Source organism: Somniosus microcephalus, chromosome 6 (genome assembly GCF_052327205.1).
Source record: "Somniosus microcephalus isolate GS21.2 chromosome 6, FLI_Smic_1.0, whole genome shotgun sequence".
NCBI lineage: Eukaryota > Metazoa > Chordata > Chondrichthyes > Squaliformes > Somniosidae > Somniosus > Somniosus microcephalus.
The window spans coordinates 190,628,194-190,767,394 of record NC_140992.1 but is presented as its reverse complement, the minus strand read 5'-3'; the positions used below and the strand labels follow the sequence as shown (position 1 = coordinate 190,767,394).

The window sequence follows — 139,201 nt, the reverse complement described above, 5'->3', positions numbered from 1 at the left end:
AGTGAATAGAAAATCACAGGCAGTACATCAGCAATTTCCTGACATGTCCGGCTAGTGGCGAGTCTCCTCGCCGACAGCACATATTCAGAAAATCAGCCCACTGTCTCAGTTGGTGAGTTCTGTCAATTCCAGGTCTACCTGGTACTCACTCACTAGTTCTAGGTTGTTTTGCTAGATTTTGCTTTCCACAGGGGCAGGTTAGCTTGATGTAGGACTCACTTTTGCATGGATCTTGTCCTCGTAATATTTAAAGAGAGTGTCCGTTACAATTGTGCTTCCCTTCTTGCCTTGTGTGAAGGCCCCAATATCTCGTTCAAACTCAAGGACTGCTTTCTTTATTTCAGTCAGTGAAAATTCAGCTTCCTCAATGGTAGCCTAGAGGAAAACAAACACACTTAGTTAGAGATCTTTCTACTTTATGAGCTGTCACAAAGGCAGTAGCTGGGAATTTCCTTGGAGCTGTTCCCGTTTTGCTGCTGTACTTTCACCGAAAGTGCGGCAGAAACTCAGTTATGGCGGCAGAGCAAAAGCAGCTCAGAGGAAATTTCCGACAACTGAATTTCTAATAGGGTGAGAAAGACCTTCTTCCTTCTGCAATCAATCAGTGGGATCAAATGAGGATAACTCTGCAATCATAGTGCCACCTCTTTAAAGAGTGCCTCGCTATCAGGAACCCCCATTTTTTTTTTTTAAATGACAGAGCCTCCCCATCTGGGTTCCACAGAACAAAACATGTGGTAAACATATGTTGATCAAACTTTGCCATAGTGATGATGGTGAGGTGCACCTTCATTGCCAGAGCCAGAGAAAAGGACTGATGTATCAGGCCAAAGAAGGTGGTCTGGTACAGCATGAAAAGAATCAATGGGCGTAATTTTGACTTTGGGCGATAGTGTAAAACGGGCGATAGCAAATTGGTAGCCAGTTTTTTATATCTCCCGATTTTTATTTTGATTGACCACAGTCTTTCTTAATGCATTTTATGATGATGATTGACATAGTGATCAGAATCGGCCTCCTCCTGAGGTCCCCACCATTACAGAAGCCAGTCTTCAGCCAATTCGATTCACACGTGATATCAAGAAACGGCTCAGCGCACTGGATACAGCAAAGGCTATGGGCCCTGACAACATCCCGGCTATCGTGCTGAAGACTTGTGCTCCAGAACTAGCCGCGCCTCTAGCCAAGCTGTTCCAGTACAGCTACAACACTGGCATCTACCCGACAATGTGGAAAACTGCCCAGGTATGGCCTGTCCACAAAAAGCAGGACAAATCCAATCCGGCCAATTACCTCCCCATCAGTCTAATCTCAATCAGCAAGGTGATGGAAGGTGTCATCGACAGTGCCATCAAGCGGAACTTACTCACCAATAACCTGCTCACTGATGCCCAGTTTGGGTTCCGCCAAGACCACTCTGCTCCCGACCTCATTACAGACTTGGTCCAAACATTGACAAAGGAGCTGAATTCCAGAGGTGAGGCGAGTGACACTGCCCTCGACATCAAGGCAGCATTTGACCGAGTGTGGCATGAAATCACATCCAGTCCTAGTAAAATTGAAGTCAATGGGAATCAGGGGGGAAACTCTCCAGTGGCTGGAGTCATACCTAGCACAAAGGAAGATGGCTCTGGTGATTGAACGTCAATCATCACAGCCCCAGGACATCGCTGCAGGAGTTCCCCAGGGCAGTGTCCTAGGCCCAACCATCTTCAGCTGCTTCATCAATGACCTTCCCTCCAACATAAGGTCAGAAATGGGGATGTTCGCTGATGACTGAACAGTGTCAGTGCCATTCACAACTCCTCAGATAATGAAGCAGTCCATGCCCGCATGCAACAAGACCTGGACAACGTTCAGGCTTGGGCTGATAAGTGGCAGGTAACATTTGCGCCAAAGAAGTGCCAGGCAATGATTATCTCCAACAAGCGAGAGTCTAACCACCGCCCCTTGACATTCAATGGCATTACCATCACCGAATCCCCCACCATCAACATCCTAGGGGGTCACCATTGACCAGAAACTTAACTGGACCAGCCACATAAATACTGTGGTAACAAGGGCAGGTCAGAGGCTAGGTACTCTGCAGCGAGTGTTTCACCTCCCGACTCCCCAAAGCCTTTCTACTATCTACAAGGCACAAGTAAGGAGTGTGATGGAATACTCTCCACTTGCCTGGATGAGTGCAGCTCCAACAACACTCAAGCAGCTCGACACCATACAGGACAAAGCAGCCCGCTTGATTGGCACCCTATTTACCACCTTAAACATTCACTCCCTCCACCACCAGCGTACTGTGGCTGCAGTGTGTACCATCTACAAGATGCACTGCAGCAACTCGCCAAAGCTTCTTCAGCAGCACCTCCCAAACCCGTGACCTCTTCCACCTAGGAGGAGAAGGGCAGCAGGCGCATGGGAACACCACCACCTCCAATTTCCCCTCCAAGTCACACACCATCCTGACTTAGAAGTATATCGCCGATCCTTCATCGTCGCTGGGTCAAAATCCTGGAACTCCCTACCTAACAGCACTGTGGGAGTACCATCACCACATGGACTGCAGCAGTTCAAGAAGGTGGCTCACCACCACCTTCTCAAGGGCAATTAGGGATGGGCAATAAATGCTGGCCTTGCCAGCGACACTCACATCCCATAAACAAATTTTTTTAATTCTCCTGCTTCAGACCCACTGGTTTATGCTCACTCCCATTTCTATTACGTGCAATTCTAGAATTTTTACTGGTATTTTGGGATTACATTCCATGATTCCATCCATTTTTCTGTGAAAATTACAAAGCACCAGCTTTACATATAATACTTCAGCAATGACAGGCCTCCAATTGGGTTCTAGATGCCATTTTAAAGTATGAACATTTGAAATTCAGTACTAGCTGCCAATGGAGTATCTGGTTGGAGTCAAGTCACTGATATCTGCAGACTGAATGGTGTGGCTTGTTGTTGTCTCTTACCTGTAAATTCCAAATTGTGTGGCCTGAATCATGCTTCAGCTTTGCTAATACATCTTTTGTTTCCTCTAGTTCTCTATAAGCAATGTTGCACTTCTGCTCTGCTGTTAAGCTCAAAAGGCGTTCAACTGCCAAATTGCGACTCCTGGATCGATGCCTTGACCGGCCCTACAGGATTTACCAAATATCAACAAATATTTTAAGTTCTGAACTTTACATTTTATAATAAAACTTGTGTAATCATTGTTTTTTCTGTACTCTTTTCTCTCTTCTACATATCTCTGGCTGAGAAGGCTACAAGGCAACTTCTCCCAGGCTTCTTTAGCCAGTGGGCTAAGACAGTACATAAAAGTAGCTTGGTGTAGCTCATCCTTGATGTATCCTGCCGCCCACCGGGGAAGTCCTTGCTTAGTCTCGGCTCAGTATTTCCTACTGCTCCCACTGGTACAGCCAAGATTGCAAACTCAGCATAACTGGAATTGCAGGCATGAACCACTCCATAGCCCCAGAAAAATGTGGCACAAATACACCATGGACTGTTGGCAGCTCAAACGTCAATTCTCAAATTAATTCCCAATCAGTCACAGTCACCAGTTTTACACGCTACCTATAAAGGCCATTACCACAAGTCTCACATCGTGGAAAGCATACGGCAAGGAGGGAAAGAGTAATTTTCCAAGTACCTACTGGTTACGAATAGCTGATGGACCAGCATACCCATTTTCCCGATAATTGCTGGCAGTGATCGAGGTTCCTCTCTGCTATCACGTTACTCCCTCCCCATCTGCTCTAGTATAATTGAAGAGCTTAAACCTTTTATCCTGGCAAAAATTAAGAGTATTAATAACATTTTAAAAAACTGTTGCAAAATATAACTGATCCTAGTTGAGGCCCAACTTCAGAATATCCCCCTCACCCCTTCATTATACCATTGACTGTGGGCCTATGTCCCACCCATTGACTGTACCCCATGACAGCTGAATCACTTTGTAGCCCCAGAGCCACCTCTTTTTCTCAGCCACCCGAAAGCACCAGGCTTTATCATCAAAATACAGGCAACAGTCAGGTACCACTATGACCCTACATAGCATTTTTATATATCAAAATTTTGTTGCAGATATTTCAGGTTCCTTTCTTTCAGACTCTAAGGCTGCGATTTTGCCGACTGAGGCAAGTCCGGGGCGGCCGGGGTCGGTGTCGCGGTCCCAGCCCGCTGCCTACTATAGCCCGCGCTCTCCAAGCTATTTTTCGTTGATTGGGCTTGTTAAGCCCGCCCTGCGAGGTTCCCAGCCAATTAATAGGGACTGTGTCTGATGACGTCATTTGATGACCTTTCAATAATCTAAACAGATCATGAAACGTTACTGCCAAGCCACACTCAACCTCATCCTGCTGTGCCACTCATCACATCCCCATCTCTCTGCCTTCCCTACCCTACTCCTGCACATCTTTACTCACACCAACTTACCTTACACCCCCACCCATCCCCCTCTATCTACATTATCACTTCCCCATCTCACTAGCCACCCCTCACACTCACCCTCAACCTACTGCAAGCATACCAACTAACAACACACAAGGGTAGGCACCTGGGTGGTTTAGCCAATGTTCATTGAAGTTTCTGTTAATGTATTGTCAAACATTGAAATCTATATTTTCAACACTTTACCTCATTGGACAGATCTGTGCTCATCTTTGGAAGTGTGGTAGTGAGTTCCAGTGAATGTTGAGACATAACGTTCCCCCCCGCCCCACAATTGTGATGAGTGTGAAAGGAATGGCTTGGACATTGTAGGGATGTTTTATGGTGCTGGTGTCAACCTGGCGCATCATGTGGCAGCCAGGGTGTATAGTGTCAAGTGAAGTAAATCTGGCCATGGTGATGCCACCGCTGGCCTCCTGGGCAGCAATGTTGTCCGGTGCTGATGCCCTGTGTCCCGTGCAGCATCAGGTGATTGTGGAGAAGGTTGGTGTTGTTGTTGGTGTGCCTGGTGATGTTGGTGCTGGGGCTGATCGTGGAGGGATTCAGAGGACCAAGATGAGATTTTTTCCAAGGGCACCGATGTTGCTGGAATAGATGGCAGCTGAAGTTGAGATGACAGAAGCGATCTGTCAATGGTGAGAGAGCTTGCTCCAAGGAGGTGACAATGGATAGAGAGTTTACTCCAAACACTTCCAAACTGCATACAGCTCAAAAATGTCTTCCAAGTCCTGAAGGCTCAAGCTTCTGACGTTGGAAAGTGAACAGCTGTGAAATGGTAGCTTTCATACCACCTTTGCAGCTGTCACCTATTCACAGCAATGGGGAGACATAGAGAACCCGACCTGGTTACCTGACATGATCTCTGAACCCCGTTAAAAAAGTGTGAAAATAGAAATAGGCTGGCAAAATAGTAGTTAACAAGCATTTAACTATCTTAAATGCCTCCCCCGCCGCTTGGTGTCGGGTCTGTTCTGAAATCGCAGACCCAACACTTGGAGGCGGATTCGAAGCGGGCTCCCAAACCGCTGTCATTCATTTCGACTTTGACAGCGGACCCGCCTCCGAACTTGCATTCTGGAGCGCCAGCAAAATCGCAGCCTAAACATCAGAAACTATTGAGAAAGGATTAATGCTGCTCTTTGGGTACTACCTGTGCCATCTGTGAAAGCTCCTGTGCCGCAAATTGGGCTTGTTGGGCCATATCCTTGGGCACCAAGCGTTCATAGTACTTATCAAACATAGCGGACTCTATCTTCATGGCTGCATTGGAAGCACTATGTTGGAGAGAGAAAAAAATCATTAATATGCACAGATCGACAGGGGTTTAGAAGATAGAGCATGGTTTACACAAGAGATTCTGAGCTGCTCAAAGTATATAAAATGGAACACGGTCACTAATTCACAGTGACTAAGTAAGTTGAATTCCATTTCTTAAAAATGTATTCTGGGATTTTTACTGGTGCTTTGGTGTGGAGTTTGACTACCCTGTCCATTATTCTATGAAAACCGTTAACAAGTGGCCTTTACATTTTATATATATTCCTTTACCTATGTATTTAATTTTTACCCCTTACTATTTTGAAAGCTGATAATGCAGAGCAGGGTGGTACGCAAGGCACAGTAGGCCTGCTCAGCATCAGTTGTGATGAGGGGGGAGGGGTATCTCATGTCGAGCAGCACTGGTTTGTGACTTTCTAAGGCCTCTCTGTAAACACTGAATTTGGTGTTTTGTGTTTGGTTCTTGGACATGTATCTCTGTCTCTCTCTCGCACAGCTATAAGAAAAAGTAAACATTCTAATTACTATCAACAAAACACAGGTGATAATTACAGCGTTCAAAATTCAACTCTTTGAAAGAACAAATTAAATGAGGAAAGAACATTCTCTCTTTCTGTCTCTTGTGTCGGACAGCTGTTACCAACTACAATGTTTACATTTCCTAACTGTCGATGTAAGAGATGATAATCATAGAGTATAATTAGAGATTGTTTGCTTCAGAATTCAACTTTTTTTAAAAAATGAACTAAATTACAAAGAGGAATACACTCTGGTCCTGGAGAAAATGCAGTGGCTGGCATAATAAATATAGAGGCAGAAAACCAACTGATGGAAAGATGCAACACACTAGCCCCATTGTAATGATGTGAAGTTGAGGTGGTACAAAGCAAGGTGGTTCTGCTTTCCACTCCAGGCTACCCTCCCCTAAGGAATATTAGGAACAGGAGTAGGCCATTCAGCTCCTTGAGCCCACTCTGCCATTCAATTCAGTCATGGCTGATCTGTATCTCAACTCCATTTACCTGCCTTTGCTCCATATCCCATGATACCCTTACCTAACTCAGTATTAAAATCTCTAATTGTCCCAGCATCCACAGTCTTTTGGGAAAAACAGTGTTCCAGATTTTCACTACCTTTTGTGTGAAAAAGAGGAGCCAGAGTTCTCACTCATCTGTTCGTCTGTTTTTTCTGTGTCCTGGCCACAATGTCTCCATCCACCAAAAACTAACTGGCCCTCCATTAAATTGCTGCTTATGGGATCTTGAAAAATGACGACCACATTTGCCCACATAACTACAGTCACGACACTTTGAAGTAGTGCACTGTATTGGAGGTTTATCTGACAGGCTGATAAGGAAGGCACTATATAGATGCAACAATTTCCTTCTTTTCTCTCCTACCTTCGTCCTTGGCAGGGCCCTGCACTATAAGCCTTACTCCTTCACCTAGGGTTTTCAAATAATTACCCCCCCGCAAAAAAGAAAACCATTCCCAAAAGTGCATTGCAATGGCGAAAGGACGCCACGAGGGCGGCGCCACTCTAGCTCAGCATGAATAACCGCTTAATTCTTTAACTCTTATCAGGCTGTATTTAGATGTTTTCGGCCGCCCGAAACGGTGCGCTGGTACCTGATAGCCGCCAGTAAATTCTGGAGCTGCTCATTAGTCAGGTCCTGGATACGTTCCTCCAAGTGGGTATCGACGCTGATAGCACTGTCCGTATCCAGTGTTTCCGCCATGTTTGCCTCCGTTTCCGTAGAGACCAGGAGCGTGCGCCGTGCGCAGGCGCGAACGGCTTAAATCCCGCGGATAAACACGCAGGCGTCAAGCACATGGTCCGTTTCCAATGAAAAAGCCGCGCTGCCGCCATCTTGGTAACGGAGAGCAGTTCACCGAGGAACTCGTGTGAAACAAATCTTTTATGAGCATATAATCAAACAAATCTTCTCTCAGTAATTTTGAGAATCGGTATTGCTCATCAATATAGATTCACCAAATTAGCAAGAGAAATCATCAAGAGATTAAGTCTGGAAATGTCTCATATTGCTCACTTTTTTAATTTTGCAAATTTCACACTATTCTTGATTGTAGGTCAAGGCAGTGATTGTAAGTTATGATTTTATATATAGATATATAGAGACTCGATTCATTGCAGATTAAATGCCTTTGATCTGGCACAGATTTGCTAAAACCTGTGAGATCAGGGACAATATCATCATGAATCAACCGAATAGAGCAGATTTGGTTCAAATGTTGTTCATTGTATCCAAGTAAACAATGGCTTCTACATGGCAAAGACAGGTCAAAACAACAAACTTACATTTATCCAATAGCAAAATACTGCAGATGCTGGAAATCTGAAATAACAACAGAAAATGCTGGAAATACTCAGCAGGCCAGGCAGCATCCGTGGAGAGAGAAACGTTAACTCTGTTTCTCTCTCCACAGATGCTGCCTGGCTTGCTGAGTATTTCCAGCATTTTCTGTTATTTCAGATTTCCAGCATCCGCAGTATTTTGCTATTGTATTAGTGTTCGGTTCACTGCCACCTCTCTTCTAGGAATGCCCACCTTGAAGAAGTTCTGCTCTTCTCTCCGACAGGATTTCCATTACGTTAACTCTGTTTCTCTCTCCACGGATGCTGCCTGGCCTGCTGAGTATTTCCAGCATTTTCTGTTGTTATTTCAAACAATATTGTGTATTTAATGCTGAAAGACATATCAAATCCCTTTGCAGATGAGTAAAAATGGAGAGTAGGACTGAGATAGCTAAAAGCTCTGCCACTGATGGTAGAACAGAGGGAGGGGAAGATGCACAGGAGGCCAGAGTTAGAGGATGGGCTCAGGATGGGGTGTAAGGGTAGAGGGTGTCACAGAGTAAGGGTGGGACATGGATGATGAGGTCAAGGATTTATGTTGAGGGTAGGGAGACAATGTAGGTCAGTGAAGATTGGTGGGATGAGCAAGTGGAACTTAGTGCAAATCAGGCTTTGGGCAGTGGTATTTTGGATGAGTTGGAGTCTATGGAGGGTGGAAATTGAGAGGTCGGTCTGGAAGGAGCTAGAGAAATCAAGTGACAAAAGTATGCATAGTGGTGCCAGCCTTAGCTCAATGGTACTTTCATCTCTGAGTCAGAAGTTTGTGGGTTCAAGCCCTGCTCCAGAGACTTGAACACATAATCGAGGGTAACATCTCAGTGCAGTACTGAGGGAGTGCTTCTCTGTTGGAGGTGCTGTCTTTCAGGTGAGATGTTAAACCGAGGCCCCATCTGTCCTCTCAGGTGGATGTAAAAGATTCCATGGCACTATTGGATGAAGAGGAGGGAAGTTCTCCTAATATTCTGGGCCACATTTATCCATCAACCATTATCATTAATACATATTATCTGGTCATTTGTCTCATTTATGTTTGTTGGACGTTGCTGTGTGCATATTGGTTGCTGTGTTCCTACACATTAGAACAGTGATGACGATTCAAAAGTAATTACTGGCTGTGAAGTTTTTTGGAATGCCCTGAGGTTGCTAAAGGTGCAATATAATTCTTTACTGGTTTTGGCTATAGTAAGAGTGAGGTGAGGCGGAGGTGGACAATATGGAGCAAAGGCAAGAAAATGGCATTGAGGTGCAGGTCAGCCATGATCTAATTGAATGGCAGAGCAGGCCCAAGGGGCTGAATGGCCTACTCCTATACCTATGTTCCTATGTTGCTGAGATGCAAGTAAATAAGCAATCTTAGTGGTGGTCAGTATTTGGGGCTTGAAACTCACTCACTTCTGGGCTTGAGTAGGCTACTGAAGTTGCAAACTGTCTGGTACAGCCTAGCGAGTAGTTGGAGGTGAAGTCAATGTTAAAGAAAAGAAGAAAGACTTGCATTTATACATCACCTTTCATGACCACCGTATGTCCCAAGGTGCTTTACAATCAATTAAGTACTTTTTGAAATAGTCACTGTTGTAATGTAGGAAACACAGCAGTCAATTTGCACACAGCAATGTGATAATGACCAGATAATCTGTTTTAGTGATGTTGGATGATAAATATTGGCTAGACACCAGGGATAACTCCCCAGCTCTTCTTCGAAATAGTGCCATGGGATCTTTTAGGTCCACCTGAGAGAGCAGACAGGGCCTCAGTTTAACATTTTATTGGAACAAATGCACCGCAGACAGTGCAGCACTCCCTCAGTACTGCACTGGAGTGTCAGCCTAGATTTTTGTGCTACAAGTGTCTGGAGGGAAACTTGAACCCACAACCTTCTGACTCAGAGGCAAGAGTGCTACCCACTGAGGCACAGCGGACATGGCTAAGGGTATGGAATTTTTGTTTTGGAGCTGAAAAAGATAGCGTTTGTCTTTACAATGTTCAACTGGGGGAAATTCTGCCTGATCTGTGACTTTGTGTCAGACTGGCAGTCTGACAACCTTGCAGTAGTTGTGGAGTTGAGAAAATGATGGAGATTCGTATGACTCCGCTACATATTGGATAAACTCACTGAACCTGGATGGGAGCCCTGTATTTTCTGTTTTTATTTCTATCCTAGAGGATCCTCTCTGGTGTTGCCATGGTAAATTGGAGGATGCATGATTTTATAAGGACAGATGCATCATATCATATAGCATACAGTGTATTATTCTGCTGCTAAGATGGAGCTGAGTACAGATGGGCCTACCCTTTTAAGGTGGAAACATTAATTGGTGTAAACAGGCACATCATGAAGTCAATTAGAGGCTAAGGTCATTGGAGGGTAATTGTTTCTCTGCACATTGGCAGCTCCTTGTAAATCCCCAGTTGGTGCCAAAGGTCAGAAAAACTAGCACTAAATTATTGTTTTTCTTTCTTTTATTCAATACATTTGACACTTTGAAGTGGAACAGCTGAAGAGTGATGGATGCATGCTAAATGCAAGACTTTTATATATACTGGATGATCAGCTTTGGCGTCGCTCAGGGTGAGTCAGAGAATACGTTATACGATCTTATATCGCATACAATAGAATATGAGGGCCAATTATCTATGGTAGCTAAATAAGTCAAATTGTGTTTTATTATTAAGTATTTTGTGGGAATGTTCGGGACACTTTTATGGCTTGAATTCCATGATTATGTGCATATTTATACATAATACAGGAAACTCTTTTTTATCCGGCACCAACGGGACCAGCGTGGTGCCAGTTGATCAAAAAGTCCGGATTACAGAGAGGTATACTTACCAAGGTACGAGAGCCCCGTACACGGCCACAGGTGCAGGAGCCCCGGTTACACGGCACTTGTGCAGGAGTCCCAGTTACACGGCCACAGATCCAGGAGTCCCTGTTGCACGGCCACAGATCCAGGAGTCCCTGTTGCACAGCCACAGATCCAGGAGTCCCTGTTGCACGGCCACAGATCCAGGAGTCCCTGTTGCACGGCCACAGGTCCAGGAGTCCCTGTTGCACGGCCACAGGTGCAGGAACTCCGGTTACACAGCCACAGATCCAGGAACCCCGGTTACACGGCCACTAATATATAGTAAAACTTACCTGAACCTACTCCTGCATTTTGCCGGTTAAGAGACATTTCCTGATATTTAGGTGCCGGTTAAAAGAGAGTTTCCTGTATGTTGCTTGATAAGAAGATTATATGGTGTAAAGGAGAAAGTTTTACTGTAGCAGTATATTTTAGATGTGGGAATAGCAAAAAGGTTAGCTAAAAATAAAGACATTAATGTAACAAAAAAATGGTGAAATTGAAATGAAAAAGTAAGATAAAATTGTATATTCAAAGTTTAAAAACATTTAATCTTAGAGGTTTGGGAATAAAAGGAATGGAAGTTAAAATAAATTAAGAAAGAACTTGTATTTATATGGTGCCTTTCATGACCTCGGGAAATCCCTAAGCACATTACAGCCAATAAAGTACTTTTGTGTGGTCACTGTCGTAATGTAGGAAATGCGGCAGCCAATTTGCACACAGCAAGCTCTCACAAACTGCAATGAAATAAATGACCAGATCATATGTTTTAGGTGTTGGGGTTGAGGGTTAAATGTTGCCAGGACTGGGAGAATTTCCCTGTTCTTTGAACAGTGCCATGGGATCTTTTACATCCACCTGAGAGGGCAGTCGGGGCCTCAATTTAGCATCTTATATGAAAGGCGGCACCTCCGCCAGTGCAGCACTCCCTCAGTACTGCAATGAAGTGTCAGCCTAGATTATGTGCTCAAGTCTCTCGAGTGGGGTTTGAACCTATAACCTGACTCAGACAAGAGTGCTACCACTAACCCAAGGCTGACATCTTAAATGAATGTGAAATAATATATTGTTACATATATGGTTTATCTTATAAATGTGTTACTAGCTACTCATATCTGGTGTCAGATGGGAAATGGGGGTGGGTGGTGTGATGAGACTGGGAGTGGGGTCTGGCAGCTGTGGGTTGAGCAGAAAGATGGATATATGAGACTGGTGGAGTCAAGGACTAGCCCTGGAAGTATTTGGGGGGAATAGGTGTAGAGGACAATGGAGTCCTTCAGCCTTCATCCTGTCTGAACCCCATCTCTTTCACTCCTGTCTCCGTGCCTTCAATTCAACCCGACCCCCCTCCTGAAGGGATAATTACAAGTCCTAGCCCTTTTCGGGCTACCCCAGATCAGGCGTATTTCCCCAGACGTTCACCTTCAACTAAAGTTAGAGATAGCCAAATTCTATAAGACGCTTAAATGGGCCTAAAGGTTCAGGCTATCTCTCCCTAAAGGAAAGGAATGACTGAAGATGTTACCGTCTTCCGGACAGCACTTTTAATAAGTTTAACTAGACTGTACCCTTCCGGATATTATGAGGGTCCGGAATACCTCCCAGAATTATGCAACTCCTTACAAAAGAGTGTACAGAAATTGGGTTTGCGAGTTTATACAGAAATACTCTGTGAGACAATTCTAAAAATATAGATTTATTTAAAAGCCGACATACAATTAACAGCTGTTGAGTCAGTCGCAACATTAACAGTTCAAAATACAAATAGCTTACATTTCTTATCAGAGATCCTTATTCTCAAATCTTTACTTCGTTACATTTCTACATTTCTTACTTATTTCGAAATCCAGAACATCCACCAAAATCAAATACCTTGATTACCCGAGACTCAAAGTTAAAAACTTACAGAGCATGCCTGTGAAGTTGAGAAATGCTTGCCCATTCAGCGACTTCTGACTTTCTGTTTGAAAAGCTCTTATTTTTATACCTTTTTTGAATGGTATATTCTTTGAAGTTTCCTGCTGATGTAAGCTAATTGTCTTATTCATTCTCTCTATTGAATGCTTTCTATTCTTACTGTCATTTCAGCTGCCCACTCTCAGACTTCGGCCTCTACCTTTAGGTGTTCAAGAGTTATCATAAAAACAATATGGCAGCAATGGTTTCTGTTTGATGCCATTTTTACAAAATTCTTTCATTCAATTCTTAATATTGGCTTAACTGGTTTTTAGCAGACGTTGTGACTCCGTGGTGTTCCAAGTTCAATACAAAAACAATATAATTGCTTGGTGCATCTATTGAAGTTATATCTTCAAAGTGTTCTGCTGGTATCATATTTACTATATGTAAATTAAAACCATTTTAACCAGAGTGTTTGCTTGTTTTCTAGCTATCTCAATTGGTTGTGTATTTAATTGTGTTTTCTGTCTTATTGATGTTACTTTTAAAAAGGCACATGGTTTCTTAATATTCTGTTCCTGTTTCATGTGTTAGTTTCTAACACTTGACTTGGGTCATTCATTGTGTTGGTTCCAAACCGCAGACCTTTCAGAAGTGCCAAACTGCTATTTCAATAGGGCCTTTGTATTAGCATTAACAATCAATTCCCATTTCAAAGCTTGTGGTGTTTACAACTTTGTTATCAACTGATCTTTATCTCAGAAGCCTGTATTTCTGTTTACAGCTTGTGTCTCTGAGGTTTTTTTAGATTTTTAAACCCAGTTTCATGTATTAATAATGTCAGAAATCATAGGATGGTGTATTTTTCTGAAATATGGCTTATTCCTTCACACTCCCCCTTTGTTTGGTCCATCTCCTTGTCTCCCTCTTCCACCTCAGCAAATATACTGTTAGTGTAGTGTTTTTAATTATAAAAAGATGATTTACTGGCATGAAACCAGTGAGACAAGCCAGGTGGGTGGGGTGGGGGGGGTGGGGGGAAGGTTTACGCGAGAGCGCTACCACTGAGCTAAGGTTGACACCTTGACAATAAGAGCACAAAAAAACTACAACAGGTCTGTGATCAGAACACGGTCATTTTTTTCTCATTCTCTCTCACACACACACAACCACTCTTTAAAGAAACACACACCCAGTATAAACTTTACCTCAGTGAAGCTTATGACATTTGTCCTCTTGTTCTTCAAAATTATTTTTTAAAAAGCTACTAAGCCAAAAGTGCTATGAGGTACAACAATACACAATACTCATTGTAGTTTAGAAGAATGAGAGGGGATCTTATTGAAAGATATAAGATTCTGAAGGGGCTTGACAGGGTAGATGCAGAGAGGATGTTTCCCCTCATGGGGGAATCTAGAACCAGGGGGCATAATTTCAGAATAAGGGGAAACCTTTTTAAATCGGAAATAAGGAGGAATTTCTTCTCTCAGAGGGTCGTGAATCTTTGGCATTCTCTTTCCCAGAGAGCTGTCGAGGCTGGGTCATTGAATATATTTAAAGTGGAGATAGACAGATTTTTGAACGGTAAGGGAGTCAAGGGTTATGGGGAGCGGGCAGGGAAGTGGAGTTGAGGCCAAGATCAGATCAGCCATGATCTTATTGAATGGCAGAGCAGGCTCGAGGGAACAAATGACTTACTTCTGCTCCTACATCTTATGTTCTTATGTATACCCCATTGGTACAGCTAACTGAATATGTGTCCTGGGAAACTGAGTACATTGCATATGTTTAGACTGCACAATCCAAATTCAGCTCACAGTTGCACTGCTTTAGGCAAAACTATCAGGTCCAAGCCCAGGCTTTGGGGAGAGGCTGAGGCCGACAAGTAAAAACTTTAATGAAGGTATGAAAATACACAAAAGGCATTTTACTCATGTTATCATGAGATATGTCATTTTTTAAAAATAGGATACTAGAAACTTCAGTTACTGAGAAAAAATGGCAGCTGAAAAATATTCAGGAAGCATTTTGAGTGCATTTTAGGAACCCATTGGCTAGATTGCACAATCTCTGGGTAATATATTCCAACTATAAAATAGCAGCTATTCTGTGACACACAGCATACCTTTAACATTGAGAATATCTATTGCAGCACCACAGTAGTGTCAGGTACTTATATTGAGTTTTCAATAAAACGAACACCCCACATACCAATTTTAATATACAAGAGTTACTTGTTGATTTCCTGTGGTATTGCACATGGGAAATCAGCATCATAGAATTGCATAGAATATACAGCAGAGAAACAGGCCATTCGGCCGCACCAGTCCATGACGGTGTTTATCCTCCACCCGAGCCTCCTCCCATCTTTCCTCATCTAACTCTATCAACATAACCCTCTATTCCCTTCTCCCTCATATGCTTATCTTGCTTCCCCTTAAATGCATCTATACTATTCGCCTTAACTGCTCCCTGTGGTAGCGAGTTCCACATTCTCTGGGCAAAGAAGTTCCCTTTTTGATTTCTTGGTGACTATCTTATATTGCTGGCCTCTAGTTATGCTCTTCCCCACAAGTGGAAACATTCTCTCTGTATCCACTCTATCAAAGCATTTCATAATTTTAAAGACCTCTATTAGGTCACCCCTCAGCCTTTCCTTTTCAAGAGAAAAGAAACCCAGCCTGTTCATCCTTTCCTGATAGGTATAACCTCGCAGTTTTGCACCCTCTCCAGTGCCTCTATATCCTTTATCTAATTTGGATAACAGCACACAGTACTCCAAGTGTGGTCTAAACAAGGTTTGACACAAGTTTAGCATAACTCCTCTACTTTTCAATTCTATCCTTCTAGTATTTGGGTTCCTTTTGTTATGGCCTTATTATGTCACTGCATCGCCATTTTTAGTGATTTGTGTATTTGTACTCCGAGATCCCTTTGCTCTTCTATCCCATTAAGATTTTTATTTTCTAAATAATATGTGACCTCCTTATTTTTCTTACCAAAATGTAATACCTCACACTTATCTATGTTGAAAATCATTCACATCAAGTCTATTCTTGAAGTGAATCTGGACTGGAAGCTGAGCATGTAGGTATAACTCAGTCCTCATTTTAAAGTCATACTTTCTATCATTATTTTTATATTGCCATTATAAATTCTTATGTCCACATTTATAATGGAATTTTTTTTATTCATTTATGGGACCTAGGCGTCGATGGCAAGGCCAGCATTTATTGCCCATCCCTAGTTAACCTTGAGAAGGTGGTGGTGAGCCATCTTCTTGAACTGCTACAGTCCGTGTGGTGATGGTACTCCCACAGTGCTGTTAGGTAGGGAGTTCCAGGATTTTGACCCAGTGACGATGAAGGATCGGTGATATACTTCTAAGTCAGGATGGTGTGTGACTTGGAGGGGAACTTGGAGGTGGTGGTGTTCCCATGTACCTGCTGCCCTTGTCCTTCTAGGTGGAAGAGGTCGCGGGTTTGGGAAGTGCTGCCGGAGAAGCATTGGTGAGTTGCCGCAGTGCATCTTGTAGATGGTACACATTGCAGCCACAGTACGCTGGTGGTGGAGGGAGTGAATGTTTAATGTGGTGGATGGGGTGCCAATCAAGTGGGCTGCTTTGTCCTGGATGGTGTCAAGCTCCTTGAGTGTTGTTGGAGCTGCACTCATCCAGGCAAGTGGAGAGTATTCCATCACACTCCTTACTTGTGCCTTGTAGATGGTGGAAAGGCTTTGGGGAGTCAGGAGGTGAGACACTCGCCGCAGAATACCTAACCTCTGACCTGCTCTTGTTGCCACAATATTTATGTGGCTGGTCCAGTTAAGTTTCTGGTCAATGGTGACCCCCAGGATGTTGATGGTGGGGGATTCGGCGATGGTAATGCCATTGAATGTCAAGAGGCGGTGGTTAGACCCTCGCTTGTTGGAGATAGTCATTGCCTGGCACTTCTGTGGCGCGAACGATACCTGCCACTTATCAGTCCAAGCCTGAACGTTATCCAGGTCTTGTTGGATGCGGGCATGGACTACTTCATTATCTGAGGAGTTGTGAATGGCGCTGAACACTGTTCAGTCATCAGCGAACATCCCCATTTCTGACCTTATGTTGGAGGGAAGGTCATTGATGAAGCAGCTGAAAATGGTTGGGCCTAGGACACTGCCCTGAGGAACTCCTGCAGCGATGTCCTGGGGCTGTGATGATTGACCTTCAACCACCACAACCATCTTCCTTTGTGCTAGGTATGACTTCAGCCAGTGGAGTGTTTTCCCCCTGATTCCCATTGACTTCAGTTTTACTAGGGCTCCTTGACGCCAGACTCAGTCAAATGCTGCCTTGATGTCAAGGGCAGTCACTCTCCCCTCACCTCTGAATTCATCTCCTTTGTCCATGTTTGGACCAAGGCTGTAATGAGGTCAGGAGCCGAGTGGTCTTGGTGGAACTCAAACTGGGCATCAGTGAGCAGGTTATTGCTGAGTAAGTGCCGCTTGATAGCACTTTCGATGACACCTTCCATCACTTTGCTGATGATTGAGAGTAGACTGATGAGGCGGTAATTGGCCGGATTGGAATTGTCCTGCTTTTTGTGGACAGGACATACCTGGACAGTTTTCCACATTGTTGGATAGATGCAAGTGTTGTAGCTGTACTGGAACAGCTTGGCTAGAGGCATGGCTAGTTCTGGAGCACAAGTCTTCAGCACGATAGCCGGGATGTTGTCGGGGCCCACAGCCTTTGCTGTATCCAGTGCGCTGAGCCGTTCCTTGATATCACGTGGAGTGATTCGAATTGGCTGGAGACTGGCTTCTGTGATGGTGGGGACCTCAGTAGTAGGCCGATATGAATCATCCACTCGGCACTTCTGGTTGCAAACGCTTCAGCCTTGTCTTTTGCACTCACGTGCTGGGCTCCACCATAATTGAGGATGGGCATATTCTTCAAGCCTCCTCCTCCCGTTAGTTGTTTAATGGTCCACCACCATTCACGACTGGATGTGGCAGGATGGCAGAGCTTTGATGTGATCCGTTGATTGTGGGATCGCTTAGCTCTGTCTATAGCATGCTGCTTCTGCTTTTTAGCATGCATGTAGTCCTGTGTTGCAGCTTCCCCAGTTTGGCACCTCATTTTTAGGTACGCGTGGTGCTGCTCCTGGCATGCTCTTCTACACTCCTTGTTGAACCAGGGTTGGTCCCCTGGCTTGGTGGTAATGGTAGAGCGAGGCATATGCCGGGCCATGAGGTTACAGATTTTGGTGGAATACAATTCTGCTGCTGCCTAAATAAACTTATCAGCTGTAATTAACCTCCCACCAGTGGTGATGCTGCAGTATCTCCATGGGGATTGGTTTAATTACAGTTTGACAAGTTTATATAGGCCGATTCCATTGTAAAATGGACATAGGAATTTATAATTCGTTAGTAGAAAGTCCCATGGCGTTTCACAGGAGCATTATAAATTTGACATTGAGCCACATGAGGAGATATTAGGACAGGTGGCCAAAAGCTTGGTCAAAGAGGCGGGTTTTAATGAGCACCTTAAAGGAGAGAGAGGCGGAGAGATTTAGGGAAGGAATTCCAGAACTTAGGGACTAGGCAGCTGAAGGTAGGGTGATGAAAATCGAGGTGAGCAAGAGTCCAGAATTGGAGGAGCACAGAGATCTCGGAGGGTTGTAGGACTGGAGGAGGTTACAGAGGTAGGCAGGGGCGAGGCCTGGGGGGATTTGAACACAAGGATGAGAATTTAAATTTGAGGCGTTGCTGAACCAGTAGCCAATGTAGCTCAGCGAGCACAGGGGTGATGGGTGAAATGGACTTGGTGCGAGTCAGGATACTGACAGCAGAGTTTTGGATGAGCTCAAAAATGGAAATGGTGCCTGTTCTGTGTCATTAAGGGGGACTTTTGTTGGAATCTGTCCCAAGTGCTGTTAAATCGAGGAAAAGAGGCATTGTATCCTTCAGGCTGAGCGCCAGCGGTCACTGCCGCCCGCACTCTGTTCAGATGCCGCTAGGGACCGCTGCCTCTGGAGTCTCTAGCTGGCGTGTGTCTCAGGCGCCGCTAGGGGCCGCTGCCGCTGGAGTCTGTAGCCGGCTTGACTCTTAGGCGCCGCTAAAGGCCGCTGCCGCAGGAGTCTGTAGCCGGCGTGTCCACCAGGCGCCGCTAGGGGCCGTTGCCACTGGAGTCGGCGTGTGTCTCAGTCGCCGCTAGGGGCCGCTGCCACTGGAGTCTGTAGTCGGCGTGTCTCTCAGGCGCCGCTAGGGGCCGCTGCCACTGGAGTCTGTAGTCGGCGTATGTCTCAGTCGCCGCTGCCACTGGAGTCTGTAACCGGCGTGTCTCGCAGGCGCCGCTAGGGGCCGCTGATGCCGGCGTCCGTCAGCCGCTGCACTCGGTCTCTTCTCGCTGACAGACCAGGCTTGAGACCGGTTTCTTGGGGCTGGTTCCGCACCCGGCGGGGCAGTTTCTTCCGCCGCGGGCCACGCTCTGGGGACCCAGGCTCGGCATCGTTGACTTCGGCCCCGGCCCGCTCCGTTGTGTGACCCTCCCCCTGCTCTCGTTGCCCCGGCCTTGCCCACCTTCCCCGCCCGGGGCCCGCTCTCGTTGCCTGGGCCTTTCCCACCCTCCCCGCCCCGGGGAAACCCTCACTGGCTCCCCGGTCCCCCTTGCTGAAGTTATCCCGGGCGGTGCTGCGTGGGTTGCGGCCGGGCCTGGCTCCTGATAGTCGGTGTGTCAGGTGGCGGTGCGGCCTCTCTCTCACCCCCGCGGTCTCCCGCTGGGGATTTCGCCCCTTTATCCCAGAGCTGAGCCCTGGCTCTGCCATGCCGGGTCCGGCTACCGGGAGCAGGGCCCGAGTGTACGCCGAAGTAAACAGCCTGAAACCCCGCGAGTACTGGGACTACGAGTCGCACGTTCCTGAGTGGGGGTAAGAGAGACGCACACATTATAGTAATGAAGTTAATGTATGATTTGAATTCACATATATATCTAAAAGGGTGGATTAATTAATGGAAATATACATAGCATAATAGGAATGTGGATGTGTAGAATATATATAGTGTATATATATAGATAGGTGCCGGGTGGCTGCATATAAATATATATAAAATATATATATAGATATTTAGAAATATACACTAAAATAATCTTTGTAGAAATATATTCCCTATAGAAATTGCCTCTAACTGGCTGATTATATGCAGTAAATGTCTAATTGTTAGAGCCTCTTGAGTAATGAACTGCAGATAATTTCTTAATAAACCTGATGTATCATATGATTTTCAGTCCTTTGTTGTGAACTGTCCCACATCAGAAGTCCGCATCAGTCCGCTGGTGCCACCACTTGTTTTTGCAATCGTTAATGGAATGAAAGTGAATCGAACCACTACCGTCTTCTAAACTTTATCATGTTCTAAAAAGAGACCACTATTTGGGTTACAAACTATTGCTCAAGCTATTTGGGATGCCATTTGATTTCTTACATTGGCAGCATTTAGGCGAATAGCCAATATAAGATTAGAACCGAGTGGATCCTCTTGGCAGTTTCACTAATATGAAACCTGAGCTAGTACTTCAGAGCACTGTTGATGATTGACCTGCTAGCTTGGCTCACTGATGAGACCTGGGAGATTAGACCTGTCACTAGGACTGGGATTCTTCCCATGTGCCTCTATATAATCCAACAAGTCAATGATGCAACAAATAGGGTATTTCTAACTGGACAAACAGCAGAAAGCCCTTTGTGATCGAGGTCTTTATGCTTAGGCTCTTGCCAATCTCTGCCTAAATACTTGGTCCTAGGTAAGCATGACATGTCCCTACTGGGAAAGGTTATGGACTCCACGTTGGGTAAACCAAAACTACTTACGTAGATATCTGAAAAACTTGGTTTGGAAATTGTTAAGCATGGTGACTGGTTTCCATGCATGCTAGACACCATGCTGACCAAAACATTTTTTTTGCTAACAACCTGATAGTTATTTTTCATTAACACACACTCTTGTGTGAGGTCACACTTGTATATTTTTTATGTTTTTGTGGAGAGCATTTGCTTTAGTGTCAGAATTTTTATAAGAACAAGCTGTTCTTGTCAGGTGATTTAAAAAATGTGTGGCATGACTTGCTGCCGTAACATTGACAGTAAAGAGAAAAAAATTATAGCGGGGCTAGGGTAAGACAGGAATTCAAACAAGGTTGACTGCCGAGTCTAACTGCATAATCCAAAAGTATCCAAGGTGTTGCAGGGTTGCATCAGGTGAGGATTTAAGTATTTATGACAACAACAACATATATAGCGCCTTTAAAGTAATTTGTTTCCCTCATGTTCTAAATTTTAAGATCGAGGCACCCATTTCCACTGAAGTGAAACAAAAACATGGTCCTCACATGGTCAAAATGTGTGCCCAGTTGCTATGAAACATAGCTAGGTTCTCAGTAGCCTCAGGCGCCATTCATGTTGCCTTTGCACACACAGGCACCTTGGACACAGAACTGTGCGTGCACAGAATGCATATCCCTTATCCAGATTGTCTGGCATCAGGGTACGTTGATCTATACAAACATTAGCCTGACAGTGACTTGAGATTTGAATATATTGGTGCACATACCTAACTAAAGGGTTCTTGTGTCTGTTTGCAAATATCTATTTGGAAAGAGCGAGAGGATCCATAAATCTTTCGGTAAAACCTTCTTGTAGAATGTAGGCAAATGTTGGATAGGTGTGAATGTCTGAAATTTGAATACTTGACTGTCCATATCTGTTTAAAATGCCTACCGAGAGAAGGGAGTCAAGGCTTTTGGGGCAGGAGGGGAGAGAAAGAAAATTGAGAAAAAAATAAAAATCTAAGGACAGGATACTGTTTGGGGGAGAGGAAACATGGACAGGTTCTGCATGCTAATGACACCTAGCTCTACCTTTTCTTCAATCTCTCAGCCTTCCTTTTCACCATAATTGGTAATCATGCTTTCAGCCCTTTAGGTCCCATTCTCTGGAATTTCCTTTCTAAACCCCTCTACCTCTCCACCGCCCTCTCCTCCTTTGACCATCCTTAAAACCTACCTCTTATCCTCCTTTTGTTCTGTCTGCTTTTCCTTGCACCTCCTGTGAAGCACCTTGGACCAGTTTTCTATAAAGTTGCTTTGGGATGGAGGATTTGTGCTTCAATAGCATAGTGCGTTTGATTTACTTCACTTCTCAGCCCCACTGTCAAGGTGAGGCAGTGAGCCGAAGTCAGTTACTTCTCCACTTGTGACCTCCTGGTAGCCAGTTAGCAACTGGTGCAGATGTGGGTGCATTTTGCCCATTTTGTAGCAGGAGTGCAATGTATTGCATACTGAGGAAAAAATAAAATAGGAGATATACTTATTGAATAAATGCTGATGAACTGGCTAAGCGAGAAACTTAGAGACCTGGGAGTAATAGTAGACTCAACACACCATGTCCAGTCATGCAGAGTAGCAAGCAACAAAGCAAGCAGAATCCTGGGCTGTATTACCAGATCAGTACAGTATAAACCTGATGAAATGGCAAAGTGATTGGGTCAGTCTGTACATGGTGTGTGGCATTCAGTTCTGTCCATCAAGTCGCAAGGACCTGAATCCAAGGCCTGAAATCAGTGTAGTGAAAGGAGCATGAGGCTGATCCCTAGTGTCAGTGGACTGTCGCTAGGAAAATTTAGAAAAAACTTGTAATCTTAAGGCTTCAAAGGAGGTGATTGAGCAGGTTCTGTTAAAGGGTGTCCAAGATACTAAGTGGAATAGAAAAGGTTAATCTGGAGCGCAAGTTAAACCGCAACTCTAGGATGAGGCGAAAAGATACAAACTAGTAAAAGACAAATTCTGGACTATTGTCAGGAAGCGCTTTCACACAAAGTGGAGGCAAAAACTCTGAAATCATTTAAGAGGCAGTTGGGTGCTCTATTGGTGGCACTGTGACTGTCGAAGGATGAGCTAGATGGGCCAAATGACCTCCCTTTTTTGTAATTATCTTTGTGATCATATGATCGTCAGGTTGTTTAGGAACAGCAGACACCATTTCATTTAAAACAAGCAAATGGAAAGCCAATGACATTTCACTGGTGTGTAGAGGGGAGTAGTTATGAGGAAAGATTGGAGAACCTCAAGTTCTGTCGTCTAGAGAGAAAGTTCGGGGAGAGGTACCTGATCAAGGAATATGAAATATTAAATGCTATAGGTTGCTGAGGTACATTTCATCATAATATCCCAGGAAAGTAAAACCAGGAAACAAAAATTTAAATTGATAATGTAATTTTATAAGAGAGATATATTAGAAGGAATTTTACTCAGTGATAAATGTTTGTAATAATTTGCCAAGTTAACCTGCTCATTGATGTCCAGTTTGGGGTTCTGCCAGGGCCACTCGGCTCCAGACTTCATTACAGTCATTACAGTCTTGGTTCAAACATGGACAAAACAGCTGAATTCCAGTGGTGAGGTGAGAGTGACTGTCCTTGACATCAAGGCAGCATTTGATGGAGTGTGGTGTCAAGGAGCCCTAGTAAAACTGAAGTCAATGGGAATTGGTGGCGGAGGAACTCTCCACTGGGTGGAGTCATACCTAGCACAAAGGAAGATGGTTGTGGCTGTTGGAGGTCAATCATTTCAGCCCCAGGACATCGCTGCAGGAGTTCCTCAGGGCAGTGTCCTAGGCCCAACCATCAGCTGCTTCATCAATGACCTTCCCTCCATCATAGGGTCAGAAGTGGAGCTGTTCGCTGATGACTACACCGTGTTCAGTGCCATTTGTAACTCCTCATAATGAAGCAGTCAGTCCATGCCTGCATGCAGCAAGACCTGCGTGACATTCAGGCTTGGGCAGGTAACATTCGCGCCACACAAGTGCCAGGCAATGACTATCTCTGAACCAGCAAGCGTCTAACATAGAAACATAGAAGATAGCAGGAGTAGGCCATTTGGTCCCTTGAGCCTGCTCCGCCATTCAATGCGATCATGGCTGATCATCCAAATTCAGTACCCTGTCCCTGCTGTCTCCCCATATCCCTTGATCCCTTTAGCCTTTAGAAATATATCCAACTCCTTCTTGAATATATTTAATGAATTGGCCTCTACTGCCTTCTGTGGTAGAGAATTCCACAGGTTCACCACTCTGGGTGAAGAAATTCCTCCTCATCTCTGTCCTAAATGGCTTACCCCTTATCCTTAGACTGTGACCCCTGGTTCTGGACTCCCCGACCATCGGGAACATCCTTCCAGCATCTAGTCTGTCTAGTCCTGTTAGAATTTTATAAGTTTCAATGAGATCCCCTCTCATTCTTCTAAACTCCAGCGAGTACAAGCCCAATCGACCCAATCTCTCCTCATACGTCATTCCTGCCATCCCAGGTATCAGCCTGGTGAATCTTCGCTGAACTCCTTCCATGGCAAGAACATCCTTCCTCGGATAAGGCGACCAAAACTGCACACAATACTCAAGATGTGGTCTCACCAAGGCCCTGTACAACTGCAGCAAGACATCCTTGTTCCTGTACTCAAACCCTCTCGCTACAAAGCCAACATACCATTTGCCTTCTTAACCGCCTGCTGCACCTGCATGCTTACCTTCAGCGACTGGTGCACAAGGACGCCCAGGTCTCGTTGCACTTTCCCTTCTCCCAATCTATTGCCATTCAGATAATAATCTGCTGCCTTGTTTTTGACACCAAAGTGGATAACCTCGCATTTATCCACATTATATTGCATCTGCCATGCTTCTGCCCAATCACCCAACCTGTCCGAATCATACTGGAGTTTCTCGGCATCCTCCTCACAGCCCACACGGCCACCCAGCTTTGTGTCGTCTGCAAACTTGGAGATATTGCATCTAGTTCCCTCGTCCAGATCATTAATATATATTGTGAATAGCTGGGGTCCAAGGACCGATCCCTGCGGTACCCCACTAGTCACTGACTGCCACTCGGAAAAAGAGCCGTTTATCCCAACTCTTTGCTTTCTGTCTGCCAACCAGTTCTCTATCCAAGTCGATACCTTGCCCCCAATCCCATGTGCCTTAACTTTACACGCTAATCTCTTATGCGGGACCTTATCGAAAGCCTTTTGAAAGTCCAAATACACCACATCCACTGGTTCTCCCTTATCTAATTTACCAGTTACATCCTCAAAAAATTCCAGTAGATTAGTCAAGCACGATTTACCTTTTGTAAATCCATGTTGACTTTGGGCAGCACAGTGGCATAGTGGTTAGCACTGTTGCCTCACAGCGCCAGGGACCCGGGTTCAAATCCGGCCTCGGGTGACTGTCTGTGTGGAGTTTGCACATTCTCCCCGTGTTTGCGTGGGTTTCCTCCGGGTGCTCCGGTTTCTTCCCACAGTCCAAAGATGTGCGGGTTAGGTTGATTGGCCATGATAAAAATTGGCCCTTAGTGTTAGGGGGGATTAAATACGTGGGGTTACGGGGATAGGATAGGGCTTGGGTGGGATGGCTGTCAGTATAGGGACCGGGTGCTAGGGTTTGGATGATCAGCCATGATCTCGTTGAATGGCGGAGCAGGCTCGAAGGGCCGAATGGCCTACTCCTGCTCCTATCTTCTATGTCTATGTTTGTCCGATCCAGTCACCGTTTTCCAAGTGCTCTGCTATTACATCTTTTATATATAATGGACTCTAGCATTTTCCCCACTACCGATGTCGGGCTTACCGGTCTGTAATTCCCCGTATTCTCTCTACCACCTTTTTTGAACAGTGGGGTAACATTAGCTACCCGCCAATCCATGGGTGCTGTTCCAGAGATTATCGAATTTTGGAAGATGACCAGCAATGCACCTACTATTTCTAGGGCCACTTCCTTAAGTACCCTAGGATGTAGATTATCAGGCCCTGGGGATTTATCGGCCTTCAATCCCGTCAATTTCTCTAACACCATTTCCCTACAAATACTGATTTCTATCTGTTCCTCCCTTTCATTAGACCCTATGTTCCCCGACATCTCTGGGAGGTTATTTGTGTCCTCCTTTGTGAAGACAGAACCAAAGTATGTATTTAATTGGTCTGCCATTTCTTTGTTCCCCATTATAAATTCCCCTGATTCTGACTGCAAGGGACCTACGCTTGACTTCACCAATCTTTTTCTTCACATATCTATAAAAGCTTTTACAGTCAGTTTTTATGTTCCCTGCAAGCTTACTCTCATACTCTATTTTCCCCCTCTTAATTAATCCCTTTGTCCTCCTTTGTTGAATCCTAAACTGCTCCCAATCCTCAGGTTTACTGCTTTTTCTGGCCAATTTATATGTCCTCTCCTTGGATCTTATGCTATCTCTAATTTCCCTTGTTAGCCACGGTTGAGTCACCTTTTTTGTTTTATTTTTATGCCAAACTGGGATGAACAAATTCTGTAGTTCATCCATGCGATCTTTGAATGTTTGCCATTGCCTATCCACCGTCAACCCTTTGAGTGACATTCCCCAATCAATCCTACCCAACTCGCGCCTCATACCATCGTTGTTTCCTTTATTTAAACCACCTTATCTAACCACTGCCCCATGACATTCAACGGCATTACTATCGCCAAATCCCCCACCATCACTATCTTGGGGGATCACCATTGACCAGCAACTTAACTGGACCAGCCACATAAATACTGTGGCAACAAGAGCAGGTCAGAGGCTGGGTATTCTGTGGCGAGTGTCTCACCTCCTGACTCCCCAAAGCCTTTCCACCATCTACAAGGTACAAGTAAGGAGTGTGATGGAATACTCTTCACTTGCCAAGATGAATGCAGCTCCAACAACATTCAAGAAGTTCGACACCATCCAAAATAAAGCAGTCTGCTTGATTGGGACCCCATCCACCACTTTAAACATTCACTCTCTCCACCACCAGCGCACCGTGTCTGCAGTGTGTACCATCTACAAGATGCACTGCAGCAACTCGCCAAGGCTTTTTTGGCAACACCTCCCAAACCCCCGACCTCTACCACCTAGAAGGACAAGGGCAGCAGGCGCATGTGAACACCATCACCTCCCAGTTCCTCTCCAAGTCACGCACCAGCCTGACTTGGAAGTATTATCGTCGATCCTTCATCGTCGCTAGGTCAAAATTCTGGAACTCCCTCCTTAACAGCACTGTGGGAGTACCTTCACCACGTGGGCTGCAGCGGTTCAAGAAGGCAGCTCATCACCACCTTCTTAAGGGCAATTAGGGATGGGCAATAAATGTTGGCCTTGCCAGCGACAGCTGCATCCCATGAACGAATAAAAAAAATTACAAACTTGCATTTATACAGCAGTTTTCGTGTTGAAATATCTCAAAAGTACTTTACACAATGCATTACTTTTTGACAAGAAGTGAATGTTATAAAGGTAAACGCCATTCTGTGTCAGCAATGTGCTGTCAAGAGCCAAAAGATCAATGGCCAATCTCAGGATTGCTACCAGTGCCACGTGCTAGTCAGAGTAGAAATAGAAGGATACTTCAGATGAATACGTGGCTAGAGGAATGGTGCCAAGGGGAGGGATTCAAGTTCCTGGGACATTGGAACCGGTTCTGGGGGAGGTGGGACCAGTTCAAACCGGACGGTCTGCACCTGGGCAGGGCTGGAACCGATGTCCTAGGGGGAGTGTTTGCTAGTGCTGTGGGGGAGGGCTTAAACTAAAATGGAAGGGGGTTGGGAACCTGAGCAGGGAGACAGAGGAAAGGAAAACAAGGATAAAAGCAAAAGATAGGAAGGAGAAAAACAAAAGTGGCAGTCAGAGAAATCAACGGTTTAAATCAAATGTGGCCACAGTAAATAATAATTCTAATAGGTCTAAGAGCGTTAAAAAAACAAGCCTGAAGGCTTTGTGTCTTAATGCGAGGAGCATTTGTAATAAGGTGGATGAATTGGCTGCGCAAATAGAGGTAAACGAATATGATTTGGTTGGGATTACGGAAACATGGCTCAAGGACGGCCAAGACTTGGAACTCAACATCCAGGGGTATTCGATATTCAGGAAAGATAGGCAAAAAGGAAAGGGAGGAGGGGTAGCATTACTGGTTAAAGAAGGGATTAACACAATTGTAATGAAGGATATTAGCTCTGATGAGGTGGAATCTGTATGGGTAGAATTGAGAAATACTAAGGGGAAAAAAACATTAGTGGGAGTGAAATATAGACCTCCAAACAGTAAGGCGGAGGTTGGGGATGGCATTAAAAGGGAAATTAAAGAAGCGTGCAATAAGGGCACAGCCGTCATCATGGGTGACTTCAGTCTACATATAGATTGGGTTAACCAAATTAGTAACAATACTGTGGAGGAGGAATTCCTGGAGTGTTTACGGGATGGTTTCCTGGACCAATATGTCGAGGAACCAACCAGAGATCAGGCCATCTTAGACTGGGTATTATGTAACGAGAAAGGATTAATTAGCAATCTTGTTGTACGAGGCCCCTTGGGTCGGAGCGATCATAATATGATCGAATTCTTCATTAAGATGGAGAATGAAGTAGTTGACTCAGAAACTAGGGTCCTCAATTTAAATAAAGGAAAGTATGATGGTCTGAGGAGCGAGTTGGGTAGGATTGATTGGGGAATGGCACTCAAAGGGTTGACGGTGGATAGGCAATGGCAAACATTCAAAGACCGAATGGATGAACTACAGAAGTTGTTCATCCCAGTTTGGCATAAAAATAAAACAAAAAAGTGACTCAACCGTGGCTAACAAGGGAAATTAGGGATAGCATAAGATCCAAGGAGAGGACATACAAATTGGCCAGAAAAAGCAGTAAACCTGAGGATTGGGAGCAGTTTAGGATTCAACAAAGGAGGACAAAGGGATTAATTAAGAGGGGGAAAATAGAGTATGAGAGTAAGCTTGCAGGGAACATAAAAACTGACAAAAGCTTTTATTATAGATATGTGAAGAGAAAAAGATTGGTGAAGTCAAGCGTAGGTCCCTTGCAGTCAGAATCAGGGGAATTTATAATGGGGAACAAAGAAATGTCAGACCAATTAAATACATACTTTGGTTCTGTCTTCACAAAGGAGGACACAAATAACCTCCCAAAGATGTCGGGGAACATAGGGTCTAATGAAAGGGAGGAACTGATAGAAATCAGTATTTGTAGGGAAATGGATGGGATTGAGGGCCGATAAATCCCCAGGGCCTGATAATCTACATCCTAGGGTACTTAAGGAAGTTGCCCTAGAAATAGTAGATGCATTACTGGTCAGCTTCCAAAATTCTATAGACTCTGGAACAGTACCCATGGATTGGCAGGTAGCTAATGTTACCCCACTGTTCAAAAAGGGTGGTAGAGAGAAAGCGGGGAATTACAGATCGGTAGTGGGGAAAATGCTAGAGTCCATTATTATAAAGGATGTAATAGCAGAGCACTTGGAAGAAAGTGACCGGATCGGACAAAGTCAACATGGATTTACAAAAGGTAAATCGTGCTTGACTAATCTACTGGAATTTTTTGAGGATGTAACTGGTAAAGTAGATAAGGGAGAACCGGTGGATGTGGTGTATTTGGATTTTCAAAAGGCTTTCGATATGGTGCCGCATAAGAGATTAGCGTGTAAAATTAAGGCACATGGGATTGTGGTCAAGGTATTGACTTGGATAGAGAACTGGTTGGCAGACAGAAAGCAAAGAGTTGGAATAAACGGCTCTTTTTCCGAGTGGCAGTCAGTGACTAGTGGGGTACCGCAGGGATCGGTCCTTGGACCCCAGCTGTTCACAATATATATTAATGATCTGGACGAGGGAACTAGATGTAATATCTCCAAGTTTGCAGACGACACAAAGCTGGGTGGGCGTGTGTGTTGTGAGGAGGATGCCGAGAAACTCCAGTATGATTTGGACAGGTTGGGTGATTGGGCAGAAGCATGGCAGATGCAATATAACGTGGATAAATGCGAGGTTATCCACTTTGGTGTCAAAAACAGGAAGGCAGATTATTAGCTTAATAATGGCAATAGATTGGGAGAAGGGGAAGTGCAACGAGACCTGAGTGTCCTTGTGCACCAGTCGCTGAAAGTAAGCATGCAGGTGCAGCAGGCGGTTAAGAAGGCAAATGGTATGTTGGCCTTTGTAGTGAGTGAGTACAGGAACAAGGATGTCTTGCTGCAGTTGTACAGGGCCTTGGTGAGACCACACCTTGAGTATTGTGTGCAGTTTTGGTCGCCTGATCTGAGGAAGGATGTTCTTGCCATGGAAGAAGTGCAGCGAAGATTCACCCGGCTGATACCTGGGATGGCAGGAATGATGTATGAGGAGAGATTGGGTCGATTGGGCTTGTACTCGCTGGAGTTTAAAAGAATGAGAGGGGATCTCATCGAAACTTTTAAAATTCTAACAGGACTGGACAGACTAGATGCTGGAAGGATGTTCCCGATGGTTGGGGAGTCCAGGGCCAGGGGTCACAGTCTAAGGATAAGGGGTAAGCCATTTAGGACAGAGATGAGGAGGAATTTCTTCACCCAGAGAGTGGTGAACCTGTGGAATTCTCTACCACAGAAGGCAGTAGAGGCCAATTCATTAAATATATTCAAGAAGGAGTTGGATATATTTCTTAAGGCTAAAGGGATCAAGGGATATGGAGAGAAGCCAGGAACAGGGTACTGAATTTGGATGATCAGCCATGATCTCATTGAATGGCGGAGCAGGCTCGAGGGGCCGAATGGCCTACTCCTGCTCCTATCTTCTATGTTTCTACAACAAGTTGTCCATACTGCACTGGAATGCCAGTCTAGATTATGTAGTTAAGCCTCTTGAATGGGGCTAAAACCCTCAGTTTGAGTGAGCCATGTTGGGTAATGGGGACAGACATCAGGGACATGCAACCTTAATGCTAAGATGAGTGAGTTGAGTACTAGAGCAATGAGGCACAATTAAATTTTCTTAGGTACTTTTTTAAAGTTGAGTGAATTCTCTGTTTCATGTTGCAGTTAAAAACTCCCTTTACACACCAAGAACTGCTTAAAGGCAGTAAAAACAGAAAATGATGCAATCGCTCAGCAAGTCAGACAGCATCTATGGAGAGAAACAGAGTTAATGTTTCAGGTCGATGACAATCAGCTTAAACGTGGCTCACTTTGCAATTCTTGGCATACGAGGGAGTCTTGACTGATGCTTCACAGTTCTGTAGTTTGCAAGGGAGTCTCAAGACTGCACTCTGATCAACAGAGAACTCCCTTGAGAGAGTTTATAAAATGAGTGCAGAATAATCCCCAGAGTTCCTAGCTCTGAAAGTACAACTGCAGAAGACTCTGCTGAGCAGCTGTACCGAGGGTGGGTGTGATGCAATCTCCTGCTCCAATGACACTTGTTGTCAGATGCCTTGCAATAAGTACCAACAAAAAGGGTAGGTTCTTGGAGACAATGTCTGCAGATAAGGGTTTACTGTTCTGATTAAAATGAAGAGTCTTTGGATGGGCGCAATAGGTAGTAAGTGACAGCAATAGTAGTTCTCAAACATTTCAGTATGGGGGATTGTTGCAACTATTGGCACAGTCCTGCCCAAGCTTCTGAAAGACAATGTTAGTTACCCAAAGGAAAACAGTGTTATTAGTGCAAAAAGTTATTTTTTAATATAAGCATACAGAAATAACACATTAATAAGCTAACAAGTACAGAAAAATATATGGAAAGCAGAATTTGCAAGACATTGTGCTCATACATTTGGTATGTCCTACCACAGACGGACAGAAATTTGCTGACCTCACAGATATCCTAGGCTACTAGGTGTGTTTGCTATACTTGTTCACTGGATTTCTCTATCTCAGCTGGGCTGCCGGGGAAAGGCAAAAGGACTGGGCCGGCACCCTAGTTCATACTTTTGGGAGATAGGAGAAAAGCAGGGAAAATTGGGATTAAATAAAATTGATGTGCAATCTCATTGGGAAGCAATGGAATGTTTGGTAGGGTAAAAGGAAACAAGGGGCATTTTTGGGGGCAATCCAGAGGGGGCCTTTATCCTGCAACTAACCTGCACCCGTTAGTAATTGGCAGAGGACAGGGAGCATGTGGCTTACTCTGTGCCATGGAGTGATGGGATGCAGCTTTGTTGACACTTGCTGAGTTCTTTTAATTAAGAGGTACAGGATATTTGCGTTTTGCAAGTTGACTCTGAGCCAATTGCAGTCCCCAGACCAGGCTAAGAAGTTTATTAAAAAGCATATCTTCTTGTGCTTACCAGACAAAGGATGTTGGTGCTGATTAACGAAACACTAGCAACACATTAGTGTCTGCAGGATAAAGCCCCCTCTGCATTGCCCCTTTGTGAACGTTTACATTTTCCCTACCAATCATTTCACAGCTTCTCAATTAGATTGAAAATTCATTTTTTTTCTTCCAGTTTTCCCATCGTTTCTCTCCTCTGGTGACGGTGCACACTTGTGCCCCTTTTCCACTGGCATCATGAGTCCTCTGGTTCCTCTGCCAAATCTGTCAAGTATGAGTCTAGGCTGAGTGTTAGGCTATTCTAACTGGCCTCCCATCTTCCACCCTCCATAAACTTGAACTCATCCACAACATCCTACCCTGTACCAAGTCCCCCCCCCCCCCCCCTCGCATCGTCCTGTGCTCGCTAACCTACATTGGCTTCCGATCTACCAATGTCTTGATTTTTAAAATTCTCATCCTCATGTTCAAATCCTTCCATGGCCTCACCCCTCCCTATCTATGTAACCTGCTCCAGCTCTACAACCCTCAGAACTGTGCATTCCTCCAACTTTGGCCTCGTGTATCTCCTTTGTCCCACCATTGGCGGCCGTGCCTTCAACCATCTAGGCCCTAAGCTCTGGAATTTCCTCCCTAAACCCCTCCACCTCTCCTCCTTTAAGACCCTCCTTAAAACCTACCTCCCTTGTCCAAGCTTTTAGTCACCTGCCCTAATATCTTCTCCTTTGGCTTGGTGTCAATTTTTGTCTGATTATGGCCTTGTGAAGCGCCCTGAGATGTTTTACTACGTTGAGGATGCTATATAAATGAAAGTTGTTTATCTTCCACATGCTAAGTGGTAAAATAGAAGAGATAGGTAACCCTAGGATTTCATTTTATGGCCATATTAGACCACAGGAGTGCTATTGTCTTGAGCTCAGCGATTAAGACAAAAATATGTTTTACTACGTTAATGGTGCTGTACGGTGCATTTCACTACTAAACTAATGTGGGAGCTTTGAGACTGCAGATCTATTCCAAATTGTGGGTAGTCTTGTCATGAGGGCCTCTGCAAGTACCTTAGTTGAGACTGACCCAAATTCACTTTGTGTTGGTCTGATGCTTGCTGGTCCCATTGGACAGTGCACCAACTCGCAGCACCATCCAGCCTCTTAAAGACCTTTGACAGGGTTAGTACCGTATAGTACAAGGAGTCCGCATACTTACTTTGACATTATTGCTGCCTATTGCATGCTTCAAGGACTTGGAAATGAGCACCCATGGTTTAGTGGGGCAGAACTAGTTTCCAGTATCGAGACTGGAATATTCATGGTCTGGTGCATGTTTTTTCTCCCCATCCCCCCCATTTCCTAAGGAGTATTTGTTAAATTATTCTGTAAACAGAATGGAGACATTCCAAACATACTGTTCCCAATGGAAGCAAAAGAATAGCTAATATTGTAACAGCACAACCAACAATCTGTACACAGCCCACAGGTTTTTTGTTCCCCTCAATTTTCTGCCATCCTCATGAAGGCCCTGCCTGATACTGGGTTGTGGTTATTGGGTGCCAGCAGTTCTAGAATCCAGCCTCCAAAGGGCCATTCATGTGTGAGCCTGGACAGTGAACGTTGATGGGCACTTCAACAGTCGAAGGCATAATCTGAGTCCGATCCATTTGTGGATCTTTGAGTAGGGGGTCACTGAATAGCAATCAGAAGTGCATATCTGATATTTTTCCTCTACTTACTAGTCCAAGGGCTTAGTGGTCATTGTGGTGCTCTAACTGTTGCCTGAGCTCACATCTGATATGTGTGCCTTAGTGCTAAACAAGGCAGTGCTTTCCAGCATTGAGACTAAGTGTGTAATGTTTATGGTCTACTGTTAAGATTCTCCAAGAATGCATGGAGGAGCCCCTCTGGTTTCTGTTTAAAGATGAACTTCATTGTCAAAGTAAGTATAGTGAGGGATGTGCACTCACCTCAAACATCAGGGCTTTAAAAGGTAAAGTTGCAATGTGCAGTAAGCTGGTGTATTTGGCTAGCAAGCTCTAGCTACTTCATTTTACACTTATGAAGTGCACAGCCACGGCCTTGCTTGCAGGTCTGAGGATGGCTGGGCTGTACTGTCACCCTGTGCTATACCCCAAGCTCCCTGTTGTTCAGGCCTGTCGATCTGTCCATCCTCAGTCTCCTATTATCCCTGCTGTGGTTGCTTTCTCTTTTGTTCTCTAATACAATTCCCAGCTCACATTCTACCTAAGTCACCTTGGAGGGTAGTGATGTCACAGTAAGATTAGTACTGATGCAGGAACAGCAATTGTTTGCCTGGAAACACTTAGCAGACTGACCTCATAAGAACATAAGAAAGAAGTAGTAGGAGCAGGAGTAGGCCATATAGCCCCTTGGGCCTGCTCCGCCATTCAATAGGATCATGGCTGATCTGAATCTAGACTCGCGTCCACTTCCCTGCCCTCTCCCCATAACCCCTAATTCCCTTATCAGCTAGGAAACTGTCTATCTCCGTTTAAAATTTATTTAATGTTGCAGCTTCCGCAGCTCTCTGGGGTAGCAAATTCCATAGATTTACTACCCTCTGAGTGAAGAAGTTTCTCCTCATCTCAGTTTTGAAAGGGCAGCCCCTTATTCTAAGATTATGCCCCCTAGTTCTAGTCTCACCCATCAGTGGAAACATCCTCACCGCATCCACCCGATCAAGCCCCCTCACAATCTTATATGTTTCGATAAGATCGCCCCTCATTCTTCTGAACTCCAATGAGTAGAGGCCCAACCTACTCAACCTTTCCTCATACGTCAACCCCCTCATCTCCGGAATCAACCGAGTGAACCTTCTCTGAACCGCCTCGAGAGCAAGTATATCTTTTCTTAAATATGGAAACCAAAACTGCACGCAGTATTCCAGGTGTGGCCTCACCAATACCCTGTATAACTGCTGCAAGACTTCCCTGTTTTTATACTCCATCCCCCTTGCAATAAAAGCCAAGATTCCATTGGCCTTCCTGATCACCTGCTGCACCTGCATACTAACTTTTTGTGTTTCATGCACCAGGACCCCCAGATCCCTTTGTACTGTAGCACTTTGCAGTTTCTCTCCATTTAGATAATAACTTGCTCTTTGATTTTTTCTGCCAAAGTGCATAACCTCACACTTTCCAATATTATATTCCATCTGCCAAATCTCTGCCCACTCACTTAGCCTGTCTATGTCCTTTTGCAGGTTTTTTATGTCCTCCTCACTCACTGCTTTCCCTCCCATCTTTGTATCGTCGGCAAACTTGGATATGTTGCACTCGGTCCCTTCCTCCAAATCGTTAATATAGATTGTAAAGAGTTGGGGTCCCAGCACTGACCCCTGCGGAACACCACTAGTTACCGATTGCCAGCCCGAGAACGAACCATTTATCCCAACTCTTTGTTTTCTGTTAGATAGCCAATCTTCCACCCATGCCAGTATATTACCCCCAATCCTGTGATTTTTTTTTATCTTGATCAGTAATCTTTTGTGGGGAACCTTGTCAAATGCCTTTTGGAAGTCCAAATACACTACATCCACTGGTTCCCCTTTATCCACCCTATATGTTACGTCCTCAAAGAATTCGAGCAAAATTGTCAAACATGACTTCCCTTTCATAAAACCATGCTGATTCTGTCCTATTAAATAATGTTTATCCAAATGCTCTGTTACCGTTTCCTTAATAATGGACTCCAACATTTTACCAACCACAGATGTTAGGCTAACTGGCCTATAGTTTCCAGCTTTTTGTCTACTTCCCTTCTTAAATATAAGGGTGTTACATTAGCAGTTTTCCAATCTGCCGGGACCTTTCCTGAGTCCAGGGAGTTTTGGAAAATAATCACCAATGCATCCACAATCCCTACCGCCACTTCTCTCAAGACCCTAGGATGTAGGCCACCAGGTTCGGTGGATTTACCCGCCTTAAGACCCATTATTTTACCGAGTACCATTCCCTTAGTGATTTTAATCGTGTTTGGCTCCTCCCCCCCCCCATTGCCCCCTGTTTGTCCAGTGTTGGGATATTTTTAGTGTCCTCTACTGTAAAGACTGATACAAAATATTTGTTCAGCATCTTTGCCATCTCCATGTTCCCCACCACTAGTTTCCCGGTTTCATCCTCTAAGGGACCAACGTTTACTTTAGCCACCCTTTTTCTTTTTATATAGCTGTAGAAACTCTTGCTATCTGTTTTTATATTTTTTGCTAGTTTACTTTCATAATCTATCTTCCCTTAATTAATCTTTTAGTTATTGTTTGCTGGCTTTTAAATGCTTACCAATCTTCTATCCTCCCACTAGATTTGGCTACTATTTATATGCCCTTGTTTTCAGTCGGATACTATCCTTTATTACTTTACTAAGCCACGGATGGCTGTCTTTTCTTTTACTCCCCTTTTTCCTCAGTGGAATATATTTATCTTGAAAGATGTGAAATATCTCCTTGAATGTAGACCACTGCTCTTGTACCGTCTTACACTTTAATCTGTTTTCCCCGTCCATTTTAGTCAATTCTACTCTCATACCTTCATAGTCTCCTTTATTTAAGCTCAGTACGCTGGTTTGAGATCCAACTCTCTCGCCCTCAAACTGAATTTGGAATTCAACCATATTATGGTCACTCATTCCAAGGGGATCCTTTACTAGGACATTTTTTATTGATCCTGTCTCATTACACAGGACCGGATCTAAGATTGCCTGCCCCCTGGTTGGTTCAGTTACATACTGCTCAAGGAACCCGTCCCTAATACACACTATGAACTCTTCCTCAAGGCTGCCATGCCCAATTTGATTAGTCCAGTCAATATGAAAGTTAAAATCCCCCATGATTATAGCTGTTCCCTTATTACAAGCCCCCAACTATTTCCTGATTTATACTCCGACCAACAGAGTTGCCACTGTTAGGAGGCCTATAGACTACGCCCACTAGTGACTTTTACCCCTTATTATTCCTTATCTCCACCCAAACTGTTTCACTATCCCGATCCTTTGACCCAATATCATTTCTGACTATTGCAGTGATTCCATCCTTGATTAACATAGCAACCCCACCTCCCTTTCCTTCCTGTCTGTCCTTCCTAATTGTCAAATACCCTTATATGTTTAGTTCCCAGTCATGATCATCTTGCAGCCATGTTTCTGTAATGGCCACCAGATCATACCCATGTGTAGTTATTTGTACTATCAACTCGTCTATTTTGTTACGAATGCTGCGTGCATTCAGATAAAGAACTTTCAAATATGTTTTCTGACAATTTATTCCTGCTTTTACCCCTTTTACTACTTTACCTTTATCATTATACATTCTGTCCCTTCCTGACACGCTCTGGTTTTTAATTCCCCCACTGCTACCTTGCTCTATTGCCTTCTCCGCTGTCATTTTTATTTTTCGCTCTCTTAAAACCTCCCCCCTACTAATTAGTTTAAAGCCCTCTCTACAGCCCTAGTTATTCAATTTGCCAGGATTCTAGTCCCAGCACTGGCCAAGTGAAGTCTGTCCCAACGGAACAGCTCTCTCCTGTCCCAGTACTGATGCCAGTGTCCCAAGAAGCAAAACCCATTTCTCCCACACCAGTCTTTGAGCCACGCATTTAACTCTCTAATTTTATTTACCAAATTTTATTATCAAATGATAAGGATTCCTGACCATGGGAAATAGAGCTTACAATACTAACAGTGAGGTTTATTATGGACCTAAGTTTTAATGGCTCCTGAATTTTGCATTTGGATGTGTTTGCACAGGTTGTCATTGGCTCAAAACCTGCTGGAGTGGAGCATCTTGCGATGTGTGCCGTTAGTTAGACATTTTCCTGCACCCTTCAGCTCAAAAATATTTCCCTATAAGTTGCTGGAAGTGCAAGCTGATAATGGCGTGGCGAGAGCAAAGGACATCTGGGATTTCAGTGAATGACGGGAGCAACAGTGTATCTCCATAACAAATTAAATGTAAGGATTGAGAAAGAAACATAGGAACAACTGAGAAGGAGGGTGAATTAGAGTCAAATCAGGTATAGAAAGAGATATAAAGAGAGGGAAAGAAAGATTGGATTAAGTGGGGGAGGGGGAAAAAAGACCGAAAGGAAAAGTTAGAAAATTAAGTTTAAATTTTTTAAATCTCAAAGAAGAATTTGCTACATGCAGGAATGGGACTCAACAGTTTAAATAGTTCTTTTTCTGGGCCAGAAAGGTTGGTTGTTATTGCATTAACAATTATCATGTCATTAAAGGGTACTTTCATTCATTGTTATGTACCAGCTCTAACTTGTTACAGCAAGTTTAATTCGAGTTTAATGTGCAGATCCAGCAAGTTCTTTAAAATAACGGGGAGGTTGAGGGTGAGCTGCCATTTGTGCTAGGCAAACAGCGGAGTGGAATAAATTGACCAACATGTGGCAATTCACAACTCGCGCTGTACCACCTCTTCCCCTGAACTTGCTGGCCGATTTGTGCATTAATAACAGCGTGCGTTGTGAACTCGCCGTTACTTTTTCAGCAAGATTTGGGCTATTGCATTACAAACTGAAACCTGTTGAATCCCTGCTGGTCCATAGCTCAGTCTGTTAAAAACAGACCAGTCTAACCATCACGATTACTAAGGACCAATGAGATCACTTGAAAGTGATGCCAAGAATGGTTGCTATTGTCCAATGCTAGAAAGCCTGTTACGTAAATGTGCTGACCAGTAAGTGGGTGCCAAAATGACATTCAACAATCACAAAGGTCACGATTGCTATTGGCCAATGAGATTGTTTGAAAGGAACATCATGACCACACGTTTAATATTGCCCAATAAACTGGTTCAAAAGTGACACTGCAATTTTTTAAATTATTAGGTGGTAGCCTTCTCGCCTCTGAGTCAGAAGGTTGTGGGTTCAAGTCCTTGAGCAAAAAATCTAGGCTGACTCTTCAGTGCAGTACTGAGGGAGTGCTGCACTGTCTGAGGTGCCGTCTTTCAGATGAGATGTTAAACCGAGGCCCCCGCCTGCCCCCTCAGGTGGATGTAAAAGATCCCATGGCTCGATTTTGAAGAAGAGCAGGGGAATTCTCCCCAATATTCTAGTCAATATTTATCCCTCAACTAGCATATAAAAACAGATTATCTGGTCATTATCACATTGCAGTTTGTGGGACCTTGCTGTGCGCAAATTGGTTGCCGTGTTTCCCACATTTCAACAGTGACTCCACTTCAAAAGTACTTCATTGGCTGTAAAGCGCTTTGGGATATCCTGAGGTCGTGAAAGACGCATATAAATACATCTCTTTCTTTCCTTTCTTTTTAATTATAGTATAGATGGATTTACACCAACAGACACGTTCTGTGTTTAAAAAAAAAACTGATTTGGTCAGAGCTGTATGGAGCCAAAAAGGATCAAAAGCTTCCTCCAAATTTTTGGGAATCTGAACAAACATCTTTAGGACTTTAAAAGCAGAATTTTCTTTAGGAGCCAAATGAACTCTTCCAGGAATCTGCACTGACAGACTCAGTGCAGACTCCTCTGAAGTAAACATGCATTGTTCTGTATCAGAGGAGATTTGTTCTTGGAGAGCCTCTTGTGTTCATTTTTACTGCTACTTTAGCACTGCTGTGGTCTGCTTTCCTGACCTGACTCCAGAGGCCAGTGGCGTGAGTCCCTCCTGGAGGGGCTATACACCCTCACATCAATTGGGTCTGATGCCAGATGGAGTATAACTCCAGTCTGGTGCTGCACCTGGTTTGAAAGGTGTTGTAGGTCAATGTGAATGATGTTCCTGCCCTTGTTCTCTCTGCAGGGAGAGTGGCTCGTGTATGGTGTAATACAATTGGATCCAGGCAGTAAAAATGATGTACCGTCTGACTGTGAACAATACTGTGGCTCCCAGCCTCGTATAAATGCACCATTCTACACCGCCTTATTAATGTACTGGGACCCTTTCATTGGAGTGTGGGCTGTTTGGGTTTACATTAAGACCATGCATTCCTACATTCTGCCATCTCCACTCAAAATGGCTTCACTCAAGATCGTGCTCTCCAGAATGTTAGCTGATACTAAATTTTGTTTTTAGAGAAACTTAAATAGGAACAGGTACAAGGTTTGTACATCAAATCCATACAAGCTGGGGTTTGCTCAGCACTGTACCCATCTGTTACTGTGCAAAATGTCAAAACAGAACTGCAGTCTGCTTCCTGATGGTTTAATACATCTGAATATGCCATCATTGGGTTTAATTTTAATAGGCAGACTGTTTTACTTTAATACTGTAATTATTTCCCTAGCTGGGAGATAATGTTCTGCGAGACCTGTAACTCTCTCAGATTTCTCTCCTTCCCTGCTATGCAGAAGTGAAGTATTGTGAACCCTGGACTTGAGAGTACAGGTCAGATCAAGAGTGTACCCACTGCATGGTCGAGGATTTTGGCACTCCCAACATGCCATCCCAGTGTACTACTGAAGTTTCAGAAGTTGATGGCTACATGTAGGCAGGAGATAGTTGTTTGAAATGTACACTTGCCACCATCATTGGATCAGCAGAAACCCAGAGGTGCAATAGAAAGGAAGGATTTTTGCCTTCTTACACTGGACACTGTTTCAGGGGCAAATGGGTCTGTTTTCTATCATTGAAACTGAAAAGGTGCTCTGCCATCCATGAGCACTATATCTATCAATGCATTGGAGCTATGGCCTACTGCAGGAAGTACCTCACATTTCTGAGACTGAATCCTCAAGTAATTGCACAATGTGAGTATCTTTGGGCATGGCAAGTTAACTCCACCACAAGTACTTTAATGTAAAGAGGGCATGCGTTTGCCCAAGGTGGTGGGGAGAGGTGGAGAGTGCCAGTTGTGTAAGTTTTCTTTCAAGCATGGTGTAGTTAATGGATGCTGCCTAGAACCAGAAAGGATGAGACAAGGCAGACAGTTTCCAGTAGTTGAAGGGCCACAGATGCAAGTTTCTGTGGAATTCACTTCCAGCGTTAATAGTTGAGGTACAAACTATGTCAACATTCGAGGTTAGATTGGATAGGTGGATGAAGGAAAATGGGATAAAGGAAAATAGGAACAGGGCAGGTAAATTTGACTAGAATTATTTGCTCACGTGGGGGGTGGGGGTAAATATTGACATGGGCTGGTTGGGTCAAATGGCCTGTTCCCGTGTTGTAATTTCTATGTAGAGCCAAATATGCATTATGATGTACATGTATCACACACTTCAGATCTTTTCTGAACTATTGCACACTCTCACCAGTACACTATTTACTTTGTGACAAATGCCAGCTATACTTCATTACTGCAGTACCTATAGTGGAGTTACTTTAGGTATGAATCTGTATGGTGCAGAAAGAGAACTGATGCAGGGAGTGCCTTGTGTGTTTGGAGCAGGGCGTTAACTAATTGATACTGTGTGCCTTGTGGGAATGGAAGCAGTACCAATGATGTAGAAAGTGTTGCACACTTTGGGGGAAGGATGGAGAGTGCAGCTTGTAAAACACGCATGTAGGTTGTTAGTTGCTGAGCACTGAGGCTTGTTAGGTTTGACTAATCAATCATGAGTGGGGATTGACAGAAATGCACAGCATATTGCAGGCATTCAAAGAATAAAACCTGTTTACCCTTTTGCTTTGCCACAGTAACCAGGATGATTACCAGTTGGTGCGAAAACTTGGCCGTGGGAAATACAGTGAAGTATTCGAAGCTATTAACATAACAAACAATGAAAAAACAGTAGTCAAAATACTGAAAGTGAGTATCAGCTTTTACTGTTCAGCTTCTCATGTACTGTCCTTTGCATGTAGGGTCAATCATGCATTACTGTCAGTATTATGCACGGTGTGAATACTTCTGGATCATTTTTCATCTGCTGCTACCTCACTTGTCGCTCGTATCCAGTTCAGCTCGCCCCCTACCCCTGCTGACCTGCACTGGCTCCCTGTTCCCTAGTGTATTAAATTTAAACTTCTTGCCTTCAAATCCCTCTGTAGCCTGACCCTGTCCTATCCCTGCAATCTCCTCCAGCCTTCTGACTCTCGGCTCTATCCTCTCTGTATAACCAACGCTATTCTGGTTATGCTAAGTAACAAACACTGCCCTGTGTGCTTTTTCACTGTTCAAATTGAGACTTATCTCACAATCTCTTCTCTCATAATTCCCCTAACGCTGTTAAATTCCTTCCCACCTCAGACTTGCTTTGATCTAACAATCTACACGGATTTATAACCCCAGCTTCAGAGACTGGGTGGTGCTGAGTGTTTTAACTCGGAGGCCTGGGCCCCAATCTAACCCAGACTGATAGGATAAACACCTCCTGGTTGTAATTTTATTTGGAATGAACTTGGGCAGTGGCAATTCAGTTCACAGTGAGTATGAGCCCCACAGCACAAAACTCCTTAGTTTGGAACAAATTGACTTTAAATTGGTTATCTCAGTCAAAAGCCATAAGATGGCTGGTATGTGAATCATAACAGGTCACACTGAATCAGTAGTGGATTCTCTTTTGAAGTTTTGGCAGAGGCATATTGTTGGGCCAGAGTAAAGGGAGCTTTATTCTGCATTTAACCATGCTGTACATGACCTGGGAGTGGTTGGCAACGACACTGGCCTTCTGGAAAGTATTTAATTCCCCAGCATTCCTCGTCATGACTAGATTAAAAACCCACAAAAGTCATAAAAATAAAACCTGAGCTTGGTGTTTCTGCCCACTAGCTATTGTTGAAAAAAGTGGGGACAGCAGAAGGTAAAAATGGTTAAGATTTTCTGGAGTTTGATCCCCTTTTGATGTTGAGTTAGCTGATTTCAGCTCATGGGTCAGTAAAGGGCACCATGACTGGCCTGAGCTAGAGAGGGGGGAAATTGCCATGGTTTGCACTGCATATTGTGTGCACTCTGGGTGAGGACAAGATTGAGCTTGGTTCTGATGCTTTCTTCTCTCAGTGTTTAGCCTGTTGACGGTCACTGTGAAGGCTCACATGACTGAGGGCCAGTTGGATACTGGAGAGCGTCAGCTACCCATGGAGCCATCCCACAGCGAACAGTCGCCTCCTTCAGGAGAAGGGTTTTAAAAAAAGAAATTCTGGGATGCAGGACAAATATGAAGTGCCATTGGGTAGCACTGCATGTAGTGTAGCAGGTTAATTGAGATCTCCACGGGCAGCCCTGTAAATTGGCAAAGCACTGAACCATTTAAAGATTCTAGTGACTCTCTTTCTCTCTCCACGGATGTTGCCTGGCCTGCTGAGTTTTTCCAGCGTTTTCTGTTATTAAAGATTCTAGTGATTGGGTTAACAATTAAATGAAAGATCATAGGGAAAAGGTAACGCTGTTTATTTTTGATTAGTCAAAATGTAATGAACTGGTAACCTGACATTGGTGTAGTATCCTTTTCATTTTTGTTTTCTTGGCATTTTCTGGCTTTTCATCTGTGAGTTGAAGTCACCGTGTGATCTCTTGGATTTTAGAAGTGCCTGATTTAATTGAAGCAGCTCCACAGGAGATGTGTCTATAACGACACCAAAATGTCAAGTGTAGGCGAGAAATATGACGAGAAAGGAAGGATTCGTTGCAGAATTTGAAGGATTTTAATTTTCCCAACTAAATCAATTCTTCAAATCTCTTGGTTAGAATGTAGAAGAAAAATGGGGCATTTTGGCAACATTTTACTTGTGTTTTGACAGGTTATCAAATTTGCTTATTATATTGCCCTCAAGGCAACGTCAGCAGGAAAAGCTTGCGACTTGTGTAAAATGAAATAAAATTGGAGTTCAATCCAATATTCCCAAATAACTGCTGTCTGCAATAAATGTAGCGTAACTAGATGGCAACCAGTTGTGAGGCTGTGATTTAGTTAACCAGGCTGTGATTCAGTTAAGCAATGTTGCTAATGTATGCTGTCTTTGCTTAAGACAGGTACTTAAATGCTTTATCAAAACTGGCAGAAAGTCAGCCATCTGTTTGTACAAAAGTTTTGGGAACATCTATTACACTTCAGGCATCACGATCCCACCATCACACTTTGTATAAAATGCCATTAAATCACAACTGAATATAATCTTTAAAAAAAACCCAAAAGGATACAGAAACCCAACTATTATCCCAATTGTTGAGATAATGTGAGGAACCAAGCAACTGTTAATCTGGAGAAACATCTAACAGCAATAATTAGGGTTTAATTGACCTTGAGGCCTCCTTAGACCACTTCCCCACAGAGAGTATCTGAGTAGAGGCCTTAAAGGGACAGGCCAGGTTAGTGCTTTAAACCCCAGACTACCTGAGAGTAATGCCACAGCAATATATGTTCAGGTGAACAGCTGTGTTTCCCCTTTTAGGGTAAGATGCCCTCTTTAGGTATTAATATTTCTCCCCTTGCTCTTTTGAATGGTCTTCACCCACTGGTCATGGCTGAAAGGTTGAGTGGGAGAGAGTGTCAGATGTTCCACAGTTACCCATCATATCTAATTCTGGAGTTTGAAGAAGGTTTTAACTTATAAATATTGCTAACCATTTCGAGGACTGGTTCAGTGGAAATGTGTAAATGGGGAAATTTGCAGCTAATATTTTTCCACAACAGAGTGTGGTTTAAGCCAACATAAGATAGACGACCAATAATTATGGATTTGTGGCAAAAGATTAGTGCAGGAAGAGAGCGCTCTGATATACACCGGCCTCGAGAGGAAATCGACTCTTTGACGAGCATGTCTCTTTGCCAAAGCTCTACGCGAGGCAGATTAGGCAGCTGGTGGCGAGGAAGCCTTATATTTTGGTATTGAATTTAATTGCCTAGAACAGCGAGGTGGCTGGCACATCACAATACCCTTCCAGCACTCCAAACACATGTCTGTCATACAGCTGCTGAGGAAACTGAGACTTGAAATGCCAGCTCCTGGAATGGGGTTACCTGGAGGCCAGGTGTGAGACCACACACTTGTGTATCCAGGTTCAGTACTTACTGGGATTGGTTTGCAGTGAGGCAGACAGCTGCTGAACCTCCAACTGGTGGATCAACTGTTCTATAGGGTATGGTGTGTGTGTCCATACTTTAGTGAGGAGGGTGGTGGCAGTAGACTCCCACATTTTATGGTAAGTTGTGCTCCTTCCCATGCTGCTTGTAAGGAATTCTTGGTACTTGCCTATACTAATGAGAGCTCAAACCCACATTTGTTAACCGTCGAATGACCAGATAGGAGGGGGAGGTCTCTTTGGGGTTGAGGTGGCTCCAAGTTAACAGGCCTGGTGATGAAAAATTGGAACCAAGTCCACCCTCTATCGCTGACTTGGTAATCCAATACCTGAGTCAGGCAGGTCCACAGTACTCCTGCTGACGCTGACAAACCAGCCAGCCTGGCTCATTAATGGGAGCTGAGATTCTTCCCACTTGGTTCCAGTTTGCCTTGCATGCCCATATCCTAATGGGTAGAGTGGTCCTTCCTGGACTAGCAGCTAAAAGCCCTTTGCTGATTGGCTGCCTGGTTTTAGCTGTTCAAACTATTGGAATTGGGCAAATGGGATATGTCCCTACAGGGATATGTGCCACCCGTATTAAGCAAACAGAAACCACACCTGTGTGGATTTCTCAGTATAGTTAGGAGACTGTCGAGCATGGCAATGGGTTTCTGCACTTTCGACATCCAGCTGACCAGCACAAAAGTTTCTCGTAACCATTAAATTCTAATTTAGTAAGCAATGGTCGGGGAGTCCAGAACCAGGGGTCACAGTCTAAGGATAAAGGGTAAGCCATTTAGGAGAGATGAGGAGGAATTTCTTCACCCAGAGAGTGGTGAACCTGTGGAATTCTCTACCACAGAAGGCAGTAGAGGCCAATTCATTAAATATATTCAAGCAGGAGTTGGATATATTTCTTAAGGCTAAAGGGATCAAGCGGTATGGGGAGAAAGCGGGGACCGGGTACTGAGTTTGGATGATCAACCATGATCGCATTGAATGGCGGAGCAGGCTCGAGGGGCCAAATGGCCTACTGCTGCTCCTATCTTCTATGTTTCTATAGAACAGAGATGAGGCGGAATTTCTTCACCCAGAGAGTGGTGAACCTGTGGAATTCTCTACCACCGAAGGCAGTTGAGGCCAATTCATTAAATATATTCAAGAAGGAGTTAGATATATTTCTTAAGGCTAAAGGGATATGGGGAGAAAGCAGGGACAGGGTACTGAATTTGGATGATCAGCCATGATCTCATGAAATGGCAGAACAGGTTCGAGGGGCTGAATGACCTACTCCTGCTCCTATCTTCTATGTTTCTATGACCAGATTAGCAGCTAAATGTCACAGCTGTGCTCCAGACCCTAGACTACCTATGAGCGATGCCACAGGAGATTGGCTAGCTAGATATCAAACTTTTCAAAACTTGTAGTACAGTGTGCATTTTCCACATGATGAGCTCATTCCCCAACAACATTGCTTCATATGAATCCGGCCAACATATTATGCTTAACAAAGCACGTGTTCAAGTAGCACAGATAAGGTAAGGTCTCGGACCGCGGGTGTCGGCGGGAGGCGCGAGCGGGAAGCTTAAGGCTTCAGAGACCCAGGTAAGGCCTCAGACTGCGGGTGTCGGCGGGAGGCGCGAGCGGGAAGCTTAAAAAGGCTTCAGAGACCCAGGTAAGGCCTCAGACTGCGGGTGTCGGCGGGAGGCGCGAGCGGGAAGCTTAAAAAGGCTTCAGAGACCCAGGTAAGGTCTCAGACCGCGCGTGTCGGCGGGAGGCACGAGCGGGAAGCTTAAAAAGGCTTCAGAGACCCAGGTAAGGCGTACCAATCTCCAGTCTCCGAAGTCAGAGGGAAGGAGAGAGGTAAAAAGTAATCCAAGTGTGACGTCACCAGAAAGTGGGTAAGTGATTGGTTGGTAAGTATTTCTTTTTAAGCTTAAACTCTGTGGTTTATAGTTTCTAAGGTGCGATATTCATCATCTAGAATCGGGGCAGAGGGTATTTAAAAATAATAAATTTAATTAATTACATAGAATGGGAGATCAGGTGATGTGTTGCTGCTGCAATATGTGGGAGCTGGTGGACACCATTGATGCTCACGGTGATCACATTTGCAGTAAGTGTTGGCTGCTCGAGGAATTCCGGCTCCGTGTTGAAGAGCTGGAGTCCGAGCTTCAAACACTGAGACACATCAGGGAGGGGGAGAATTACCTGGACTCTGTGTATCAGGAGGTAGTCACACCAATTAGATTAATTAATTCAGATGTAGTCCGTGGCCAGGGTCAGGATGGTGTGATTAGAAGTGAGGCAGGTACGGGGATCCAGGAGGTAGTGTTGGAGGAGCCGCAGCCCTTGCTCTTGTCCAACAGGTTTGAGGCTCTTACTCCCTGTGAGGATGGGAACAGGGACTGCGGGGAGGATGAGCAACCTGGCCACAGCACCGTGGAGCGGGGGGCCATTCAAGTGGGGGGAGTTAAAAGAAATGTTGTAGTGGTAGGGGATAGTATTGTTAGAGGGATAGATAGAGTTCTTTGCAGCCGAGAGCGAGAGTCCCAAAGGCTGTGTTGCCTGCCCGGTGCCAGGGTTAAGGACATTTCCTCTGGGCTGGAGAGAAAGTGGGAGGGGCAGGATCCAGTTGTCGTGGTCCATGTTGGTACCAACGACATAGATAGGACAAGGAAGGAGGTTCTGCTGAGGGAGTTTGAGCAGCTAGGGGTCAAATTAAAAAGCAGAACCACAAGGGTAATAATCTCTGGATTACTACCTGAGCCACGTGCAAATTTGGCTAGGGTAAATAAAATTAGAGTGTTAAATGCGTGGCTCAAAGACTGGTGTGGGAGAAATGGGTTTTGCTTCCTGGGACACTGGCATCAGTACTGGGACAGGCGAGAGCTGTTCCGTTGGGACGGACTTCACTTGGCCAGTGCTGAGACTAGAATCCTGGCGAATCGAATAACTAGGGCTGTAGAGAGGGCTTTAAACTAATTAGTGGGGGGGAGGTTTTAAGAGAGCGAAAAATAAAAATGACAGCGGAGAAGGCAATAGAGCAAGGTAGCAGTGGGGGAATTAAAAACCAGAGCGTGTCAGGAAGGGACAGAATGTATATAATAAAGGTAATGTAGTAAAAGGGGTAAAAGCAGGAATAAATTGTCAGAAAACATATTTGAAAGTTCTTTATCTGAATGCACGCAGCATTCGTAACAAAACAGATGAGTTGACGGTGCAAATAACTACACATGGGTATGATCTGGTGGCCATTACGGAAACATGGCTGCAAGATAATCATGAATGGGAACTAAACATACAAGGGTATTTGACAATTAGGAAGGACAGACAGGAAGGAAAGGGAGGTGGGGTTGCTATGTTAATCAAGGATGGAATCACTGCAATAGTCAGAAATGATATTGGGTCAAAGGATCAGGATAGTGAAACAGTTTGGGTGGAGATAAGGAATAATAAGGGGAAAAAGTCACTAGTGGGCGTAGTCTACAGACCTCCTAACAGTTGCAACTCTGTTGGTCGGAGTATAAATCAGGAAATAGATGGGGCTTGTAATAAGGGAACAGCTATAATCATGGGGGATTTTAACTTTCATATTGACTGGACTAATCAAATTGGGCATGGCAGCCTTGAGGAAGAGTTCATAGAGTGTATTAGGGACGGGTTCCTTGAGCAGTATGTAACTGAACCAACCAGGGGGCAGGCAATCTTAGATCTGGTCCTGTGTAATGAGACAGGATTAATAAAAAATGTCCTAGTAAAGGATCCCCTTGGAATGAGTGACCATAATATGGTTGAATTCCAAATTCAGTTTGAGGGTGAGAGAGTTGGATCTCAAACCAGCGTACTAAGCTTAAATAAAGGAGACTATGAAGGTATGAGAGTAGAATTGACTAAAGTGGACTGGGAAAACAGATTAAAGTGTAAGACGGTACAAGAGCAGTGGTCTACATTCAAGGAGATATTTCACATCTTTCAAGATAAATATATTCCACTGAGGAAAAAGGGGTGTAAAAGAAAAGACAGCCATCCGTGGCTTAGTAAAGTAATAAAGGATAGCATTCGACTGAAAACAAGGGCATATAAATTGGCCAAATCTAGTGGGAGGATAGAAGATTGGGAAGCATTTAAAAGCCAGCAAACAATAACTAAAAGATTAAGAAAGGGAAGACAGATTATGAAAGTAAACTAGCAAAAAATATAAAAACAGATAGCAAGAGTTTCTACAGCTATATAAAAAGAAAAAGGGTGGCTAAAGTGAATGTTGGTCCCTTAGAGGATGAGACTGGGAAACTAGTGGTGGGGAACATGGAGATGGCAAAGACGCTGAACAAATACTTTGTATCAGTCTTTACAGTAGAGGACACTAAAAATATCCCAACAGGAGGCAATGGGCGGGGGGGGGGAGGAGCTAAACACGATTAAAATCACTAAGGAGATGGTACTCAGTAAAATAATGGGACTTAAGGCGGATAAATCCCCCGGACCTGATGGCCTACATCCTAGGGTCTTGAGAGAAGTGGCGGTAGGGATTGTGGATGCATTGGTGATCATTTTCCAGAACTCCCTGGACTCGGGAAAGGTCCCGGCAGATTGGAAAACTGCTAATGTTAACACCCTTATTTAAGAAGGGAAGTAGACAAGAAGCTGGAAACTATAGACCAGTTAGCCTAACATCTGTGGTTGGCAAAATGTTGGAGTCCATTATTAAGGATACAGTAACAGAGCATTTGGATAAACATAATTTAATAGGACAGAGTCAGCATGGTTTTATGAAGGGGAAGTCATGTTTGACAAATTTGCTCGAATTCTTTGAGGATGTAACATACAGGGTGGATAAAGTGGAACCAGTGGATGTAGTGTATTTGGACTTCCAAAAGGCATTTGACAAGGTTCCACACAAAAGATTACTGATCAAGATAAAAAATCACGGGATTGGGGGTAATATACTGGCATGGGTGGAAGATTGGCTATCTAACAGAAAACAAAGAGTTGGGATAAATGGTTCGTTCTCGGGCTGGCAATCAGTAACTAGTGTTCCGCAGGGGTCAGTGCTGGGACCCCAACTCTTTACAATCTATATTAACGATTTGGAGGAAGGGACCGAGTGCAACACATCCAAGTTTGACGATGATACAAAGATGGGAGGGAAAGCAGTGAGTGAGGAGGACATAAAAAACCTGCAAAAGGACATAGACAGGCTAAGTGAGTGGGCAGAGATTTGGCAGATGCAATATAATGTTGGAAAGTGTGAGGTTATGCACTTTGGCAGAAAAAATCAAAGAGCAAGTTATTATCTAAATGGAGAGAAACTGCAAAGTGCTACAGTACAAAAGGATCTGGGGGTCCTGGTGCATGAAACACAAAAAGTTAGTATGCAGGCGCAGCAGGTGATCAGGAAGGCCAATGGAATCTTGGCTTTTATTGCAAGGGGGATGGAGTATAAAAACAGGGACGTCTTGCTGCAGTTATACAGGGTATTGGTGAGGCCACACCTGGAATACTGCGTGCAGTTTTGGTTTCCATATTTAAGAAAAGATATACTTGCTCTCGAGGCGGTTCAGAGAAGGTTCACTTGGTTGATTCCAGAGATGAGGGGGTTGACGTATGAGGAAAGGTTGAGTAGGTTGGGATTCTACTCATTGGAGTTCAGAAGAATGAGAGGCGATCTTATCGAAACATATAAGATTATGAGGGGGCTTGATCGGGTGGATGCGGTGAGGATGTTTCCACTGATTGGTGAGATTAGAACTAGGGGGCATAATCTTAGAATAAGGGGCTGCCCTTTCAAAACTAAGATGAGGAGAAACTTCTTCACCCAGAGGGTAGTAAATCTATGGAATTTGCTACCCCAGAGAGCTGTGGAAGCTGCAACATTAAATACATTTAAAATGGAGATAGACATTTTCCTAGCAGATAAGGGAATTAGGGGTTACGGGGAGAGGGCAGGGAAGTGGACGGGAGTCTAGATTCAGATCAGCCATGATCCTATTGAATGGCGGAGCAGGCCCGAGGGGCCATATGGCCTACTGCTCCTATTTCTTATGTCCTTATGTTCTAATAAGGCCCAACTGAATATGAAGCAATATGGACCGTTTGTTAAAAGATTTGGGACTTTTCACCTGAGAATCACCTGCAACGGCTTCTCTTCCCACTCCCACATAGTTACCTCTGGTGTCCCCCAAGGATCTATCCTTGGCCCCCTCCTATTTCTCATTTACATGTTACCCCTTGGTGACATCACCCAAAAACAGAGTGTCAGTTTCCACATGTACGCTGACGACACCTGGCTCTACCTCACCACCACTTCTCTCGACCCCTCCACGGTCTCTAAATTGCCAGACTGCTTCTTCGACATACAGTTGTGGATGAGCAGAAATTTTCTCCAGTTAAATATTGGGAAGATCGAAGCCAATGTTTTCGTTCCTAATCACTGAGTCCATCCCTCTCCCTAACATCTGTCTGAGGCTGAACCACACTGTTCGCAACCTTGGTGTCATATTTGACCCGGAAATGAGCTTCCGACCACATATCCGCAGCATAACAAAAACCGCCTGTTTCCACCTCCGTAATATCACCCGTCTCCGCTCATCTGTTGCTGAAACCCTCATCCATGCCTTTGTTACCTCTAGACTTGACTATTCCAATGCACTCCTGGCTGGCCTTCCATATTCTACCCTTAATTCGCACCAAGTCCCGTTCACCCATCACCCCTGTGCTCACTGACCTACGCTGGCTCCTGGTTAAGCAGCGCCTCAATTTCAAAATTCTCATCCTTGTTTTCAAATCCCTCCATGGCCTCGCCCCTCCCTATCTCTGTAATTTCCTTCAGCCCTTCCCCCACCCCATCCCCCCCCCCACCCCCCGAGATATCTGCGCACCTCTAATTCTGCCCTCTTGAACATCCCTGATTATAATCGCTCAACCATTGGTGGCCGTGCCTTCTGTTGCCTAGGCCCTGAGCTCTGGAATTCCCTGCCGAAACCTCTCCGCCTCTCTACCTCTTTCCTCCTTTTAAGACGCTCCTTAAAACCTACCTCTTTGATCAAGCTTTTGGTCACCTGCCCTAATTTCTCCTTATGTGGCTCGGTGTCAAATCTTTTGTCCTGTAATACGCCTGTGCAGCGCCTTGGGACGTTTTACTATGTTAAAGGTGCTCTATAAATACGTTGTTGTAAGAAAGACTGAGCAGCCCATCTAGATTAGCCTGTTGTTTAGTTCTATACACACCAACCATTCAGACCATTTTGATCTCCCCCTTACTTGATGGATGCCGTGCCCATCTGTTCCACCATGATTCTGGAATCCGCCCCTTTAACTTCTACTTGCTTCTCCTGAGCCACTCTTAAGTGGTTACTTTTTTATGACCATATATCTGTAAGGAGTATTTGGCAAAGCTTTCATTTCTGTACAGACGTACATGATATTGTAAATTGTGTTGAAACCTTTCATAACATCATTTGTAAGCGACGTCTGCTTGTTCAGATGACGTTTCTCTCATCTGGCTGTTGTCCAACAAACAAAAAAATGGTTTGTCAAGCCATTCTTTCATAAATACTGTCTCTCTAAATTATGTTTAGCTTAAGAATTCCTCGTGTTGTCATATTGCCAAGTTCTCTTCTAGCTCACAAGTAACTTCTCCATGTTCACCCTTCATGAATTTAGATTGCATTCCCTGGGTCGCCTTGCCTTTTTTCAATGAGAATATTTCTTTCCACATGCCTCGTAGCTCATAGATGTAAAGACCCAACAGTGGCTTTGTTGCCCTTCAATGCTTTCCTAATGCCTACCTCTTTATATGTACAGTGAGCAAAACTAGTTTCCTCTGTGTTGCATCATCTGGTCATTATGACGTTACTGTTTGTGGGACCTTGCTGTTCGCAAATTGGCTGCTGTGTTTTCCACATTACAACAGTGACTCCACTTCAAATAGTACTTCGTTGGCTGTAAAGCGCGTTGAGACGTCTGGTGGTCGTGAAAGGCGCTATATAAATGCAAGTCTGTCTTTCTTTCATAGTCCATCAGTATCACGTCTTTGGACCTCTTTACAGATCTGTTGTAACAAATACAGCCTCACAGTGTGTTGAGATGTTAATCTCACTTCTTAACAAACACTAGAGAACAAGATTTGAGCCTTTGAGTTGGTTCACCAACATAGCTGTACTGCTGACACTTAGCAAGCCCTGTCAGGGGAAAGGTAAAATGCCTTGTATGTTCACAGATGCTCATTATTGCAAGCTTAGAGATTAACTGGATCTCTTTGCTTACACGCTGACTGTGGGCCAGTAGTATGTCCCCCCCCCCCCTCAATTGCATGTGCATGCTGGTTTTCATGTTTGAGTTGTATCTGTCAGCATTTGCTGACAAAAATCCATGTTTCCTGCGCTGCCCTGGCCCCTCTTCTGAGGTTGGCCCAGAATGCCCCATAATATGCTTTGTGCATGCAATCATATGGGTTCCAATATTGTGCTCATTATAATTATTCATGCTCTACTATAGCATTGAGAGTAAACTTCTGAATCCGGTCCAACAGCAAGTTAGCTAGCCCATAGCGAACAGGTATCGAGAAATTGCGCCTGCAATCTTCCAGCCTGTGGGTGAGGTACTTGCTGGCACAGATCTGGGAACTTGAGGCCCAACTGTCAACATTAATTAAATAACATTTCAATGACATATCCATTCTTAATCAGTGACGTAACAACCTTGTGATGTGTAACTGTGCAGGGGAAAGAGCTACATAAAAATACTTGTGGGCTGAAAGCCATCTGTCGTATTGGAATATTTTGGGATAGCCATTCTGAGCTGTTTATTAAGTATAGAGGATTAAGCAGCAGTAAAAGGATTGCCTTATGCCTTTGTAGTTGCACACATGCCAACCGTCAAGATAAACCGGCTGTCCTTACTTACGCACTGAATAAGTGGGCAAGCAGTCCGCCTCTTCCCCAAATGACCATAACATGTCAGCCGTCAGTGTTTCAAAGTTTGCAGAGTTATCCACGTGCTTTTGCTGACACAAATTGTTATTGCCAAGCAGTCTCCGGCCCTGCTTCTGAAGTTGTACCAGAATGCTCTGCAGTTCTGGGCATACATGGAACTTGTGCCCATGTGCAATCATTAGACTCCCATGCTGACCCTGATGAAATCGCAACCGTGATGTATAAATACTTTAAATCTTCCTATTGTAGAGATTAGTCATGTAAATTGTATTGGGGAGATTAAGTGACGTAAAATGGGGGGAGAGAGTAGGACAGTGGGATTAGTTTTTCATTGCTACAGCAAAGAGCTGGCACAGCCATGATGAGCCAAATGGCCACGTTCTGTGTTGTAACATTTTTTTGGTTATATGGTATAGGGAAGATATGCATAGAGATTGTTGTAAATTATACTGGAGAGTGATGGAAAATGCATGATCAGGTAGGTGATGCTTACATGCCAACCATCAGTGTTTGCTGCTGTTGGTAGCAGAGGGTGGAAACTGGCAATAGTCTTGGAAAACAATGCCGGGAACCACAACTCACCTTGGAGTTGCCATTCTGAGGTTATTGAGTCGGTTTCTGAAAGACACCCATACCATTGGCATTCCAAAATCTATGTGTGCTTTCTAGCCACAAGAAGGCAGATCATGATGAGCCCAAAACTATGAAGAATCTTGCTATCAGCAGCTCTCAAGGTGATTCTTTGGGTTGTTGTGGCATGTACATCAAATACTTGGAGGCTCAGCAAATAATCAAAATGGAACAGACTGCATTTTGGAATATGCAGGGCAGTTTCTGGTAGCTGAGATTGCAAAGTGTCATAAGAATTTCAAATACATTTACAGGCAACCGTGCGGTCATTGGCCCTTGTGAAAAAAATGGAAACTAATGGTTCCACATCTTGGATTTTAGCTGGGATATGTACTTTAGCTCCCTGTAATGTTGAAGGAGCGATTCTACTGAGCCTATCTCTTGAAAGAGGAGTGAGGCAAAGTTGTTCACTGTCACCCTTCTCATTTGATGTATTCATTAATGATATGTTGGATGGCATTGTATTGCTGCAGTGTCTGTACCAGACATTTCTGGAAGAATTGCACTCCTTTTCTTAGATGATATTGTATTGGTGGTGGACTCGCCTGCGGACCTACTGCACCCAGCTAACCATCTTGGACAGTGGGCTAACCAGTGGGATATGCTGGTGGGTATTACAGTTTTGCATGGATCAGAAAGAGATCTCAAATGTACTGTTAATTGGAAGATACAAGAGCATCTATCCCAATTACTGATTTAATTCCTGATGAATGCCCAGGCACAGTCCTTAAGGAATAAACCTGCCCAAGAAATAAATCTTGCTCATGCTCCCTCTCCATAAATTTTCAAAACTTGCCAGTGCAAAAGCCACAATTTTATGTACTTCAGTTTTTCCCTGCACTACAAGTAATGAGGTATGGGGTGTACCAGCAATTTAAGATATAAGCGAGACCTTTTGAGTTTCGTTTTTCACAGAAAAATGGGCCAAGTTTCAAAATGTGAGCTTCAAAACACTGGAAAAAATTGTGGAAGCCATGTAATAAACATAAGAACATAAGAAATAGGAGCAGGAGTAGGCCAATCGGCCCCTCGAGCCTGCTCCGCCATTCAATAAGATCATGGCTGATCTGATCCTAACCGCCAATCCACTATCACAGAACCATCTCCTGAATCTAACAGAATTAGACACACGAAATAGGAGCAGGATCAGGCTACACGGCCCCTGGGCCCGCTCCGCTACCCACAGGGCCATGACCGATCTGAACCTAGACTCATGTCCAAATTCCTGCCCGCTCCCCATAACCCTTAATTCCCTTTACTTCTAGGAAACTGTCTATTTCTGTTTTAAATTTATGTAATGATGTAGCTTCTACAGCTTTTTGGGGCAGCATATTCCATGGACCTACCACCCTCTGAGTGAAGTAGTTCCTCCTCATCTCAGTTTTGAAAGAGCAGCCACTTATTCTAAGACTATGCCCCCTAGTTCTAGTTTCACCCATCATCGGGAACATCCTCCCCGCATCCACCCGATCCAACCCCTTCACAATCTTATATGTTTCAATAAGATCGCCTCTCATTCTTCTGAACTCCAATGAGTAGAGTCCCAATCTACTCAACCTCTCCTCATATGTCCATCCCCTCATCCCCGGGATTAACCGAGTGAACCTTCTTTGTACTGACTCGAGAGCAAGTATGTCCTTTCTTAAGTATGGACACCAAAACTGTACGCAGTATTCCAGGTGCGGTCTCACCAATACCTTGTACAACTGAAGCAATACCTCCCTATTTTTATATTCTATCCCCCTAGCAATGAAAGCCAACATTCCATTGGCCTTCTTAATCACTTGCTGCACCTGCATACTAACCTTTTGAGTTTCGTGCACCAGGACCCCCAGATCCCTTTGTACTTCAGTACTTTCCAGTTTCTTGCCATTAAGATAATAACTTGCTCTACGATTTTTCCTGCCAAAGTGCATAACCTCACACTTTCCAGTATTGTATTCCATCTGCCAAATCTCTGCCCACCTACTTAGCCTGTCTATGTCCCCTTGCAGGTTTTTTATGTCCTCCTCGCTCACTACTTTCCCTCCCATCTTGGTATCATCTGCAAACTTTGATATGTTACACTCGGTCCCCTTCTCCAAATCGTTAATATAGATTGTAAAGAGTTGGGGACCCAGCACTGACCCCTGCGGAACACCACTAGTTACTGATTGCCAGTCTGAGAATGAACCATTTATCCCAACTCTCTGCCTTCTGTTAGATAGCCAATCCTCTATCCATGCCAGAATATTACCCCCAATCCCGTGATTTTTTATCTTAAGCAATAATCTTTTGTGTGGCACCTTGTCTAATGCCTTTTGGAAGTCTAAATACACTACGTCCACTGGTTCCCCTTTATCCACCCTATATGTTACTTCCTCAAAGAACTCCAGCAAATTTGTCAAACATGACTTCCCCTTCATAAAACCATGCTGACTTTGTCCTATTAAATTATGATTATCCAAATGTCCTGTTACTGTCTCCTTAATAATGGACTCCAAAATTTTACCTACCACAGATGTTAGGCTAACCGGTCTATAGTTTCCAGCCTTCTGTCTATTGCCCTTTTTAAATAAGGGTGTTACATTAGCAGTTTTCCAGTCTGCCGGGACCTTTGCCGAGTCCAGGGAGTTTTGGAAAATTATTACCAATGCATCCACAATCCCTGCCGCCACTTCCCTCAAGACCCTAGGATGTAAGCCATCAGGTCCAGGTGATTTATCCGCCTTGAGTCCCATTATTTTACCGAGTACCACTTCCTTAGTGATTTTGATCGTGTTTAGCTCCTCCCCCCCTTTAGCCCCCTGTTTGTCCAGTGTTGGGATATTCTTAGTGTCTTCTACTGTAAAGACTGATACAAAACATTCATTCAGTGTTTTTGCCATCTCCATATTTCCCACCATTAATTTCCCGGTCTCATCCTCTAAGGGACCAACATTTACTTTAGCCACCCTTTTTCTTTTTATATAACTATAAAAACTCTTACTATCTGTTTTTATATTTTTTGCTAATTTACTTTCATAATCTATCTTCCCTTTCTTAATCTTTTTGTTATTTTTTTGCTGTCTTTTAAAGTTTTCCCAATCCTCTATCCTCCCACTAGATTTGGCTACCTTATATGCCCTTGTTTTTAGTCGAATACTATCCTTAATTTCTTTACTTAGCCATGGATGGCTGTCTTTTCTTTTACACCCTTTTCTTCTCAGTGGAATATATATTTTTTGGAAGTTGTAAAATAACTCCTTAAATGTACACCACTGATCATGTATCGTCTTACCCTTTAATCTATTTTCCCAATCCACTCTACTCAATTCCGCTCTCATACCTTCATAGTCTCCTTTATTCAAGCTTAGCACGCTTGTTTGAGATCCAACCTTCTCACCCTCTAATTGAATATGGAATTCAACCATGTTATGGTCACTCATTCCAAGGGGATCCTTTACTAGGACATTTTTAATTAATCCTGTCTCGTTACACAGGACCAGATCTAAGGTTGCTTGCCCCCTGGTCGGTTCAGTTACATACTGCTCAAGAAACCCATCCCTAATACACTCAATGAACTCATCCTCAAGGCAGCCCTGCCCAATTTGATTTGTCCAATTAATATGATAGTTAAAATCCCCCATAATTATAGATGTTCCCTTATTACAAGCCTCAACTATTTCCTGATTGATACTCCGTCCAACAGAGTTGCCACTGTTCGGAGGCCTATAGACTACGCCCACTAGTGTTTTTTTCCCTTTATTCCTTACCTCCACCCAAACTGTTTCATTATCCTGATCTTTTGACCCAATATCATTTCTCTATTAGTGATTCCTTCCTTTATTAACATAGCCACCCCACTTCCCCTTCCTTCCTGCCTGTCCTTCCTGATCGTTAAATAACCTGGTATGTTTAATTCCCAGGCATTGTCACCCTGCAGCCATGTTTCTGTAATGGCCACAAGATCATACCCATATGTAGTTATTTGTGCCATTAACTCGTCTATTTTGTTACGAATGCTACATGCATTCAGATAGAGAACTTTCACAGATGTTTTGTGACACTTAGTTCCTGCTTTTGCCCTTTTTATTACTTTACCTTTTACTCCATACCTTCTGCCCCTTCCTGACACGCTCTGGTTTTCAATTTCCCCACTGCTACCCAAGTCTATGACCTTCTCTGTTGTCATTTTTATTATTTGCTCTCTAGGAACCTCCCCCCCCACTAGTTAGTTTAAAGCCCTCTCTACAGCCCTAGTTATATGATCCGCCAGGACTCTAGTCCCAGCACTGGCCAAGTGAAGCCTGTCCCAACGGAACAGCTCCCTCCTGCCCCAGTACTGGTGCCAGTGTCCCAGGAAGCAAAACCCATTTCTCCCACACCAGTCTTTGAGCCACGCATTTAACTCTCTAATTTTATTTACCCTAGCCAAATTCGCTCGTGGCTCAGGTAATAATCCAGAGATTATTACCCTTGTGGTTCTGCTTTTTAATTTGGCCCCTAGCTGCTCAAACTCCCTCAGCAGAACCTCCTTCCTTGTCCTATCTATGTCGTTGGTACCAACATGGACCACGACAACTGGATCCTCCCCCTCCCACTCCAAGTTTCTCTCCAGTCCAGAGGAGATGTCCTTAACCCTGGCACCGGGCAGGCAACACAGCCTTTGGGACTCTCGCTCTCGCTGCAAAGAACTTTATCTATCCCCCTAACGATACTATCCCCTACCACTACAACATTTCTTTTAACTCCCCCCACTTGAATGGCCCCCTGCTCTACGGTGCTGTGGCCAGGTTGCTCATCCTCCCCGCAGTCCCTGTTCCCAACCTCACAGGGAGTAAGAGCCTCGAACCTGTTGGACAAGTGCAAGGGCTGCGGCTCCTCCAACACTACCTCCTGGATCCCCGTACCTGCCTCACTTCTAGTCACACCATCCTGACCCTGGCCACGGACTACATCTGAATTAATTAATCTAATTGGTGTGAATACCTCGTGATACACAGAGTCCAGGTAACTCTCCCCCTCCCTAATGTGTCTCAGTGTTTGAAGCTCGGACTCCAGCTCTTCAACACGGAGCCGGAATTCCTCGAGCAGCCAACACTTGCTGCAAATGTGATCACTGTGAGCATCAATGGTGTCCACCAGCTCCCACATATTGCAGCAGCAACACATCACCTGATCTCCCATTCTATGTAATTAATTAAATTTATTAATATTATTCTTAAATACCCTCTGCCCCGATTCTAGATGGTGAATATCACACCTTCGAAACTATAAACCAAAGAGATTTAAGCTTCAAAAGGGAGAAATACTCACCAACCAATCACTTACCCGCTTTCTGGTGACGTCACACTTGCATTACTTTTTACCTCTCTCCTTCCCTCCGAGTTCCCAGACTGGAGATTGGTAGGCCTTAGCTGGGACTTTTATAGTCCCGCTCTGCCGCTCGAGATTCCCGCCGACGCTGTGAGGCCTTACCTGGTCTCTGGGACTTTTATAGCCCTGCTCTGCCGCTCAGGATTCCCGCCGACGCACTGAGGCCTTACCTGGTCTCTGGGACTTTTATAGCCCCGCTCAGGATTCCCGCCGACGCACTGGCCTTACCTGGTCTCTGGGACTTTTATAGCCCCGCTCTGCCTAAAGTCACCCTAAAGCATTGGCCTGGGTTTTCAGTCTATATTTAGGGCTGTGTTGGAGTTGTTAGCTTTTTTAAAATTGTTCAGCTTTTGCGCATTTCCTGGACAAGTATGAATGAGCACAGGCCATGGTTTCTTTAGCTAGGTGGTTATAACAATTCTTGGATCAGAAGTTTCACACTGAAATGGAAGATTTTTATCATTGTCTCCAGATAAATCATTATCCAGTAAATGCCATCTGACCACAATTCAACAATTAATAACTTTTACCCCTTTTATTTCTATCAATATGGTGAACTCAAATTGTGCAAGTTAATTTTGGTCTTGAGACTTTGCAATAGAGATTTCAAATCATTTGAGATTATTTATGCAGCCAAACATACTGTGAGAGGGGCAGCTGAATAATGTGCCCTCTACATGTTTTATGGCAATGTGTCTCTATAGCTGGAATTTGTTAGTACCTGATGCTTGTTGGCAAGATTGCAGAGGAGTCAGCAACTTCTTCCATGTCTTACGGACTTGTCCAAAAGTCTGAGATATTTTGGATTTCAACAATGAGTCCAGTCTTTCACTGAGATCAACATGAGCCCAGGAGCGGGGGGGGGGGGGGGCGGTGTTTGTGTAAAGGTGGGGGCTGGGTCTATTGTGTGTGTGTGTGTCTATAGGGGGGTGTGTGTCTATAGGGGGGTGTGTGTCTATAGGGGGGTGTGTGTGTCTATAGGGGGGTGTGTGTGTCTATAGGGGGGGGTGTGTGTCTATAGGGGGGGGGGGGTGTCTATAGGGGGGGGTGTCTATAGGGGGGGTGTGTGTCTATAGGGGGGGGTGTGTCTAGGGGGTGTGTGTGTCTATAGGGGGGTGTGTCTATAGGGGGGTGTGTGTGTCTATAGGGGGGTGTGTGTGTGTGTGTCTATAGGGGTGTGTGTGTGTCTATAGGGGTGTGTGTGTATAGGGGTGTGTGTGTGTATAGGGGTGTGTGTGTGTGTATAGGGGTGTGTGTGTGTGTCTATAGGGGGGGGTGTGTGTCTATAGGGGGGGTGTGTGTCTATAGGGGGGTGTGTGTGTCTATAGGGGGGTGTGTGTGTCTATAGGGGGGTGTGTGTGTGTGTGTCTATAGGGTGTGTGTGTGTCTATAGGGGGGTGTGTGTGTGTGTGTGTGTCTATAGGGTGTGTGTGTGTGTGTCTATAGGGGGGTGTGTGTGTGTCTAGGGGGTGTGTGTGTCTATAGGGGGTGTGTGTGTGTCTATAGGGGGTGTGTGTGTGTCTATAGGGGGGGGTGTGTGTGTCTATAGGGGTGTGTGTGTGTGTCTATAGGGGGGGGTGTGTGTGTCTATAGGGGTGTGTGTATAGGGGTGTGTGTGTCTATAGGGGTGTGTGTGTCTATAGGGGTGTGTGTGTCTATAGGGGTGTGTGTGTGTCTATAGGGGGGTGTGTCTCTAGGGGGTGTGTGTCTCTAGGGGGTGTGTGTCTCTAGGGGGTGTGTGTCTCTAGGGGGTGTGTGTCTCTAGGGGGTGTGTGTCTCTAGGGGGTGTGTGTCTCTAGGGGGTGTGTGTCTATAGGGGGTGTGTGTGTGTCTATAGGGGTGTGTGTGTGTCTATAGGGGTGTGGGGGTGTGTGTGTCTATAGGGGGGGGTGTGTGTGTCTATAGCGGGGGTGTGTGTGTATAGGGGTGTGTGTGTGTATAGGGGGGGGGGTGTCTATAGGGGTGTGTGTGTCTATAGGGGGGTGTGTGTGTGTGTCTATAGGGGTGTGTGTGTGTGTGTCTATAGGGGTGTGTGTGTGTGTCTATAGGGGTGTGTGTGTGTGTGTCTATAGGGGTGTGTGTGTGTGTGTCTATAGGGGTGTGTGTGTGTGTCTATAGGGGGGTGTGTGTCTATAGGGGGGGGTGTGTGTGTGTCTATAGGGGGGTGTGTGTGTGTCTATAGGGGGGTGTGTGTGTGTCTATAGGGGGGTGTGTGTGTGTCTATAGGGGGGTGTGTGTCTATAGGGGTGTGTGTGTGTGTCTATAGGGGGGTGTGTGTGTGTCTATAGGGGGGGTGTGTGTGTGTGGGGGGTGTGTGTGTGTCTATAGAGGGGGGGGTGTGTGTGTCTATAGGGGTGCGTGTGTCTCTATAGGGGTTTGTATCTGTGCCTGTAGGGGTGTGTGTGTGTCTATAGGAGGTGTGTGTGTGTCTATAGGTGTCTCTATAGGTGTGTGTGTGTGTCTCTATAGGTGTGTGTGTGTGTGTCTATAGGTGTGTGTGTGTGTGTCTCTATAGGTGTGTGTGTGTGTCTCTATAGGTGTGTGTGTGTGTGTGTGTCTCTATAGGTGTGTGTGTGTGTGTCTCTATAGGTGTGTGTGTGTGTCTCTCTATAGGTGTGTGTGTGTGTGTCTCTATAGGTGTGTGTGTGTCTCTATAGGTGTGTGTGTGTCTCTATAGGTGTGTGTGTGTCTCTATAGGTGTGTGTGTGTCTCTATAGGTGTGTGTGTGTCTCTATAGGTGTGTGTGTGTGTGTGTCTCTATAGGTGTGTGTGTGTGTGTCTCTATAGGTGTGTGTGTGTGTGTCTCTATAGGTGTGTGTGTGTGTGTCTCTATAGGTGTGTGTGTGTGTGTCTCTATAGGTGTGTGTGTGTGTCTCTATAGGTGTGTGTGTGTGTGTGTCTCTATAGGTGTGTGTGTGTGTGTGTCTCTATAGGTGTGTGTGTGTGTCTCTATAGGTGTGTGTGTGTCTCTCTATAGGTGTGTGTGTGTGTCTCTATAGGTGTGTGGGTGGGGGTGTGTCTATAGGTGGGTCTATGTGTGTGGGTGGGGGTGTGTCTATAGCTGTGTGGGTGTGTGTGTGTGTATAGCTGTGGGGATGTGTGTATAGCTGTGTGGGTGGGGGTGTGTGTATAGCAGTGTGTGTAGGTGTCTGGGTGTGTGTATAGATGTAGGGGTGTGTGTGTGTGTATATAGGTAGGTGTAGGGTGTGTGTGTATGGGGGGGGTGTCTATAGGTGTGGGTGTGTGTCTATAGGTGTGTGTCTGTAGGTGTGGGTGTCGGTGGGTGTGTGTGTCTATAGGTGTGTGCCTGTGGGTGGGGGTGTGTGTCTATAGGTGTGTCTGTGTATGGGGGTGTGTCTATAGCTGTGTGGGTGCGGGTGTGTGTATAGCTGTGTGTGTGTGGGTATGTGTGTATAGCTGTGGGTGGGGATGTGTGTATAGCTGTGTGGGTGGGGATGTGTGTATAGCTGTGTGTGGGTGGGGATGTGTGTATAGCTGTGTGGGTGGGGATGTGTGTATAGCTGTGTGGGTGGGGATGTGTGTACAGCTGTGTGGGTGGGGATGTGTGTACAGCTGTGTGGGTGGGGATGTGTGTACAGCTGTGGGTGGGGATGTGTGTACAGCTGTGTGGGTGGGGATGTGTGTACAGCTGTGTGGGTGGGGATGTGTGTATAGCTGTGTGCGGGTGGGGATGTGTGTATAGCTGTGGGTGGGGATGTGTGTATAGCTGTGTGGGTGGGGATGTGTGTATAGCTGTGTGTGGGTGGGGATGTGTGTATAGCTGTGTGGGTGGGGATGTGTGTACAGCTGTGTGGGTGGGGATGTGTATATAGCTGTGTGGGTGGGGATGTGTGTATAGCTGTGTGGGTGGGGATGTGTGTACAGCTGTGTGGGTGGGGATGTGTGTACAGCTGTGTGGGTGGGGATGTGTGTACAGCTGTGTGGGTGGGGATGTGTGTACAGCTGTGTGGGTGGGGATGTGTGTACAGCTGTGTGGGTGGGGATGTGTGTATAGCTGTGTGCGGGTGGGGATGTGTGTATAGCTGTGTGGGTGGGGATGTGTGTATAGCTGTCTGGGTGGGGGTGTGTGTACAGCTGTGTGGGTGGGGATGTGTGTATAGCTGTGTGGGTGGGGTGTGTGTATAGCTGCCTGTGGGTGGGGGTGTGTGTATAGCTGTCTGGGTGGGGGTGTGTGTATAGCTGTGGGTATGGGTGTGTGTGGGTGTCTATAGGTGTGGGTGAGTGTGTATAGGTGTAGGGGTGTGTGTGTGTCAATAGGTGTAGGTGTGTGTGTGTGTGAATATAGGTGTAGCGGTGTGTGGGTGTGAATATAGATGTAGAGGTGTGTGTGAATATAGCTGTAGGTGTGTGTGTGTATATAGGTAGGTGTAGGGGTGTGTGTGTGTATAGGTGTGGGTGTGGGTGGGTGTGCATAGGTGGGTAGGTGTGTGTGTCTCTATAGATGTGTGTGTCTATAGGTGTGTGTGTCTAGGTGTGTGTGTGTAATGTCTATAGGTGTGTGTGTGTATGTCTATAGGGGTGTGTGTGTGTCTATAGGGGTGTGTGTGTGTGTCTATAGGGGTGTGTGTGTGTGTGTCTCTAGGGGTGTGTGTGTCTCTAGGGGTGTGTGTGTCTCTAGGGGTGTGTGTGTCTCTAGGGGTGTGTGTGTCTCTAGGGGTGTGTGTGTCTCTAGGGGTGTGTGTGTCTCTAGGGGTGTGTGTGTCTCTAGGGGTGTGTGTGTCTCTAGGGGTGTGTGTGTCTCTAGGGGTGTGTGTGTCTCTAGGGGTGTGTGTGTCTCTAGGGGTGTGTGTGTCTCTAGGGGTGTGTGTGTCTCTAGGGGTGTGTGTGTCTCTAGGGGTGTGTGTGTCTCTAGGGGTGTGTGTGTCTCTAGGGGTGTGTGTGTCTCTAGGTGTGTGTGTGTCTCTAGGTGTGTGTGTGTCTCTAGGGGTGTGTGTGTGTCTATAGGGGTGGGTGTGTGTGTCTATAGGGGTGTGTCGGTGTGTGTGTGTGTCTATAGGTGTGTGTGTCTCTATAGGTGTGTGTGTGTCTGTCTATATGTGTGTCTATATGTGTGTGTGTCTATGTGTGTGTGTGTCTATGTGTGTGTGTGTCTCTGTTTGTGTGTGTGTCTAGTGTGTGTGTGTGTCTATAGGTGTGTGGGGGTGTGTGTCTATAGGTGTGTGGGGGGTGTGTGTCTATAGGTGTGTGGGGGTGTGTCTATAGGTGTGTGGGGGTGTGTGTCTATAGGTGTGTGGGGGTGTGTGTCTATAGGTGTGTGGGGGTGTGTCTATAGGTGTGTGGGGGTGTGTGTCTATAGGTGTGTGGGGGTGTGTGTCTATAGGTGTGTGGGGGTGTGTCTATAGGTGTGTGGGGGTGTGTCTATAGGTGTGTGGGGGTGTGTGTCTATAGGTGTGTGGGGGTGTGTGTCTATAGGTGTGTGGGGGTGTGTCTATAGGTGTGTGGGGGTGTGTGTCTATAGGTGTGTGGGGGTGTGTCTATAGGTGTGTGGGGGTGTGTGTCTATAGGTGTGTGGGGTGTGTGTCTATAGGTGTGTGGGGGTGTGTGTCTATAGGTGTGTGGGGGTGTGTGTCTATAGGTGTGTGGGGGTGTGTGTCTATAGGTGTGTGGGGGTGTGTGTCTATAGGTGTGTGGGGGTGTGTGTCTATAGGTGTGTGGGGGTGTGTGTCTATAGGTGTGTGGGGGTGTGTCTATAGGTGTGTGGGGGTGTGTGTCTATAGGTGTGTGGGGGTGTGTGTCTATAGGTGTGTGGGGGTGTGTGTCTATAGGTGTGTGGGGGTGTGTGTCTATAGGTGTGTGGGGGTGTGTGTCTATAGGTGTGTGGGGGTGTGTGTCTATAGGCGTGTGGGGGTGTGTGTCTATAGGCGTGTGGGGGTGTGTGTCTATAGGCGTGTGGGGGTGTGTGTCTATAGGCGTGTGGGGGTGTGTGTCTATAGGCGTGTGGGGGTGTGTGTCTATAGGCGTGTGGGGGTGTGTGGGGGTGTGTGTCTATAGGCGTGTGGGGGTGTGTGGGGGTGTGTGTCTATAGGTGTGTGGGGGTGTGTGTCTATAGGTGTGTGGGGGTGTGTGTCTATAGGTGTGTGGGGGTGTGTCTATAGGTGTGTGGGGGTGTGTGTCTATAGGTGTGTGGGGGTGTGTCTATAGGTGTGTGGGGGTGTGTGTCTATAGGTGTGTGGGGGTGTGTGTCTATAGGTGTGTGGGGGTGTGTGTCTATAGGTGTGTGGGGGTGTGTGTCTATAGGTGTGTGGGGGTGTGTGTCTATAGGTGTGTGGGGGTGTGTGTCTATAGGTGTGTGGGGGTGTGTGTCTCTATAGGTGTGTGGGGGTGTGTGTCTCTATAGGTGTGTGGGGGTGTGTGTCTCTATAGGTGTGTGGGGGTGTGTGTCTCTATAGGTGTGTGGGGGTGTGTGTCTATAGGTGTGTGGGGGTGTGTGTCTATAGGTGTGTGGGGGTGTGTGTCTCTATAGGTGTGTGGGGGTGTGTGTCTCTATAGGTGTGTGGGGGTGTGTGTCTCTATAGGTGTGTGGGGGTGTGTGTCTCTATAGGTGTGTGGGGGTGTGTGTCTCTATAGGTGTGTGGGGGTGTGTGTCTCTATAGGTGTGTGTCTCTATAGGTGTGTGGGGGTGTGTGTCTCTAGGTGTGTGGGGGTGTGTGTCTCTAGGTGTGGGGGTGGGGGTGTCTATAGGTGTCTGTGTCTATAGGGTGTGTGTGTGTCTGTGTGTCTCTATGTGTGTGTGTGTATATGTCTATAGGTGTGTGTGTGTGTATCTGTGTGTATGTCTATGTGTAGGTGTGTGTGTATGGGTAGGTGTATGTGTGGGCAGGTATGTGTGTCTATAGGTGTGTGTGTCTGTGGGTGGGGGTGTGTCTATAGGTGGGTCTATGTGTGGGTGGGGGTGTGTCTATAGCTGTGTGGGTGTGTGTGTGTATAGCTGTGGGGATGTGTGTATAGCTGTGTGTGGGTGGGGCTGTGTGTATAGCGGTGTGTGTAGGTGTCTATGGGTGTGTGTATAGGTGTAGGGGTGTGTGTGAATGTAGGGGTGTGTATATATAGGTAGGTGTAGGGTGTGTGTGTGTATGGGGGGGGTGTCTATAGGTGTGGGGGTGTGGGTGTCGGTGGGTGTGTGTGTCTATAGGTGTGTGCCTGTGGGTGGGGATGTGTGTATAGCTGTGTGGGTGGGGATGTGTGTATAGCTGTGTGGGTGGGGATGTGTGTACAGCTGTGTGGGTGGGGGTGTGTGTATAGCTGTCTGTGGGTGGGGGTGTGTGTATAGCTGTGGGTATGGGTGTGTGTGGGTATCTATAGGTGTGGGTGAGTGTGTAGGGGTGTGTGTGTGAATATAGGTGTAGCGGTGTGTGGGTGTGAATATAGGTGTAGAGGTGTGTGTGTGTGTGAATATAGCTGTAGGTGTGTGTGTGTATATAGGTAGGTGTAGGGGTGTGTGTGTATAGGTGTAGGTGGGTGTGCATAGGTGGGTAGGTGTGTGTGTCTATAGGGGTGTGTGTGTGTAATGTCTGTGTGTGTGTGTATGTCTATAGGTGTGTGTGTGTGTATGTCTATAGGTGTGTGTGTATGTCTATAGGGGTGTGGGTGTGTCTATAGGTAGGTGTATGTGTGGGCGGGTGTGGGTGGGGGTGTGTCTATAGGTGGGTCTATGTGTGTGGGTGTATCTATAGCTGTGTGGGTGTGTGTATAGCGGTGGGGGGGTGTGTATAGCTGTGTGTGGGTGGGGATGTGTGTATAGCTGTGTGGGTGGGGGTGTGTATAGCTGTCTGTGGGTGTGTGTATAGCGGTGTGTGTAGGTGTCTATGGGTGTGTGGGTGAGTGTGTATAGGTGTAGGGGTGTGTGAATATAGGTGTAGGGGTGTGTATGTGAATATAGGTGTAGATGTGTGTGTGTGAATATAGGTGTAGGGGTGTGTGTGTATATAGGTAGGTGTAGGGGGGTGTGTGTGTATTGGTGTGTGTGTGGGTGTGTGTCTGTGTGTGTCAGTAGGTGTGTGTCTAGGGGTGTGGGTGTGTGTCTGCGTGTGTCGGGTGTGTGTGTCTATAGGTGTGTGTGGGTGTCTCTATAGGTGTGTGTGTGTGTCTATAGGTGTGTGCGTGGGTGTGTGTGTGTCTAGGTGTGTGTCTGTAGGTGTGTGTGTTTATGGGTGTGTGTGTCTGTAGGGGGAGGTGTGTATATAGGGGTGTGTGTCTGTCTATGGGGGGGTGTCTGTCTATAGGGGTGTGTGTGTCTATAGGGGTGTGTATAGGGGTGTGTGTATGTCTATAGGTTGGTGTGTGTGTCTATAGGTTGGTGTGTGTGTGTATGTCTCTAGGTGTGTGTGTCTGTGAATAGGGATAGGTGTGGGTGTGTGTCGGTGGGAATGTGTGTACAGCTGTCTGGGTGGGGGTGTGTGTACAGCTGTGTGGGTGGGGGTGTGTGTATATAGGTGTAGGGGTGTGTGAATATAGGTGTAGGGGTGTGTGAATATAGGTGTAGCGGTGTGTGTATATAGGTAGGTGTAGGGGTGTGTGTGTGTATAGGTGTAGGTGTGTGTATAGGTGGGTGTGTGTGGGTGTCTATAGGGGTGTGTGTCTGTCTATAGATGTGTCTGTCTATAGATGTGTCTGTCTATAGATGTGTCTGTCTATAGATGTGTCTGTCTATAGATGTGTCTGTCTATAGATGTGTCTGTCTATAGATGTGTCTGTCTATAGATGTGTCTGTCTATAGATGTGTCTGTCTATAGATGTGTGTGTGTGTCTTTATAGGTGTATGTGTGTGTGTATAGGTATATGTGTGTGTATATAGGTATGTGTGTGTATGTATATAGGTATGTGTGTGTGTATATAGGTATATATGTGTGTGTATTTCGGTGTGACTATAGGTGTGTGGGTGTGTATGTATAGGGGTGCAGGTGTGTGTGTGTATATATATATATATATATATATATATATATATATATATATATGAGGTGTGTGTGTATAGAGGTAGGTGTGTGTGTATAAAGGTAGGTGTGTGTGTATAGAGGTAGGTGTGTGTGTATAGAGGTAGGTGTGTGTGTATAGAGGTAGGTGTGTGTGTATATAGAGGTAGGTGTGTGTGTATATAGAGGTAGGTGTGTGTGTATATAGGGATGTGGGTGTGTGTATATATGTGTGTGTGTAGGGGGCGTGTGTGTGTATATATGTGGGTGTATATAGATGGGTGTGTGTGTATATAGTGTGTGTGTGTATATATGTATGTGTGAATGTAGGTGTGTGTGAATATAGGTGTATGGGGGGTGTGTTTATAGATGTGGGTGTGTGTATATAGGTGTGTGTGTGTGTATATAGGTAGGGGTGTGTGTGTATATAGGTAGGGGTGTGTGTATATAGGTAGGGGTGTGTGTATATAGGTAGGGGTGTGTGTGTATATAGGTAGGGGTGTGTGTGTATATAGGTAGGTGTGTGTATATAGGTAGGGGTGTGTGTATATAGGTAGGGGTGTGTGTGTCTATAGGTAGGGGGGGTGTGTCTATAGGTAGGGGGGGTGTGTCTATAGGTAGGGGGGGGTGTGTATATAGGTAGGGGGGGGTGTGTATATAGGTAGGGGGGTGTGTGTGTATATAGGTAGGGGTGTGTGTTATATAGGTAGGGGTGTGTGTGTGTATATAGGTAGGGGTGTGTGTGTGTATATAGGTAGGGGTGTCTGTGTATATATGGGTGTGTGTATATGTGTCTATATGTATATAGGGGTGTGTATGTATATAGGGTGTGTGTGTATATATAGGTAGGTGTAGGTGTGTATATAGGTAGGTGAGTGTGTATGTATAATATGCGTGTGTGTATATCAGTATGTGTGTGTATATATAGGGGTATATGTGTATATAGGTATGTGTGTGTGTATATAGGTATATATGTGTGTATGTGTTGTTGTGTGTGTATATAGGTGTGTATAGGTGTCTGTGTATATAGGTGTGTGTATATAGGTATGTGTGTGTCTATATAGGTATGTGTGTGTATATAAATGTGTAGGTATATGTGTGTATATAGGTATGTGTGTGTATATATATATATAGGTGTGTGTATATATATATATAGGTGTGTGTGTATATATATATATATGTGTGTGTGTATGTGTGTGTATATAGGTGTGTGTATATAGGTGTGTGGGTGTGTGTGTGTATATAGGTTGTGTGTGTATATAGGTATATGTGTGTGTGTGTATATAGGTATATGTGTGTGTATATAGGTATATGTGTGTATGTATATAGGTATATGTGGTGTATGTATATAGGTATATGTGTGTGTGTATATAGGTATATGTGTGTGTGTATATTAGGTAATGTGTGCGTGTGTGTATATAGGTATGTGTGTGTATATAGGTATATGTATGTATATATGTGTGTGTGTGTGTATAGGTATATGTGCGTGTGTGTGTATAGGTATATGTGTGTGTGTAGGTATATGTGCGTGTGTGTGTATAGGTATATGTGCGTGTGTGTGTATAGGTATATGTGTGTGTGTGTGTATAGGTATATGTGTGTGTGTGTGTATAGTTATATGTGCGTGTGTGTATATATAGGTGTGTGTGTATATAGGTATATGTGTGTGTGTGTATATAGGTATGTGTGGTGTGTGTGTGTATATATATAGGTATATATGTGTGTGTGTATATAGGTATGTTTGTGTGTATATATAGTATATGCGTGTGTGTATATAGGTATATGCGTGTGTGTATATAGGTATAGGTGTGTGTGTGTATATAGGTGTGTGCGTGTGTGTGTATATAGTATGTGTGTGTGTGTATATGTGTGTGTATATAGGGGTGTGTGTATATAGGTATGTGTGTGTGTATATATATTATAGGTGTGTGTGTGTATATAGGTATATGTGTGTGTGTGTATATAGGTAGGGGTGTGTGTGTGTATATAGGTAGGGGGGGTGTGTGATATATATTATAGGTAGGGGTGTGTGTGTATATAGGTGGGGGTGTGTGTATATAGGTAGGGGTGTCTATATATGGGTGTGTATATAGGGGTGTGTGTATATGTGTCTATATATGTATATAGGTGTGTGTGTACAGGTAGGTGTAGGTGAGTGTGTATGTATATATACGTGTGTGTATATAGGTATATGTGTGTGTATATCAGTATGTGTGTGTATATATAGGTATATGTGTGTGTGGATATCAGTATGTGTGTGGGTATATGTGTATAGATATGTGTGTGTGTATAGGTATATGTGTGTATATAGGTGTGTGTGTATAGGTATATGTGTGTGTGTATATATATGGTATGTGTGTGTGTGTATATAGGTGTGTGTGTGTGTATATAGGTATATGTGTGTATATATTATGTGTGTGTGTGTATATATATGTGTGTGTAATATATATGTTGTGTGTATATAGGGTATTGTGTGTGATATATACGTGTGTGTGTGTGTATGTAGGTGTCTGTGTATGTGTGTGTGTGTGTATATAGGTGTGTCTGTATATAGGTAGGTGTGTGTGTGTATATAGGTAGGTGTTGTGTATATAGTAAGTGTGTGTTTATATAGGTGTGTGTGTGTATATAGGTGTGTGTGTGTGTGTATATAGGTAGGTGTGTGTGTGTATATAGGTAGGTGTGTGTATATAGGTAGGTGTGTGTATATAGGTAGGTGTGTGTGTGTGTATATAGGTAGGTGTGTGTGTGTATATAGGTTAGGTGTGTGTGTGTATATAGGTAGGTGTGTGTATATAGGTAGGTGTGTGTGTGTATATAGGTAGGTGTGTGTGTGTATATAGGTAGTGTGTGTGTGTATATAGGTAGGTGTGTGTGTGTATATAGGTAGGTGTGTGTGTGTATATAGGTAGGTGTGTGTGTGTATATAGGTAGGTGTGTGTGTGTATATAGGTAGGTGTGTGTGTGTATATAGGTAGGTGTGTGTGTGTATATAGGTAGGTGTGTGTGTATATAGGTAGGTGTGTGTGTATATAGGTAGGTGTGTGTGTATATAGGTAGGTGTGTGTGTGTGTATAGGTGTGTGTGTGTATATAGGTAGGTGTGTGTGTGTATATAGGTATGTGTGTGTGTGTATATAGGTGTGTGTGTATATAGGTTGGTGTGTGTGTGTATATAGGTAGGTGTGTGTATATATGTGTGTAAATACGTAGGTGTGTGTGTATATAGGTATGTGTGTGTGTATATAGGTATGTGTGTGTATAGGGGTATGTGTGTGTGTATATATATATATATGTGTGTGTATATATATATATGTGTGTGTGTGTATATATTATAGGTGTGTGTGTGTATAATAGGTCTATGTGTGTGTATCTTTATATATAAAGCGGCTCTTCTGTCTGTCCCGATGTCTGTCTGTCCGTTCTCTATACGTTTGAAAGTTACAGAGTGTACGACGCGTGCGTCGCCTTCAAAAGAAAGCTTGCGATTCCGGACCGGTCATAGGTGTATTTACGTTTCGGCCGGGACAAAAATCCTGCCCGCGGTATCCCAAAAACGTTCAGCGTTCCGCTCATTAGCATCTCATTAGCGACCCGTGTGACGTCGAGGTCCACCAATCGGACGGCGGGTTCCTTCCTACAGTTGAGTGTCGAGTGACTCGACAATTGACCAATCCTACGCTTCGGTGACCTGACCGGTCGACCAATCGTGTGCGTGTGTGGGGCGGGGCCTTATCCTTCTGAACCGAGGTGAGTGGCCGCCATTTTGATTTTTCACAATTTTTTCCCCCACACTTTGTGTGTTAGGGAACTAAGGTAAATATTTTAATGATGTGTTAGGGAATTAAATAACAATTTAATAGGGGGGGGTGGGGGGAGAGCCTCGGGAAATCGCGGGGGGGGGGTGGGGGAGAGCCTCGGGAAATCGCGGGGGGGGGTGGGGGGGGGAGAGCCTCGGGAAATCGCGGGGGGGGGGGCGAGCCTCGGAAAATCGCGGGGGGGAGAGCCTCGGGAAATCGCGGGGGGGGGCCGAGCCTCGGGAAATCGCGGGGCGCTCGCGCACCGCCCGCCCGCGCGGGGGGACCTCAGCTCCGGACCTCAGGCGCTAGGCAGGGGTGAGGGGCCGGAGAGAGGGACAGAGGGGAGTGGGGGAGGGAGAGGAGGGGAGGGAGAGGAGGGAGGGATAGGACAGGGAGAGGACATGACAGGGAGAGGGGGGACACACAGGGGCAGGGAGACCAAGCGCCCCAAAATTGCCCACTGACCGCGCATGCGCCGCCCGCCCGCCCACAGCGGCCGTCCATCAGCCGCGCCATACGCGGGGGACCTCAGCTCCGGACCTCAGGCACTAGGCAGGGGGAGGGGACCGGAGAGAGGGACAGAGGGGAGTGGGGGAGCGGGGGTGGGGCGTGGCAAGGGGAGGGAGGGAGGGAGACAGGGGAGGGGAGGGAGAGGAGGGGAGGGGAGGGAGGGATAGGACAGGGGAGAGGACATGACAGGGAGAGGGGGGGGACACACGGGCAGGGAGACCAAGCGCCCCAAAATTGCCACTCGCAACGCGGGGCTCCCCAGCTAGTATAGGTATATGTGTGTGTATATAGGTATATGTGTGTGTGTGTGTATATAGGTATGTGTGTGTGTGTATATATTATAGGTGTGTGTGTGTGTGTATAGGTATGTGTGTGTATATAGGTATGTGTGTGTATATAGGTATGTGTGTGTATATATACGTAGGTGTGTATGTAGGTGTCTGTATATGTGTATATATAGGTGTGTGTATATAGGTAGGTGTGTGTGTATATAGGTAGGTGTATGTTTATGTGTGTGTGTATATAGGTATGTGTGTGTGTGTATATAGGTATGTGTGTGTGTGTATATAGGTAGGTGTGTGTGTATATAGGTGTGTGTGTATATAGGTGTGTGTGTATATAGGTGTGTGTGTATATAGGTGTGTGTGTATATAGGTGTGTGTGTATATAGGTGTGTATATGTGTGTGTGTATATAGGTAGGTGTGTGTGTGTATATAGGTAGGTGTGTGTGTGTATATAGGTAGGTGTGTGTGTGTATATAGGTAGGTGTGTGTGTGTATATAGGTAGGTAGGTGTGTGTGTGTGTATAGGTAGGTAGGTGTGTGTGTGTATATAGGTAGGTGTGTGTGTAGGTAGGTAGGTGTGTGTGTACATTGGTGTGTGTACATAGGTAGGTGTGTGTGTATGTAGGTGTGTGTGTATATAGGTAGGTGTGTGTGTTTGTATATAGGTAGGTGTGTGTGTTTGTATATAGGTAGGTGTCTGTGTTTGTATATAGGTAGGTGTGCGTGTGTATATAGGTAGGTGTGTGTATATAGGTAGGTGTGTGTGTGTATATAGGGGTGTGTATAGAAACATAGAAGATAGGAGCAGGAGTCGGCCATTCGGCCCTTCGAGCCTGCTCCGCCATTCAATGAGATCATGGCTGATCATCCAAATTCAGTACCCTGTCCCTGCTTTCTTCCCATATCCCTTGATCCCTTTAGCCTCAAGAAATATATCCAACTCTTTCTTGAATATATTTAATGAACTGGCCTCCACTGCCCTCTCTGGTAGAGAATTCCACAGGTTCACCACTCTCTGGGTGAAGAAATTCCTCCTCATTTCAGTCCTAAATGGCTTACCCCTTATCCTTAGACTATGACCCCTGGTTCTGGACTCCCCAGCCATCAGAAACATCCTTTCTGCATCTAGTCTGTCCAGACCTGACAGAATTTTATAGGTTTCAATGAGATCCCCTCTCAATCTTCTAAACTCCAGTGAGTATAAGCCCAATCGACACAATCTCTCCTCATCCGCCATTCCTGCCATCCCAGGTATCAGCCTGGTGAATCTTCGCTGCACTCCCTCCATGGCAAGAACGTCCTTCCTCGGGTAAGGTGACCAAAACTGCACACAATACTCAAGGTGCGGTCTCACCAAGGCCCTGTACAACTGTAGCAAGACATCCTTGTTCCTGTACTCGAACCCTCTTGCTACGAAGGCCAACATACCATTTGCCTTCTTAACCGCCTGCTGCACCTGCATGCTTACCTTCAGCGACTGGTGCACAATAACACCCAGGTCTCTTTGCACTTCCCCTTCTCCCAATCTATTGCCATTCAAATAATAATCTGTCTTCCTGTTTTTGCCACCAAAGTGGATAACCTCACATTTATCCACATTATAGCGCATTTGCCATGTTTCTGCCCAATCACCCAACCTGTCCAAATCGTACTGGAGCTTCACAACATCCTCCTCACAGCTTACCCTCCCACCCAGCTTTGTGTCGTCTGCAAATTTGGAGATATTACATCCAATTCCCTCGTCCAGATCATTAATATATATTGTGAACAGCTGGGGTCCTAGGACCGATCCTTGCGGTACCTCACTAGTCACTGCCTCCCACTCGGAAAACGACCCGTTTATTCCAACTCTTTTCTTTCTGTCCGCCAACCAGTTCTCTATCCAAGTCAATACCTTGCCCCCAATCCCATGTGCCTTAATTTTGCACGCTAATCTCTCATTTGGGACCTTATCGAAAGCCTTCTGAAAGTCCAAATACACCACATCCACTGGTTCTCCCTTATCTATTTTACCAGTTACATCCTCAAAAAATTCCAGTAGATTCGTCAAGCATGATTTACCTTCTGTAAATCCATGCTGACTTTGTCCGATCCTGTCACTGCTTTCCAAGTGCTCTGCTATTACATCTTTTATAATAGACTCTAGCATTTTCCCCACTACCGATGTCAGGCTTTCCGGTCTATCATTCCCCGCTTTTTCTCTACCACCTTTTTTGAATAGTGGGGTAATATTAGCTACCCTCCAATCCATGGGTACTGTTCCAGAGTCTATCGAGTTCTGAAAGATGACCAGCAATGCATCTACTAGTTCTAGGGCCACTTCCTTAAGTACCCTGGGATGTAGATTATCAGGCCCTGGAGATTTAGCGGCCTTCAGTCCCATCTGTGTGTGTAGGGGTGTGTGTGTAGGGGTGTGTGTGTATATGTATATAGGTGTGTGTGCGCATATGTATATAGGTGTGTGTGTGTGTGTATATGTATATAGGTGTGTGTCTAGGGGTGTGGGTGGGTGAGGGGTGTATGCATGTATCTGTGCATGCAGATATGTGTGCGTGTATGCGCGTGCATATATGTGTGCGTGTGTGTACTACGATAGTATGAGGCGCGAGTTGGCTAGGATGGATTGGGGAACGTTACTTCAAGGGTTGACGGTGGATAGGCAATGGCAAAGATTTAAAGATCGCATGGATGAACTACAGAATTTGTTCATCCCTGTTTGGCATAAAAATAAAACAAAAAAGCTGACTCAACAAGGGAAATTGGGGATAGCATAAGATCCAAGGCGAAGACATATAAATTGGCCAGAAAAAGCAGCAAACCTGAGGATTGGGAGCAGTTTAGGATTCAGCAGAGGTGGACAAAGGGATTAATTAAGAGGGGGAAAATAGAGTATGAGAGTAAGCTTGCAGGGAACATAAATACTGACTAAAAGCTTCTGTAGATATGTGAAGAGAAAAAGATTGGTGAAGTCAAGCGTAGGTCCCTTGCAGTCAGAATCAGGGGAATTTATAATGGGGAACAAAGAAATGGCAGACCAATTAAATACATACTTTGGTTCTGTCTTCACAAAGGAGGACACAAATAACCTCCCAGAGATGTCGGGGAACATAGGATCTAATGAGCGGGAGGAACTGAATGAAATCAGTATTTGTAGGGAAATGGTGTTAGGGAAATTGACGGGATTGAAGGCCAATAAATCCCCAGGGCCTGATAATCTACATCCTAGGGTACTTAAGGAAGTGGCCCTAGAAATAGTAGGTGCATTGCTGGTCATCTTCCAAAATTCTATAGACTCTGGCACAGTTCCCATAGATTGGAGGGTAGCTAATGTAACCCCACTATTTAAAAATGTTGGTAGAGAGAAAATGGGGAATCATAGACACTGGTAAGCCTGACATCGGAAGTGGGGAAAATGCTAGAGTCCATTATAAAAGATGTAACAGCAGAGCACTTGGGAAACAGTGACAGGATCGGACAAAGTCAACATGGATTTACAAAAGGTAAATCGTGCTTGACTAATCTACTGGAATTTTTTGAGGATGTAACTGGTAGAATAGATAAGGGAGAACCAGTGGATATGGTGTATTTAGACTTTCAGAAGGCTTTCGATAAGGTCCCGCATAAGAGATTAGCGTGCAAAGTCAAAGCACATGGGATTGGGGGTAAGGTACTGACTTGGATAGAGAACTGGTTGGCAGACAGGAAGCAAAGAGTTGGAATAAACGGGTCTTTTTCCGAGTGGCAGGCAGTGACTAGTGGGGTACCGCAGGGATCGGTGCTAGGACCCCAGCTATTCACAATACAGGAAACTCTTTGGTATCTAGCACCGACGGGACCGGGATGGTCCTGGTTGATTAAAAATTCCGGATGACGGAGAGGGTTATCTACCAAGGCTATTTTTAACAAACAAAAATAAAAAAATCAAGAAATGTGCAGTATACACTAATTGGGTACTCAGCTACACCACGGTTGAGTCAGACTCCTGTTATTGAGGTGTTCGGACTTCCGACAGCGCCAAGAAGCCGAGTAGTGGCAGTTTGGAGAACTACCCCCACTGACTAACTCGGCCACCGCAGGAGATTCGGTTTCTGACTCGGCAACATTTCCGGTTATTGAGGTGGTGTTTTCGGAGTATGAATTTTGCCGGTTAATAGAGAATTCCGGATATTTAGGTGCCAGTTAAACGAGAGTTTCCTGTATATATTAATGATCTAGACGAGGGAACTAGATGTAATCTCTCCAAGTTTGCAGACGAGACAAAGCTGGGTGGCCGTGTGTGCTGTGAGGAGGATGCAGAGAAACTCCAGTATGATTTGGACAGGTTGGGTGATTGGGCAGATGCAGTATAATGTGGATAAATGCGAGGTCATCCACTTTGGTGGCAAAAACAGGAAGATTGGGAATAGGGGAAGTGCAACGAGACCTGGGTGTCCTTGTGCACCAGTCGCTGAAGGTAAAGAAGACAAATGGTATGTTGGCCTTCATAGCGAGAGGATTCGAATACAGGAGCAAGGATGTCTTGCTGCAGTTGTACAGGGCCTTGGTGAGACCACACCTTGAACATTGTGCAGTTTTGGTCGCCTTATCTGAAAAAGGATGTACTTGCCATGGAGGGAGTGCAGCGAAGATTCACCAGACTGATACCTGGGATGGCAGGAATGATGTATGAGGAGAGATTGGGTCGATTGGGCTTATATTCGCTGGAGTTTAGAAGAATGAAGGGGATCTCATTGAAACATATAAAATTCTAACAGGACTAGACAGACGAGATGCAGGAAGGATGTTCCCGATGGCGGTGGAGTCCAGAACCAGGGGTCACAGTCTAAGGATAAGGGGTAAGCCATTTAGGACAGAGATGAGGAGGAATTTCTTCACCCAGAGAGTGGCGAACCTGTGGAATTCTCTACCACAGAAGGCAGTTGAGGCCAATTCATTAAATATATTCAAGAAGGAGTTAGATATATTTCTTAAGGCTAAAGGGATCAAGGGATATGGGGAGAAAGCAGGGACAGGGTACTGAATTGAATGATCAGCCATGATCTCATTAAATGACGGAGCAGGCTCGAGGGGCCGAATGGCCTACTCCTCCTATCTTCTATGATTGTGTGTCTGTGTCTCGACGTGAGTGTCCTCAACTCCATCCCGCAGCATGCTACCCGCCGCCGCCACCACCACCACCTCAGCACAACCCCAGCCTGACATGAGGTTGAAAAGGCCATCCGGCAACTGAAGTACAACAAGGCCTCAGTAGCAGATGGCATCCCCGCCGAGGCGTTAAAACATGGCGGAGAAGCACTATTGGCGCGAATACATGAACTCATTTCTCTTATTTGGAAGGAGGAGACCATGCCAGGGGATCTGAGATGCCGTAATTGTGACCATCTTCAAGAAAGGTGACCAGTCCGATTGCAGTAATTACAGAGGAGTCTCCCTGCTGTCTGCCACAGGGAAAGTCATCGCAAGAATCCTCCTCAATCGCCTTCTCCGAGTGGCTGAAGAGCTCCTCCCAGAGTCACAATGCAGATTCCACCCACTAAGGGGCACAATGGACATGATCTTCACTGCGCGTCAACTACAAGAGAAATGCAGGGAACAGCACCAACCGCTTTACATGGCCTTCTTTGACCTCACAAAGGCCTTCGACACCGTCAACTGTGACGGATTATGGAGTGTCCTCAAATTCGGCTGCCCTCAAAATTTTGTCACCATCCTCCCCCTGCTTCACGACGACATGCAAGCCGTGATCCTGACCAATGGATCCACCACAGACCCAATTCACGTACGGACCGGGGTCAAGCAAGGCTGTGTCATCGCACCAACGCTCTTCTCGATCTTTCTGGCTGCAATGCACCATCTCACCCTCAGTAAGCTCCCCGCTGGAGTGGAGCTAATCTACAGATCAAACGGGAAACTGTTCAACCTCCGTTGCCTCCAGTCCAGATCCAAGGTCGTCCCATCCTCTGTCATCGAATTACAAGATGCAGACGATGCTTGCGTCTGCGCACACTCGGAGGCCGAACTCCAAACCATCGTCAACACCTTCACCGAAGCGTACGAGAGCATGGGCCTTACACTAAATATCCGTAAGACACAGGTCCTCTACCAGCCTGCCCCCGCCACACAGTACTGCTCCCCGGTTATCAAAATCCATGAGGAGGCCTTGGACAATGTGGACCGCTTTCCATACCTCGGGAACCTACTGTCAACAAGGGCAGACGTCGATGGCGAAGTTCAACACCGCCTTCAGTGTGCCAGTGCAGCCTTCGGTCGCCTGAGGAAGAGAGTGTTTGAAGACCAGGACCTCAAACCCAGCACCAAACTCATGGTCTACAGAGCAGTAGTGACACCCGCCCTCCTGTATGCTTCAGAGACAAGGACCATGTATAGCAGGCACCTCAATGCACTGGAGAGGTACCACCAACACTGCCTCCACAAGATCCTGCAAATGCATTGGCAGGATAGGCACACCAACGTCTGTGTTCTTGCTAAGGCCAACATCCCCAGCATCGAAGCTTTGACCACGCTCGATCAGCTCCGATGGACGATACGCGACTCCCAAAACAAGCGCTCTACTCGGAGCTCCGACATGGCAAGAGAGCCCCAGGTGGGCAGAGCAAACGCTTCAAGGACACCCTCAGTGTCTCCTTGAAAAAGTGCAACATCCCCACTGACACCTGGGAATCCCTGACCCAAGACCACACAATGTGGAGGAGAAGCATCCGGGAAGGCGCTGAACACCTCGAGTCTCTTTGCTGGGAGCAAATGGAAGCCAAGCGCAAACAGCAGAAGGGGCACACGTCAACCCAAGCACCCCACCCACCCGCCCCTTCAGCCACCATCTGCCCCACCTGTGACAGAGACTGTAGGTCCCGTATCGGACTCATCAGTCACCTGAGAACTCATTCAGTGTGGAAGCAAGTCATCCTTGGTTCCGAGGGACTGCCTAAGAAGAGTGTGTGTGTGTCTGTCTGTCTGTATGTGTGTTTTTATTGTTTGTGTGTCTGTGTGTATATATATATATATATATATATATATATATATAGTTTGTGAGTGTGTGTGTGTATATATAATATATATATGTGTGTATGTATATATATCTCACTCTTCTGCTCTGGTCCTTGAAGCATTGTAATGTTTCTGTTTGCACGAGCTTGCCGGGGGTCGGCAGGACAACCAAACCAAATAACTAATAACTACGATCCTTGTTCACGAAGATGTAGCAGATGATCCACACCAGCTGCATGAAATTGGTTAATCCATGCAATCTTGGAAATGCTGCTCATCTGACTCCAGTAACAGCCGACCAGCTCTTGGGGCTGTGCGTCAGTGCCAACTAATAGTCTGAGTCCAATGATGGTAGTGTTAAAAGGATAAGGGACTGTTAGCTAAAATTAAAGCTTATGGAATTGAAGGCAATTTATTGACCTATTGGTTAGGCGGTAGAAGACAGAGTAGGAATAATGGGTATGTACTGAAATTGGAGGGAAGTGGCAAGTGGTGTCCCACAAGGATCTGAGCTGGGCCTCAACTATTCACAATATTTATTAATGACTTGGATAACAAAATAGAGAGCCAAGTTTGTTGATGACACAAAGATTGGTGGCATAGTAAGTAGTTTAGAGGGGAGCATAACATTATGAAGAGACATTGATGGATTAAGTGAGTGGGTAAAACTGGCAGTTGGATTTCAAAACAGGTGAGGTCATCCATTTTTTACCAAAAAAGGATAGATCCCAGTATTTTTTAAATGGTGAAAAGCTAGGACAGTGGAGGTCCAAAGAGATTTAGGGGTCCATGTACACAGATCACTAAAATGTAGTAGTCCGGTTCAAAAACTAGAGGGCTAGAATATAAAGGGGAAGCAGTTTTACAGCTGTAGAAAGCCCTGGTTAGACCACATCTGGAGTACTGGGTATAGTTCTGGACACCGCACCTTAGAAAGGATAAATTGGCCTTGTAAGGAGTGTAGCGCAGATTCACCAGAATGTTACCAGGGCTCCAAGGGTTAGATTATGAAGAGAGATTACATAAACTGGGCTTGTATTCCTGAAATATAGAAGGTTAACGGGTGATTTGTATGAGGTTTTTAGGATTTTGAAAGGTATTGATAGGGTAGATAGAGAGAAATGTTTTCCACTAGTGCAGGGAGCCTAGGACAAGGGAACATAACCTTAAAATCAGAGCCAGGCCATTCAGGAGAGTAGTTAGGAAATGCTTCTTCACGCAAAGGGTGGTAGTGTGTAACTCTCGCCCACAAAAAGCAGTAATGCTAGCTCAATAATAATCAATCTCCGATCGATAGATTTTTGCTAGCCAAGGGTATTACGGGATATGGAGCCATGGTGGATGGATGGAGTTAGGATTCAGATCAGCTATGATCCCATTGAATGGCAGAACAAGCTCGAGCAGCTGAATGGCCTACTCCAGTTCTCTTGAGGATTGTATTAGCATTTTTGCACTAAAATAAATTATAACATGACTTTTTGTTGTTTTTTCAGAGACTAAATTGAGAAGTTTTTAAAGTTCTGTACATTCCTCACTTCTTTATCCTTATTGCCCATTTATTCTCTAATGCACCATGATTGCTTTTGATTGAACAGAGTTTGAGAGCTAAATGGTCATCAAGCTATTGAACAGATAATTCAATCACAAAAGCAAAATACAGAAAACTTTGCTATCCGGAGGTGAGCTATCCGGCAATCTGGAGCCACCGGCAAAAATCAGCAGCCGTTTTTTATTCTTTTTGTTTGTTTTTTTTGCTTTGTTTGAACAGTCAAGCTGTGCAAGGTCTGTAGCTATAGCAACAGCTTTAGCTACAGAGCTTTAGGGCCACACCCGAGCTAAGCAACAGTGTTTGTTGTCAAATGCGGAGATAAGAATCTTCGTATCTCTCAACATTAACTCTGGAGAGTACGGCAGTTTTGAGGCAACGGCAGCAGCTCGGTCCCATGGGTGCCAGATAGCACAAAGTTTCCTGTACTGCGGATGCTGGAAATCTGAAATAAAAACAGAAAATGCTGGAAATACTCAGCAGGTCAGGCAGCATCTGTGGAGAGAGAAACAGAGTTAACGTTTCAGGTCGAAGCCCCTTTGTCAAAACTGGAAAAAGCTGGAGATCGAACAGGTTTTTAAGTAAGGGCAGGGAAAGGGGGGAGGGGAGGAAAGAACAAAAGGGAAGGTCTGTGATAGGATGGAAGGCATTACCATCTCCTTTTGCCTTGCACTATCTCTTAATCTCTCCTGCCTTCCATCCTATCACAGACCTTCCCTTTTGCTCTTTCTTCCCCTCCCCCCTTTCCCTGTCCCTGCACTTGCTTAAAAACCTGTTCCATCTCCAGCTTTTTCCAGTTCTGACGAAGGGCCATCGACCTGAAACGTTAACTCTGTTTCTCTCTCCACAGATGCTGCCTGACCAGATAATTCAATCAGTTGTATGAAGAAATCATGTTTTAATTTCAGTGCAGCAGTGGTCTTGTATTAGCATTGTACTGTTTTGCAGCTTTTCAAAGGCTTTTCTTTTTTTATTTCTTATGATGATGCACTGTTTGAGAAGGACAGCGTGCCAGACTTGTAATTTCCTGGGGCAGAAGGGTAAGTCATGCCAGGTCACTCCGCTGCACCACAGCTGATTACACACAGTATTGGTATATGCCTGGGTGTAGATCACCTTTCTACCCCATAGTTTATGCAATAGGGTGTGGCTAGTGAAGCAGAAGAGAGGAATGTGAAGATCTCTCCATTTAGTCTGAATAAATTGCAAAAAAAAAAGTAAGCTATGTTACAGATTTTATCTTCGTGCAAAAATGTCAGTGCAATCTTCAGAGTAACATCCTGCTCTGCCTGAGCCCACCTGTTACTCTCTTGGTCGAATTAGATCATTAAAAAAAAAATATTTTATATTCTCAATTTACAGCCTGTGAAAAAGAAGAAAATAAAGCGTGAAATCAAAATACTAGAAAACCTCCGTGGGGGCCCCAACATCATTAAGCTGCTAGATGTGGTAAAGGACCCTGTGGTGAGTAACTGCTTCGATGTCCAACTTTGAAGAGTTGCATGCTTAGTTTGGTCAGCTTGGCTCAGTTGGTAGTGCATTTGCCTCTGAATTAGAGAATTGTGGGTTTAAGCCCTATGCTAACGCTCGAGCACATAATCTAGGCTGACACCCCTCTGATGCAGTACTGAGGGAGTGCTGTATTGTCAGAGGTGCCATCCTTTGTGCGAGATGTTAAACTGAGGCCCTGTGTGCCTGTTTTAGTTCAGATGGGCATTCAAGATCCCATGGTAATGATCAAAAAGGAGCAGGGGATTGTTATCCTTGTATAATTCCTCTTTCAATTAGCACCACCAAAAACAGATTAACTAATCATCTCATTGCTGTTTATGGGATCTGGCTATGTGTAAAATGGCTGCCATGTTGGCCCATATAAGGATATCACGCACAGTAATTCACTAAGTGAAGCACTTTGAGGTGATAAGACACCTTAATCTCGTTTAATTGGATAGGTTAAAGAATAAAACCCTGTGACCAATCTTTCGCAACCCCTATTTTGTAATGGTGTTTTGTGAGCTATTATTTCACCACACATTGTTTATTGTCTCTACCAGGTTTTCAGGGAGGTGTTGAGCAGAAGACAGATAGTTAAAATTAGGGTGGGAATACTCATTGCACAAGCTACATTCCTCCCCTAGACACCACCTCCCCAGGCCATTCTGATATGGCTCCTACCTGGCAGTTAGTGTCATTGGCAGAGCTCCATTGGCTGGCAAACAATGTATGATGGCTAGGCTTTTGTGACCCAGATTAAAGGAGCTTATAGGCCACATCTTGGGTATCCCACTCTTATTCTACAGGAACTGTTAATGAGACTTGACCATGTTGCAGAACATGGCTCACATTGAGTGATGATACACACTTGGTCTCTTGTTCCACAGATTACAGAACAAACTCTCAAAATTATCTCTTGATATTCTCTTCTGCTTTTTTCCCCCTCCAATCTATGATTTCTGTCTTCTCTTCTGAACTTTCCATTTTGTTCCAGAGTATTGATACAGCAGATTTTATGTATACAATGCATGCATAATGCTTAAAAGATTATTCCGGGTCAATCTCAGCCATTGGTAGGGGTAGGGGGCGTGGAGGAGGACGGTGCTAAGCAGAGGTCCTTGCTTCTCTACAGGAGAGGGAAAGAGTTATATTGGGCTGCTCTTTGGCATCTCCTAGCAGCTAGTTTGAGAAAAGTAGTGACAAGCCAGGGAGTAGGTTTGGTGCACCACCTCCTGGCTGAGATGGTTCATTCTGCAATCTATCAAAAAAGGGAGAGGGTGATGCCTTAACAAGGATACAACCTCAAAGTAATGTGACGTCTACTGTGGAAATGCATTTTTAACCTCTGCCTCGCAATGGTTCACACTGGCCACAGTTACAGGATATGTCTTGTTGGCTGCAACATTTCCTGCTGATCATTTGTGGTAGATAATGAAATTGAGTTTCCTAGGCAGTTTCTAACGTGTTGGCTCTGTGCTGTACCTCACGTAATGATCCTGTTCTCTCCACAGTCAAGGACTCCAGCTCTTGTTTTCGAGCACATTGATAACACTGACTTCAAGGTGAGCTCGCACGCGTGTGTACATCTAATCGGCGCAGTTAATTGTATTTTATTGATATTACTGTTTGGTCCGGACTTGTGTGCAACCTTTTACTCACTCGTGCTGAATTCCCCCCCCCCCCCCCCCCACAACCTCCCCACCACCATTTCCCCCCTTTTTTTCTCTCCCTTTGTCTAGCAACTGTATCAGATCTTGACGGATTATGACATCCGGTTCTACATGTATGAAATCCTGAAGGTGAGTTAGAAGCCGGAAGTTCTACTAGCTAATCTTTTGAATGGTGTTCACTGATTGTGTATTTGCAGGATTTTAGCTTCTTTCTGCTTTTGTTCCCTGCTGTGTCAGTGCCCTCTCCACCACCACCACACACACACACACACAGATGATTCTTTGGCAGGAAATATTTCTGTACAGGGATTGGTGTGGGCCCTAGGTTTCTCCCACACCAATGTTTGCATCACTTGGTGTCCACCTAGTGATTGACATTCAAGCGGTGGCAAGCCCCTCACTTTTGGCTGTAGCAATTTGTGCTTCATCTGGTAGCCTGGCCGAGAGCAGATGACTCTCTTCTCTGCCTTCTGCCAAAGTAGCATGGTGGTGCTTTAGTGATCGTCCTCACTCTGTTGAACGCAAGTGCACTGGTTTTCACACTGGGCAAAATGTTTAGAAACTAAACGGTTACTGGTAGAATGTTAAAGGGACCAGTCCTTTTCTCATTTTAGCAGTGCTGACTTAAGACCAACAAAAAATTACCTGGAAGGTCAATTCTGCATGGTTCTGTTCGATTTAATCCAAGTAACCCATTTTGACCAAGCCTCAAGGGAATATATATAGTATTAAAACATGAGAGGGGTACTGTGACGGGTTGCAGTATTTTCCAGAACAAGATATGGATTTTTACCCACACAGAGCCTCCTCATCTAGGTTGCTGTGATAATTTGGAAGCCAGTTCCTCCAATGCGAAGAAGGGATGTTCTGGGGATCAGCCACTCTGGGTTACTGTGTTTAAAACTGCTGGTAACAAGCTCAAGGCATGGAGCATGTTGCCCGCATTGCCTTGTGGTGATGCATTGGGGGGAGTGTGTGTGGAATAAAGGTATGAAAATATGAACAAAAAATTGCTTAATACTCTTATTCCCACAGGCCTTGGATTACTGCCACAGTATGGGCATCATGCACAGGGACGTGAAACCACATAATGTGATGATCGATCATGCCCAGAGAAAGGTATGGGGCTGGCTGGAGGTCATACTGTTTCGAGGGGGGGTGGGGGGGGGGCGGCTGTGGGAATTATAGACGCGAGTGAAGGTTTGGTTTTGACAAAAATGAGCTCGATATAGCTCTTTTTATCTAATGTGTTGTAGCACCAGGCTGCCACATAAAGATTATACTGTGGCAAAGCCACCAAGGGACTCCTGTATATGACTATATATATATAACTGCCTTTAACAGAGTGCTACAGCACCTATGTTTGTTTACTGTTTCTAAATCACCCGTTCTCGGTAAGTTCCAGAACCAGCGCGATGACGTCATCACGTTGGTCACGTGACGTCCCAAACGGCGGGAAACGTCATGACGTCAGGCTGGGAGGTTCCCAGGTCAGACCTCGTGAAGCCAGCCTTAAGAAAAGACCTGTTGATTGTTTCTCCTGCATTCCATTGTTTGTTCTTTAGTTTACATTAAACTTCGTTTAATTATCGGACTGACTCGACCTCAGTATTTCAGCTAGGGATCTGACGATTCCTACAGTGGTGACCCCGAAGCTTCGCGGACGATTTTCGCGGAGGAAGCGCGACGCAGCACGATGGAGGTTAATGCAGTGACCTTGAAGCTCCCTCAATTTTGGGAACAACAGGCGGCCTCCTGGTTGGTCCAAGCGGAGGCTCAGTTCCAACTTCAGAACATTGTGCTGGATCAGACCCGTTACCTTTACGTGGTCTCCGCACTGGACAGCTCGACGGCTTTGAGGGTCATCAGCCTGCTGGAAAACCCGCCCGTGGATAACAAGTATGATACGCTTAAGGCGCGACTAATGCAGGTTTTCGGCCTCACGAAAGCGGAGCGCGCGTGACGTTTACTCACACTGCCCGGGTTAGGCGACGCCAAGCCGTGTGAGTTGATGAGCCAGATGCTCACGCTCCTTGGTTCTGAGCCGCAGTGTTTTCTGTTCCGGGAACTGTTCCTGAGCCAGCTCCCCGAGCAGGTGCAAGCAGCCCTCGCCAGGTTGAAGGCTACGGACGGTGTAGCGCTCGTGGCCGAAGCCGACACTATTTATGCGGTGATGCAGCAGTACTGCGCCACCTCGAAGCGTCCCGCCCCGAAGAACCCCGCCTTGGCGCCTCCACCATCTGGTCTCTGTTACTATCACGCCCGTTTCGGCCCAAAAGCCAGATGCTGCCGTCCTCCCTGTAGTTTCGTGCCTAATGCAACGAGAAAGCAACAGCACCGACTGCGTGAACGGAAGAACGACCCCGAGGTCGGTTTCGCATCTACGATGGCGGTTGGAGATTCCGGGAAGTTACTTTATATCACCGACTCCATTTCGGGCCGGCGGTTTTTGTGTGACACGGGCGCCCAGTGCAGCATCCTCCCCGCTTCGCCGCTCGACGTCAGGGCCGGGAGGCGCGGTTCTTCACTCCAGGCCGCCAATGGCAGTGCTATTCGTACGTTCGGGAAGCGGCGGATCCAGGTGTGTTTCGGCAGGCAATGTTTCCTATGGGAGTTTATCACCGCCAAAATCGCACAGGCAATCCTCGGCGCTGACTTCTGTGCCAATGGCCTATTGGTTGATTTACGAAATGGCCGTCTGATTCACGCTGCCACGTTTGCCTCCATCCCGTGCTTTCGGGGCTTAGGCGCGCCTCACACGGTTTCCTGCACCGTGCCGGCGCCCGACGACTTTGCCCGCCTTCGCGGGGAATTTCCGGATCTAACTCGGCCCACCTTCTCTGCAACGACCGCTAAACATGGTGTGGAGCACCACATCGCGACGACCAGCCCTCCGGTCTATGCCCGGGCTCGGCGGCTGGAACCCAGTAAACTCGAGGCCGCGAAGGCGGAGTTCGCCACCATGGAGCGGCTGGGGATTGTTCGCCGGTCGGATAGTCCCTGGTCTTCACCACTTCATATCGCCCCTAAGCCCGGCGGTGGTTGGAGGCCCTGCGGCGATTATCGGCACCTCAATGAGGTCACGACGCCCGACCGGTACCCAATACCGTACATCCAAGATTTCTCTGCACATTTGGCGGGCAATTCGTTTTTTTCCAAAATCGACCTCGTCCGGGGGTTACCATCAAGTGCCCGTCCACCCCCAGGACATCCAGAAGATGGCGGTCATTACCCCGTTCGGACTTTTTGAATTCCTCCGAATGCCGTTCGGGCCCAAGAATGCGGCGCAGGCGTTCCAGCACCTTATGGATTCAGTGCTGCGGGATCTTAAGTTCCTGTTTGTGTATCTCGATGACATCCTGGTCACCAGTACCTCAAAAGAGGAACATCTCACCACCTGCGCCTCCTTTTTCGCCGCCTCCATCAGCACGGCCTCATAATTAACCTGGCCAAGTGCCAATTCGGGCTGCGACAGATCAACTTCTTGGGCCACCGCATCACTGCGGAAGGAGCAGTGCCACTTCGGTCGAAGGTGGAGGCGATTGCTGCTGTTCCACGCCCGCAATCCGTTAAAGCGCTCCAGGAGTTCCTCGGTATAGTAAATTTTCGGTTTGTTCCCCGGGCCGCGCAGCTTATGCAGCCACTCTACGAGGCACTCAGAGGGAAACCGGGGAAGGAACCTATAGTCTGGACGCCAGAGATGGATTGCGCTTTTGTGGACACGAAAGATGCTCTCGCAAACGCAACGATGTTGACGCACCCGCTGCCTGGTGCCACCATCGCGCTTGCGACTGACGCTTCGGACTACGCCATAGGCGCCGTGCAGGAGCAATGGGTCGACGGGACGTGGCAACCGCTGGCGTTTTTTAGTCGCCAATTGCGTCATAACGAACGCAGCTACAGCACATTCGACGGAGTTGTTGGCGTTGTTTCTGGCCAGCCGCCATTTTCGTTTTCTGTTGGCGGGACGCCAATTCACCACGTTTGTGGATCACAAGCCCCTGACGTTTGCCATGGCCAAGACGGCTGAGCCGTGGTCGGCTCGACAGCAACGACAGCTCACCTTTATTTCTGAGTTCACCACCGACATCCGGCACGTGGCCGGCAAGGACAACGTGGTCGCCGATTGCCTCTCGCGTGCAACGGTCCAGGCTGTCCAGCTGGGACTCGATTATTCACTCATGGCTGCTGACCAAGCGGCTGATCCGGAAATGCAAGCTTTCCGTACCGACGACTCCTACCTGCAGCCAGCGGATGTGCTTTTCCACTCGGCCGGCACCTCCTTGCTCTGCGACGTCTCCTTGGGGGACCCCCGCCCAATCGTTCCGCTGTCCTGGAGTAGGAACGTTTTCGATGCCATCCACGGGCTTGCGCACCCTGGCATGAGGGCTTCACAAAAACTACTGCCGTCCAAGTTCGTCTGGACAGGGATGCGCAAGGATGTCCGCGACTGGGCCAACACCTGCGTCATGTGCCAGTGGGCTAAGGTGCAGCGGTACGTCAAAGCTCCCGTAGCCGTTTTCGAAGTACCGAAGCGGCGTTTCGATCACGTCCATGTCGACCTCGTTGGCCCACTACCGCCGTCACAGGGTTTCACACATCTCTTGACTATTGTCGACCGTACCACCAGGTGGCCGGAGGCCATTCCTTTGACGTCCACCACCTCCGTGGATGTCGCCCGGGCTTTTCTTTCCTCCTGGGTTGCAAGTTTCGGCGTTCCGTCTGATATTTTGTCGGACCGCGGGCCGCAATTCTCGTCTGCACTGTGGAACGCCGTAGCCTTGGGTTTGGGCACCAAGCTCCATCGGACCACGGTTTACCATCCGCAGGCAAATGGACTATGTGAGCGCTTTCATCGGTCCTTGAAGGCGTCGCTGCGGGCCAGCCTCCAGGGGGCCGCATGGATAGACAGGCTGCCTTGGGTGATGCTCGGGTTACGCACAGCGCCCAAAGAGGACCTGCAGGCATCGGCCGCCGAGCTGATTTATGGACAGCCACTCTGGGTGCCAGGCGAGTTTCTTCCGTCACCAACGCGACCTTGGTCGGCAGCCGAACAACTGGAGGCCCACTGGGATGCAGCTCAATCTTTTAGGTCAATTCCGACGTCACATTACGGTTTGCCCGTGTCACACGTTCCGCTGGAGCTTATGCAGGCTAAATTCGTTTTTGTTAGGCATGACGCCCACCGTAGTCCTCTCACACCTCCCATATACAGGCCCTTTCCAGGTACTGCAGGCGGGTGCCAAGAGTTTTTTAGTGGACGTCGGGGGCAAGCCTGACCACATTTCCGTGGACCGCCTCAAGGCCGCACACCTGGACCAGGTGACGGAAGAAACTCGCCTGGCACCCGGAGTGGCTGTCCATAAACCAGCTCGTCTGCCCAGCCCATTCCTCTCCGGGAATATCGGAGTTGTTCGAACAGGCTTGTCCGACCTCCTCTGCGATTGACTTTTGTGGTTAAAGACACTTCTGGGGGGGCGCATGTGGCAAAGCCACCAAGGGACTCCTGTATATGACTATATAACTGCCTTTAACAGAGTGCTACAGCACCTATGTTTGTTTACTGTTTGTAAATAACCCGTTCTCGGTAAGTTCAAGAAGACCCCAGGTGGTGAAAATAGGCAGAAACACCTCCTCCACACTGATCCTGAACACGGGAGCTCCCCAGGGTTGTGTGCTCAGCCCCCTTCTGTACTCCCTGTTTACTCACGACTGCGTGGCCACGCACAACTTCAACTCCATCATCAAGTTTGCTGATGACACTACCGTTGTAGGCCTGATCACAGATGGCAATGAGACAGGCTACAGGGAGGAGGTAAGAGCCCTAGGATAATGGTGCAAGTACAACAACCTCTCCCTCAACATCAGCAAAACAAAGGAGATGATCGAGGATTACAGGAAGCGGCAGGGGGAGGGACACACCCCAATCTACATCGAAGGGGCTGAGGTGGAGAGGGTCAGCAGCTTCAAATTCCTGGGTGTATTCATTACGGAGGACTTAACGTGGTCTCATCACATCGACGTTGTAACCAAGAAGGCATGCCGACGCCTGTTCTTCCTCAGGAGACTGAAGAAATTTGGAATGGCCCCCCAGATTCTTTCCAACTTCTACCGGTGCACCATCGAGAGTATCCTGTCCGGCTGCATCACTACCTGGTATGGCAACTGCACCGCCACAGACTGCAAGGCTCTACAGATGGTGGTGAAAGCTGCACAACATACTATAGGAATTAAACTACCTGCTGTGCAGGATATCTACCCCGAGGTGCGCCGGGGGAAGGCCCTGAGAATCATTAAAGACGCGAGTCACCCCAGCCACAACCTCTTCGCCCTGCTCCCGTCCGGTAAGAGATACCGAAGCATACGGTCTCGTACCAACAGGTTTCGAAACAGCTTCTACCCCCAGGCCATAAGACTCATGAATGATTAATTTATTATTTATTACTGTTGTTTTATTTATTATTACTGTCTTTCTATTAGTATTTCTATTAGTATTTTTATCATTGTTATGCCATATTTATTCCAATGTTGAGAGGACTCGTAAAAATCAACATTTCATTGTGCAGTACACACGTCTGCTGCATATATGACAAATAAAATTGAATTGAAGTTCCAGAACCAGCGCGATGACGTCATCACGTTGGTCACGTGACGTCCCGAACGGCGGGAAACGTCATGACGTCAGGCTGGGAGGTTCCCAGGTCAGACCTCGTGAAGCCAGCCTTAAGAAAAGACCTGTTGATTGTTTCTCCTGCATTCCATTGTTTGTTCTTTAGTTTACATTAAACTTCGTTTAATTATCGGACTGACTCGACCTCAGTATTTCAGCTAGGGATCTGACGATTCCTACAATACTGTATTGAGCTTCTGATAAGATGTTGTCCATTAAAATGAAGCAAAATCTAACTGGGCAACTCAAGACACTAAACTGTGTAGTTCTCAGAAGTCACATCACACGAAGGCCCTTGTGCAGGCTTCAGTAAATCTGGCAAAAGCAGTTCAACTTTTGATGGAAAATCAACCATGTGTAAGAGCTGTATCAGTGAGCCAAGAGGTGACTGATGTTTCCAGTGCTGTAGCTGAGGGGGCTGCTGTTTCCAGTGCTGTAGCCGAGAGGGGGCTGCTGTTTCCAGTGCTGTAGCCGAGAGGAGACTGCTGTTTCCAGTGCTGTAGCCGAGAGGAGGCTGCTGTTTCCAGTGCTGTAGCCGAGAGGAGACTGCTGTTTCCAGTGCTGTAGCCGAGAGGAGACTGCTGTTTCCAGTGCTGTAGCCGAGAGGGGGCTGCTGTTTCCAGTGCTGTAGCCGAGAGGAGGCTGCTGTTTCCAGTGCTGTAGCTGAGAGGAGGCTGCTGTTTCCAGTGCTGTAGCCGAGAGGAGGCTGCTGTTTCCAGTGCTGTAGCCGAGAGGAGGCTGCTGTTTCCAGTGCTGTAGCCGAGAGGAGGCTGCTGTTTCCAGTGCTGTAGCCGAGAGGGGGCTGCTGTTTCCAGTGCTGTAGCCGAGAGGAGGCTGCTGTTTCCAGTGCTGTAGCCGAGAGGAGGCTGCTGTTTCCAGTGCTGTAGCCGAGAGGAGGCTGCTGTTTCCAGTGTGGATTCAGTGAGCTGAGAGGTGACTGCTGTTTCCAGTGTGGATTCAGTGAGCTGAGCGGTGACTGCTGTCCACTGCTGGAGCTGTGAGCTGAGCAGGTGGCTGACACAAATGGGGTGTATGTGACATGTCAAGTAACTCGATTGCTACAGGCCATTTAATATCAGCTTTCTGGATCTGTGCCCTTTGTAAGTACTTTAGATTTTTTGAGATTATTTACTTTCTATTGAAAGGTGCACACAATCCTTTTCTCTCCATTTGGGTCAAGTGCCTTTTCTCTGGAACATACTTTCAAACCGGTTCCAATGCCATGAAGAGGCACACAGGAGTGATCTACCTACCCTTTCCAGGGAGATATTGTAATCTCCACCCTATGAAACTCGCTTTGGAAACTGATTGGAGTGAGGGATCAAATCTGCGGCCTTCTGCTCCTTGGTGCTGTGTCTGAGTTTCATCGTGCCCCTTATACTGTGTGTGTGTGTACATCATTTTAAAGCACACTGGCTCCATCTAGTGACTATGTTATAGAGTTGTTTTGTTTCTCTGATTTCTAGTGCCATATCTGACTAAACTGAATACCTTTGTTTGTCTTCTGCATATTTCTTGTGAAGAATGCTAGTGGGAAAATAAATTGCATTAAAAGCCAAGCTATGGCATAGCATGTAGTTTCAATGTATCAGCTGATGTTTGACTGACCCAATTTGTTCTGCAGCTTCGGTTGATTGACTGGGGACTGGCTGAGTTTTACCATCCTGAGCAGGAGTACAATGTTAGAGTGGCCTCCAGGTACTTCAAAGGTCCTGAGCTGCTGGTTGACTACCAGGTACAAGCAAGATACTGGATTTATACTGGCTTACGCTTTACAAAGATCAGAATGTTCGGTGGGGGGGGGGGCGTATAATTTTCTTCGCTGAGGATCTCCTTTATCTTGACACTCTCCACTCCATATATCATCCCCCACCCTCCATGATAAGACTTTAGGCCTCCACTAGTCTCTTCTCAGCCTGACTCAGAGCGGTCCCAGCGATTCTCCTTTTGATTTCACTGACCTCTGATCAGTGCCTCCTTACTAATGCTAACTTACCATGTAGAGTTATCTAGGATGTGAACCCTATTGCTTGGACTCTGACCGTGCCCCTCGACTGCACCAAACTCTGTTTTACTGCTTCACCCTCCTCTCTCTCAATCTGACACAACTTCTGAAGTGAGGGTCTAACATTGCTCAGTGGTAAAAGTTGATGTGTAGTACACTTGCCTGCCTAATCAGAATTTCAAATGTTGCCATCCCAAGATAGAAGATCTAGCCTGAATACTAAAGGGCCATTTGAGAATGTATTTATTTGAAGCTGGAACATTAAGTAAGGGAGTGGAAGGAGAGGATAGACTTTACTTCAATTTAAAGTTGTCCATTTATGTATGCACAGCGCTATTGAAGAAAGGTTTGCTTTCTGGGTCATGTATGGTGACATTGTAAATGCATTCTTTATAATTGTGATTACAATTTAGTTGAACTTAATTCACAGATGCAATCCTCCCACCTCATGTTAAAAGTCTGTACTAGACGGCGAGCCACACTGAGTGCCAGAGTGTTGTGTGTAAATAGTCTGCTTACGGACTAGTCATTGTATTATGAATTTTACCATATTTACTGCTTACTTTTCAGAACTCTGGCGTGGCTGGGTTTGAACAATTCAGTGTTTTGATCCCTGTGATAGCTTGTGACTGGCCTGTTCCCAGTTGCTCTGTGAGCTGCCCAACTATGCGGAGCTCGATGGCAGCCTTGAGTGGACCTTGCCATCCATAGGGACTTGAGTGTGGTTGCCTGACATGCTACGTAGACCTCTTGATGGTTGTCAGTAGTAGGTGTTCAGCTGGCTATTCTTGGCTGCTCTTCAAGAAGGGAAAGTTTTCAGATGCTTCTTCCCCTTTAAAAGCTGCGATGGTCACTCTGCTTAATAGGTTCACATGGTGCAAAACTCAATTCTAGAGATTCCCGAGAAAAGTGAATTTGAGCCCTTTCATGGTGAGCCACTGAGAGAAGAGAATTTGACATTTTTTCAGGGAATAAATCCAGTTCTCATTACTGTGTTCTAAATTACTTAAAGGTATACATTTTTAAAAAGAGAAGATTATATAAATATTAAAATGTAACAAAACCTAGCTTTAATAATGATTAAGACTGATTGAAGAGAACATGTCTGTGCTGGTGATCATTGGAACACAGATGTTTCATTTTCTCAATTCATTCTACTACCCAGTTGAAGTGGTAGCCGCCCAGGACAGGACCTTAAAAGTCTAATTCTGAACCAAATGAAATCGACTGATTCTCTGGCCTTGGGAGTCTGTTCGAACCTATATCATCCCATTGTGCACCCATGTTTCTTCACAGTGTGTTCCTTATCTTGGCTATGCTCTTGTGGTGAGGAACTGAAGAGAGGTCAGGTGCTTTCCACATATCGTGCTGAAGACTTGTGCTCCAGAACTAGCTACGCCTCTAGCCAAGCTGTTCCAGTACAGCTACAACACTGGCATCTACCCGACAATGTGGAAAATTGCCCAGGTATGTCCAGTCCACAAAAAGCAGGACAAATCCAATCCGGCCAATTACTGCCCCATCAGTCTACTCTCAATCATCAGCAAAGTGATGGAAAGTATCGTCGACAGTGCTATCAAGCGACAGTTACTCGCCAATAATCTGCTCACCGATGCTCAGTTTGGGTTCCGCCAGGACCGCTCTGCTCCAGACCTCATTACAGCCTTGGTCCAAATATGGACAAAAGAGCTGAATTCCAGAGGTGAAGTGAGAGTGACTGCCCTTGACATCAAGGCAGCATTTGACCAAGCATCAAGGAGCCCTAGTAAAACTGAAGTCAATGGGAACCGGGGGTTGGGAGGGAAACTCTCCACTGGCTGGAGTCATACCTAGCACAAAGGAAGGTGGTTGTTGGAGGCCAATCATCTCAGCCCAAGACATCGCTGCAGGAGTCTAACCACCACCCCTTTGACATTCAATTACATTACTATTGCCGAATCCCCCACCAACAACATCCTCGGGGTCACCATTGACCAGAAACTTAACTGGACCAGCCAAATAAATACTGTGGCTACAAGAGCAGATCAGAGGCTGGGTATTCTGTGGTGAGTGACTCCCCAAAGCCTTTCCACCATCTGCAAGGCACAAGTCAGGAGTGTGATAGAATACTCTCCACTTGCCTGATTGAGTGCAGCTCCAACAACACTCAAGAAGCTCGACATCATCCAGGACAAAGCAGCCCGCTTGATTGGCACCCCATCCACCACCTTAAACATTCACTCCCTCCACCACTGGTGCACTGTGGTTGCAGTGTGTACCATCTACAAAATGCACTGCAGCAACTCACCAAGGCTGCTTCAACAGCTCCTCCCAAACCCGCGACCTCTTCCACCTAGAAGGACAAGGGCAGCAGGCGCATGGGCACACCATCAATTGCAAGTTCCCCTCCAAGTCACACAACATCCTGACTTGGAAATATATCACCGTTCCTTCATCATCGCTGGGTCAAAATCCTGGAACTCCCTCCCTAACAGCACTGTGGGACTGCAGCAGTTGATGAAGGCAGCTTACCACCACCTTCTCAAGTGCAATTAGGGATGGATAAAAGTGCTGGCCTTGCCAGCGACGCCCGCATCCCATGAACAACAAAAAATAGGAAGGTCAGGGATTCACGTCTCCTGACCCATAATCATGTATTTCAGCTGGATATGCCTTTCCTCCTTGCCCCTCCCCACCCCAAATGCAGGAATTAGAGCATGGGAGGCAGACAAAATATTGTTTTTTAAAGTTGGAAAATATATGAAAACATTGGAATGCGTTTAACCGTTCAGATGCAAATATCTTGAATGACCCAAGTTTTTTGTCTGACCAATCCCTCAGCTGCTCCCTTTTATTTTCCAGATGTATGATTACAGCCTGGACATGTGGAGTTTGGGCTGTATGTTGGCCAGCATGATATTCCGTAAGGAGCCTTTCTTCCATGGACATGACAACTATGACCAGGTAGGGTTTTATTAAACCAGCACTCGCTGATGGAAGATAAAGGCTAGAAATCAGCTGACCTTGAAAACGGTGAATTAGAGCTGTCATCAGCAGACGCTGTGCCAAGTTTTGCTATCTGCTTTAGGTCTTAGAGTAGGTCACCCATCTAGCTGAATCATAAGTCTTGGCCACATCAAGGTAGTAACTGTCAAATGTAATTCATTGATTTAATTAAATGTTGCCATTAGGAAAGTTGTGGCAAAGTTTTTTTTTAAGTAAGTGTTTTTTCCAAAGATGTAATTACTTCATTTTGTTTACCTTGCAAGAGCTCCAAAAAGGAGTTGCAAGCTCTTAATTTGTATAAGAATCAGATCAACTTTTGCACCAAGTTCTCCGCTTTCAATTTCTCATCGTTCATAGCAATGTCCTCTGTTGCTCTCTCAATGGGAATCAGCCATTTTCAACTTGCGAAACTTGATCTCAATTTAGGCAAAAATGTTTTGATGTTGAGAGATACACGCTTGTCTCCTTACTGGGCAATTTCAATAATTTTACTAAAATTAAAATTGCTTTGTTACATGTCCGCATCAGCATTCGAAGTTTCTGTGCCCTGTCTTATTCATTCCATGAGGTGCTTTTCTTAATGCGTTTCCAGTCATCGGGAGTCAATCCTCAGATTTGGGTCTACAATCCACATCTAACAAGCATAAGAACTCCAAATCAGAGAGGTTTGTCTAGAATGGAATGCAATCAGCTTATGGGAATCGGGTATTTGAGGTGAACTCTATTGTACTGGTCCATGTAACTTGAGTTTTCCCTGTGTCCATTCACGTGCACATTTTGGCTGCCGCTCTGGACCCGAGCCCATAACTTCTATTTCCACTGTTTTCTCCCCTTTTTTACTTTTCTCTTTACCCCTCCTAGACTCCTCTCTCCTGTCGTCATGCCTCCTTTCATTTCTACCCTCCCAAATCCCTATCCCAAACATTCAGCACTCCTCAACCTTCCTACTCTCCTGTCGCCATCCTAGGCTTGACTCACTCTTAAAAATACCTACAACTTCCCTCTGTGCCTTTCTTGGCATCCTCCAAAGAGCCCATCGAGGCACCCGTCGCTGCCTCCTTACGAACAGCAACCCCAACTACCCCATCCTACTCTCTTGCTGACCTTCCCGCCCAGTGCACCTGCTGGGAGCTAATCTTGCCAATTTCCTCCCCATTCAACTCAATCCTCCCAGTGCTGACCCTGTGGACTCTGGCAACAGATCAGTTATCACTGCCCCTCTCTGTACCTCCCTCCAGCGGGATCAGCGGTACTATAAAGAGCGCGAGAGGAGCGGAATTATCGGTGCTATAAATAGCGTGAAAGTAGCAGGCTCAGTGGCACTATAAAGAGCGCGAGAGGAGCGGAAGCAGCGGCGCTATAAAGCGCGAGAGGAGCGGAAGCAGCGGCGCTATAAAGAGCGCGAGAGTAGCGGGCTCTGGCGCTATAAAGAGCGCGAGAGGAGCGGGCTCAGTGGCGCTATAAAGAGCGCGAGAGGAGCGGAAGCAGCGGCGCTATAAAGCGTGAGGAGCGGAAGCAGCGGCGCTATAAAGCGCGAGAGGGGCGGAAGCAGCGGCGCTATAAAGCGTGAGGAGCGGAAGCAGCGGCGCTATAAAGAGCGCGAGAGGAGCGGAAGCAGCGGCGCTATAAAGAGCGAGAGGAGCGGAAGCAGCGGCGCTATAAAGAGCGTGAGGAGCGGAAGCAGCGGCGTTATAAAGCGCGAGAGGAGCGGAAGCAGCAGCGCTATAAAGAGCACGAGAGGAGCGGAAGCAGCGGCGCTATAAAGCGTGAGGAGCGGAAGCAGTGGCGCTATAAAGCGTGAGGAGCAGAAGCAGCGGCGCGAGAGGAGCGGAAGCAGCGCTATAAAGAGCGCGAGAGGAGCAGAAGCAGCGGCGCGAGAGGAGCGGAAGCAGCGGCGCTATAAAGCGCGAGAGGAGCGGAAGCAGTGGCGCTATAAAGAGCACGAGAGTAGCGGGCTCAGTGGCGCTATAAAGAGCGTGAGAGGAGCATAAGCAGCGGCGCTATAAAGCGCGAGAGCGGAAGCAGCAGCAGTATAAAGCGTGAGAGGAGCGGAAGCGGCGCTATAAAGCATGAGGAGCAGAAGCAGCGGCGCGAGAGGAGCGGAAGCAGCGGCGCTATAAAGAGCGCGAGAGGAGCAGAAGCAGCGGCGCGAGAGGAGCGGAAGCAGCGGCGCTATAAAGCGTGAGGAGCGGAAGCAGCGGCGCTATAAAGCGTGAGGAGCGGAAGCAGCGGCGCTATAAAGCGTGAGGAGCGGAAGCAGCGGCGCTATAAAGCGTGAGGAGCGGAAGCAGCGGCGCTATAAAGAGCGCGAGAGGAGCGGAATCAGCGGCGCTATAAAGCGCGTGAGGAGCGGCAGCAGCGGCGCTATAAAGAGCGCGAGAGGAGCGGAAGCAGCGGCACTAGACAAAGCCTTCAAACAGAAAAATCAAGGAGTGACAGCACAGGGCAGCAGGGACCTGAGCGAGAGCGGAGGCGGAGCAAATAAACAGCAGAGGAAGGCCCGAGAGCGGAGGCAGCAGACCTGAGCGGGAGCAACTCAACAAAGGCAGAATTTGAAAGAGTGATGTCAGCATTAAATAGTGACGCCTGCACAAGGGAAGGAACTGATTAGTGAGTAGCTGGCAAGTGTTTCTAGTTTCTAGTTAATAGTCTCTAAAGTAAAGGCATGGCAGGGCAGCTCAGTCCCGTGGAATGCACATCCTGTGCCATGTGGGAAGTCCTGGATATTTCTCGTGGCCTGGACGACCACGTGTGCGGGAATTGTCGCCAGCTACAGCAGGAGGGAGGGCTTTAGATTCCTGAGGCATTGGGACCGTTTCTGGGGAAGGTGGGACCTGCACAAGCCAGACGGATTGCACCTCAACAGGACCGGGACAGATATCCTCGCGGGGTGGGGGGGTTTGCTCGTGCTGTTGAGGAGGGTTTAAACTAGCTTGGCAGGGGGACGGGAACCTGAGCGTAGATTCAGAAGGGAGAGAAGCAAAGCTGGAAATGGAAGGCAGAAAATTAGTAAGTGCGTTTGGAAGGCAGAGGAAACAAAGGCTAGAAAATAGACAACAAGGGAGTTTGGCAGTGCTAAATAGTATATACTTCAATGCAAGGAGTCTAGAGAATAAAGCAGATGAGCTGAGGGTACAGATAGACATGTGGGAGTATGATATAGCTATTACTGAGACATGTCTGAAAGAAGGGCAGGAATGGCAGCTCAACATTCCTGGTTACAGGGTTTTCAGATGAGAAGGAGGGGGGGTCGCAATATTGATTAAAGAAACAATTACAGCTATCAGGAGGGATGATATCGTAGAAGGATCATCCAACGAGGCCATATGGGTTGAACTGAAAAGGAAAAAAAGGGGCAATCACACTGCTGGGAGTGTACTATAGACCTCCAAACAGTCAGAGGGGGATAGGAGAGCAAATATGTAGTCATTTCTGAGACGTGCAAAAATAAGGCAGTAATAGGGGATTTCAACTTCCCTAATATTAACTGGGATAAAATGAGTGAAAGGTATAGAGGGAGCAGAATTCTTAAAATGCATTTAGGAGAACTTTTTTAGCCAGTACGTAGCAAGCCCAACAAGAGAGGGGGCGGTTCTCGACCTAGTATTAGGGAATGAAGCTGAGCAGGTGGAAAGGGTATCGGTGGGAGAGCATATTGGTGGTAGTGATCATAATTCAGTTAGATTTAGCGTAATTATGGAAAAGGACAAGGATAGACCAGGAATAATTGGGGAAAAGCTAATTTTACTAAGCTGACGTGATTTAGTCAAAGTGGACTGGAGACAGAAACTTGAAGGTAAATCAGTGGGAGGTATTCAAGGAGGAGATAGTGAGGGTTCAGAGCAAATATGTTCCTGAAACATAGAAACATAGAAGATAGGAGTAGGCCATTCGGCCCCTCGAGCCTGCTCCGCCATTCAATGCGATCATGGCTGATCATCCAAATTCAGTACCCTGTCCCTGCTTTCTCCCTATATCCCTTGATCCCTTTAGCCTTAAGAAATATATCCAACTCCTTCTTGAATATATTTAATGAATGAATTGGCCTCCACCACCCTCTGTGGTAGAGAATTCCACAGGTTCACCACTCTCTGGGTGAAGAAATTCCTCCTCATTTCTGTCCTAAATGGCTTACCCCTTATCCTTAGACTGTGACCCCTGGTTCTGGACTCCCTGACCATCGGGAACATCCTTCCTGCATCTAGTCTGTCCAGTCCTGTCAGAATTTTATAAGTTTCAATGAGATCCCCTCTCATTCTTCTAAACTCCAGTGAGTACAAGCCCAATCGACCCAATCTCTCCTTATACGTCATTCCTGCCATCCCAGGTATCAGCCTGGTGAATCTTCGCTGCAATCCTTCCATGGCAAGAACATCCTTCCTCAGATAAGGCGACCAAAACTGCACACAATACTCAAGGTGTGGTCTCACCAAGGCCCTGTACAACTGCAGCAAGACATCCTTGTTCCTGTACTCAAACCCTCTCGCTACGAAGGCCAACATACCATTTGCCTTCTTAACCGCCTGCTGCACCTGCATGCTTACCTTCAGCGACTAGTGCACAAGGACGCCCCGGTCTCGTTGCACTTCCCCTTCTCCCAATCTATTGCCATTCAGATAATCGGCAATCTTGTATTTGACACCAAAGTGGATATCCTCGCATTTATCCACGTTATATTGCATCTGCCATGCTTCTGCCCAATCACCCAACCTGTCCAAATCATACTGGAGTTTCTCGGCATCCTCCTCACAGCACACACGCCCACCCAGCTTTGTGTCGTCTGCAAACTTGGAGCTATTACATCTAGTTCCCTCGTCCAGATCATTAATATATATTGTGAATAGCTGGGGTCCAAGGACCGAACCCTGTGGTACCCAATAGTTACTGTCTGCCACTCGGAAAAAGAGCCGTTTATTCCAACTCTTTGCTTTCTGTCTGCCAACCAGTTCTCTATCCAAGTCAATACCTTGCCCCCAATCCCATCTGCCTTAACTTTACACGCTTATCTCTTATGTGGGACCTTATTGAAAGCCTTTTGAAAGTCCAAATACACCACATCCACTGGTTCTCCCTTATCTAATTTACCAGTTACATCCTCAAAAAATTCCAGTAGATTAGTCAAGCACGATTTACCTTTTGTAAATCCATGTTGACTTTGTCCGATCCTGTCATTGTTTTCCAAGTGCTCTGCTATTACATCTTTTATAATGGACTCTAGCATTTTCTCCACTACTGATGTCAAGCTTATAATTCCCCGTTTTCTCTCTACCACCTTTTTTGAATAGTGGGGTAACATTAGCTACCCTCCAATCCATGGGTACTGTTCCAGATTCCATCGAATGTTGGAAGATGATCAGCAATGCATCTACTATTTCTAGGGTCACTTCCTTAAGTACCCTAGGATGTAGATTATCAGGCCCTGGGGATTTATCGGCCTTCAATTTCCCTAACACCATTTCCCTACAAATACTGATTTCTTTCAGTTCCTCCCTTTCATCAGACCCTATGTTCCCCGACATCTCTGGGAGGTTATTTGTGTCCGCCTTTGTGAAGACAGAACCAAAATATGTATTTAATTGGTCTGCCATTTTTTTTGTTCCCCATTATAAATTCCCCTGATTCTGACTGCACGGGACCTACGCTTGACTTCACCAATCTTTTTCTCTTCACATATCTATAAAAGCTTTTACAGTCCGTTTTTATGTTCCCTGCAAGCTTACTCTCATATTCTATTTTCCCCTTAATTAATCCCTTTGTCCTCCTTTGTTGAATCCTAAACTGCTCCCAATCCTCAAGTTTACTGCTTTTTCTGGCCAATTTATATGTCCTCTCCTTGGATCTTATGGTATCCCTAATTTCCCTTGTTAGCCACGGTTGAGTCACCTTTTTTGTTTTATTTTTCTGCCAAACTGGGATGAACAAATTCTGTAGTTCATCCATGCGGTCTTTGAATGTTTGCCATTGCCTATCCACCATCAACCCTTTGAGTGACATTCCTCAATCAATCCTACCCAACTCGCGCCTCATACCATCGTAGTTTCTTTTATTTAAATTCAGGACCCTAGTCTCTGAGTCAACTACTTCACTCTCCATCTTAATGAAGAATTCTATCACATTATGATCACTCTGACCCAAGGAGCCTCATACAACAAGCTTGCTAATTAATCCTTTCTCATTACATAATACTCAGTCTAAGATGGCCTGATCTCTAGTTGGTTCCTCGACATATTGGTCCAGGAAACGATCCCGTAAACACTCCAGGAATTCCTCCTCCACAGTATATTGTTACTAATTTGGTTAGCCCAATCTATATGTAGATTAATAGGACCTCAAAAGGTAGTAATCTCAGGATTGCTACCAGTGCCATGTGCTAGTCAGAGTAGAAATAGAAGGATATTTCAGATGAATACGTGGCTAGAGGAATGGTGCAAGGGGGAGGGATTCAAATTCCTGGGACATTGGAACCGGTTCTGAGGGAGGTGGGACCAGTACAAACCGGACGGTTTGCACCTGGGCAGGGCTGCTGTGCCCTTATTGCACGCTTCTCTAATTTCCCTTTTAATGCCATCCCCAACCTCCGCGTTACTGTTTGGAGGTCTATATACCACTCCCACTAATGTTTTCTGCCCCTTGGTATTTCTCAGTTCTACCCATACAGATTCCACATCATCAGAGCTAATATCTTTCCTTACAATTGTGTTAATCCTGTCTTTAACCAGCAATGCTACCCCACCTCCCTTTCCTTTTTGCCTATCTTTCCTGAATATTGAATACTCCTGGATGTTGAGTTCCCAGCCTTGGCCACCCTGGAGCCATGTTTCCGTAATCCCAATCAAATCATATTCGTTTACCTCTATTTGCGCAGCTAATTCATCCACCTTATTACGAATGCTCCTCGCATTAAGACACAAAGCCTTCAGGCTTGTTTTTTTAACACTCTTAGACCTATTAGAATTATTATTTACTGTGGCCATGTTTGATTTAAACCGTTGATTTCTCTGACTGCCACTTTTGTTTTTCTCCTTATCTTTTGCTTTTATCCTGGTTTCCCTTTCCTCTGTCTCCCTGCTCAGGTTCACAACCTCCTGCCATTTTAGTTTAAACCCCCCCCCAGAGCACTAGCAAACACTCCCCCTAGGACATCGGTCCCAGCCCTGCCCAGGTGCAAACCGTCCGGTTTGTACTGGTCCCACCTCCCTCAGAACCGGTTCCAATGTCCCAGGAATTTGAATTCCTCCCCCTTGCACCATTCCTCTAGCCACGTATTCATCTGAAATATCCTTCTATTTCTACTCTGACTAGCACATGGCACTGGTAGCAATCCTGAGATTACTACCTTTTGAGGTCCAATTTTTTAATTTGCCTCCTAACTCCCTATATTCAGCTTTTTTACCTATATCGTTGGTACCTATATGCACCACAACAACTGGCTGTTCACACTCCCCTTCCAAAATGTTCTGCAGCTGTTCTGAGACATCCTTGACCCTTGCACCAGGGAGGCAACACACCATCCTGGAGTCTCGTTTGCGGCCGCAGAAACGCCGATCTATTCCCCTTACAATAGAATCCCCTATTACTATAGCTCTACCCCTCTTTTTCCTCCCGTCCTGTGTAGCAGAGCCACCCCTGGTGCCAGGAAGTTGGCTGCTGCTGCCTTCCTCTGATAAGCCATCCCCCTCAACAGTATTCAAAGTGGTATATCTGTTTGAGAGGGGGATGTCCACAGGGGACTCCTGCACTACCTGCCTGCGCCTACTATTCTGTCTGTTGGTCACCCCTTCCCTTTCTGCCTGTGCAACCTTTGCCTGCGGTGTGACCAACTGCTTAAACGTGATATCCACGACGTCCTCGGCATCACGAATGGTCCAGTATGTATCCAATCACAGCTCCAGTGCCGCAATGCGGTCTGCCAGTAGCTGCAGCTGGACACACTTCCTGCACAAATGGTTGTCAGGGACACAGGAAGTGTCCCTGTATTCCCACATAGCGCAGGAGGAGCATGCCATGGGAAAAAGGGTGGGGACTAACAAATCTAGAGCTCCCTGGCTGTCAAGGGGCATACAGGGTAGGATAAAGAAAAAAAGGGAAGCTTATGACAAATACTGAGGGCTCAATACTGCAGAAAGCCTAGAGGAGTATAGAAAGTGCAGGGGTGAAATTAAAAAGGAAATTAGGAAAGCAAAGAGGGCATGAAAAAATATTGGCAAGTAAAATCGAGGAAAACCCAAAAATGTTTTATAAATACATTAAGAGCAAGTGGATAACTAAAGTAAGAGTAGGGCCTATTAGGGACCTTAAAAGTAACCTGTGTGTGGAGGCGGAAGACATGGGTATGGTCCTTAATGAATACTTTGCGTCTGTTTTCACAAAAGAGAGAGACGATGCAGAAATTGCAATCTGGGAGGAGTGGTGTGAAATATTAGATGAAATAAGCATAGTGAAAGAGGAAGTATTAAGGGCTTTAGCATCTTTGAAAGTGGATAAATCCCCAGGCCCGGATGAAATATATCCCAGACTGTTAAGAGAAGTAAGAGAGGAAATAGCAGAGGCTCTGACCATCCTTTTCCAATCCTCTCTGGCTACTGGCGTGGTACTGGAGGACTGCTAACATGCTACTATTGTTTAAAAAGGGAGAAAGAGATAGACCGAGTAATGACAAGCCAGTCAGCCTTATCTCTGTGGTGGGAAAATTATTGGAAAAAATTCTGAGGGCAGGATAAATCTTCATTTAAAAATACACTGATTAATCATGAGCAGTCAGCATGGATTTGTTGAGGGGAGGTCGTGTCTGACTAACTTGATTGAATTTTTTGAGGAGGTAACAAGGAGGGTCGATGAGGGTCGTGCATTTGATGTAGTCTATATGGATTTTAGCAAGGCTTTTGATAAGGTCCCGCAAGGCAGACTGGTCACGAAAGTAAAAGCAAGATCCAAGGCAAAGTGGCAAGTTGGATCTGAAATTGGCTCGGAGGCAGGAAAAAAAAAGGGTAATGGTCGAAAGGTGTTTTGTGACTGGAAGGCTATTTCCAGTGGGGTTCTGCAGGGCTCAGTATCGGGTCCTTTGCTTTTTGTGGTATATATCAATGATTTGGACTTGAATGTAGGAAGTATGATCAAGAAGTTTGCAGATGATACAAAAATTGTCCGTGTGGTTGATAATGAAGAAGAAAGCTGCAGACTGCAGGATGATATCAATGGACTGGTCAGGTGTGCAGAACAGTGGCAAATGGAATTCAGTCTGGAGAAGTGTGAGGTAATGCATTTGGGGAGGGCTAACAAGACAAGGGAATACACAATAAATGACAGAGAAGTGCAGAGGATCAGATGGACCTTGGAGTGCATGTCCACAGACCCCTGAAGGTAGCAGGGCAGGTAGATAAGATGGTTAAGAAGGCATACGGAATACTTGCCTTTATTAGCTGAGGCATAGAGTATAAGAGCAGGGAGGTTATGCTTGAACTGTACAAAACACTAGTTAGGCCGCAGCTAGAATACTGCATGCCGTTCTGGTCAGCACATTACAGGAAGGATGTGATCTCACAAGAGAGGGTGCAGAGGAGATTTAGGAGGATGTTGCCTGGGCTGGGGAATTTTAACTATCAGGAAAGATTGGATAGGCTGGGGTTGTTTTCTTTGGAACAGAGGAGGCTGAGGGGAGACCTAATTGAGGTGTATAAAATTGAGTGGCTTAGATAGTGAATAGGAAGGACCTTATTTCCCTTAGCAGAGGGGGCATAGATTTAAAGTAATTGGTCGGAGGTTTAGAGGGGATTTGAGGAGAAATTTTTTTCACCCAGTGGGTGGTGGGGGTCTGAAACTCACTGCCTGAAAGTGTGGTGGAGGCAGAAACTCTCATCACATTTAAAAAGTACTTGGATATGCACTTGAAGTGCCGTAACCTACAAGGAAATGGATCAAGTGCTGGAAAGTGGGATTAGGCTGGATAGCTCTTTGTTGGCCAGCACGGACAAGATGGGCCGAATGGCGGCCTCCTGTGCTGTAAATTTCTATGATTCCAGAATGTCCATTCACTTGTGAACAAGGCCCTTCCATCCATGAGCTTATTGTAGATGATTACATTGACGTCATGGCCTTGTGGAAACCTGGCTGAGGGGTGATAACACCTTCCTTCTAAATGAAGCCTCCCTGTGCGGCTATACCATCCACCACTTGCCCTGCCCAGACTGTCGCGTTGGCGGTGTGGCTCTTATCACCAAATCACACCTTGGTCTGTCCCCCTACTCCGCTGGCACCTTCTCCTTCTTTGAATGTCTCACCTTGTCCCACCCCTCTCGCCTCTCATTTAGAATCCTTGTTCTCTACTGGCCACTCAAGTACCATAAAATTTTCTCACCGAGATACCTTCACTGCTTTCCTCCCTCAGCCTCTGCACTGAGCAACTTCTCATCCTTGGTGATTTCATCATGCGCTCTCTCCTCTGATTTCACAGCCCTCCTATCCTCCCTTAATCGCTCCCTCCATATAAACTCCCCTACCCATATTCACAGTCACCCCCTTGACCTTGCCATCTCACGCAACCGTGCCACGCCTATCGTGTCAATCACAGATAAGGCCATTTCTGATCTCTTCCTTGTATCGCTCTCCACTCATATTCCCCTTCCCTCTCCTAACCCTACTTCCTTCTGTGTCTGCCCCTGGAAAAAAACACACTCAATTCACTTACAACTGCATTTTCAAAATCCCAACTGTCTAGCCTTTGGCCCTCCATTCACCACGACATTTCTGCAGCTACCGATCTGCTCTACTACACCCTCACCTCTACCTTTGATACCCTAGTTCCCATTAAAACCATTACTCTCTCTCACCCTGGTCGTTCCTCCTGGTATGTCCCTCACCTCTGCTCCCTTAAGTCCAAGGGACGCAGACTTGAACGGATGTGGCAGACAACTGATTTAGCCCTTCACTGCCAGATCTGGCTGGAACACACAAAGCACTATTGGGTCCTGGTCTCGTCTGCCAAAACTGCTCGCTATAACCCCCGGACTCTCTTCTCTACTGCAAACCGTCGTCTTAAACCCCTCTCCCCTGTCTCCTCTACCTTCACCTCCCGACAAGTGCGAGGAGCTCATGGACTCCTTTGTCACTAAGATTGAGACCATCCATTCAGCTGCCTCTGCTGCTTCCCTCCCTTCCCCTAGCCCACCAGGTGAAACTTCCTCTAAAGTTCCCCCCTGCCCTAGCCCTGAACTCGCATCTTTCTCTATTTTCTCTCCTACCCACGCCCACCCCCCCCCCCATGCCCTCTCTGAGCTCATCTTGTCCATGAGACCCATTTTGTTAATAGTTCTCTCTCTTCAGGTACTGACCCCTTCTCCTTCAAATCTGCTGTCATCACCCCCTCAAAAAAAAACTCTTGACCCCTCCATACTTGCAAACCATCTCCAACCTCCCTTTCCTCTCCATAGACCTTGAATGTGCTGTCGCCTCCCAAATCCGTGCCCATCTTTCCCGGAACTGTGTGTGAATCCCTCCAAACGGGTTTCCACCCCTGCCACAGTATTGAAACGGCTCTTATCAAAGTCACAAATTACATCGTGTGACTGTGACAATGGTAAACTATCCCTCCTCGTCCTTCTCGACCTATCTGCAGCCTTTGACACGGTTGACCACACCATCCTCCTCCAATGCCTCTCCACCGTCATCCAGTTGGGTGAGACTGCACTCGCCTGGTTCCATTTATATCTAGCCAGAGAATCTCCTGCAATGACTTCTCTTCCTACTTCTGGTGTCCCCTAAGGATCTATCCTTGGACCCCTTCTATTTCTCACCTACATGCTGCCCCTCGTCGACATCATCCAAAAACACAGCGTCAATTTCCACATGTACGCCGACGACACCCAACTTTACCTCACCACCACCTCTCTCAACCTGTCTCTAAATTGTCTGACATCCAGCACTGGATGAGCAGAAATTTCCTCCAACTAAATATTGGGAAGACTGAAGCCATCGTCTTAGGTCGCCGCCACATCGACTCCATCCCTTTCCCTGGCAAGTGTCTGAGGCTGAACCTTCTGTTCGCAACCTTGGTGTCGGATTTGACCCTGAGATGAGCTTCTGACCACATATCTGTGCGATCACTAAGACTGCCTATTTCCACCTCCATAACATCGCCCAACTCCACCCCTGCCTCAGCTCATCTGCTTAAACCTTCATCCATGCCCTTGTTACCTCTTGACTTGACTATTCCAACGCAATCCTGCTGGCCTCCCATCTTCCACTATCTGTAAATTTGAAGTCATCCAAAACCCTGCTGCCTGTGTCCTAACTTGCACCAAGTTCTGTTCATCCATCACTCCTGTGCTTGCTGACCTATATTGGCTCCCGGTTAAGCAACGCCTCGATTTTTAAAATTATCAATCTTGTTTTCAAATCTCCATGGCCTCACCCCTCCCTATCTCTGTAACCTCCTCCAGCCCTACAACCCTCCGATATCTGCGCGCCTCCAATTCTGGCCTGTTGATCATCCCCGATTTTAATCACTTCACCATTGGCGGCTGTGCCTTCAGCTGCTGAGGCCCTATATCTGGAATTCCCTCACTAAACCTCTCTGCCTCTCTATCCTCCTTTAAGATGCTCCTTAAAACCTACCTCTTTGACCAAGCTTTTGGTCATCTGCCTTTATATCTCCTTATGTGGCTCAGTGTGATATTTTGTTTAACGCTCCTGTGAAGCGTCTTGGAACGTTTTACTACGTTAGAGGCGCTATATAAATACTTGTTGTATAATTAAGGAGAAAACACGAGGCTCTGTTTCAACCTGACATTTTCACCTATCTTGCATCATGAACCTCGGCATTGGCAGGTCCTTTGTTTTTTAGGCGATCTGCTTCAAAGGCCTGTAGGGCGATGGTGTAGGTCAGTGATGGCCAACGTGTGGCTCGTGAGCTGTGTGCCACTCTTCAGGACCTCGAGTGTGGCTCTTCGACATGTGGACAAGATTTTATTAAGTGTGGCACCAGCCTTGTTCAGATCAGTGAGCAGTTTAGTGGAACTTTGCAAAACTGATGACAGCTTTCCCAGATTCTGGAATTTTCCTTGCGTGGAGCAGCTGGTGTCAAAGCCCCTCAATTTGAAACACAATATTATTTTGGAAACTGAGCTACATTGAAACCCAATCACGGGCAATTCAAAAATCAGATTGAAGAATTCAATAAAAATCTCCCTTCAGACCTGGTCCTTCATTGCAATCCACTGGCTTCTGAAGGAAAAGTGATTGCTTGTTATTTTTCTAATTGCTCGTTCCTTTGAAAGTATTCATGAAAGAAGAGGGCAAACTATATCCTGAATTGACAGACGCGCAGTGGGTTTTGGATTTGGCCTTTCTATCAGACGCTTTGCTGTAGCTGGACAAATTAAATGTGGAATGGCAAGGAAAGATAAAGTTGTTGTTTGATCTTGGCAACATGTGTTTGTTATAAAGAAAGTGAAGCTCTTTCAGACTCTGGCAGAGAGGTGAACTGACACACTTCGCATCCATGATTGGGGTCTGTGAAAATGGTGATGCAGCAAAAGACCCACAGAGCTACTAACATTACACAACTCTTGTTCTGGGTCTTCAAGTTCAACAGTTTAAAGATTTGGAGCTGAAAAGGCCACATACAGATTTCTGGTCAACCCATTTATCGTTGAGGGAGATTCCTTGAAGTCGCCATTGTTTACAGGTGAAACTGTTCCTGGTTTAAAATGATTAAACTGGGTTACGATGATCAACCGTAGCCAATACTGAAAGGGGAATACTTGAATTTTGGAGGGCTGTGCCATGTGAGTAGCGTCAAAACACAGACAGTTGCATTTCATCTGATTTCTACATTTGGTTTCACCTATGTGTGCGCATCTCTCTCTTCCCTATTATTCTGCATTTAAAATAAAAGTACCCATCTGACTGATGCTCAGTTTTCAGAGTTTAGTTCACATACGATTGAGTGCAAGCCAGATTTCAACATAATTGAGAAACAAAGCAATTCTACCATGATGGAGTGTCATGGACTGCAGATGTGTGGTCCCCTGCTGTCGTGGCACTCCTGAACATTAATGACCTGACCTGCCTAGAGCCAATGTCAGCAGAGACTCACTTTCAGCATTACTCTTCCAGAGCCCAAGCTGCAATGTAAACGCCTGAACGCTTGTCTCAAACATCTTCTAAAGTTGCTTCAAACTTCAACTTGGCCCAAGAGTTTTGCCAGTACTGGAATATTTGACCTTGCTTTCATTGCTCCAACAAGACCCTGTGGTTCCAAAGAGATCCTCGAGTTGTGAGTCGACAGTTGGCACACAAAATTTGGAAACCCCATTAGAAGTCATCATTGTGGTATCAAATCCTCAGTTCCAAGAAGTCTCGGTTCTTTGGAAACCAACAAGCCGATCTAGAAATAGCTGGCGCACTCTCTAGTTCAGTTCTCTTCATCTGACATACTTACAGGTCTTCAGAACATTACTGAATCCAATAACTGGTTAGTGGCCTAGTGGAGGGAGGAGACCCCACTTGAGGTCTTGGTCAACAAGAAATTGGGCATTTTCATGAAAATTAGAAACTTAAGGTGAATTTATAATTTTCTATAAAAAGCAGGGAGTACTTTGAACAAATAGTACTCCTGCTAAATTTTCCTCTCCCTTTAATTAAAGATTAATGAGCTACAGGTAAATGCAAGCGTTGTTCCAAAGACTTGGGCACTTGTGCTTTACATCAGTGTCTCTTTAGGGTCAGATGGTACCAGCATGTTAGGGTTACCAGCATTGTGTTACGAAATTAGCCTAATTTTGGCTGGTTTGCGATAAGGTTCACATTATGCAGCAGCTAATATACTGCAGAGCTGCTGGAATTTAAATACTTGCAAATCCTGAAAATAGCCTTTAAAAAGCAGCTAATATTGAAACAATCGGACCGCTAAGCCTCTGCAGACAAATGAGTTTTATTTGATGGTTATGGAGTCCCTTATGCACCTGTGTCTAAATGCCCCAGAACAAGAAGCCAACAGAACAGAAGGGCGAAGACTAGACCTCTTGGTGTCAATGTGTAGGCTTATCTGTAGTGACTTTTGGTGTCTTCCTCAACACTGGCATAACTTTTTAAGATTTCATTATGTACAGAGGTTAGGCCACTGTCCTAATCCCTATAGTTCAAAGGAATGGTTTCTTTGGATCAAAGAGGTGTCTTGCCAGGCTGTTCTTGTCTTTGAAGGTAGTTGTTTCTATCCTACCAAGTCAGGGAGCAGCTTGTATTGTCTAGGGAAGTTTAATTATTTATAATACTTGGTTGTTCTCAAAATGGAAGATTACTGACCATCCTGAACTTCAGATTTCTGTCTGAAGGAGGACCAGCTCAGGCTGATGGTAGTTGTATACAAGTCAGATAATACAGTCCTTAAAATTTTTTAAAAAAAAGTCAATACTAGTTATTTTCAGAAACCACATCTACTCCACAGTGTACGAGTCATCAGCCATTGATATAATATTTGTCTGTTGTGCCACCATGGTCTCAAGTGATCCTCTTTCAAAACTCAAAGTAAATGATGGATCCCATTGGTCCAGTCATTGTCGAGTACATTAAGACGCATTTTCACATTTTTCTTCCAGCTTGTTCGTATTGCCAAGGTTTTAGGAACTGATGAATTGTTCGACTACCTCAAGAAATATCACATCGAACTGGATCCTCGATTTAATGATACTCTGGGCCAGTGAGTAGAAGAATTGAATTTAAATATTTAAAACAAGTTTTCTGCTAATCTGAGGCACTCATTCCCTGCGCACCTTTTATCGTTTTACAAGGGGAGGGAGAAACCACTGAAAAGTTAATTTCAGAAATGTATCTCTACTGTCAGCACGGGTAAATCATTAGGTCTTAAAATGTTTTGGCACAACTCCTGAATTTGGATGGAGTATTGACCAAGTGATGGTTCAGAGCCGCAAGTCAGGGTTCCGCAACCTGGCGGGGTGGGTGGGAGTTGTCCTAGGGAAAATCTAGGTGATCCTCAAGGTAGCACACTATTTTGTCAACCGTAAGCAATTCTTTCTCGATGGATATTTAATATTCATATCTGGTAAGGAGGCGGAGTAAACATGAATTTATTTTGAGTGCAATTGATGTATTTTCTTACTTAATGGAGTGTGGTGCATTTTATGAAATTAAGTATTTGTGTTGTGTTCTGCCCATTATTTGAATTTTCCTGGCAGATATTCAGTGTTGGTATTTTTACTTACTTCACCTGGCATGTTCACATTTCTAATGAAGCACCCGCTGTTTTGCAGACATTCTCGGAAGCGCTGGGAGCAGTTCATTCACAGTGAGAATCGGCACCTGGTCAGTCCCGAGGCCTTGGATTTGTTGGACAAACTACTTCGTTATGATCATCAGCAGAGACTCACAGCTAAGGAAGCAATGGAACATCCATACTTCTGTAAGTACGAGCGAGAGGATAACCCTCCACAGCTTTACAAAAATTCAGCCTATGTTTGGGAATGTGCTAGCCTTAATCATCACTTTACTCAAAATGTCGATTGGTTGGTATGCCGGAGAATTATTGCTGGAAGTGATCTGTTTTCATAGGTTAAAAAATTTGGTTGCACTACAATTTCCCATAAACATTCAAACTTAGTAAAATAGATTGTGAAGGAGGGAGTGTCACTTGTGTCTCTCTTTCCCCCCCCCCCCCCCCAGTAAATATTCAGATGACGCTGTAGTGAGAGGGTACAATGATGAGTGCAGCGCCACCTCACTTCCCAAATATTCCTATGGCCAGTTATTTAACATTTTCCCCAGTGCCCCCACCTGTGTGTGTGGGGGGGGGGGGAGGGAATGCAGTAAATATCTTTGCTTGTGCATCTGAGGTGGAAAGATTTAAACTGGTGTCTCTTAGATCACTGACCTGTCAGATAACTACATCAGAAGCCCTGTAGGCATCTGAATAAAAACTAAAAGTGGCTCTGAATCTCTCTAGCCATTGCTCCCTTGCTCATGCTATTAATATCTCCTTGGCACAGTGACAATGGTTAAGTTACTTTACTGCAATTCAGCAATAGAGGGATTCAATACGTCATTATATTCCCCACTGCAGTCTCAGTAACTATAGGACCTTTGAGTCTGTTGCTGAGCTCAGGGCTGCAGTAGTCAGTTTGGATCTTAAGTGTTGACAGCCAAATGTTATTTGATCCAGTTTCTTTTCCCCCCACCCCCTCAGATCCAATAATAAAGGAGCATTCGGATGGTGCTCGGAGTAACAACTCGCACGTGCCTGGTGTTTCTGCAGCTGTGCGGTGAATCCTGCTGCTGTCTGCACAGTTCATACTGCAAGACGAGGAGTTACAGGTTTTACAGGGGAGACATTGGGCAAAAGAGGAGCTATCACAGTCTGGGAATGTGAACTTGTGACTGCAGCTACACAGGTGACCATGGCTTACCCTAAACCCAGTGGCAACACTCTCTACTACATCCATTTATTTTAGATTTCCATTTATGTTTCAGAGAGAATTACAACTTACTAGATTTTTTTGGTTCTGAAATTACAATGTTTTTGTATATTTATATATTATTTTTTTGTATTGTAATAAAATACCTAGAATGTGTTCCATTACCAGATTTTCTTGTGTTGTCCTTTCTCCCGTCTTGTATCTGTTTAAAAAAAAAAAAAAAAAAAAAAATTCCAATTTGCCAAATGCAGTTGATATTTTAAAAGAAAAGCTATAATGAGTTCAACAAGGTTCTGAGCTGCTCGCAATCAGTCCATCCGTTGGGTACATGTTTTTTAAAAATCCAACCTCTGTTAAAGTCACACTGTCTTGTTTCCAGGAGATCCCCATCAATTCCAGATCCCTTTCATAAAATTCAAACTCAGTCAGTGTCCTCGGGCAGATGTACCCTGTAACTGGTCAACCCTGGCAGTGCCCCAGATGAGCCACATGGCTATTATTTGATGCCTTGAGTTGCCCTCTTGTTCACACCATCAGTCTTGGCCGCGCCGTGTCCCTTAACTATACAGCGATCTGTAGATGGCAGACTTGGTGGAAGGGAGGAGAGAAAAGGAGAACTCTATCCAAAGGGATGTTGAGTGCCATCATAATCAATCACCGGTTATAGTAGTAAAGCAGCAGCAGGTGGATAAATGCAGTACAATTTTATAAAAAGTTTGACTAGGTTGATTGGAATGGAACTATAAACTTCTTAACTACAGAAGATGGCGTTTGGTGTTGTTTCTGCTGCAGTTCGTGTCCTGGGATGATGCTGACCAGTGTTTTTATTCGCAGACGGTGTTTCCCTGGAGGCTTCAAAAATACCACTCACCAAAGTGCACATTTTTACAACCAATTGCTGGAAATGTATGGGATCCAAGAGAAAATACAGAGGGCTGTGCAGGCACATCATTCACAAAAACAAAAGCTGAGTAGTTTAGGTTTCTTTGTTCCAAAAGATTTTGTTGAGACAATCTATTAAATGCCGTACAAAAAAATACGCAAGCAGTTGTACAGAGTGAGCCTGGGCTGTAGCAGGTGACACACTGGCAGTGTAGCAAAGGAGCTGAAGACATGCCAATGGGTAGGAGGAGGAGGGGGTAGTTACAAAAATTTACTTTGTATATAGCGTATGGGCCATGGTCTGGGTATGGGAATACTGCAACTTTTAAGTTTAAAAAAAACTACGGGTGCTAGAAAACATGCTTGATGGTGTACAGGGAAAAGTATGTGAAGTGCAAATGGCTGGAATGCTCACCAAAAGAAAAAGCATGAGAATGTTTGCAACATGTACAGTCGTTAACTACAGTAGCATGGTAAATTGTTCCATTAAAACTTTCTATGACCTAATGCAAAGCACTGTGTACCCTCATGTACAGTCCAATTAATCAAGTACTACACTGTACAGATTTAAACATCCTGACACGGACAAGATTTAATCCTTTCCAAAGGGGTGAGGGAAGGTTTCTGTTGAGCAATATTTTTTTTTAATCCTTGCACGTTGATTTCATTTTTTTTAAACTGCATGGTGTATGACTGTTCCAAACTTTGTTTGTGACAGATTGTTTACCAACAATCTCAGTTGGAATAGATTTGCTGCTTTTGTAACAGAGGCTGCAGTAAAACACTCGACAGTAACGGAACTTTACCCCTTGCAAATCCCATGCAGTCACTAAGACGGCCCCCTCACTGAAGGATTTTAGTTTGATTTTTTTTCAAATTGTCCGAGCAAATGAAGGAATTTTTTTTCTGAGCCCATTTGCTACAATGTAGTGCATGGTGTAGAGCAAAACTGTGCTTCATTTTAACTGTGTATCAGTTGGTTGACTTGTTTGTGTGGGGTTGGTGCGATGATGTGATGTACCCAATTGATGGCAGCTGCCGACCCAAGTTAACAAAACCAATAAAACATATGGGGTCGTTGGCATTGTACACAAGTGTGTCTGGATTATAACATGAGTACTGTAAGTTTTTTTTTGTTAATTCAGAATAAAAAATATTGAGCAAATGTAAGTATTCTACGGTTCCTTTGTCAAAGATGACTACTTAACTAGTGTGGATCCTGTAAAATTTTCAGGATTTGTGCTAAACTGAAAAATTTAAGTTTGAACATTTTGGATGCATGGATAGGGGTATATACACAGCAGAGATGATAGCCATGGCTAACAAGCCATTTAGTAAACTCCGGCTTCATGGGTTGTGAATCTCTTGCTATGGGAATTGAAACAGAGCAGCTCCATGTAAAGAAAGTACTTTATAATTTTATTGCATGTAGCATGCAAAGCAAATCCCTCCTCTTTACCCCTCCTTCATTTTAAAAATAACTTATAGGGTAGCTGATTCAACCTGTGACTATCGTCTCAGTATCTCTGAAGCTGGGTGCAGGCATATATTCCACTACTCCATAACAGATTGGTTTATCTCCCGTGCCCCTTAATATGATCTTGTCTAGCTTTTTGGGTGTGTGGTTATGCGAGTCATGTGATCTTCCTTCAACCCTTTATTAAAAAGAAAACCCTACTCATACCAGTCCTGTTAATAGCGGGAGTGTCAGCTGTTACTGCCGCAACACAAGTTCCTGCGCCATAATCATGATCTTTTGAAACACAGGTGTCCTCGTTCATGACTTTGCTTCAACAAGGTTTGGTGTTGGAAACGGTAATTTCTCACTACAAGTGATGTAATGTATTTATTCAAAGCACAAAAGTGATTCACTGTAGGTTATCTTACTCTTTGGAAGTAATGTATGTTCCACATATCTTGGCCCTACTCCCTATCCCTGATGTTTGACTGATTTGAGTATTTAATTTTGACATTGTTTCCTGCGTAGGATTGGCGAAGGTCACATGATTCAGTGTATAAAGCGGCATTTATATTCAGCATAGTCAGCAGCAAATTCAGAGTAAACCTGTTACTATGGTCAGCTGCTGGGAAGACCTGGTATAAAATCCAATATAAAAGGAGCTAAAGATTAAGGGTTTCTCTGTCCTGAGTCTCTGCCCCTTTTACTTCCTGCGTGCATTGGAGGGCCTCATCCTGATGTATTCCTTAAAAAGGTTGTTTCCCATTAATTGGACAGCCTTTAGCTGCTTTGAAGACACTGTTCCTTTTTATCGTTGTATGAAGTCAGACAGCCTGTGGACTGCCAACTGAAACACTTTAAATGCCGACATAGGGTAACTGTTTTTGCTAGTAGATTTCACAACCATTAGGAACTTTACTTGTTATCAAACAGAAATGTTCTATCACGTCCCAATAGCTTACCAACATGCTGTGCCTCCTGAAGGGCAGGATGCAAGAGTTTTAGGTAATTAAAAAAAAACTCAAATACATGACTCACTCTTTGAAAACAACCCACATACATGCCAAATCTTTCAGGGACCCCGTCTACATGTAGTGATCAGAATCAGCACAAACCAGGCCTGAATCCCTTCGACACTTCTACACTAGGCCTACTGCTAACGGAAGTGATTTTGGCCACTGCATACAGTAGGTGAGAATTTGTGATTCCAGGAATTTCTGCAAGTAGTATGCAGTGGCTAGAATCACTTCAAATGACTGGGTAGGAGCAGCACTGTGGGTAGAGTACTGGGTAGGAGCAGCACTGTGGGTAGAGTGAAGATGGTAATGAAGGGGGGAGAGAAATGGAGGTAAATGAAGGGAAAGCTGGGACAGAGAAGTTGGCAGAAGCTGGGCGTGGTACTTGAGGGGAATGGGAAGAAGTTGGGATGAACATTTGGGTGAGGAAAAAGAAGTGTCAACATTAACTGCAAGATGGGAGGAAGGGGATAGAGTGATAGTTTGAACTGTGGGGAAGGGGGTTAAAGTGTGCTAGCTTGAACTGAGGCATTTGGAGGGAGAAGACTACCAGCTTGAATGGGAGGGATTGGAATGGTATTTGCTTGAATTGGATGGAGGGAAAAGATTGTCAACTTGCATTGAGAGGGAGTAGTGTCGGTTTGAACGGGTGTCTTGGAATGGAGCCGAGAGGGCCTCTGGCTGGGGTGGGTTTGATGTGGAAGTAACCTTTGAGAAAGTGATGGTTTAGTCGGTCTGTTGAAAATCCAAACCTAACTTTGTCCTTAAAAAAGCTTAAAAATCGATCAGTTGTGAAATGAGTGGTTAAAATTGACAATGCATAATTTTAATGTAAAAATTGTAAATGTAATGGAAAACCGATTCCTCTAGGAATGCACCACCAATTTTGCGATTTCCACATTTGATTTGCTCCTTCAGACTTTTATGTACTTAAAATGCTTTTTTCACCCCCTCCAGTATAAGTGAAGGAATGAAATAAAACAGAAAATGTTGGAAACACCCAGGTTAGGCAGCCGCTGGGGACCACAGGTAGTAGACACAGACAATATGATTTAGTTTTTTTCTTTTGTTAGAACAATTTGGACAACTCTAGTTGTGTTAGTTATGCCTCCTGAGCATAAGAGGGCACTTGTAGAATTGAATTTATCCTAAGGACGCTAACTTGCCTTTTCTCTCCCAGAATGCTGCCTGACCTGCTGGTCATTTCCAGCGTTCTGTTTTTGTTTGATTTACACCATCCGCAGTATTTTGTTTTCACTAGTGAAGGGACGTTGGGGATAGCTCCAACTTGAGCTGCAAAGCCCATGAGACTGTTCTCACGTCGTGGGGCTTATCTCGGGGTCTTTTGGTTAGTAAAAGGTTGAGAAGCTGCTGTGGCTCCTAGCTGCTGGTTGATGACCGGTCAGGGAGTGCGTTTATTACCTATTATGAACACGTCTTTGTTTTCACTGCACAAGGGTTTCATTCCACAATGTCCATGAAGTGTGAGGTTCCTTTCCAGGGCAGGCGAAAGCGGTTGCCATGGCGGCACAGGTCGCCCGACCTGGAGCGTTACCTAGTGACGGAGGCCGCCCGTGTCCCGGACGCATTTGCTCCTCTGCTGGGCCGCGGTGACCTTTCGCAGAATATCCCGTTCCGCTCCTATTGGCTGCCATGGTGCTGTTTCTTGCGCCTGCGTAATAAGACCTGTGCTTGCCTTCAGTGACGCAGGGCGGCGTTCCTGTTTCCAGAGAAACACATTGCCCCGACCCCACCGTGACTCGACCGACACGCGCGTCCTGTTTCCATGGCTGCACGTGGAGACGCCGCGCTGTTGTTTCCTTGGTTACAGACTCAAATGAGGCTGCAACAAAAACTGCTGAGATAAGACCTCTCAAACAGATTGTTGGGTTAAATGCAGCTTTTGTTGCTTATGCTCCCGGTATTTCTCATTGTTTTCCCATAAAAAGTGCAAATAAATCAGGTTTATTTTTAGGGGCTGAAGGAGTTTAGAGATAGGAAGGGGCGAAGCCATGGAGGGATTTGAAAACAAGGATGAGAATTTTGAAATCAAAGCATTGCTTGACCAGGAGCCAATGTAGGTCATCAGGTGATGTGATGGGTGAACGAGACTTGGTGCGAGTTAGGAAGGTTCACTCGGTTAATCCCGGGGATGAGGGGATGGACATACGAGGAGAGGTTGAGTAGATTGGGACTCTACTCATTGGAGTTCAGAAGAATGAGAGGCGATCTTATTGAAACATATAAGATTGTGAAGGGGTTGGATCGGGTGGATGCGGGGAAGATGTTCCCGATGATGGGTGAAACTAGAACTAGGGGGCATAGTCTTAGAATAAGGGGCTGCTCTTTCAAAACTGAGTTGAGGAGGAACTACTTCACTCAGAGGGTGGTAGGTCCATGGAATATGCTGCCCCAAAAAGCTGTAGAAGCTACATCATTACATAAATTTAAAACAGAAATAGACAGTTTCCTAGAAGTAAAGGGAATTAAGGGTTACGGGGAGCGGGCAGGAATTTGGACATGAGTCTAGGTTCGGATCGGTCATGGCCCTGTGGGTAGCGGAGTGGGCCCAGGGGCCGTGTAGCCTGATCCTGCTCCTATTTCGTGTGTCTAATTCTGTTAGATTCAGGAGATGGTTCTGTGATAGTGGATTGGCGGTTAGGATCAGATCAGCCATGATCTTATTGAATGGCGGAGCAGGCTCGAGGGGCCGATTGGCCTACTCCTGCTCCTATTTCTTATGTTCTTATGTTAGGACATGGGCAGCCAAGTTTTGGATGACCTCAAGTTTACGTAGGGTGGAACGTGGGAGGCCAGCCAGGAGTGTGTTGGAATAGTCAAGTCTAGAGGTAACTAAGGCCTGGACGAGGGTTTCAGCAGCAGATGAGCTGAGGCAGGGGCAGAGACTGGCAATGTTACGGAGGTGGAAATAGGCAGTTTTCTCTCCCTCCTTTCTTGAATGCCATTGTGGCCAGAAGCTCATTTCAGGGTCAAATATGACACCAAGGTTGCGAACCCCATGAGCCCATAGCAACCTTTTACGTGGCACCTTATCGAATGCCTTTTGGAAATCCAAATATACTACATCCACTGGTTCCTCTTTATCTACCCTGCTAGTTACATCCTCAAAAAACTCTAATAAATTTATCAAACATGATTTCCCTTTCGTAAAACCATGTTGATTCTGCCTAATCATATTATGATTTTCTAAGTGCCTTGTTACCACTGCCTTATTAATGGATTCTAGCATTTTCACGACGACTGATGTTAGACTAACTGGCCTGCAGTTCCCAGTTTTCTCTCTCCCTCCTTTCTTGAATAACGGGGTTACATTTGCTACCTTCCAATCTGCTGGGACTGTTCTAGAATCTAGGGAATTTTGGAAGATCACAACCAATGACCCTGAGCAACTCTTTCTCACCTTCTGTCAGTTAGTTCAGAGTAGTATACTGCACAAATGTTAAGATCATCAGAAACCATTGCAGACATTGAGATGTCTTTAGGCACTTTACAGGATGGCTTCCTTTCCATCATGTGCAGTGGTTGCAAACTCTTCCACAGCTTTGAAATCCATGACCATTGCTTTTAGGAACATAAGACTAAGGTCCATCTAGTTCACCTTCTACCATTCTGGTAGTCACATGATATAAGGATAATTGAGTTGTTTTACTTTATATCTTGAGAGTATTCAACCATTCCCTCAACCATCTCTTCCCCCTCTCCACCCCCCCCCCCCTTCCCTCAACCAAATGTTTTTTCTCTGTGAGCAACAAGACTGGCAGTTTATTACACCAACATTAATGTTGCTTGAACTAATCAATAGAAGGTAAGCAATTTTGGAGTCAAATCTTCCTCCATATGGTGAGATTTGAAAATTGGAGTTGGGGGATTGAACCAGTGGTCCCCAGGAACCTCACTTTTTAAACCATTTTTATTACTTCCTCCTCCTGGAGGCACTTGCGCCCACGGAACTGTACCCCAACACAATATATTAGCACACCAACCAAATGGGAGGACTTCGGTTCAGTCTCTGCTGCTGAGATCCAGCGTGGGTAGAGACCAGGCATTTGCCAAGCAGAATGTAAATTGGTCAAATTTACAAATGATATTAAGCCAGCAGGGCCAACTGATTCTAAAGAGCCAGCTCATGAAATATAAAACCAGTTGGATCAAATATGTGGATGGAACAATGGCAAATGAAAATTAAAACAAGTGTAGAGTACTGTGCAAAGAAAAGAAAAATGGCATATATAAGTACTCTAGGAACAGTATCAAAATAGGTACGGATGAAGTTGAAGGAGATCTAGGGGCTTTAATAGACTCAACATAAACATGCCCAACCATTTTTCTACAGCAATCAAATAGGACATTCAATATAAAGCTAAAACAGTAGAATACAAGTCGTAGGAAGTCATGCTCAAACTGTAAAGTGCTCTGTCAGACCACACCTTGATTACTGTGTCCAGTTTTAGTCACCCAGACATAAGGTATATTCAGGGCTTGAAGACAGTTCAGAAAAGAACGAGCAGGCTGACTCAGTTTCAGATGAGTCATGAGGAGAAACAAGAGAAACTTTTCAGCCTTGAAAGGAAGTGATTAAGAGGTGATGTTGTAGAGGTACACAAGATAGCAAACCACATGAAAAAGGTGGATCCAGAAAATTACTTAAAACTGAACTGAGATACTAACTAGTAAAAGACAAATTTAGGACTTATGTCAATAGGTTCTTTACATAGAGTGATCAAAACATTGAATGGACTTCCGGATAGAGTATTGGAGGCAAAAACTCTCAAATAATTAGATGGAAAGGGAGGCACTATAGGGTCTTTCTAGATGGATGAGAAAAGGTGGGCCAAATGGCCTTCCTGACATCTGTTGATCTTGTGATCTCATGTGGATCAATAGAGTACCAATGGTGGAGGCTCATTAGGTTCCCCTCTTTTCCCACCTGCCTCTGCTTGGTCCTCGCACTGCAAGGTGTGTGTGTGTTTACAGAGACAGGAAGGGGAGCAAAAATGAGGAAATTTGTAGCCTAACATACCCTCAAAGTAAAAGAGAATGTAGGTTGATGTGCACTCTCTAATAGTCCTATAGTATGCCGTCTAGACCTGTACATTGGTGCACTGTGCAGTACCCTATAATAGTCTTATTGTGGGGCAAAAGTGGGAAGAACACTCATGAAAGATCAGGGGTCTGTATTTTGTAACCCAGTTTTCATTCAATATCAGCAATTAAACAGCAACAGCCTTTTTGACAAGATGGTGTTAGGCATCACTTTGAAAGAAAAATAGCACAGCACCCAAATAAGCACACTTACTTCAGAATCTGGCAGTTACAGATAAGGCACCACCTAAGTCTGTCACTCTGTTCAATTAGATCTAGACCAGTAGCTGAGGTGCCTCAGAACTATGCAACATTCCATCTCCTAGGAAGGGAAAGCAACAATGCCTGTTGTCCACTGCAAGTACACCTTATATCTGTTGCACATGCAATATCATTAGCTGTCTTGACTTGCAGGTGACAATGGCTTTGATAGTTCTATCCTCCCTGCCTCTCCCCACCCTCCCCTAGAGATTGTGACACATAAAAATCAAATTGATCTTTCATTATCTGAGTTCTGCAGTATAGCTGAACATTGTTGCTTTTGGGGGATTAGATTGTCCTGTCAATTAACAGGTGGTCCTTGGGTTGAAATACTGATGGGATGAAAGTCTCTCTCTGCTGGTTAGCAGGGATTCTACTTAAAGATGGTTGGTGTGAGAAATTCAGCATCTTACTGGTGAGATAGAAGGTGCTCTTCTGATGCTGGTGATTAAGATATCGTGGGCCTGGATTTCCCATTCTGGTGAGAATCCTGTCTGATTGGTGGTGGGATGGACTTGGTGTCTCGCCAAATCACACCAAATCTGACAACTGTAATAAGAGATCCATTGCTTCTTTATGGCTTAAAAACAATTGTCATTCTTAGTTTGGGTGGAACATTTACATTTAAACTTCTTTATGATTTCCAGGGAAACTGTTGTGATTCAGGGTAACAGTACCATCAAGTACTGAGGATTGCTGATCTCGATCCTTATTGATGGTAAAATGCTAGTCGGTGATTTATACTCACAACTATGAGGTGCAGACTTTTGCAAAGTGTAAGTTGGATCTTGCCACTTCAGATATTCTGTAATTATTGCAGGCATTGGATGGGTAGACAATTCTGAATGTCTTACATTTTGTGTCTTCTCACATCTCTCAGAAACATCTTGCAGTGCTTCACATAGTTAATTATTTTAAAGTGTGTGGTAAACCACTGTTAACCCTGTACATGTCTGTGTGGTAAACCACTGTTAACTCTGTACAGGTCCGGGCATGTCTCCACCCCTGGCTCCACCCCTAAGCCCGGGTATAAAGGTGACTCACCACCCTTCCCCCGGGAGCTCTTAGGATGGATCCACTAGCAGAGGCATGCTCCAGTTCTTAGTTAATAAAAGCCTACTTCGTATAAGTTCAACTCGTAGTCTTTGGTGTTGTTGATAGTGCGTCAATTTTATTGACTAATTTTCGACATGGAGCAAATCTTGAAGCCGGAACGTTTAGACCTGGATCCTCAAGCAGCAGATGCAGCCAATAACTTTGAACACTGGCTGAGCTGTTTCGAAGCCTTCCTGGAGGCCTCCAGCACTACCGTCACTACAGATGACGCGAAACGGCTTGTCTTGAACTCACGGGTGAGCCACCGAGTCTACTCGATCATCCGAGACGCCACAACTTACGCGGCCGCCATCGCGACGCTAAAGGAACAATACGTGAGGCCTGTTAACGAGGTCTACGCCAGACACCACCTGGCTACCCGAAAACAGCGCCCCGGGGAATCGGGCGCCGAATATTTAGTGGCACTGAGAGTCCTCGGCCGGGACTGTAATTGCAAAGTGGTGACGGCCAAGGAATGCACGGAAGACCTGATCCAAGACGCCTACGTAGCCGGCATCAGGTCCAACTATACTCGGCAGAGGCTGCTGGAACAGAGGGGGCTCGACCTGCAGAAGACGGTGGCCCTCGCTAACTCGTTAGACGTGGCCCTCCAGAACATGGACACCTACCCCCCTGACCGGATGGCCACGTGGATGCCACGGGAGCAGCCATCTTGGGACCCGGTAAGGCCACTAGCCGCCAGCAGCCCAACTACAGCTGCAATGACCAGAGGCCAGAAATGCTACTTCTGCAGCCAGGCCAAGCACCCCAGACAGCAATGCCCAGCAAAGGACGCGACCTGCTCCAAATGCGGCAAGAAAGGCCACTACGCGAGAATGTGCAGGGCGAAATCGACCCCCAATTCCAGCAGCGCCGCGTGTGAACCGTACAGGCCGCCATTTTGGACCCCACCAACCACGTGTGAGCCTGCGGGCCGCCATTTTGGGCACCACCAGCCGAGGGGGAGCCGCCATCTTGGACACCATTTCGGGACCAGGCCCCCGGCGCGGGCGAATACTACGGCGACCCACCGACCTCGACGATGGCCTCCATCACCCTGGACCAATCTAGGCCCCATCAACTAGCCAGGTCCATGATGAACGTAAAGGTAAATGGCCATGCCACAAATTGCCTTTTCGACTGTGGAAGCACAGAGAGCTTCATCCACCCCGACACGGTGCGACGCTACTCCCTATCGGTTATGCACACACGCCACCAGGTCTTTATGGCCTCAAAGTCCCATACGGCGGACGTCGGCGGCTACTGTGTAGCGACTCTGACAGTGAACGGCGTGGAGTACAGAGATTTTAAATTCCTCGTCCTGCCACAGCTCTGCGCTCCCGTACTGCTAGGATTAGACTTCCGGTGCCATCTGGAGAGCGTCACGATGGCATATGGCGGGCCCCTGCCCCCACTTACAGTCTGCAGCCGGCAGAATTTAAACACGGCGCCGCGCAAAGTATGCAGCCTGTCCACCCTGAAGGTCAAACCCCCCCCGCCCCCCCCCCCCCCCGTTGTTCGCTAACCTCGCCAAAGACTGCAAGCCAATTGCTACTAAAAGCAGGCGGTACAGTGCCGGGGATAGGAGCTTTATTAAATCAGAAGTAGAAAGACTCCTGAGGGAAGGGATTATCGAGGGCAGCACCAGCCCATGGCGAGCCCAAGTGGTGGTAGTAAAGACCGGTGAAAAACAGCGTCTGGTTATTGATTACAGCCAGACGATCAATCGATACACGCAATTAGACGCATACCCACTTCCCCGCATATCTGACATGGTCAACCAGATAGCACAATACCGGGTATTCTCGATGATTGATCTGAAGTCGGCATACCACCAGCTCCCCATCAGGCCTGAGGACCGCCAGTACACGGCCTTCGAGGCTGACGGTTGCCTCTACCACTTCCTCTGAGTCCCCTTCGGCGTCACCAACGGGGTCTCGGTCTTCCAAAGGGAGATGGACCGGATGGTTGACCAGAACGCGCTGCAGGCCACCTTCCCCTATCTAGACAACGTCACCATCTGCGGCCATGACCGGCAGGACCACGACGCCAACCTAGAAAAATTCCTCCGTACGGCCCAACGGCTGAATCTGACATACAACAGAGAAAAATGTATGTTCCGCACCGCGCACCTCGCTATTCTTGGCTGCGTGGTGGAAAACGGAGTCATCGGCCCTGACCCCGACCGAATGCGCCCCCTCCTGGAACTACCCCCCCCCCCCACTGCCTAAAAGCCCTGAAGAGATGCCTAGGGTTCTTCTCTTACTACGCCCAGTGGGTGCCCAACTATGCCTCTCAAGAAGCCCGGCCTCTCATCAAGTCAACCTCCTTCCCCCTGACGGCAAAGGCCCGTGCGGCCTTCACCCTCATAAAAGAGGACATTGCGAAGGCCACAATGCACGCAGTGGATGAGTCCATCCCTTTCCAAGTGGAGAGTGATGCATCCGACTTCGCCCTAGCCGCAACCCTTAACCAGGTGGGGAGACCCGTGGCCTCTTTTCACGGACCCTCCAGGGCCCCGAAATTCGACATTCCTCAGTCGAGAAGGAGGCCCAGGCGATAGTGGAGGCTGTATGGCACTGGAGGCATTACCTGGCCGGCAAACGTTTCACCCTGCTCACTGACCAACGGTCAGTAGCATTTATGTTTAACAACAGACAAAGGGGGAAAATCAAAAATGATAAGATATTGCGGTGGAGGATCAAGTTATCCACCTACAACTACGATATCTTATACTGGCCCGGGAAACTTAATGAGCCCCCAGACGCCCTATCCCGTGGGACATGTGCCAACGCACAAGTCGATAGGCTACGGACCCTCCACAATGATCTCTGCCACCCGGGGGGTCACCAGGTTCTTCCACTTTATTAAAGCTCGCAACCTGCCTTACTCCATCGAGGAGGTCAGGACCATGACCAGGAACTGCCAGGTCTGCGCCGAATGCAAACCGCATTTTTATAGGCCAGACAGGGCACACCTGATTAAAGCCACCCGCCCCTTCGAACGTCTCAGCGTCGATTTCAAGGGGCCCCTTCCCTCCTCTGACCGCAACACGTACTTCCTCAATATTATTGACGAGTACTCCCATTTCCCCTTCGCCATCCCCTGCCCGGACATGACCAGCACCACAGTCATCAGGTGCCTCAACGACCTGTTCGCCATATTTGGCTTCCCCAATTACATCCACAGCGACAGGGGCTCGTCGTTCATGAGCGACGAGCTGCGCCAGTACCTGCTCGAGAAGGGCATAGCCACGAGCAGGACTACCAGCTACAACCCCCGGGGTAACGGACAGGTAGAGAGGGAGAACGCAACGGTGTGGAAGACCGCCATGCTCGCCCTAAAATCCAAGGGCCTCCCAATCTCCCGCTGGCAAGATGTCCTCCCCGATGCGCTCCATTCCATACGATCACTGCTCTGTACTGCCACAAACGCCACCCCTCACGAGAAGATGTTCGTCTTCTCCAGGAAATCCACCTCGGGGACATCACTACCGCCATGGCTGACGTCTCCGGGACCCGTCCTGCTCAGGAAACACGTGAGGGGCCATAAGACGGACCCCCTGGTCGAAAAGGTTCACCACCTCCACGCCAACCCACAGTACGCCTACGTGGCGTATCCTGACGGGCGGGAGGACACAATCTCAATTCGAGACCTCGCACCCTCAGGTACCACCCGAAACACCATCGATCACCATCCACTACCTCCACCCACCACCACTACCCACGACGCACCACCGGGGTGTCTACCACGAACTGACGACATGCCGGTGCCATCCCTACCCCGAGAGGACGACACGCCAGTGCTCCGTCCCACGCAAGAAGCGGCCGCGGGCAAAGAACCGCCGCAACCGGCACCACGAAGATCATTACGGCAGACAAGACCCCCGGAGAGACTTTCGTATACGAACTTTTGAAACACTTCACCCCGCCGGACTCTTTTTTAAACGAGGGGTGAATGTGGTAAACCACTGTTAACCCTGTACATGTCTGTGTGGTAAACCACTGTTAACTCTGTACAAGTCCGGGCATGTCTCCACCCCTGGCTCCACCCCTAAGCCCGGGTATAAAGGTGACTCACCACCCTTCCCCCCGGGAGCTCTTAGGATGGATCCACTAGCAGAGGCATGCTCCAGTTCTTATTCAATAAAAGCCTACTTCATATAAGTTCAACTCGTAGTCTTTGGTGTTGTTGTTAGTGCATCAAAGTGCAATTACTTTTGTTATGTAGGCAAACAAGAGGCCCAAGCTATCAGAGCATGATACAAGTGACATCCTTCATTCCTAACATGCCAATACAGCTAGCTACTGGTTAATCTTAACATGTAAGATTTCACTCACCTGGGATATGTTACATTGAGACTCTGCAAGATCAGGTAATGTGTTGGGATATTAAGCACAAGCTGTTAGCAACAGTAAGGTTCATCTTTATGTGGCTGTTGCTGGATTGCTTTTTGAATGTATTTTTCAAATATACAGGGACTTCCAAATCCGTAACTGTAATCTTGCGCTCCAGGCACACTATATCAATGCACTCCATCTATTAGCTTTGATGTACATTCTCATGTGTTTCCATAATATTCAGAAGACCCACTCCTGAAGTGACCTTGCTCTGTTTCTCAGGCTTGCAATAAATCAAAATGTTATTCGAAGGGAATGCTGTGCTATGTGACTTCTGGCTAATATACACCAGGTTGACCTTCTCAGTAAATGGATATTGTATTAATCTTTGGCCTATCTAGAGACCCCTGAGGGGCATTTCAAATCACAGTGAATTCCTCAGAGCAACGCACAAGCTCCAAATGCTGATTTGCTCAGTTGTGTAGTTAGGTTGTTTCCAAAATCTGTTTAGTGAGGTAGATCAAAATACAAGTTCAGTAGTTACATTCTGTGGTTGTTCTGTTTATTTGTTGATAGATCTGAGTGTGATCATTAACATCTGTAACCAGTGTAGTCCACTCAATAAAACCACCAGTCACACTGAGTTCAGTTTCTAATCTTGTCAATTCAAAGATGACCTGGTTTGGAATCCTGTTGTTTTTTTCCCCACGCATACCTCATTAGGCTACATTTAACCAAATAACGTCTCTAAAATCAATCAACGTTCTTGTACCCTTCAATTTTCATCTGCTGGAGGTGGTGATTCGTGCTAGAGTATGTTTCAGAATCAGCAGTTAGCTTTCAGTAACACCATTCTTCATGTGTGAGTCTTGACAACGAATGCCAGCATCCTGTGTGCATAAGAATCTTCCTGCTCTCCGAGACCCAGTGCTATATTGCGTTTACATGCTGAGCCGTTGGTAGAGTTTGTGATTAGTCACCTTTAAGAAATTTCCGTTTCTGCAGTTTGATGAATTAAGAATATAAAAAAAATCAAATTCAGCAATTCAAAAGTTTATAATGGAATTGTTTTAGAGGCACAATTAAAAATTAGTCTTTTTACTGATTTGTTTTCATAGACTATACTAAGAGAGTGTGGTCTTGATCTCTATACACTCAACAGAGTGCTAAATCAGCTTCCTGCACTGAATGAATATCCCTGTCATCATCATTTGGGTACAGCGCAGGATAAAGTGAATGGTATATGATCAGTGGAAGGAATCATCTGCGTGGGCTAAATGGCTTTTGACATTTCATGCTTATGTCCCAGGATGTGTACTGTTTCTGTATAGTGCTCCCTCTTACAGCCCAACCAAGGCCTGTTGGAACCTAATAAGGCCCAGTGGCCTTGAATATCAGTCAAAAGCTACTCATATTACATAGAATTACATAGAATATACAGCACAGCAACAGGCCATTCGGCCCAACCAGCCCATGCCGGCGTTTATGCTCCATTCAAGCCTCCTCCCATCCATCCTCATCTATCAGCATAACCCTCTTTTCCCTTCTCCCTCATATGCTTACCTAGCTTTCCCTTAAATGAATCTACTATTCGCCTCAACTACTCACCGCGGTAGTGAGTTCCACATTCTCACTACTCTCTGGGTAAAGAAGTTTCTTCTGAATTCCCTATTTGATTTCTTGATTATCTTTTGCTCTTGCTCACAAGTGAAAACACTCTCCCTGTGTCTTCTCTAGCAAAACATTTCATAATTTTAAAGACTTCTATTAGGTCACCCTTCAGCCTTCTCTTTTCAAAAGTAAAGAGCACCCGCCTGTTCAGGCTTTCCTGATTGGTATAATCTTGCAGTTCTGGTATCATCCTTGTAAATCCCTTTTTAACCCTCTCCAGTGTCTCTATATCCTTTTTATAATATGGCGAACTGTACACAGTACTCCAAGTGTGGTCTTGTAGGAATGGCTAGATTCCTAACTAAAGGACTGAGGTCGAGTCACTCTATCAAACAAACGATGTTTAATATTAATCAACAGAGTTTAAAATGAAAACACAGGAGAACTACATTACAGGTCTGTACTCTTTGCTGGCTCCACGAGGACTGGCTAGGGCGGCTCCCCAGCATGACGTCATGTTTTCCCGCCGCTGGAGGATCACGCGATCAACGTGATGACGTCATTGCGTTTGGTCTCATTCTTAAAGGGACCACGCTATGTACATGCAATGATATGAACAAAGATACAGATTCATTCTGTAGCTAATAATTTGTTAAAGATAATTATGCACATTAGATCAGAGTCCCCCTGGTGGCTCTGCCACATGCGCCCCCCCCAGAATTGTCTTTAACAGTAAAAGTCAATCGACTAGGAGGTTTGACAAGCCTGTCAGAGCGACTCCTGTATTCTTGGAGTGGACGTTGTTGAACAGCGGGCGGGCTGGCGGATGGAAGCCTTCGGTCTGGCGTGGATGCAGCGGGAGATCGACCATGTCGTGGTGGCTGTGTGGTCTCTACTGTGCAGTCGATGTCCAGGTGTGCCGGTTTGAGACGGTCAATGGATATGTGGTCAGGTTTACCACCGATGTCTACAGAGAAACTCTTGTTGCCTGTCTCCAGTACGCGAAAAGGGCCTGTGTAAGGGGCCTTGAGCGGATCCCTATGGGCATCATGACGAATGAATACAAATTCAGCATTCTTTAGCTCCGCTGGTACGTGTGAAGATGGAAGGCCATGATGCGAAGTTGGGATAGGCGCAAAAGCCCTGGCTGTTTCCCGGTGGCTGCTGAGTTGGTCGGCTGCGGACCACGGCTCAGTTGGAAGCGGCTGGAAATCTCCCGGTACGCAGAGTGGCTGGCCGTACACGAGCTCCGCGGCGGACGATTGCAGGTCCTCTTTGGGTGCCGTGCAGAGACCCAACATGACCCACGGAAGTTTATCCACTCATCCAGCGCCTTGGAGGTTGGCCCTCAGCGATGCCTTTAACGATCTGTGGAAACGTTCGCACAAACCGTTTGCTTGTGGGTGATAGGCCGTGGTGCGGTGAAGCTTGGTGCCGAGACCCTGGGCCACAGCGTTCCAGAGCTCGGAAGAGAACTGTGGACCGCGGTCTGAAGAAATGTCCGCCGGAACGCCGAAACGTGCGACCCACGAGGAGAGGAATGCTCTGGCGACATCAGCGGATGTAGTAGACGCCAGAGGAACTGCCTCTGGCCATCTAGTAGTACGATCGACCATGGTGAGGATGTGTGTGAACCCCTGCGACGGTGGAAGCGGCCCAACGAGGTCCACGTTGACATGGTCGAATCGACGTTCTGGTACTGCGAACGTGGCCAATGGGGCCTTAACGTGACGTTGCACCTTAGACGTTTGACAGACGACGCAGGTGTTAGCCCAGTCGCGGATATCCTTATGCATTCCTCTCCAGACGAACTTAGCCGACATTAATTTTTGAGATGCCTTCATGCCAGGATGCGAAAGCCCATGTATGGCGTCGAAAACTTTGCGGCGCCAGGCGACTGGAACGATCGGGCGGGGATCTCCCATGGAGACATCGCAGAGTAACAAGGTGCCTGCAGCGTGGAATTGCACATCGGCCGGTTGGAGGCTAGAGGTGTCGGTGCGATACGCCTGTGTTTCAGGGTCGGATGCCTGATCGGTAGCCATGAGGGCATAATCAATGCCCAGCTGGACCGCCTGTACGGTCGCGCGAGAAGGGCAATCAGCTACCAAGTTGTCCTTGCCAGCTACGCGTTGGACGTCTGTCGTGAATTCTGAAATGAAAGTTAGCTGTCGCTGTTGTCGAGCCGACCACGGTTCGGCGGTCTTGGCCATGGCGAAGGTCAGTGGTTTGTGATCTACAAACGCAGTGAAGGGACGTCCTTCTAACAAAAAACGGAAATGGCGGATAGCCAGGAACAGCGCCAGCAACTCCCGGTCGAAAGTGCTGTATTTGCGTTCGTTGCGCCGGAGTTGGTGGCTGAAAAATGCCAGTGGTTGCCACGTCCCGTTGACCCACTGTTCCTGCACAGCGCCTATGGCATAGTCAGAAGCGTCGGTGGTAAGGGCGATGGTAGCACCTGGCTGAGTGTGCACCAACATAGTTGCATTGGCTAGAGCGGTTTTTGTGTTGTCGAAAGCGTTGTCCATTTCGACCGTCCAGGCTATTGTACCCTTTCCGGCCTTGCCTTTGAGGGCCTCGTAGAGGGGCTGCGTGAGTCATGCTGCCTTGGGCACAAAGCGGTGGTAGAAATTCACCATGCCCAGGAATTCTTGAAGAGCCTTGGTGGACTGCGGCCTTGGGAATGCCGTAATTGCTTCGACCTTTGACTGCAGTGGAATTGCGCCCTCCGAAGTAATGCGGTGGCCCAAGAAGTCAATCTGTTGTAGGCCGAACTGACACTTGGCTGGGTTGATTATGAGGCCATGTTGGCTGAGGCGCCGAAAGAGGGAGCGGAGATGGCAGACGTGTTCCTCTTTGGTAGAGCTGGCTATCAGGATGTCGTCAAGGTAGACAAATAAAAAGGGAAGATCCCGCAGGACCGAGTCCATTAGTCATTGAAAAGCCTGTGCGGCGTTCTTGAGCCCAAATGGCATCCGTAGAAACTCGAACAGTCCAAAGGGAGTGATGACAGCCGTTTTCTGGACGTGCTGCGGGTGTATGGGAACTTGGTGGTAGCCACGGACGAGGTCGACCTTGGAGAAGATTGAGTTTCCCGCCAAATGGGCGGAGAAATCCTGTATATGCGGGATCGGGTACCGATCGGGAGTAGTGGCATCATTAAGGCGTCGGTAGTCCCTGCATGACCGCCATCCACCGCCGGGCTTTGGGACGATGTGGAGAGGCGAGGACCAGGGACTATTCGACCGGCGAATAATCCCCAGCCGTTCCATCGTGGCAAACTCTGCTTTCGCAGCCGCGAGCTTGCCGGGTTCCAGGCACTGAGCTCACGCGTAAACCGGAGAGCCAGTCATAGTAATGTGGTGTTCGACACCATGCTTAGTGGCCGAGGAGGAGAAAGTGGGCTTGGTCAGCTCGGGAATTCACCTAATAGGCGAGTGAACTCGTCCGGCGAGGACAACGCGCAGGAGACAGTGTGCGACGTTGCGGAACTGCGGAAGCAAGGGATGGAGTGGAAGGTGGCCGCGTTGGCCAATCGACGATTTCTTACATCCACCAAGAAGCTGTTGGCGCATAAGAAATCCGCGCCGAGGATGGCTTGCGAAACCTTGGCTGTAATAAATTCCCACTGAAACCGTTGCCTGCCGAAGCACACCTGGACCCGCCGTTTGCCAAAGTTACGAATGGCCTCGCCATTAGCTGCCTCGAGGGAGAGGCCGTGCCTCCCAGACTGAATATCGAGTGCTGAGGCAGGAAGGATGCTACACTGCGCCCCGGTGTCGCATAAAAAGCACTGGCATGAGAGGGAATCTGTAATGTAGAGGAGCTTCCCGGAATTTCCAATCGCCATCGCAGCCGCGGAACGTCCCTCAGACTCGGCCCTCCTTTTCTGGAGTTGCTGCTGGTGTTGATGTCGTTTTTTTTGTAGGCGCGAAACTGCAGGGAGGGCGGCAGCCTCTGGCTTTCGCGCCGAAACGGGCGTGGTAAAAGCATAAGCCGGGGGATGGAGGCGTCGGGGCGGCGTTCGCGGGGGAGGGGTGCCTCGTGGTGGCGCAGGATTGCTGCGTGACCGCATAAATCGTATCTGCTTCTGCAGCAAGTGCTGCGCGATCTGTGGCTTCCGATCTGGCGAGGGCAGCCTGAACCTGCTCGGGTAGTTGACTCAGGAATAACTCCCGAAAGAGGAAACATTGTGGTTCTGAGCCAAGGAGCGTGAGCATCTGGCTCATTAACTCAGATGGCTTGGAATCGCCAAGCCCGGGCAAAGCGAGTAGCCGGCGGGCACGCTCCGCCTTCGTGAGCCCGAAGACCTGTATTAACCGCACTTTAAGAGTATTATACTTGCTGTCAACCAGGGGGTTTTCGAGCAGGCTGATGATCCGTGAGGCCGTGGAGCTGTCGAGTGTGGAGACCATGTAAAGGTAACGGGTCTGATCCGCAACGATGTTTCGGAGATCGAATTGTGCTTCTACTTGGACGAACCAGGAGGCTGCCTGTTGTTCCCAAAACTGTTGGAGCTTCAAAGCCACGGAGTTCGCTTCCATGTTTCGTCGCACTTTGCTTCTTCCGCGAAAATTGTTCACGAAAATTTGGGGTCACCACTGTAGGAATGGCTAGATTCCTAACTAAAGGACTGAGGTCGAGTCAGTCTATCAAACAAACAATGTTTAATACTAATCAACAGAGTTTAAAACGAAAACACAGGAGAACTACATTACAGGTCTGTACTCTTTGCTGGCTCCACGAGGACTGGCTAGGGCGGCTCCCCAGCCTGACGTCATGACGTCATCACATTTTCCCGCCGCTGGAGGATCACGTGATCAACGTGATGACGTCATCGCGTTTGGTCTCATTCTTAAAGGGACCGCGCTATGTACGTGCAATGATATGAACAAAGATACAGATTCATTCTGTAGCTAATAATTTGTTAAAGATAATTATGTACATTAGATCAGAGTCCCCCTGGTGGCTCCGCCACAGTCTAACCAATGTTCAATACAAGTTTAGCAGAAGTTCTCTGCTTTTCAGTTCTATCCCTCTAGAAATAAACCCCGGTGCTTGGTTTTTTTTTTGGCCTTATTAACCTGCGTCGCTACTTTGTGTTTTCTGTATTTGTACTCCCAGATCGCTTTGCTCCTCTACCCCATTTAGATTCTTCTTTTCCAAGATCTCCTTATTTATCTTACCAAAATGCCAAACACTTCCTACGTTGAAATTAATTTGCCAATCCTATGCCCAATCTGCAAGTTTATTGATGTCTTCTTGTAATTTGTTGCAGTCCTCCTCAGTATTGACTATCCCCACTAATTTAGTGTCGATATTAACAAAGCATGCACCTTGTGATCTGACTTTTCAGTTTCACATGATGGAAAAGGTAATGAGTAGTTATTCAATTTAAATAACATGTCTGACACTTTTTAGTCCCTTGATGTGTTATTTTCTTTCACTTTTAGGTTTACAGTTGCATGCATCATTCTGAGAGAAATAGTGGGGCGGTGATCTGCTGCCACTTGAGCTTTCCATTACTATCAACATGGATCCAATTGGAAGCCCCATGGTTGGTGTAGAATGGATATGTTTCTTTGAAGTTTGTCTACAGTTGGTTAATACGGGCTTACCCGAACGTTGTGGCCTACTGTCCGAATCCACCAGTTTCAACAACAGCTCAGAAGCCTGAGACAATGAGTTCAGTTGAAATCAAAGGCTACAACAGCGGAAAAAGTATTGCCTGGTAATTGGCCATAGCTGTTGGCCAATGTCAGTCTCGAGGCAGTCCTGGACCCTGGATCACACCTAAATGATCAGTACTGCAGGATGTTGTGAAATACATAGTCTATCAACACATTCTCCCCAACTATGTGAACCACTGCAGTCAGAGCATGACATGCATCTGAGGAGTGGAGGCACATCCAATCTCTCCCGATTAGTATTTTGCTCTCTGGTCTAACCAGAGATACAGGATGAACGTGCATGTGGCTTTGCCAGGATAATGGGATTCCCCATGGTGCAGGGCGCCATTGACTGCACCCACGTGGCTTTGCAGGCACCGCATAACAATCCTGAGATCTTCCGTAACTGCAAAGGCTACCACTCACTTAATGTCCAGTTGGTGTGAGACCACAGACCGCAAATCCTCAATGTGAATGCCTACTATCCTGGCAGCAGCCACAGTGCCTTCATCCTGCGCCAGACTGGTGTTCCAGCACTCTTCCAGCCACCACATCAAGCTTGCGTCTGGCTGGTCGGAGACAAGGTGTATCTGCTCTCCACCTGGCTCATGATTCTCCTCTACAACCCCAACACTCCTGCACAGCACTCATATAATGAGAGCCATGCCGCCACCAGGAACATCATTGAGCAGACCATCGGAGTGCTCAAGCAATGGTTCCGCTGCCTTGACCACTCGGGAGGAGCCCTCCAGTCCCATTTCATCGTGGTGTGCTGCAAGCTGCACAATCTGGCCATCATGAGGGCCCAGCCCTTGCCAGCAGGAATTGCGGGACCAACTCAGGAGGAGGAAGAGGAACAGGAGCGAGGGAGGAAGCAGCCACTCAATCGGCCTTCCGGAAGGGTGGTGCATGACCGCCTCATCAGACTGCGGTTCCAGTAAATTGAACCCCAAATCCCCGTTGCTCACCACATTCCCATCATTCCATCCCTGTCGCAGACCATATCACAGCGCACAGCTAAAATGAGAGACAGTACAAAATTATCCGAAGTGAATTGATAAATTTATCAATAATCAGTGAACACATCTTTACAGCAACAATATTTACTATTCACCTTTGTGCAATCCCTTAGTGCCTCTCGTTACTGTGCCTTTGCCTACTCTAGTGCTCCCACGAAGTGTTGGCCCAGTGGCTGCAGCAGGGCTGGTGGAAGGCCGCTGAGTGCCCGTGCGGGAGATTTCAGATGGCCTGGAAGGCTCGGCTGTAGACTGCACCACCTCAGCATGGACGACAGCAGTCTGAGCTTGCTGGATGACAGGCAGCGACAAGGGCAATGGCGGAGTGGCAGTGGTGGGAGCAGGAATGCTATAATCGTGAGAGAGGACAGCAAGTTCCTGTTCCACTAACCCGCTGCCACTCCCCCGGGGCAGCACCACAGCATCCCTAACAATCTGCTGCAGCACGGATTGCTGGCCTGCTGCGACACCGTGAAACCCCGCTCGACGGTGGTAGACCTAGCAGCAGTCAGAGCTTGTGTGGCACCATGAGAGCAGTCTGAGATTGAATGGCATTAACCATAGACTGCATTACAGCACTAAGACGTTGCATCCCTTCCGCCTGTGCTGCAATGGAAGCTGCCAATTCGCCCATCACACGCAGCATCAGGTCTGGGTCTTCACAGTCTCTCTGGGAGTCTACTACCTTTTCCAGACTGGAATTGATGGGTTCCGTGGTGCGCGCAGAGCTTTGTGCAATGTTGGAGGCAGACACCGCCCTACCATTGCTGACAGGCTCTTGCCATTGCACCTATGATCTCCGTGTGCATGCCCATCACCCTTCTTCTAAAGGCCTCTCCATCGAGGTCCTCATCTGAGTCCTGTACAGCAGAACTCGCACGCAAAATCGCCCTCCAGGGAGCTTGCCCTTGAGCTACCCTTTCCCCCTGGCCTTGCTGGAGCCCGCTCGTTCCCGGTGCATCACCCTGTGCAGATCCCACTGCTATACTAGCCTCTAAAGAACGCGGTGTGCCTGCGGGTGAGACATGCAGTGACGCGGTGTTTTCTTCCTCCTCCTCTTCTCCGAATCACACTCAACAGTGCCCTCAGGGACAGGCTGCTCCAATGCTTGCTCATTATCTGAAAGCATAAAGGCACAAGAGACGGGTTAAGGTGAAGGGAGGGGGGCGGGAAGGGAGAAATGCATGCATACAGCATGATTAGCTGGAAAGTGCGAAAGGCTTGTGGGGTGAGGGGGAAGTTGGATGTGAGAAGGAGTAGGGATGAACATACCGTTGTTGTCCCCAAGGGGGTCAACGTCAGCGGTGGCCACGGCATCCGCCACGTGACGCCCAATAATTTCCAGCACTCTATTTTCCAGTGCAGACAGTGGTTGGGTGTCGGCTTGTCCCCCGCCTGTGCCCTCCTGCTCCTTCCTGTTGTGAGCCACTTTGGCCAGCAAGAGAAAGGAAAGTGTGTGAGTGAGTGTGGAGCAATGTGTTTGGGTGACATGTCTGTCATAGTTGTCATTGTGTGCAAGGTGTGAGATGTGGGTGTGAGTATTGGTAGAAATTGGTGGTAGGGGGTGTGGTGCTTTGGCCAGTGTGTGCAGACTGTGGTTCAGACAGTGGTATGTAGCATTTGTTGAGGCATTGACTCACCCTGACCACCCGAGTGAGGTCGTTAAATTTCTTCTTGCATTGTGTATGGGTCCTGGGGACCACAGTACTGCCTGAGACCTGATGGGCAACCTCCCTCCACATGGCACGGAAGACTTGTGGCGAGGGCCTCCTGTCACTTGCTAGGTAGAGCACCGCCCTCTGTCTCTCCACAGCAGACACCAACTCCTCTAATGCTTGGTCCAAAAATCTACGGGCTCTCTCCCTGGGGTGTGGATCTACCATCATAACATCTGCTTGAATCGTCTGGGTATTATGTAATGAGAAAGGATTAATTAGCAATCTTGTTGTGCGAGGCACCTTGGGTCAGAGCGATCATAATATGATAGAATTCTTCATTAAGATGGAGAGTGAAGTAGTTGACTCAGAGACTAGGGTCCTGAATTTAAATAAAGGAAACTACGATGGTATGAGGCGCGAGTTGGGTAGGATTGATTGGGGAATGTCACTCAAAGGGTTCACGCTGGATAGGCAATGGCAAACATTCAAAGATCGCATGGATGAACTACAGAATTTGTTCATCCCAGTTTGGCATAAAAATAAAACAAAAAAGGTGACTCAACCGTGGCTAACAAGGGAAATTAGGGATAGCATAAGATCCAAGGAAAGGACATATAAATTGGCCAGAAAAAGCAGTAAACCTGACGATTGGGAGCAGTTTAGGATTCAACAAAGGAGGACAAAGGGATTAATTAAGAGGGGGAAGATAGAGTATGAGAGTAAGCTTGCAGGGAACATAAAAACTGACTGTAAAAGCTTTTATAGATATGTGAAGTGACAAAGATTGGTGAAGTCAAGCGTAGGCCCCTTGCAGTCAGAATCAGGGGAATTTATAATGGGGAACAAAGAAATGGCATCCCAATTAAATACATACTTTGGTTCTGTCTTCACAAAGGAGGACACAAATAACCTCCCAGAGATGTCAGGGAACATAGGGTCTAATGAAAGGGAGGAACTGATA

General features: G+C 46.1%; 2 protein-coding genes across 4 annotated transcripts in view; one reads left to right on the top strand and one right to left on the bottom strand.

Moving 5' to 3' along the window:
- cfap263 (cilia and flagella associated protein 263) overlaps window positions 1–7,502 on the bottom strand; it is a 58,098-nt gene extending 50,596 nt beyond the window's left edge. Inside the window, exons 1-4 of one of the 2 annotated variants that reach the window (XM_085991066.1) lie at window positions 7,357–7,502; window positions 5,600–5,723; window positions 2,970–3,134; window positions 220–375 (exon numbers count right to left, since the gene is read on the bottom strand). In XM_085991066.1, coding sequence (XP_085847192.1) covers window positions 220–375; window positions 2,970–3,134; window positions 5,600–5,723; window positions 7,357–7,466 — 555 coding nt within the window. In that variant the 5' untranslated portion in view covers window positions 7,467–7,502. The remainder of the gene's footprint in view (window positions 1–219; window positions 376–2,969; window positions 3,135–5,599; window positions 5,724–7,356) is intronic. The other variant, XM_085991065.1, reaches the window with a different exon arrangement.
- Window positions 7,503–19,157: 11,655 nt separating this feature from the next.
- csnk2a2b (casein kinase 2, alpha prime polypeptide b) lies at window positions 19,158–114,294 on the top strand. 2 transcript variants are annotated; one of them, XM_085991064.1, is made up of 11 exons: window positions 19,158–19,769; window positions 41,602–41,713; window positions 83,246–83,347; window positions 84,889–84,939; window positions 85,129–85,176; window positions 86,083–86,166; window positions 93,342–93,452; window positions 96,564–96,665; window positions 112,301–112,401; window positions 112,973–113,121; window positions 113,902–114,294. In XM_085991064.1, exons 1-11 carry the CDS (start codon window positions 19,666–19,668, stop codon window positions 113,979–113,981), a joined length of 1,044 nt encoding a protein of 347 aa, XP_085847190.1. In that variant the 5' UTR covers window positions 19,158–19,665; the 3' UTR covers window positions 113,982–114,294. The 2 variants fall into 2 exon arrangements, with proteins under 2 accessions (XP_085847190.1, XP_085847189.1); XM_085991063.1 differs by having other exon boundaries at window positions 19,159–19,769; window positions 85,117–85,176.
- The last annotated feature ends 24,907 nt before the right edge of the window (window positions 114,295–139,201 follow it).

Coding starts and splice junctions, on each gene's coding strand:
- csnk2a2b (XM_085991063.1), top strand. CDS start 19,666: ATGCCGGGTCCGGCTACCGGGAGCAGGGCCCGAGTGTACGCCGAAGTA. Junction 41,714..83,245: donor CAGTAGTCAAAATACTGAAA/GTGAGTATCAGC, acceptor CTCAATTTACAG/CCTGTGAAAAAGAAGAAAAT. Junction 93,453..96,563: donor AGCTGCTGGTTGACTACCAG/GTACAAGCAAGA, acceptor TTTATTTTCCAG/ATGTATGATTACAGCCTGGA.